Source organism: Anopheles gambiae, chromosome 2, assembly GCF_943734735.2.
Source record: "Anopheles gambiae chromosome 2, idAnoGambNW_F1_1, whole genome shotgun sequence".
Classification (NCBI taxonomy): Eukaryota; Metazoa; Arthropoda; class Insecta; order Diptera; family Culicidae; genus Anopheles; species Anopheles gambiae.
Window position 1 is genome coordinate 108,786,038 of NC_064601.1, and position 137,911 is coordinate 108,923,948.

Here is a 137,911-nt window from a genome sequence, read left to right on the forward strand (position 1 = left end):
ATGAGTACCGGTACTATATAGGTACTATATAGTACCAGCTTCATCAGTCGCGACAGGTTCTTTGAGGTAAACTGATTTTTCTGTAGACCAGTTGGCAGCCAGCATCCTTGCGCTCAACTCAGCTACCATTCTATTGTCGTTGCTGACCTTTGACCTTTAAAGATAGGTGAATTCTGGGGCGACTTCAAAAGCGTGTTCACCTATCTGTACGTCACGCCTACGTAGGCTTGGATTATTTATTGGTATGGCCGCTGATGTTGCCACCATCAGTTTGGTCTTTGCCTCGTTTATCTGCAATCAGATGTTCTCTGTTGCCTGCTCGATCCTTTAGTAGGCTTCTGCTACATAGGAGAGCTGCTTACCAATGATGTCTATATCATCAGCGTATGCCAGGATCTGGATTGACAGATAGAAGATGGTTCCTGAAGTCTCCACCCTCGAGACACCGATGACCCTCTTTAGCGCCAAGTTAAAAAGGAGACAGTCAAGTCCTTCTCCCTGGTGCAGACCTTTGTTGGTAGCAAATGGCCCTGAGAATTTCGATCCACCTTCACCTGGCAAGTGACGTTGGTCATAGTCACCTTATCAGTTTGGCCGGGATTCCAAAAGAGCTCATAGCGTTGTACAATTTTACCCTGGCAATGCCATCATATGCGGCTTTGAAGTCAATGAAGATATGGTATGTGTCGTCTCTGTATTCAGCCATCTTCTCCAATATCTGATTTTCCGTTTCGGAATCCTCTTTGACAGTTTCCGATTATCTCTTCGACGTGCGGGACAAGATGATCCTGAAGGATCATAGAGAATATTTTAGATATTTTAGTATTCAACACCGTAATACCCCTGTATTTGTTGCAGTCCAACCTGTCTCCCATCTTGTATATGAGGTAGATGATGCCGAGATTCCAGGCATCCAGGCCAACAAAGCAACGATTCGCTATCCCACACCTTAGTAACAATTTGATGAATTTCGTTTTCTAGTCGTGTACCTCCAGCGGGTTACTAGTGTTTAAAATCCTGCTGAAGTGACAGCACAAAATATAACAACAAACTATAATTAAATTAAATAAGGTTACAGAAAAACAATTTTTATCTCAAAAACATTCCCAGAATAACAAATGTTGAACAAATTTCCTATCCCTTCAATCACCGATGATTACATTAAATTTAATGCAATCATTTACAATCAACTGTGGTATGGTTTGGCACCAACCCCTTCCAATTACCATACGTTTGCAAGCACACAAGCTGTGCCAAACACAATTTGTACCTTTTTGCACGAAAAAGCCTTTTGCAAAATGGGAGTTCTAGCACCGCAAAAAACATGCACATTTCCACTTCACACTAACACCCATTAGGATGGCCCGGTAAAATCCGTGTGGGAATTCCATTCATAACGGTGTGCTAAAAATTTGCCCCAAAACTGCTCCCGCTTTGTGCCGGTTGATGGCCACGTGCTCGATTGAAAGAAAATTGTCTACAAACATATTTAAGGGGGGGGAGGAAACATAAGCGAAACATGCTTCAATTTACAGACTGTCAAAAGGGAGAGGAGACACAAAAACACACACACACCCATCCTCTTGCACAATCAACCATTCACTAGGACAGAAAACACATTTCCCGTTCAGTTCAAATTACTCCAGCCCTACACCTTCGCTGAGCGTACACGTTGTGGGTCCATTTTCCACGCAACGTGTGGAACGAACGGGTGAGCGGTTGGCAATTTGTGCGACCATCTTCTTTTCATAGTTCAATTTCAATTTGATCGTGCCTGAATGGGGTTGAATTGGTGGCACGATGGAACGGCTTTCTTAACCAAAGCAAAAAAATGGAATATTTCTTCGAGTGCACTGCAAGAACACATTTGGTAGGGGCCAATTGAAAACTGGCTCCCTTTCTTTGAAAGGTAAGTTTTATTAGAACATTAATGAAGCAATGCTTTCATATTTAAAAAAGCAAACTTGCAAGTATAATGAATTATTTTTAGTGTTTTGTTCCTGCTTTATGTTTGGACGATTTGATCCTTCCCATGCACATACTCTAGAGAACGGTATAATCTACAACATGTTTAACCATTCCTTGCAGAATAATCACTTTATCTCGTCTCAATTAGGTTATCTTATGATTCCGGTAAAATACGAACCACTAGTTCCGCCCGGAGTCGAAGTCGCCCGAAGACGTTCAGAGTCGCCCAGATTCATTCGGAGTCGGAGTCACCCGGATTCATTTGGAATCGGAGTCCTCCAGAGTCGTTCGGAGTCGGAGTCGTCTGGAGATGGCTGGAGTCGATCGAAGTCGTCCATAGTCGATCGGAGTCGACCGGAATCGGAATTGGTCAGAGTCTACAGGAGCCTGGATGTGCTTGTGATCAGACATTTCATTTCGTTGAGTTTTTTTGTTTTTTTCATATACATGCCTTTATTTCGATGGCCGACTTCGGTCCATTTCGGACAACTTCGACTTCAACCGATTCCTGACGACTCCGACGAGTTCGAACGATTTCGAACGATTCCGGATGACTCCGACTTCCAACGATTCTGGCCGACTCCGGACAACTCCGGACGACTCCGTACGACTCCGAACGACTTCGACTACCAACGACTCCGACTCAGGACGACTCCGATTCCGACTCCGTACAACTCCGGACGACTCCGACTCCGAACGGCTCCAACTCCGGGCGACTCCGGATCTGGTTCCAAACAACTCCGAACGACTCCGGACGAATCCGGGCGATTCTAGACGATACAGAACAATTCCGGAAAATGCTGGGTGAACCTACCTTCTGAAGATTCCGAAATTATCGGAGTCGGAACGAAATGGACTCCGGATTTTTGCCAACTTTACCCATCACTAGTTATAACTAGTGATGGAAAAAGTTGTGTTGGTCGGAATCGATTCCAGACCATAATTCCTGAAAAAGTTGGCTAAATTGACTCCGGAAATGATTCCAGACTCGGTTTCAAAATCTGAACCGGTTCCAGTATCAGATTCAAAATTATAATCGATTCCGCATTTGCTCCAGCATAACTTCCGGAATGGGATCTAGAAGCGAAATCGGTATCGGAATCGATTCCGAACACGAAAATGAAACCCGATAAAAATCTCGCCAAGAACCGTCACACGTACTTACAAAAGACGTTGCCAGCGAGGGAAATTCGCACCTATTTCGAGCCTCTGGCGACGGTGCGAATCCGGTTTTTGGCCTGCGGGAGTAGATTGACCACAAACACGATTTGAAGCCGATTTGACCAATTGTCTCCAATCCAATGTGGATTTGTTTACTCTTTTCAATCACGTTTTTCATGCTGCTGAACCCGACCATGAGAAATCAACTTTATGCAGTAAACCTAGCAAAATCAAGTGTCAAATCAGTGCTCGCAATTTGTTATTGTTTTTTTTTTTGCAAATTGCTTACGCTCTTGTTCGGATAACAGAGGAAAACGCACTGTATTACGGATTCAAATTATCAAAACGAGGGTTTTCGTGTTTTTACGAAACCGCATTGGTTTTCTTTAGTAAGGCCCAAGTGAATCAAACAGAAAGATTAATCCAAACCACCTGTAGCGCCCTGAACGTTTTGGTGACACGCACGCCCGATAGCGGATGACAACAACACAATAATTCTTGCTAGCAGCTGTTTTCGTTGGCAAAGAATTTCCGTAGTGATTTTTACTTTTTTAGTTATAAGATCACGTAGCAAAAGTATGTTAAGGTGGCTAGCATTAGTTCTTACGCTGTTACTTTCCGTCCAAGCTGGAGAAGGTATGAAAACACCAGCCGCCGCCAGAACATCAACGCTATTCGATCTACTTTACTGAACGCTTTTGTTAATTCATTTCCATCGCAGACTGGAATGGAGCATGGTTTCCCAACGCACCGAAAGCACTTGCCCTGGAGGCTGGCGAAACAATGAAACCCGTCGATAATGCACTCCCGGAGGTCGACACCGCCAAAGAGAAAAAGTCCCCATCGCGCATTATGATGGGAATCGAGAATGCGGATTGTGATGATGCAAAGCACGGTCTGGCAATAGATTTTGACCCGTACAATGTGACGCACTCTACGGTGTACATGTGCCTGGAGCCAAAGGCAGACTACAAGGGCGATTACAATATGGACGCTGTTATCACCGAGCACAATGTACCGGCTGCGTACGTGGCCAACCATAAGTGCATGAACAGTAGCATAGAATATGCGGAAAGGATTCCTTCCTAGTAAGTTCGATGCCAGAGACTTGTGGTGGTGACTGGTAGGAAACGATCCATGAATGCTGTACCTTGTTTTCTCTCTTTCAGTGGAACGCATCGTCCGCTCTGGCCGAGGTATGGGGAGTACCGGTAAGTTGTTTACTCAGCTGTGTAGCAATACCCAGCGCATTGGTGATTAATTTGTGATCATTTTCACAGATACGTTCCTCCGCAGCGATGGCTGCACAACAGCGAGCATGGCGCAGTAATTGCTCTCTATCATCCATGTGCAAACAAGCAACAGGTGGGGGAGGGCTACCACGGAAAAGAATCACGAATCAAAAAACAACCAATTAATTGTGTTTCCAAACATTCATCCTTTCTAGGTAGATGAATTGAAGCACATTGTGAAGGAATGCCTGTATCGGCATGTGATAACACCTTCCCAGCTACCTAACAAGGACCGTCCGTTTGCACTCGTCACGTGGCACGCAACGCTGGAGTTTTCCGTGCTTGAGCGAACCATCGTTGAAGCTTTTATCGAAAAGTATGCTCTTAAGGGGCCGGAACAAACACACCGCGACGGACAGTACGATCATCTGCTGGTGGATCCGGCCAAAGTAGTCTCAACTGAGGATGATAGTGTGCTGTGCCCCAAGAAGCAGCGTGACTAATGTTTGATCAGAACAGAGCACACATTCCTTGCCATTTGCAGATTTTACAAAACTTTTTAAATCGATGTACGTTCCTATGTGATATCTATATTTTAAAACCGACGGTGCACAGTGCATAACGAATCCGATCTGAAGGGCTAAATGCGAACATATTGCAATATTCTATACCTATACAAATAAAAGAGGCAGTTTGAAGGAATATTAAACAAAAATGAGCATTTTTTGTAATTAAATCGAGACAATAAAAATATCCCAAAAATTACCTCTATTCACCTCCCCTACAAACAACGAGCGGGATATTTTATTATGGTGTGTGTAAAAACCTAGAGTTAAGCGGAGAATCGGTGTGAAATACACGGAGGCGAGAGCGCGTTTTGGTTTCGACACAGTTTTGGCACTAATACAGTTACACATGTGGAAATGTGTGCGTTCATTTTCGGCCAGCTCGCTCAGTTTGATCTGCTTGCAGCGCTGTGCTGATGTCGGTGTCTCGCTTGCACTGCTGCACCGAAAGTTCCTCTGTGTGCTCTCGTTCTTGCTACCACACGAAATCGTCAGTACAGCTCAAGGATCGGCAGCAAGCGGCCGCACATGCGTCAGCCTAAGTCCTGGACGATTGGTGTTATGATTTTGTAAAGTGTTCAAGTGTTCAAGTGTTGTGCAAATTCAAATGAAGCTGCGCGAATGATTCGTAATGCATGTTATGTACATCGCGCAGCTTCATTTCGTACCTTTTTTACAGTAATCAACGTGTGCAACAGGATCTACGCAGATATTCGACAACTTCAACGTTTGCTTCGATGGAGCGATCAATGTTATTTTAGTCAAATATTGTGTATCAACTTACGTAAATGTGTGAAATCGTGTAAAGTTAAAATGTAAATGTTTCAATAAAGTGATGAAAAAAAGATCTACGCGTGTTTGTGTTTTTGTTTAGCTTTAGATAACAAAAAAATACGCAGCGAGTGTGAGCGATCGCTGAACGAAAGAAACGCACACAGCGCAACACGAAAGAAACAAACACAAGCACACGAAAGGATGCTCGCGCATGGGCGCGAGCATTGAGAGAGCGCACCGTGTATTTTGTATGGGAGCGGGAGAGAACCGTGGTACCCGTTCCCGACCCATTTTTTAAGCCTAGGAAATCTTCCATCGGCTTAACTCTAGGTTTTTACGCACACCATGATAAAAATTACCCGCTCTTTGTCCGTAGGGTCGTGCATCCAACTTCCCATCTATGTATGGAAACCTTGGCATTTTGACAATTAAAACGAAAACAACACACGAGCGAAAATATCAAAACAATACCGGCCCTGGTGCACGGGAAACACGTTTGTAGTAAAAAATAGCTTAAAGTTATAGTTTAACGTACGTAAATAGTTTTCTAACTACGCAAACTCTTAAACAAAATGAGCTCCTTCATCGGCAGTTTGATTCCACTGTTTCGACGCAGCTTTCTACAGCTGACCGTAGCACGAACTTATGCAACACCAAAGGCCGGAGGTAAGTACCCAAAAGGGTAGCACGTTCCGGCTTTCTCTCATTCACGTGTTTTGTGTGTCCGCAGGTGCTCTCGGTGGGTCGAAAAAGAAAAAGCTCGGCAAGCTTGGCCCAGTAGTGGAGAAGAAGGTCATTCCGGTCGAAACCGATACGAACCGGCTGGTAAATTACGTGTGTGGCAGCAACATACTGAAACAGGGGGAGGATATCAAACTGCAACCCGACTCGGAGTATCCCGATTGGTTGTGGAAGATGCACGTCGGGGCACCGCTTACGCTGGAAGAGATGGACCCAAACACGAAAGCGTACTGGCGAAAGCTAAGGCGAATGGCGCTGCAGCGCAACAACAAGCTGGCCAAGTTGAAAAAGTTCTAAACGATGAAGCGGTGATAGGGCGAGCACGGTGCTTTTAAAACAAACCACTACCAATCCAGTTTCATAGAAGATAGCACGAAAGCAAAGAGGAATAAATCGTTATAGCTGTACATTGAACGGAAGGAGCTTTATTGTGCCAAGGGTGGAAACTTTTCCACACTTCAGCTGAACTCGATTGTTCGAAACTGCAGCAATACCACCAGATAGGTAACAATCGCTGCCACGATCTAGAATAGAAAGCATGTTAGTAAATGGGAAGACAGGTTTCCGTCCAGCTTACTTACTCCAAAGAAGTACTGAAGGTCAAAATCAAACAGATTGTATGGTGCCATTTTCATCTGATTTTGAAGAAGAACCATTCTGCCATTAAAAGCATCGCCACGTTGCTGGAACAGTCAATAACCAAAATTAGAATTGCATTCGTAGGTAAGAGATCCTTTCTCTTTCTCAGTACCATATTTGCTACACTTTTCGTCAGCTTCGATTGAGCTTGAATAACCAGGCGCATTAAGCACCGTTGCTGAAATGCAAAGCAGTTCCCGTCTTTCACGCCAGTACACAGAAGAAAACGTTAAGCCTTACCTCACTCTCAACCCTATCAGCGTTGCGACAAATCAGCAGCAGTGCACACAGCTGCGGAAAGAATCCCAAACACTCCGTCATCCGCTTGTACTTTTCCAGCCAGTTATCGTGCGTATGCATCAAGATGATGTTCAAATTGACGTAAAATATCACAAACGAAGCAATGAACGTGTTCAGTGCAATCGCCACCAGCTGCAGCTGAAACGCACGGCAATATTTCGCCCGTCTTCGATGTAGCGTCAGCACACGATGATAAAAATGCTCAATCGTACGCCACCAGTACGGATCATCAAGCTCGGACGGCTCGCTCGTGGCGTTTCGTTGCAAACACCTGGACAGCCGATCGCTATCCAGCTGCCCCGTTCGATGCACGATATCGAGCACGGTGGAAAAGTACAGCGCATTCATGACCGTTACCATCTCCAGGTAGTAAAAGATGATGTAAAACATAAGCTCGGGCCACTTTTCATCGTACAGCAGCACGTACGTGTACTGGTTTAGCTCGTAGTTAATGTAGTGCAGCAGGAACACGCCCAGCACGACCCTTGAACCACGAAATGGACTGTTTTGAGCACTTTCATCTGTACTTTCGCTTTTCGCTTCTCGCAAGCATGCTACACATTCGGTTAGCAGTGCACGTTGCTTTGTACCGGTAAAGTAATAGTTCAGCAGTATGGTAATGTTCATCGTCAGCAGCGTCCAGAGGATGCGCATGGCAAACGCTACCACCTGTACGGACGGTATGGTAAGTAGTATACCCGTTGTTCCTATGAGCGAAATTACCAACAGCACCGAATTTGGAATAACTATATGAAGCACCACCTTGAGTGCGGTCATCGTCTTGCTGCTGGTAAACGATTCTTTCGCTTTATCGTAACGGAAATTCATCACTCCCAGCAGATAGTACAAATACAGATGGTTCATCACTTCTGCTAAAGAAAGAGAGCAGCAGTCCAGCAAAGGGTTTCTTTTCCAAAGACTGTTACGAATTGAATGAGACCAACACGTGGGAAGGTCTATGGAGAATCAATCCAATATCTAATATGATTAATTGATTAAATTCTCTGTAATTCCCATTCATTAAGGGAGCAATTTTCTTTCCAAAGCTGTCTGTTTTTGTGCCTTTTCATGCTAACTGGATGCTAAATATTTAATGTCGACCATACTACAGAAGGAATCCCCATCCCATGCCTTCCGCATGCGTCATTCTTTCGCCACACAATCAATCCCTTCAGCATAGTTCGTTGTTTTAAGCAATGATTTTTACTGTAGCTAAAGAAACGATTCATCCGATGGTCGATTATGGTGTTGAGTGTGCTGTTTTCTACACCCTCATGCGTGCGGGCTAGAGCCCCTCTCTCTTTCTCTCTCTCGTTCCTTATCTACACTCAAACAACGTTCAGCGAGCTCTCGTCACCGCTTTGCCTAGAACCATTTCAGCTAAACCGTACCGTGTAGAACCCCATCTGCCACGCGCTCCCACCTCACCCCTAGTTGAGCCAGTGGAATCGAGAACCGTATTTGGCCTCGGGCCGTGGATAATCCTCCGGCAGTCCCGGCGTTGCGTCCGGGTACACTGCCTTTTCTTTCTTCGGTGGCGGCGGACGTTCCGTGGCGTGAACCTTGGCGCGGCAGAAATATCCATAATCGGGACGCTCCAGATCCATGTTGTCCAGGACGCACTTGTCGTACACGCCCTGCGTTTTGCGGCAGCTGCAATACATTGGAACATGTTTTTAAGTAATGCATTGGTAATTTGGCACACACTCTTCACTCACTGCTTGAAATTCAAATCGCCACTGCTTTTGTCGAGACAGTTGGCATACTGCGTAAACTCCTGGGCACAGGTCTTCTTTAGCTTCCGGAAGAACTCGAACGCACAGTTAGTGACCGCTTTGCCCTCGTTCACGCACGCCCGCGGATCGTCCAGCTCCTGGCGGCATAACATAAACTCCTGCCGAAACGTAAACAACACCGACGGAAGGAACGTCAGGTTATGTTATGGATTGAGCACCATTATATAACAAAACAAGCAGGAAAGATTCCGACTTCTCTTCCCTTCGGGCAAAGGATTGGGGCCGATTGTTTGCCTTCCGGGGACCACTTACATTGTTTTGCGCCTCACAGTACTTGCCCAGATGGAAGGCGCCGGCACGGAGCGCTGGTCCGGATAGGTTGATCTCCGGTACCGTAAGTTCTTCCTCCGTCGGCAGGAACGTATCTTTCGTCACAACCATGGTGCCGGAGCGACCGAATACAACTGCAAATGAGCGCTCATCGTTAGAGAGGTATGAAAATGTTTACGGCAAACGGCAAATGTTACCTGCAGCTGAGTTTGTCCCCTGCACGTACAGGGGAATTCAATTTACGCGATGCGAGTAGTTATCCTCGCAGCTGACGAAGGAATTGTACGAAAATTGAAGTGGTAAAAATAAAGTTCAATACGAATGACAGAAGTTTGACAGCGTGCCGCTGCGGTGGTGTGCGTGAGATGCGTGCGTCATAAAACGTTCAGGGCTGGAATGAAGGCTGATTACATTGAGGGTTGATTGTTTGTTTTTGTATTCGATGTTTCGAATGGAACCGTTTTATGCAAATTTCACGTAGACGTGTTGCAAATTGTCCCACACTGACTTTAAGAAGAGCTACTAATCATAAATACGTTCTTCTATTCAAGGAACAGGCTATCAGTATTAGTTTTATTACATATTTTTATATGAAGTGTGTATTTTTATGTTTTTCTTTGATCAAATTTGCAAATTTCCATCCCTATGTTTTTATTAAATCGCTCCACTTTGTTCAGCGTTTACTGATATTATCTAATTATATGTACGCTTGTAACATTTCTTTGCCAATTAACAGTCATCAATGGATCAATGTTGAATGGTGAAAATGGCCTTGTGGTAAAATTGTGAAGTCGTACGACCTAGAACCATGTTCGGTGTGGGTTCATGCACTGTGCACTATGGAACGTAAAGCATAAAGCAGGTTCGATAAGCACTACTTAAAACTGATGGGATTCTTCCGGATTAGTGTTTAAAAATACTAATGCTAAGTAGTGTTTGGAACTTTAAATTTTTGAATTTTAATTTTTTTTCTTCGAATTTATCCTGAATGTGATTCGAATCTCCGAATAATATTCCACTTTGGTTAGCAAACCGGGTGGTGGGAGGAGGGGGAGAAGTTGCCGCTAGGAACTACTTTGCTGTTGCGACAAATATATGTAACATAGGTAGAGAAAAAATGCCTTTTGCCAAGTAAATTTCATTTATTGCTTGAACATTCTCGTAAAGCCCCTTTACTTAAATTATTCATGTTTCTCTCGAGCAAGAAAGCTATCATTTTTTTTTTTTTTTTGCAACGATTAGTACGTTTCTCATCGCAAGTTTCCAATCATTTTCCAACACATCCTACTGGGATCCAATTGGAATCGTCCAATGTCCTGAATCATCTGAAGTACAGGCGGTCCCCGAGATACACGGTTAATGGGGATCGAAAAGGACCGCAAAATACCGCATATCTCGAATTTCCGCGTAAGTCGAATCTCGTAATTTTCACTAATATTCGTGTAATTTTGCAAGTAGTTTTAGACACCAAATAAATTTTTTGATATGTTTCTACTCAATTGAACATTTTTAAACCTTTTGAAATGGTATTCTACATTCGATTAATACGGAAATTATTTGGTATTCCGCAATGGATTTGTCACATCAGTACAATTTGCTCAAATAACTGTCAAATTTGGGAAACCGCGTAACTCCGAATCCGCGTATAACAGGTACCGTGTATCTCGGGGGCCGCCTGTACATTGCATAGGCCATCACTGGGAATGCTCCGACTCTTTCCAACTCCGGCTTCGACTCCGGACTGCTCCAAATGCGAATGGCGTTTCCTTTTTTTTGTCGGTTTCGGAATTGAACTAATAATAGCCGGTAATCCCAATCCCAAGCCCAATACACCACTCAGTCATTGGTAGGCAAGAAATTAGAACCAGCAAAATAATAAAGCTCAGTGATCTTTAGTCTTCCAAATCGTGAATGAATCTACGGGACTTTAAGGAATTTATAAGGTTTCCGTAAGCATTAAGAATTGTTTTGCCTCTTCCTAAACTCCCTTATCCTCCTAAGGAATCCCCGTCCGAGATAAGGGAAATTTTCGTTTAGTATTTCCATGCAGTTTTAATAATCCGGCATTTGACTCTGACGAGAGTGCTCGCTTGCTCACATTTCCGTAACTGTTTGAAACGAAATTCTGATTCACACAATGTTAAAAAAAAAGGAAATCTGTACACAAACATCATTCCGGCGATGTAGGTGAAGGCGGCCAAGCAACCCTCATCTGCATAATTTCACGTTTTTGCGATACCTTCCCTCCCTTCCCCAGTTCATTGTTGTCTACCGTACGTCTACCGTAGAGTCTGTTGCTTTTTCTCGAGATAATAGTACAACAATGTACATTGCTTGCACGCGTGTTACTTTCAGCCTGACGACGGGAAAGGTGAAAGTCAATCCCTTGTCAAGAAAATGTGATAACCAACAATAACCTAAGCAAAATTATAAACCAAATGCAGGAGTATTATCTGAACACACACAAAAAAACAAAGCAATTCATCTCAACACCACTATCTTGAACATGTTCATGGTTTCTATTGGATCACTTGCACTGAATTTCTTTCAACAAGCAAATGTCCCCTCGTGGATCCAAAAATAACCTCCTCCGGATGGGCAGGGCGTGCTACTAAAGCAAGGTAACAACAGGGACAAGGCCCTTATCGAAACAAGATCCGGAAATAAGCAATAGAGCGTCAAATCAGTGGAAAGATCCCAGCGCACACCCGCGCGCTCCACGACCACGAGCAAAAGCATCAATCTGTCCAAGATGATAATGATAACAATCGTGCCGTGGCACGGAGTGTTGGGACCACTTCTCGGTAGGGCCAAACCCTCAACCGACAACCATAATAAAGAAATCAAGCCACGGAACCCGTGTCGTTTACTGTTGGGGGCACACCAAGCTCGGGGAGGGTTACCATTTCTCCATCAATTACCCTGCCCAGTCGGTATTCGTGATGCACCTTCCGGGGGTTGGGGAGGAAATGCATTGATAGGCATCTCGTATCTCGTTGGTTCATTGGCTGGTAGTGTCGCTTTCGTGGCAAATAGCAACAGCATTGTGCAGCTGAGGTGCGATCATATTCAAAGTTAAACGTTTATTTTAAATTTTTAATTCATTTTAGTCTTTAACAGTGGATGACAAAAATAGAAACTTCTAATCTTCCATTATTAACGAGCTGCTAAATCACGTCCTTTACAGCGCAACTGAATAGTGCCATTCCATTGTTCAGTGCTTTTATCGATTTTTAACTACTTCGTGTGCTCCCAAACAGTTCAAAAAGACTAATGCAGCTGTTTAAAACTCGTCTCACCCAAAGGTTTACACTACTACCAAATAAAAAACCACCCTGCACGTGCTGCTGCCCAGAGTAGCACTTTAACAACGACTTGCGGCAAATTACCTTCCCCGCAGAGACAGTTACGCTGACGCTAATGGTAAATTTATTACTCTGTAATCATGAACTTGTCGAAAATGCGTCCAAGCCAATCATGCCTGGAACGGTTGCTGTCTGTGCGACACTTTATTCACGCCATCCATGTGCCATTTCCCGCTGGTGAGCAAAACTCCAGAGAAACGTGGTCCGGTAGGCGCTGCCATAGGCCTCCGATCCCCCCTGACCCCATGGGCAAACTGATTGTTTTCCCTTTCTTCTCTCTCTCTCTCGCATCTCTTTGTTTTCCATCTTTTTTGTTTGCCGTGGCTCTGGCTGTATTCATCCCCCCCCCCCCCCCGAATTCCCCGCAATTGCTGCAAGCGTGGTACGTACGAGTGACGTGTGTGTGATTTGAATGCACATCACGCTGCAGGACGGCGCTGCACAGGGAAAAATGCATTAGTGATGGGTAAATTCAACAAAAATCCGGAATCGCTTCCGGATGACTCCGCCAAAATTGGAAGCGATTCCGGAAGGTAGGTGCGAAACTCCGACCTCGGAGCCGTCCGGAGCCGTTCGGAGCCGTCCGGAGCCGCTAGTCGGCAGCCGGAGCCGGTCGGAGCCGTCGGAGCCGTCGGAGCCGTCCGGAGCCGTCGGAGCCGTCCGGAGCCGTCGGAGCCGTCCGGAGCCGTCCGGAGCCGTCCGGAGCCGCTAGTCGGCAGCCGGAGCCGTCCGGAGCCGTCGGAGCCGTCCGGAGCCGTCGGAGCCGTTGGAGCCGTTGGAGCCGTTGGAGCCGTTGGAGCCGTCGGAGCCGTCCGGAGCCAGCCGGAGCCGTCCGGAACCGGCGGAGCCGTCGGAGCCGTTGGAGCCGTTGGAGCCGTCCGGAGCCGTCGGAGCCGTCGGAGTAGTTGTAATAGTCGGAAGCATTCTGAAGCGCATTTATTTCCCGATATTAGTGATAATTTTATTGTAAAAAACAGCTAACGAGTAAAAAAAGAGTCTTCTTCATTTATTGATATGAAGTTTTTTTGTGTGTTTTTTTTTTTTCAAAAATAAAGCCAAAAATAATTGTTTGCTCCGTATATATACATAGGAAAAAAATGAATCAAATTAGGAGGTCAAGGAGCAATAGATCTATGACGGGAGGTGGGTTTGATAAAATACGAACGAGGCAGACGAGTGTAATTATGGCAGTTTTGCACGGTTGTTTACATTGACTAACGTGTATGGTTTAGGCCGCACTTGTTTTTTACCGAATAACATGATGGCACATGGACAAGACAAAGAATATAACTATCAATCATCCGTCCATCTTTTATGAAAATAAAGATCAATAATAGTTTGATTCATAGTTTTTCCCTATATATACGGAGCAAACAATTGTTTTTGACTTTATTGTTTAAAAAAAATACAAAAAAAAACTTCAGAGCAATAAATGAAGAAGACTCTTTTTTTACTCGTAAGCTGTTTTTTTTTAAATGAAATCATCGCTGATATCGGGAAATTAATGCGCTTCAGAAGACTTCCGACTATTACAACGACTCCGACGGCTCGAACTGGCTCTGTCGGCTTCGACGGCCCCGACGGTCCCAACGTCTCCAACCGGTTCCGTTGGCTCCAACGACTACGACGGCTCCGTCGGCTCCAACGACTACGACGGTTCCGACCGGCTCCGGACGGCTCCAACCGGCTCCGTCGGCTCCAACTGCTACGACGGCTCCGACCGGCTCCAGCTGCCGACTAGCGGCTCCGACGGCTCCAACGGCTCCGACGGCTCCGGACGGCTCCGACGGCTCCAACGATTCCGGACAGCTCAAACGGCTCCAAGGGCTCCAACGGCCCCGACGGCTCCGGACGGCTCCGACGGCTCCAGCTGCCGACTAGCGGCTCCGGACGGCTCCGGACGGCTCCGACGGCTCCGGACGGCTCCGGACGGCTTCGACGGCTCCGGACGGCTCCGGACGGCTCCGACGGCTCCGGACGGCTCCGACGGCTCCGGCCGGCTCCGACGGCTCCGGACGGCTCCGACGGCTCCGACGGCTCCGACGGCTCCGGCTGCCGACTAGCGGCTCCGGACGGCTCCGGACGGCTCCGACGGCTCCGACGGCTCCGACGGCTCCGACGGCTCCGGCTGCCGACTAGCGGCTCCGGACGGCTCCGGACGGCTCCGACGGCTCCGGACGGCTCCGGACGGCTCCGGACGGCTCCTACGGCTCCGGACGGCTCCGGACGGCTCCGACGGCTCCGGACGGCTCCGACGGCTCCGGGCGGAATCGACGGTTTGAATTTTTCGGAATCGGAGCCGGAGTAGCAATGCTCGGAAGCGATTCCGAGCCGTGGGTGCGATTCCGGCTACCCATCACTAAAATGCATCCGACGGGAGGGGTCTTGGGGCAAGAGAGACGATGTAAATAATTCAACGACGGCAACGCGTTTCGCGTGCATCGCGAGCCCTGGTTTTTCGTTTTTTGCTGTTTAACTAGACTACGAACTACCGGGGACGAGAGTAGTTAGGCGATCCTCTCGATCGCTCCAGCTTATTTGACGAATGATCAGCGCAGCTCCGTGATTGCTATTCAGGAAATGCCACACTTCCAGCTGAGCTTTTTTTCGCATTAAATTCTCCTCATTCCTCCCCTATTCCCTTCAACACCTCCCTCGAAGCTTTTTGCACGAGAGCGAGATCGTGTTTGGTTTGAAGCATTCAACAACTGTACGTTCCTATGCTGGCATCACAAGTGCACACGAAAGGGGTGGGTTTGCAGTTGTATGTACGCGTGTGCACGCGTCTGTATGTGTGTGTGCGTCCAATCCGGGCAGGGTGTGATTGTTTTAGCCGTCCTCGGTGTGCGTGAGCTTATGTTTTGTATACAAAAAGGTAACAGGGGGTTGCAATGGCTTCGTGCGTGGAACATACAGTGCGTGATGGAAAAGGTGTTGCAGGTGTTTTACTTGTATTAAAAATTTAATTTAAAACCCTTAAGAAAAGACTCAGAAGTATAATAATGATAATTTAATGCTATAAAACAAGCTGTAGCAACATACTTCAAAGGTACTGTTAGTGGAGCACCTCCGTCGAGAAGGTTATCATCACGATCGGTTGCGTTTTCTCCGCATAAGGACGGTATAGGCACAGTAGTGCAACAGAATTGGAATCATCTAAATATTTTTCAAGTATGTGGATTTTATTATAAATAATTATAATTTAAAAAAATCTATAGTCATAAAACTAACATACATTTGGTCTAGTTTTGATTATGTGTTTTAATACATCTGAAGAGAAAACCAATGTAATCATTCTTTTATAAATAATTTATAGTAAATTATTAGGTAAAAATATTACTAAAACAAACATGTTTCTCTTCTACCGCACACAAATGATCGTATGATCATGTTCAGCATGCCTTACCATATGCTAGCGTGTTTGAACTGGGCTTAAGCATGCACCACTGGTTCGATTCCAGCGCATTTGCCAGCGTGATCTTGCCTTTTCCAGGGGAAGGGCAAACGCACAATGATCGCGATCGTGGCAGTAGAAGTCCAAAAGATAATTGATGCAAACAATAGTGATGATGAATCAAGTACTGGTTAAATCCCTTGTACGCTTTTCACAGCAAATGATGATTTTTGCACGACTTGTTCTATAAATTCTTGCTATACTTGTAGCATTCAGCTACTTAAAATTAAATAAAAAATCGCTTCAATATAAAGTTTTTTTCCCACTCCAGCAGCTCACATCAGCTCACCGTGCGGGGTGCAAATCTCACAACCTTCCCTACACGGTGCAGAGCCGTGGCCAGTCCGCCAGCGCTTTCAGTGTGTCCGTACGTGTGTTTCGCCGTTGTCGTCGTTTGTGTGTTACCTTGTTGATGCTGCTGCCAGCCCTGCTACTACCCGCAACACCGTGAACACCACCGTGTCTCCATACCCACCGTTCTCACCGTGTGCTCACCCGTACGTGTCACATTTGTTGTTTGCCGTTAGTGCTTCCTCCATCCATCGAAACCGTCGCCATTATTACGCACATTCACCTGCTGCCTTTTTTGGCACACAGCATCTCCTACATTCTTACCTGGGGCAGCCAAGCTTCATCCCCATTCTTCCGTGATCGTCGTTCCCAGCAGCGCACTATCTGTCGCTGTGTGTAAAAACCTGCACACACACACACACACATAAACACAATTTCCCCTTTGCTTACAGTGCATTAGGGACAAAAAGTACTGTTTTTTTTCGCATCAAAACCCACACCCCGCTGTGTGACGTCGTAGTCAGCTCGCTCATCTCGTCGGACATTAGTCGGTCGGTCGGTCATCACCGTTGTTCCCCCGGTTCCGTTGTGATGATAGTTCTCGAACACAAACTCTGGCCAACATTCGCCCCCGTGTGGCGCTGTAAGATCGTCTAGATAGCGCTGCTCTCCTACCTGTACGACTGCAGCACAGGAGGGTTAACCTTCGGCCCTATTTACTGCGTTCTCCTACCCGTTAACGATCACATCGCGAGAGAGACCCATTCTCATAATCAAACGCCACACGCGGCACACAATCGTGTCATCAAGATCGTCAGGAGGATGTTTTTTGGTTTTTTGTCGCCCATTCTCTTCTGCCGCAGATTTGCTCGACGATACACGCACCACGTATCGCGCTGGATCCCGCAAAAGCTCGCAAGACGTTTCGGCTCGGAGTTGCAAATTTCGGAGTCTCGCTTGGAGTAAGCACCAATGTTCTATTGTGTCCTATGCATGTATTGAGCGGGTCTGTGGCACAGAAGTGATCTTCGGATTTTTTACATTCTACTCTCAACTTCAACGGCGACGTCGATTAGTACACGATCATCGTACTCGATCGAGCAGCCTCCAGCAGTGCTTTTGTTCGATCGTTTCCTCTCGACCCGCACACGTCGCCCTTCCCTGCGATCATTAGCAACGTTGGCAGTGGAAGGAATCCGACCGATCGAGCCTAGCGCGGTACGATTTGTTAGGTTAGGGCCCTGCAAAAACCCTTTTTTTACCTAGCAGCACACAAACACCTTCATTTGCATGCGCATTGTCCCATGTTCTCTCTATCTCTGTCTATCGCTCTCTCTGTATCCGCTATCGATAGATCACAGTTCCTTCTCCAGAATACTGACCCCTCTGACCTGCCGTGGCGTGTGAAGACAAACCCGGAGATGCCATCTTTTCCTCCAAAGTGTGTTGTGTGTGTCTGTGTGTCACCTGTGACTTTTATTATCCTGTTTTTTTCTTCTCTTCTGAAACATTGTGTCCCAACCATTCCACTCCTTCCCTTTCTTTTCCAGGTGCCGCCCAAAAGCAGCCCAATCGTAGCCGAGTGTGCGTGCGTGCGTTTGTGTTTTGCGTGTGTGCGAGTGTGTGTGTGTGTGTGCTGAGTGTACGTGTGCATCGTGTGCAACGGCGTAAGCTCGGTGTGTGTCTCTCTGTGGATTTGTATGCAGATACGAGTAAAGTGTTTTGTTTTGTAAACCCACAAAGTGTGTGCAAGTGCGGTTTTGGGCTTTTGTCACAAGATTGTCAGCTTTTTGCGTTCAACCCCCTTCCGGGACAAATAAAAGCTCAACCCGCGAGAGCTTTGCGAGAATCTCGGCGTCTGCTGCTGTCGTGTCGAAGAACGTGAATGCTTGGGTTGTCTTTGCTAGTGTGCGTCTTTGCTGGCATTAGGAACAAGCGGGCGAGCAACTAGGTACGGCGAACGTAAACCCTCGCTACACGAGTTCTCTCCAACGGACTATCTTCTATCCTTTCTACGCGACCACCATTCCGGCACCGTACGGGCAGACAAGGCAGAGAGCCGGGAAGCTTTTGAGCGGTGTTCTGTCAATTGCCAAGTGAGAGGTAAGAATTGATATTTTATTCGTATTAGTAGTAGTAAAGTATGAAACATTCTCTTGTTGGACCTATGTTTTGGCCAATTCTGATCAGTTTTAGGTGTAATTAATCTTTTAATAGAACAAAAAAAGCAGTGCCACAGTTGAATTACTTTAGAAGTATCTTCAGAAACGGTATTAATTATTAGCAACAAATTTACATTTCACTGGATGAATCTACTCCTTATTAGTGGTGGGAGCTCGGAATCGGACCTATCCGATTCCGATTCCGTGTTCGGGATCAATTCCGGAGCCGATTGCGATGCTGGAATCCATCCCGATTCCGGAGTCGATTACGGAGCCGAATCCGGAGTCGATTCTGGAGCCAATTTCGGAACTATTTCGGGGACGAAATTCGGAGCCGATTCCGAGATCGGCTCCGGAATCGATTCCGGGATTGGAACCAGCTCTGAAATCAGAATCGGCTTCGGAATCGGAATCGAAAATTTGCTCCGGTAACGGAATCAGGATTGACTCAGGGACTGGAATTTGCTCCCAATAAGTTCTTGAATTGAAATACGAAATTTTATGCGAAAGCGAAATCAGTCCGAGAATCTCCAGGATAATGGATCGTTTACAAATACATTTTGATTCTTTGCGGCTATAAATACGTAGCATCATTGGACCCCAAATGCCTATTCTTATGGATATGTCGAAACCGACTCCGTTTCGAAGCCGATTCTGATTTCGCAGCCAATTTCGATTCCGGAACCGATCCCGGAGCCAAATCCGGAGCCAATTTCCGAACCAATTCCGAAGTCGATTCCAATTCCAGAGCAGATGCCGATTTCGGAGCCGATTCTGATCAGTTTTAGGTGAAATTAAACTCTGAATAGAACAAAAGATCAGTGCCAGAGTTAATTTGCTTTAAAAAGCCAAAAGCCGATATCTGCCGTCTGCCTCACATGGCACCGACACAATCAGTCCACTTTTGATGGTCGACTTTTGAAAGGGGCGCACGTTTTTTTTTTTTTTTTTGCTTGCCCCACTGCCGCCCGGAAGCTTACGCACTGCATGCAAATATCCCCTTCGTGTGACGATTGCGAATCTTTCTCCTTTCTCTGCATGTCCCCCACACTCCCTTCGCCGGTTCTTCCCGCTGGAAGGAGCTGTTGTTTACACGCTTTGCTCACGTCTCCTTGGCAAACTGGAAGCCGCAAGCCACTTCCTCGAGCCCTCCGCGTGACTAGCTGGGCCAGGCGGACGTTAGGTAATAGATTAACCAAACCTGGCGTGTGCTTTTGGTGTGTGTATGTGTATGGCTATCCTCACTTGCCGCTGTCGGTGTCGCGATGCTTTTGCTCAACAATGGCTATCGGTTTTGTTTATTTTTACCTTTTGCTTTGGTTCCTTTTTTTGTGAAATATAAACCCGCGGTTATAAGGCGCTACGGCACGCCAAACGTCACCGAGTTGCGGTGTGGCTGTCTTCCCTTTCCTTTCTCACACCTATTCGACTGTTTATATGCTTTCTTCTATACCGTAAAAGGCCAACCCGATATCTCTCTCTCTCTCTCTCTCTCTCTCTCTCTCTCTCTCTCTCTCTCTCTCTCTTCTCTCTGTTTCCTCGCTACACCGTGTGTGTGTGTGGTTGCACGTTTTGCCGAACGGCGGGGACGGCCGTACGCAATCATAATGGCGCCATATGCGATCGTGATCGTGTGCGTGAGGAGCTGGATAGAGAGTTCCAGCAAACCACACTAGCAAACACTAGCAGCAGCAAAAAAAAGAGTGCTGGAACTTTCTCTTCTCCAGCTGCTGTCGGTGGCCGCAACTCTATATTGGCCGCCCCAGTGGGCATGGGATGTTTGTTTGCGGTCGTGCGGCGTTCACGTTTAAAAGCGGTGCAAGCTGTTTTGGCGCTCAGCCACGCCGGCACGGTTTTGGCCATTTTGGATGCTGCCGGGGGAATGACGAAATGCGGCGCCATCGATCAGATCGGTACACATTTGTTCGTGTTTTTCGATCTAGAAAGAGAGAGAGAGAGAGAGAACGAGAGAGAGAGACACACAGCCGGAATAGAGCGCTCAAGCGCTCAATATTCTTTGGAGCTTTTTCGCCGTGGAAAATGCCGCTCCACTGTGTCTATTCCGTAGTTTATTCCAATGCTGTGTGTGTGTTGGTGCTCTAGGGCATCACCCCAACTAATCACCAACACATTGGAACCATTTCAGCCGGGTGTTAAAAAAGACGATGCCATTAGTGCATCGTACTAGGTCCCGATCGGTTGTGTAACACCAAAGCCCAGCGACCGGGAAAGATCAAACGCGTGACGGAATAATACGGGCCCAGCAGACACACGATCATTTGGTAATCTTTGGTTTGATAAATTATTCTAGTTCGGCTGTTTGATTGATTGTCATTCGAATCATTCTACTTTGAGGCTCCCTTTCTTTGTTACGCTTGCAGGCTAACGCTTAATGATATACAGCAGCCAAGTAGGTGGATGCACAGCACGTATGTAAAGAGTGAACAATTGCATTTTTTTTCTCTCTTACTACGCCTCCACGTGAACCATCAACTGTTCGTTTTTCCGTTTGCGATAAACCACACCGCCTTTACGGGCTGCAATCAGGGAACAAAGAGACTTCACCGCATATCGTCTAGCTAGTCGTCGGTCGAATAGGCACCAACCTGGTGCGATATGTGTAAGCACCGCGTCTAGTACCACGTCTTACAGGGTTTACCAAGTCACTTTGCGATGTGAGCTGCACAATTCATCTCACTTGAGACGTATTTCTATTCTGACGTGCTACTTCATTTGGCCCGAAATAATTTTCTATTCCGCCGCATTCATTTTCATCCATTATATGAAGTCTTTTCACAGGGGATGTTAGCTGGAGCCGTCCGCGATGTTTACATTTTTTTCAAAAATAAATTTTTGGGCTTTTAGAGCTGATTTGTGATACAACTATGTTGTTTAACAAAGAATAGAAGTTTATCTTTGCTCCGCTGTAGCATTCTAGCCGAAACATGGGTTATTCATTGAGTTATTAGCAGATTTGACTGAGCAGGTTCAACTGCTAATATCTCAACGAATAACCCATGTTTCGGCTAGAATGCTACAGCGGAGCAAAGATAAACTTCTATTCTTTGTTAAAAAACATAGTTGTATCACAAATCAGCACTAAAAGCCCAAAAATTTATTTTTGAAAAAAATGTAAACATCGCGGAAGGCTCCAGCTAACATCCCCTGTGAAAAGACTTCATATAATGGATGAAAATGAATGCGGCGGAATAGAAAATTATTTCGGGCCAAATGAAGTAGCACGTCAGAATAGAAATACGTCTCAAGTGAGATGAATTGTGCAGCTCACATCGCAAAGTGACTTGGTAAACCCTGTAAGCTAAGTGATCGTGTGCAAGATCATGTTGAATGCCGTCAGCTTCTCGCTGTTGTTCCTCCTGCACGAACCGCACGCTGCAAACGTATGTGAACACTGTGCCGTAAAACTTTGATTGCTGTAGCGTCCCTCTGTGAACAATAAAACAAAGTCATCCCCCGCCGCATCGAGTCCCGGAATAGAAGAAGTGAAAGCAGGGAGATAAACCTTCCCATATACGTGTGATGTGGTGGTGGGTTTTGTTAGCTGTTAAAACTATCACCACGCGAAAGATTGGCTGGGGGCGTTTGCTGTTTTTTCGTGTACGTGTGTGTTGTGAACTGTTCCATCATCTTTCCAGCAAAGGTTGCCTGTGCTCTAACGGAGAGAAAGGTTATTTGCATTTTACTAATGAACTGAACTGCTGCTTGACATTTATGTCCCAAAAAACAAGACACAGTAATTCACAAACCGTTATAAAACACTCTTCCAGGAACCATTTTGATTCTATGAACATTCAAACGAGCACGTGTATTAAATTTTTCCTGCTTGAGTCAGCTGATTTAAGCCACAGCCACACACATTCCATTTGCGTTGCGTATTGGCAGCGTAACCCGCTGATAGGGAGTTGCCTTGCTGCCTATGCTGCCGCTTGCTCCATATGTGCATAGATGGAATGACTTTTTTTCGTTGTTGTTGTTTGCTGGTGTACTCTCTTCTGATCGTTTTATAATCACAGCTGTGATTGCACGTGTTACTGTTTTTTCTCTCCTTTTTTTGATAATCCAAACCCAGCGATCGGTTGCCTTAAAGTGCTCGAGTTGTGTAACTGATTAACTAACGAAGCTACTAATGCGTTGAACATCATCTCGTCCGGAGCTCTCTCTCTCTCTCTCTTACTCCTGGCTACGCCGGGCATGCCATTGGGCTATTTTTAAGGCATTCTGTTAATGATATTTGGTTGATTACAAAAAGCCTTTCTACATTCAACTGTGAAAGCAAGAATTCTCCTTCACAACAACCACCAAAACCCACCCGACTCTAGCGTAAATCATTTTGACTGCAGTTTCGTAAAGCCTTCATCCTAACAATCGTACTAAGACGGACAAGACCCTAACAGACTAACCCCCAACAGCTGGAATGAACTCTGCAACCGAAACAAAGCCACTCCGTTCGTCTACTCCACCTCCACGCTCGCCTAGTCAAAACGGATCGACACACGTAATGATAGTAGTTTGCCGATTGTAAATCTAAATGACTTGCCGACCTGCTGGACGATGATGATGATGATCGTTAATCAATTCGCCGTCTCGCCATTGATTGATTGATTGCAAAGTGCAGCGGTGCGGAAAAGCGATGGGTTTTTGTTTCTGAGCTGGGTGGGAAAACGGTAAGCAAAAGAGGCAGCAAGAAGAGCGCTGGCGTGGGAAGATGGATTTGGGGGACGGCGGAGGACGTTTTTGGATGCTTTTGAACATTGAAGACCTAATAAATGAAGGTGGAATTCGAGCTAGAGAGCCTTTAGAATTAGTCGCAACTAATGGAGTATTGGATAATAATTTGGTTTCATTGGTACATTGAAACACACTTGAGTATCGCTTGGACATCAGCCACTCTCAATGAATACTAAAAACGACAAATCATGCTTAAAATCTTAAGCCACGTCACCATTGTTATCGGTGTTCTAAACTCAAAACTTCAACATCACCTTGCTATTATCCCAACCAACAACAAAAACATAACCTCCCCAGAATTACCCCCTTTCAAGCAAATGCGCTGACGTGACCGAAAATTGCAGCTTCCAGTACTAACCCATAGTTCACTCGAAACAAAAAAAAACTCTGCTCCAACACACAAACATGCCTCTTTCATGCCGGCACTAAAAGTATGTCTTGCTAAAAAAGGGTAATTTTTTGCTATCAAATGTATTCGTACAACAACCAAAATAATGCCTTTCATGTCCATGCCTTTCAAGACCACAGGCATCTAGGGTGCCACAAATCGCTTTCATGTGTTGTTTCTTGGCACGGCCCGGCTTCAACACAAAACAACATTGCATCTCCCAGCATCTGGTTCCCACAGCTCACAGACTACAGGGTTACGTTTTCGGCACAAGTGACGTACACAGAGCTCTGGGCCGGCTACACAAGTGGTGGTGGTGCCTTTCAAGAAGGACCACCGAAGAAACTACGTCAGCAAATGAGCAAATGCGGTGTGTTTGGGGAACTCGCTGAGTTGCACAAAGAAGCAGTTGAGTTGAGGTGTCATTTTTGGTAAAAAATAAAATATTCATTCCACTTCTAGATATTCAAATTACTTTAATAAATGAAGTTCTTTTATTTTTTGGAGATCACTACATAACTGCGTTGTATTTATCTGGCAACTTGGCAAATAATCTTCAGGCAGTTTGCCAATTGGGAAAGAGTTGGGAGAATCATATGATATCTATCTTTAGGACACTTAATTTCAAGTTTTTAGCAGTTCCATGTAATATGAAGATCACTACCAACAATGATCATGTTCGTCATATAAAATGGAAATGCTTTGAACACTTTTATAACCAACAATAGTTAAATGCTACTAACACTTAATCTACAAAAAAAAAACAGAAAAAACATACACAGTCCTCTACTCACACAGTAGAACATAAATAAACTGGCTGGAATCAATCCACAGGTAGCTCTCCTCGGGTCGTATTTCACCCAGAATCGTGCCGTGTTTGCTGTCTACTACTGACTACTCCTTCACATCCCTCCTCCCCAACTTTCCCACTCCCGCATGTCAACGCTGAATTGTTTGTTTGCTACCCTGTACGGGCAATTGTGTTCCTTTTGGTCATGGCCGCCGATCTAGCCAACCGTGCCACCACGCTCCCCTGTACACAACGTGCGATCAATCGAACGGAAGGTGAAGGTGTGTGTGTGTGTGTGTGTTTGTGTGTGGTTTTTGCAGCATTTTCGCATCGCATTGGCCATGATCGAGCGGCGTCACCATTCCTCGCTGTGTGTGGGGGGCTTGTTTGGTTCGTGCAGGGGAGGGTTTGTTCTGGTCAGCTGACAATGAGCTTCAGCATTTCGAATTTCGCATGCCGAACGTTCTAACCGTTCACGGGAAGGGCAGGGAAGGTGTCCTTTGGTGTTGTGTGAGTCACGGAACATGGTGAGTTGTGTACGATTGGTACCCTACACACAAAACTGGCCTGCTTGATCGTGATCGACTATCGGTTCGGAACGGTTCTGACCATTCAAACGAGCACACGAGCCATGAGAGGTTTATTGGTGATTTATAAATATTGTATAATGTAACAGTAAACTAAACCGAACATACTAAATCGCTTAACGAAGTGCCGAAATTTATTGTTTTATGCAATCCTTTTTTCCACCGAAAAAAAGCCTCTCATTTACATTTTTCGCATCCGCTTTTCGGTTTTCGTTCCGTTTCGTTGTGGTGGTGGAGCACACAATGTTTGAATAAACTAAAAAAAATCAGCATCCTTCACCAGATTATAGCGATAACGGCGAGCATAAAGATCCGCACACTAGATCCAATCAGTTCGTTGCATAACAGTTTGTCTTTAGTGTGCGGGCATTAGCGAACAATATACTGAGCTTTTTGCTTTGACTCTGAAGCTTTTGCTTTAAAATAACTCCGTTCGTGCCTTTGTTTGCTTCATCAATATTATACTCGCGAACGGAACCGCGTCACATATTGTATGTGTGTGTGTGTTGGTTATGTGTGTTTGAGGAGAAGTCCCTCCTTCCAAACCGGTCGCTGAAAATCGCATTCTTTACACAAACGCGACGCACCATTGAAAACGCGAGATGACAAACAAACGGTTCGGATTCGGTACAGCCCTACAGCTCATGGGAATATTAAACATGCAAGACAAATAGGCAAAACCCAACCCCCACAGCCGCACTGGAGGTGTCTCTTTGTGCAAGCAAAGCTGGTGTCACCCTACCACCAAACGACACCAAACGGTCGAGCCGAGAACGGTTCCCGAACGGTTTCGAGTTCTGTGCAAATTCAGCAGAAACTATACAAATAAACCTCACCCGCCGGGTGCATGCCGGAGAGGCTGGGAACGTTCCAAACAGTACCCCAGCCCCAGCACACCGGAGAGCAACGGGGTGTGGAAGGCAAGCGATCTTAATTAGAACCGGCTTGGACATGGTTCTGAAAGCTTTAGCACAGCCGCACACACGCACACAGCGTTGGGTCAGGGGTGGCTGAAGCTTTTGGCGGTGAAAACACAACACCAACACATAGGCACACACACACACGCACACACAAATACACATAAAAAACCCCCGTGTGTGCGTGCGTTTGAGCGGATGCATTGATGAAGCCTTAACATCAGCTGGTTTGTTGCAAGCTGGGCAGGGCAGGAAGCGGAGGGACGTGAAGCACACGAATACGCCATTAGAATGATGCGGAACAAATTACACAACGCACACCGTGAAAATGAAGGTGTTTTTTGAATTAATCGACGATTTGGCACGCAAACGGGGGCATTATTTCCAAAGCTTGCGCTGCTAACGACGAAAATTCTTCACATTCCTCTCATTCGTGATGATGATCGTTAATGGATATGGTTGTTTATATTTGCATTAGTTTTGTGTGAGTACCAAGTTTTGCACATATTTTACAAAAATTTTGTCTATTTTTTACAAAAATTAACATTAAAAAGCTTTTATCTCTACCAGTTGTCGTTGTGCTCTTGTAAGAGCTAAAAGTAAAGAAATCCGGTTCGAAGGACCATTTTTATTTTGATCGTTTTCATCACTTTTTCTATGTTCTATGTTCACAATCTGTATGAAACTCTTTTCTTTAGTAGTTTAGATACCATTAATTCTCATTCAGCGAAGCTTGTTTTCCAATTGAGAAACAGTGATTAACTAGAACAGCTTAATAGCCTTTTTAACTAACACCAGGTTGTGCTAATGAAAACGGTTCTCCCTCAACACACACAGACACAAACACATACAATTACAAGCGCTCACCGCATTCCATCCGAGCAGCTAATCTTGTGCGCATCTTGCACGTCTCAACTCAGCGAACGTCTCGCCGTGCATCGCCGCGTGCATATCAATGATCGAAGATCGCAGATAAGTGATGCATCGGTCGGGGTAGATGCGTTGCAGCAGACGTGCGGACGGTCGGTCGGAAACGATCATTTGCATAAATTAGTTAAAGATGAATGAAGCTGTTAAACGACACTGCATGGGAGAGAGAGGGAGATAGAAGGTTTGATGCGTGGCGAAATTCTTTAACCATGATCCTTTCGCCCCGGAATGCGAACGGTATCATCAACGTCGTCGTCGTCGTCGGTGTGTGAGTGTGTGCAATGCATGGATTCGCTTACACCGAACGTTTGTGGTGGAATGCAACTGCAGCTCCAACGAAGCGGGTTTCATTGTCTTAGAACGCCAGCAATGTCTCGCAACAAACAGCAAACATCAACACTCTTGTGAAGATCAGCCGAGGGTCATACCATGGGATGATCACCATGAAATGCAAACACACACCGTGTACCTTATTCGGTTGCGGTTGTGATGTGATGATGTGATATCGCCGTTAAAACCACTCGAGTGCCAAATTTGTCCTTCAAACCATCGAATCCACATCGGTAGTGTCGTACGGCAGTGCACTCACCTGACCGGACCTGGACTGACCTGGCCCGGTAAGCGGCAAACGGCGTCACGTTGTGAGTTTGAAAATGCGTGCCCGAAACGCCGCTTCCAGCATATTTCCATACACCGTTTGAAGAGCGGAGGGCATCAAACATACGCAACAAACCTCTCCAGCCCTCCCGGTTGCGGTTGGGTAAGGTCCAAAATAAAAACTGAAAAACCGGTTCCAACGCACACACACACACAAACACGGAGCATTTGCCTTCTTGTGCGGCTCCTGTGAGGCAGGGGAGTGAGGCCGTTTATTTTTATGAGAGTCTCTAACTTTAATCTAGCTGTTTGTTTTCGTTGATGTTTGCTGTCGGGGGCTGTGTGTGTATGTGTGTTGTTGTGGTGGTTGCGTCTTGTCGTGCAAACAGCTGAACCTTTTGCGTCTTTTTGATGATGGCGATGCGGATATTGCTTTGTTGAACATTTTCAAGCTTTTATTATTGTTTTGTTTTATTACTTGAGTTGCTTCATTAGCATTTTATTTTACATGTTTTACATAGATTTTAGCTAACTTTTGTTTATTTTGTTATTTTCATCATTCGTTGTGGTGTTTTATTAACTTTTAGTTAATTTTAGTGTTGTTTCTGTTATTGTTTTACCATTTTCTGTTTTCAAACTATCTGCCTTTCTGTTATATGCTTTCTTATGTTTTTTTTACCTTTTGGATGATTTTATTCTATTTTTATTACCCTTTTTGTATTTTGTATAGTTTAACAATCATTTTGCCAAACGGCAAGACACACACGAACGCAACATACATTTATGACCATATGACGCACTGTATTCATCGCCAGCAGACAATATTTTAGGACGCTAGCCAAGGTCAAAAGCTCAACCATCTTCGCACAATCGAACCAAGGAAGTGGTAAGCCCACTTCGCCTTATCCCTGTACAAAACTGCGTCGCAACGTTGGCACTCTAGCAAGCTCTAAAGCAAGCTCTAGCACTGTGTCTGGGACGGTAAAACCCCGCTCGTGCGGTCTAACGATGGATTACGGCAGGAAAGAAGAATCCTGTCTTAGCTAGCGATTGTTGTAGAACAGGTTTTTTTTTCTTCTCTCTATTAAAACTTCTAAATCCTTCATCATCCACCCTCACTTGCGAGCGTCTGAATGGAGATGTAGAGGGAAAAAGAGAGAGAAAAAATACACTGAGCAAACTTTTGCCCTCCGTTTGTCCTTTCGGCTGAATGGCGGCTGGCTGGAAAGGAACGGAGGAAGCTCCGTGATAAAAATAAATACGTCCTTCCTCGTTCCCGTTCTGCCCGAGCGAGGGATGGAATGTAAATATTTGCATCATCCGTCGTAATCTTGCCTCGACCGTTTTGATCATCCCGATCCGTTTGAAGCATATGCAGGCGCGTGCACCTGACGACACACCACCAGCGATCGAGTGCGATCGTATGCCGAGAAAGAGAGCGAGATAGCGAGCCCGAGAGCAACCAAGATTGATTTCCGCGATAACGAGAAAAGGGAATTTATGGTACCTAGGGCCCCGGCGGAAGTCGGCGGGACAGTTTCGAATTTGTTATTTGTTTATTGGCAAACAATAGCACCCAGCACCCAGCAGCCATCACGCCAATCGCCTGTGCCTGGATGTTGACGATGATGCATGCAGGATTACGAAACTGCCTTTCAGTCGCTTCGCTTCGACACATTGCAGTGCAATAGTGTTTTGGTTTCAGTGCTGCAGGCGGCTTGTGTTTGTTTGTTTTGTTGTTTATATTTCCGCTCTTTTTTGCTGCAATCTAGCTGCAGCCGCTCTTGTCGAAGTGCAATTTGTTGCGCTGCCGTACGCTTGGTTGTGTAGCTGTTGGTAAGTTGTATGTAAATTGTAACTTTATTTATTAATTGATTGGGATTTGAATCTGTGCGTCAGCTGCACCTTACAGTCAATTGTGATGCATATGAACGATACTAAATTTTTGTTGGTGCAAAAAGTCATTTTAATACGATTAATGAGACTTTTTTTGTGACAATAGAAAATACTTTAAAAAACTCGTCAATTTTCAATTAAATTGCCATGCAAATTACCACGCCACGCACAGACTCAAACCAATTCACACCCACCACTGTGCCCTACCAGTGGTGCATTCTTTGCACAAAATAAACTAAAAAAAAAGCACACACGAGATGCGAACCATTCTTGCACCACCATCCCCGATCGTTCAAAGCTCCACATTTTGCCATTTTCGCCTACACGATAATAGAATGCATTTTCACACCGTCGCACACGGGGGCCAATGACCCACTATTGACCTCATAGCTGCTCCCTCATTCCCCCCCCCTCCCCCCTCTCGGTGATCTATGCAGAATGGCAGCAACGGTGTGAAATAATAATAATAATGATCACCCCCCCCCCCCCTCCCCCCGGGATGATGTGCCCAGATGCCCATTACCTGCCCGTTTTTGCCCCAAACATCCACACGAGAATGAAGTAATCGACGGATAATAAACTAACCGCCACAGTCTTGGGAGTATGGACGCGGGCTAGCCAACCAACCACCCACCCACCCACCTCCTCTTTATTAGTAGGTGGTAATGGGTGGCTGTGTGACCGTGTGGAAACTGTCTAACAATAGGCCAACCCAATTTCCATACCAACATTACCGTCCAATTGGTCCACTCAGTAGGCGCTTGCACATATGTGGCCGAGTATGTGAGAGTGTGTGTTAAAGAGTGAATTGTGCAGTGTCGTTGCTACGTCGTTCTGTGAAGGAAACAAGTCAATAGCGGCCAATTAGCTAAAGCTTCTCTTTTTTTTGCGGTGTAGCGTATTCATTTGTGGATCTCCATCCACCCACACTGTTGGTGCTTGGGTGCAACAAACTTTGCAGGTGATGACGACCCTTTGCAGCAGGTGTGAAGGTTTCATAGGATGGAAGCAAAACGAATGCTTCGTGCCTGATTCGTCCGTCTGCTAGGGTTAGACCCTTAGGTTCACAACACGCAGTTGAGGGGTGGTTTACGTGCGATGTCTTCGGGTTGCGCGCCTTATCTTGCATAATTTGACTACTCTCCTGCTGCAAAGATGCAAGGATAAGCCACCCATATACCCTGCCATTTGTGACAGTGTCGATGGGGTGGTAGGCAAACGTCGTTGCTTCAGACGCCAACAAGATAAGGTTTTTGTGTGCGGGCTTAGCGTGACCTTAAAACAGGCAACATGGAAGAGTGTCTGACTGAGAAGAGCAGTGCGGGCGGGGGATGCTTCGTGCGAAAGGTTTTTATCCGTTAGGGCCCTAAGGCGCAGCAAGGCTAGCTTTTGAGGCGCAAGACGCATTGTGACGTGATAGACACCTAACACACATCAAACAGCACGAACATGATGTGAAATTCCACCGTAAAGCTGTAGCTAAAACAAATGTGTCACCAGTTGCATGCTAATGTATGCTTCGGGTTTCCTATCGGACGTGTCGCAATGCAGCGTTGCTAAAGCGTAGCTTTGGTCCGTGTTTTTGAAACACGCTTTATGTATTTATGGAGGATGCAGAAATAATGCTACATTGATTAAATTTTGATAATGAAAAGAAACACCTTGAAAACGGCAACGTCACCGATCAACGCGTACCGATGGCATTGTCTCTTACCCGGGGGAGGGGAAGAGGAGGCAAGCAAACGCGTCGCTGGCCCGGTTTTGGGTTCCAAACACGGTACGAGGTCGGTGGTCTAGAAAAGCCCAAACTAAAACGCCATCATTACTACGTAATGAGGATGAACACCTTGAAGAGGCGGCTCGAAGTCGAAGGTTTTTGGGGCCCTCTCGGTGTCGCAGCTCGTTTGGCCCGCAGCTCGTAGCCTAGCCTTAGCGGAAAATTTCATGAGCGTAACGCGAACGCAAACTAATTATCTTATAGTTTGGAATTTTAACATTTTTATTTATTTTAGATTCAGTATTTTAATTTGTATTTTTTTTCTTTTTTTTAGGTAAGATGGAAAAGCTCTTAAATGTACAATAAAACTTTTTCAAGTAAGGAGAAACCATTTACGGTATGTCAAGCTATGGAATAAAATAGAACTATTTAAAATGTTTTTTTAACCAACAATAATCACTTCATTAAACTCGCAATGAAATCTCGAATTGACTCGCTAACGGAATTGAAAATTCCCGTTGCATCTTGCTTGCATCTTACGTGCATTTCGCGTACTTTGCACAATTTCTATCGCCTCCTCGTTTCGCCTTCTTTGTTGTTTTCTGAATGAAATCTTCCGCAATTACATTTTATCGAGCGAGCTCCAGACGGATTAGTCGCATTCCGGGCTTTTGCGAGCAAAACGTTCTCATTGTGCATTGCACCATCTCGCTGCAATCAAGCACCATTCACCACTACCAAAGTGCAGTCCAAAAAGTGTATCTCCCCCTTTATCGCTTGATGCACATCTGCTTTAATCAACCACCGGTAGTGGCTGGACACGGTTGGTTTGATGGACGTGTTTTGGCACCGTTACAATACGATTTGGACAGTCTCTCTCTCTCTCTCACTGTCTTGGGGAGCGGTGGTAAGATGAATCATTCATTATTCATTTCACATCGGTTTTAGTTTATTCGATCGGATTTTTTTTTTGTTAAACCCACCGATCGGACCAAGAAATGATGCATCACTGCAAAGGGCATGCGGGAGAGGCGAAACAACAACGCTCTAATTAGGTCTTTGTTTTCTGGCCAATTTCTAAACACTGCGCTGCACTGCTTCTGTGTTGCTTGTTGCCAATTATGCAACAGTGCAGCTACAGGGGGGTTTTGTTTGTGCACCTGTGCATGTTGAAGATAAAAATGCACAACAGACACTGCCACAAAACGACGATCGGTTGGTACGTGATCAACTTACAGTAGTGGGTCTTCCGGTAAAGGGGAAAAATGAAGGTTTAGGTACAGTGTAGTTGATTTGTTTCGGTGCTATTTTTAAAACACGGAATCGATTGTGCGCGATCGTTTGAATGCTTAGGGTTTTCTTCTGTATGTGCATGATCTTATAGGATTATGGGAGGTTGTTAGTTTATTTCCTTTTAATAACTTCCATTACCTATTTAAACCCCTCTGTTGAGACGTTATCAACAGCACTCTTTCTTTCGCCCGCAGTAAATTATTATTAATAAAAACAAGCGTTTTTTAAGCTATCTTTTAGTTAGAATTTTATTGAGAGACGCTAAAAAATCCGTCACTTGTCTCGGGCTAAGGCGAAAGAGTGAACATTCTTCTCTCCCGTAGCCCCGATCGTGAGCCTTCGCGAGTACTCGGCCCGATCAGTGTTGGACGTTGTCCACACTAATCATTTACCGCGTCGCCCTCTGTCGACAATTACAGGGAACAACACCTTCTGTGCGAATCGGTTGTTAATAATTATTAACACCCTCTAAAAACGTGTTTAATACCATTAATATTGTAACCACAGCAAGCAAAGTGAGGCGCATTCAACGCATAAAATCACATAATAAAACACTAAATAGCCTGTTGCAAACAAATAATTTCGCCCTGTGCTTATCCAAATAAAGCACCTTTTTCGCACGATTTTCCCTTAAACTCTAAAGCGTGACTCTATGTAAACTGCCCCAGTAACAACCCCCAGATTTTATGTTTATTATTCGTGCAACATGTGTATTGGCAAGCCTCTTCCCCCCGCTAAAGTTGCAGCTCCAAGCTCATTGTTGCCATTGTGATCGTTGTGACGGGAGCAAACAATCGTTTGTTTGTTTTTTGTTATACAGAGAAACCCGTTGCGACCTTTACAGTTAATTAAAAATCAATTCCACCGCATGCAACGATCGGTGATGAATTTACAATAAATCACACGAACGATTATCGAACCGTTCGATTCTCGCGCTGTCACGTACATTCAAGGGCATCATTTTATTGTGTGGTGTTTTTATGGCGACTTGCTGATTGTGTTGAAGCAGTGTGGTGCATCACGCTGTACAAACTTGTACAATTTTGTTAAGGAAATTCAAATGCATGAATTGTGCTTTATTTTAACTTCTTTATTCAACATCAAAACTGTTTGCCTAGTTCCCAACGAACTATCAAAATAAGAGCTGCAACTAACGATCTATTCCACCAATTCAACACGCTCCCTTCCCAGTAGGTTGTGAGATTATCTGCAGGTCACGATCACGTTTCATTTGGGATTGCTGTCATCTGCTTTTCCTTCTACTCAGCTACTTTCTCGGATTCGTTTTGCTACTCTAAAAACCGCCTCCTACTGACCCGGTTGCACTGTGAAGATGTCAATTTAGGTTTCACCCCTTTTGTAGGTTAGATCGACTTCACTGTACCGGAACAATGTCAATGGCTTGCTTCTTGCTGCCGATCATCTTCAGCCGCAGCTAATCGGTGCTGTGCGATCAGAGCTGAAACCAAGGTGAATTTGGCACAGCGAGATGATGTCACGATTGCTTCCTATTTGCGGTTTCTTTTCCACTAACTCATCGTCGTCCATGATGGAAGGGAGAGCATTAGAGAAGAGTGATCTTTGTGACACATTGCGAAGGAAAGATGTAATGAAAAACATCTTCTACATTTTTCTATCTATTAAATCACTCCACCAACTGTTTGGGCCTGGGTCTTACAGCACAGCGGGCTCGAAATGGCACCCCGGCATGCTACCCTGCAGGGAAGCAGGAAGTAAACGCCACGCCACAGCCGATCTTGCATTGCATGCGGCCCTGGTGGCGTTGCGGGAGAACTAGTTTATTCGTCCCAAGCAAAACACGGCCGTGTGTTACCCTTATTGCTAATGTGATTATTACTACCCCATCCCAATGCACCGCTATTGGACTGCTATCATGGGTCTTGCATGCCAAGCATGCAGCAAGAAATCGCATCACCCTCACTCTCCGGCTGATGATGGTGGAGCGCCGTTAGAAAGGTGGAGAGTGGCATCTACCACCGTTTGCGCCGGCCAAAGCAAAGCAGGAAGCCGCAGTCGGTCTGCATCGCGTAGCAGTTTCAGGCGCAGTAGCACAGCTTATCACTCTCACGTCAGTCAAACGCGTGGTGGATGGGCGTTATTTTCTGGACAAGTTTTTCCCGCCGCTGTTGGAACCGCAACCGGTCCAAATGGCTACCCCCGCCCCCTGATAGACCAGGGCATCGACATTCGCGGGATTACGGTAGAGAGAAGGTTATGATGCTTCGGAGTTTGCTGCTGCAAACTCCGAGGAGTGTTAGCGTTGTTTGCTTCCTTTTGCTATTATTTTACTCGCCAATTGATCGACAGATATAGCGATTGTTTCAATTGAAATTATAACTTATACTACATCAAACAAATGATAAACTATTGCCCTTTGCTGGGCTCTTCTGCGGCATAAACCCTCTCCCCCCTGTCCAATCACCATCTACAGTTGAATTGTTGTGTTGCTGTGTGCCATCGAAAGGGAAACGCGAGGCAAAGCGCCCTCCGATGGCATCGGCCAGCGAAATAAGCAACCACAACCTATGCATTCATGTACCGTCCGTCTAAAACACCCACTGTGTGAATGTTGCTAGCCGAGGGAGGGCATTAAGCCGTGGCGCATGTGGTAGGTTATTGCGGCGTGTAATCACACCGTGCTGTTTGTGCCGTGGGTCTCGTTGGTGCGCTTGTAGGGCCCTCGCCGTGGAAGGTAATAGCAAAGACGAGCCAAACAAACGCACCCCGCCAAAGGAGAAAGTGATGAGGAACCCTAAAGTCGAGTCGTTGCGGTTTGCCCTGCAGCACGCGTTCCACAGACACAAACACTGCCACCGAGTGTGGTGGAACACACTGCCAGTAGTCGAGCGTGCAGAGTGTGCAAAGGGCTCCAAACAAGGGTGGCCCCTATGTGGGAGCGGAAGGAAGCGTTGTACGGTTGTCGGTTGTGTGCCTTCGCGGTTGTTCCGTGTGCTTACCAGAAGCGCCTGCCAGTGTCCATCCCAGTGGTTGGGGTTTGGTGGGGAGCAGTCCGCGTGATTGGAGCGAATTATGAAATTTCCGGTTTTCCTTGCGCGCGCGGGGGTCAATCGACAGTCTTTGGTGTGTTGACGCGCTCTTCGGTGTCTTCGGCTGGGTGGAATGGAGTGTGTTTTTTTTTCGCAGCGTCTTAGTATACGCTGCCAAATGGTTGGCGAATGAAATCCGGTTTTTGGGTTTGGGACGCACAGTCGTTTCAATAACATTCATTCACAAACAACCGTTGGTTTGGATGTTGGAAACGAAGATCATTAAAGCTTGGATGTAGGCTACAAAATGTGTCAAACTAATGTGATCATCTCTAGCTACTACCTTTCCCTACTACGTTAATATTCCGCCAGAGGGCGTTGTCTTGGATAGAGAGAATATCATAAGAGGAGTTCTTTAAGATAAACACAAAACAATACAAAATGTTCATCTATTATTACATTCTTCACAAATCTGAACCGTTCTGTAACCTTGAAGCTTCTGGTTGAAACAATTACTCGCGGCTCAAGCGCTGATGATGCTGCAAGCGATGTTCAGCCGTGTCCTTGGCTTGCATCTTGCAAGTGCAAAAAATAAACGAGTGGAGCACCAAATTGGACGGGGCAAGCGATAATCACTTAAGAAAATCGTTCTGACTTCAGAAGGACTACATTTAATTACGGTGCTTGCAGTTGACCTTCACACGGTTGCGGATGATGCCGCATTGGGTAGCCGCATCGTGTACCACGAACGTCGATTCCATCTGGCAGTCGAGTGTGCAATTACACTTTGTTCTATGTGCTGATTATTTCATTATTTCTACACCGACTCATCTTGATGGCTGGTGAACTTAGGTCGTATTTTTCCTGAAATTTCACTGCTGCAATTCATTCATACACCGACTACAAGCACTTAGCGACTGTTGATATGAACCACACCAACCGTTGCAGACTCATGTCAGTTCTACTGAAAACAGATTCGTTGCATTCGTCCCTCTGTCTAATTGGCATGCAACGAAGATGCACTCTTTTTGCTTCTTTGTTCTTCTCTCTCTCGCTCTTTCTCTATCTTCAACATTGCCAACGAAGTGATTCTTGGTCAATTCACGTCTTATCAACCGTTCATTCTTCTCTGGGTCGGCACCGCGCCCAGACTGTGATACTGAGAACTCAATCAACAAATCAACCTTCTTCTTCGTTCCATCTTCAACGACGACGAGGAGGAGAGAGCATCAAATGTTCAAATCAGTTCAAATGGTTTAACGCGATTATAGCACACCACACACCCGCCAGCAGTGTGTGTGTAGAGGGCATCAGCGAACAGCGCGACCAACGCAGGCCAAAGGTCCGCCTGCTGTGAAGTGAACCTGATCATTTCAATCATCGAGCATAATTTTTATGACCACAAACAAAATCAGGTCCCTGACAGACACACACTTGGCTGTGGTCACGCGTTGACTTGGCTTATTTTGTTTTGTTTGCACCATTACCACCACTCACCCTGCCAGATAAGTAGTACATCCTTCAACTGTCCGTGGTGGAACTGAACGGAGCAAAACATCATCATTAAGCAACAAGCGGCAGTACACCGGGGGTAGAGCGTTGTCGTTTAGGACACTCATATATCCTAACGATCTTGCATTAGGTCGGAAATATCCATCGCCCTTACCCTGCCCCCTGGTCTCTCTCCCCGGGGCTGTTGCGCGTGCGGTTGTATAAATAGAAACCTAACCCGATAATGGCACTCTCCATAAGTGCACTCCAATTCTGGCAAACAACACGAAACGACCACAAACGGCGCACAACGGTGTCGTCCATTTTTGGGGTCGGCGTCGGTGCGCCCGCGTTGGTTGACTGCCAAGTAACCAGTACAGCTTACTAAACGACAATAATCGGCCCCAAGAGATGTGACCCAGTGTCCCTGTCCCCCCTCCATGCCTTGTACGTGCTTAATCAATTGGAGCGAATGGATAAATGTGAAGATTGTTGGAAAATTGGACTCACACACACACACGGCATTATTCAGCCACCGGAACCTGGCGAAAGGCCGTCCGCGTACAGTCCCTTCGCACTTTGACAGTTTCACGCAACTGCTCCCGCTGTGTACGTGCTCGGGTCGGGTTGATGATGATGCTTCTGCGCCATACAGAGTTACCTTTCCTCCACCAGGTTAGGTGTGTGGAGGCATGCGCCCGTGTGGCACATTATTAATTGCTTTGCCGGCCAAATGTTAGGCACAACGCGTCATCACCGTTGCTTTCGATCGATACCACCTTTTTTTTTGTTTCGTGTCCGCCATAATATTTGGTACAACGATTTGCATACGCCTGGTACCTGATTTTGACAATTTGACAACGAGCGATCGATGATCGTGAATGGCCGCCTCCGGGAACGCATCCGGGATTACGAAACGAAACACTTTCTAATAAATCGTCTCCGAGGCAAAGACTTTTTTGGTGGATGATGTTAGTGCTATGAGTTTCTTTATCGAGAGTTGAAGAGGTGTTTGCGATCCTTTGTTTGGTAGCACAGTAAAGGATATGATCCTAAAGATGATCTTATTAGCCTCCTTTTGATCAATTTAATTGTCATATTATCAGATATTTGCAAATTTTCACAGAAAGATGTCAAATTTTTAACCTTTCAGTCAGTTTCATACATATGTTTGCTATATTTGATCAAAAAATGCGATCACTGGTACTTGTAACACCTCCAATCCAATTAAAACCCAATGGTTTATTGATCCCAACACTATGCCACTGTGTCACTACCTCTGTGCTCTTGAATTCGGCTACCAAATTAGCAAATTAGTGTTACAGTCACACTGGCCGGACAGCTTGAAAGAGCATCGAACCGAAGTTTGGTCAGACAAAACCGTGTTTTTGTGGAATGATCTTATATTGCAAGATCCGTTGTAGGTGTTGCTTTGACGCCACACAATTGAACCACGATGCTGGGCTCGGATTCAGCATAACCAACTCGCATCACCCAATCGAAATGAAATATTTCCTCTCCCCCATTATTATCCGAGTTTGATTTTGAGGTTTATAATTACTGCAATCGGTGTTTCGGTCCCCCCCCCCCCACGGTAACCTTGAGCCGAAACGGTAGCGCTGTACGGTTTGCCCACAAACTGCTGTCATAACCTGCAGTCCACTCTTTCTCCCCCGTTTTGGTACGGTCTTTTCGGCCATATCTGATCGAGAGGTGAAATCCAATGCCAAACGAATGCCCGGGTGGGTGGAAAATGCACCGGAATTGAGGTAACCGCTATATAGTGCTCGAGTTTCGTTAGTCAGCTGCTGCTTGCCAAATGCACTCGCGGGCTGTTGCAACACCGTGTGGCATTCGTCTTCGTTCGGCCACAGTTAATTTGATGACCGTGACCATTCGCCGCGGGTTGAAGTAACGCTGACGATTGGACGCATTTCTTTGGGTGTATGGCAAAATGGATTTTTATTCGTAGATGATTGTTACATTATTCTTCGATGGTGGTAATAATCCTTTGTTTTGAAAACTATTTAATCATTTTCATGTCATAAAAATAATAAATAAAGCATATAATGCAAATCCAAGCTGCGGTTATTATCTGACTTTTTGCGATCCACAAAAGCCTACATACTGATAAATTGAACAAGGAAAGATTTTGTTTAGTAACATATGCATCAAACATAACATAACCTGCGGAAGATCCTACCACCAAGGCACACCCTCGTCGGTTTCTGTTGTCACCCTTTCTAGCCGTTATTACCCAAGGGTGAAGATCTTTACCTTTCAAAGATAACTGTTTTTTTTATCGCGCACTTTGCTGGAGACGTGCGTAGTATTGATGACGTGCGTGCTGCTCTGCACCACAGACTGTGACAAGACAAGCAGACAAAAACACAAACGCCTTCCCGCGACCGCTTGTAAGCGCGAGGGCACTGTGCTCATAAAGGAAGTTATTGAGCAAAGGAATGAGCTGCATAGTAAAGTGTGATAGAGTTAAAAGGTAGAATGGTTCTTTGTTGAAATGACAGCTGAAAGTTGTGTACATTGTAAAACGTGGAGATACAAGGTACATTTGATCAGTGCACGGTACGATCCAAGATGATCAACGATTGATCTTGACGTAGGTTGCGGTCTTGGTGGACTTTGTTTTGATCATTTAATGGTTCAGTAGCTTGCCTACTTCAATCTACAATTTTACTCTGAGTAGAATCTTCACAATCTTCATGCAATTATGATGTCTTGTGTGCGAAGATCACTTCAAATTATCATCCCTTTATTTCCGTGGTCTTAGCCGCTTCCAATTACCACTTTTTTCTTATGCATCTAAGCAATTCTAACGCCTGCACCAACAGTCAACGTGTCTTATCACAACAGTAACGACAAGAAACAGCCCCACTATTGGTACGTGGATTTTCCCAACTCCCCGTATGGACGCCTCATTAACATGCGCGCATCGGGGAGGATGTAAAACTTATCGTTCCAGGCCGCGATCAGAATGGTTAAACACCGCACCCTTCAACCACCGCACAAGCAAAAGCCAGCACAAAAAGCCTTGAGAACAAAAACCAGAACCCGCAACAATTGATGACATCCGGCAGAGCGGTAATACGATCGATCGGTCTCCATCGTTGGTGCCTCAAGCGGAGAGGGGGGGGGAGGGGTTAGAGGGACTAGAGAAGACTAAAAACACTATGACGCACCAGCATCGTGATGCTGCTGCTGCGGCCCGGTTGTTTACGAAGTAATGGGTTGTAATTTGAGTCCTGTTCGATTGCCGTTGAACGCCCAAGTCGGTCGCGACGACTGGCGCTTCCAGTTGCGATAGTGTGGTTTTTTTTATCGCAATAGGAAACGAAGTCACAGCCTCCGCTGCGCTGTGCTGGAAGAGCTAGCAGAACAGCACAGTGGCGGGGATGACGTTCCAAGCTAAGGGCACTTTGTTGCAGCACTTGACGCGTACTGCGTTCTTTCCTCCCCGAAGTCCCGATATACGCACGCAATCTTGCATACATAAGTGTCGTCATTGTGTGGTTATTGCTTATCATGCTGTAGCTAATTACGGAACAACAACAATAACAACAACAACAGAACCAGCAGTCACAGTCCCGTTTAACTTCCCTTTACGCTTGTGCCTCATTGCAGAGATCAGTGTCGCGGCGGACAGTGAACGGGCCTGTTCTGGGGTATTAGCTTCTAGTGCGCAGCAGGGAAGGTCCACGGCCTGTCGGTTCCACTCCGGAGGAAACAAAACCCGCAACGAACGCGCAAACGGTGCCCCTGCCCCCTGCCCCCAGTCCACCATGGCTTCTACGCTGATGTTCTGGAACAAGCAGAACTCCAACTCCAACCAAAATGGAAACGATGCCAAGAACACAAAAAACGGCCGCAACTGGTTGCACGCGCCAGACGTGCTCGTCAACGGGCACGTCGCCTATCTAGTCAAAGTAAGTGGAACGCCTTTATGTGGCTGCACCAGGCTGCAACTACCTTCCAACTGACTGTTTTCTGTTCTGTTTGCAGTACCTCGGCAGTACTCCCGTGGAGCAGCCGAAGGGCATCGAGGTCGTCAAGGAAGCCATCCGGAGGCTGCAGTTCACACAGCAGATGAAGAAAGCCGAGGGCGGTGGCAATGTAAAGACAAAAAAGGTCGAAATCACCATCAGTGTGGACGGCGTAGCAATACAGGTAGGTGATGGTAGTGGAGTGAATGAAATCTTAACGGCAAACCCCACCACCTTAAACTGATAAATTAAACGGCTGCTTCTTGATCATTCCTGCAGGAACCGCGATCGCTGACCATTATGCACCAGTTTCCGCTGCACAAAATATCCTACTGTGCGGACGAGAAGGGCGTGAAGAAGTTCTTCAGCTTCATCGCTAAAACGGGCACGGGTGCAACGCCGACGTCCTCTATCGCCTCTTCCGGCGATGATACGAACAGCTCGAACAACTCGACCACCAGCAACGGTACCGAGGATCGGCACGAGTGTTTCGTGTTCATCTCCAACAAGCTAGCGTCGGACATTACGCTGACGATCGGGCAGGCATTCGATCTTGCCTACAGGTGAGTGCAAATTCTTGCAATGAAACACATTCTCCTTTTACCAACTCAATGCCTTTCTAAATTCCCAGGCGCTACGTTAGCGACAGTGGCAAATCGCTCGAGTCGGTCAAACTGCTGGCCCAGAAGAAGCAGCTGGAACACACGATCGCCGCCTACCGACAACGGCTGCGCGATCTGTCCGAGCTGGTCTCGAAATCGGACCTGGACAAGCTGCTGCTGAAGATGGGCATCCGGGATATTTGCGATGTGCCGGCGCTAGAGAATGGTGTCGATGGCCATAATAACTACACCAGCAATAATAACAACATCAACAGCAACAACCACAATGTGAATGGCACCAAGACGCCAGACTTGGGTATGATTAGAAGTAGCACAAATCAAAGTTGCAGAATTTAATGTTAATTGCTGTTTTTTTAGGAATTGATGTCTCGTTACCGAACAATGATGATCAGCTGTTGATCGAAACGTCACCAAAACACTTTGCACCGATCGTACCTCCGAGAAACGGTATTCAGAATCAGGTAAGACGACGATCGCATGAAGATCATCAGTAATTACAATCATAACCACAACCTTGTTGATTCTCCTCCAGATAAACAACACGCTGGAAGCGTTCAAGCCATCGGTCGGCACCAAGCTCGAGGGATTGCTGCTCAACTCCGACTCTGACAGTGACTTTGATCCTCGGGCGCCCGACACCGACACCAGCATCTCTACGGGCGGTGGCAACAAGATCAGCAATGATCTGTTCGGTTTCGAGCCGCCGAAGCCAACCAGTGCCACCCTTGGCCAGCAGCTCTTTGGCAGCGTCACCAACAATGGGCACAACAATGGTTTCACCAACGGCAACGGTGCCGTCACCAATGGTTTCGGTGCTCCGAACAGCCCTCCTCCAATGTGTAAGTGGCTAGTCGAACAGCTTGAGCAGTGGCGGGTTTAGAGTGTCGGAGGCCCTAAGCGGTACGAAGAGTTGAGGCCTCCTGTACATGGATGGTGAGGTTCTAAGGGTTTCTCGGTCACAGGGCCCCATCATCTATTGCCCAAGTGGCCCCTCACGGAAGTACTCTATCTATCTAGTACTATCCCAATTATCTGCTAACCATCTAACGCCCTGACGGCCGCCCAGTCCGCTTACCGTTAAACCCGCCACTGAGCTTGGGAAAGGTGGAACTTTAGTTTGATTTCTACAATCCCGTATTCTACTTCTAGTGGCTCCTCCACCGGCAAAGTCGGCACCACGGCGAACGGTACCACAGACCAATGGAACCACCAATGGTACGAGCGCATATCAGGACCTGTTCGGATCGGCCCCATTCAATCCGCAGGGCAATGATGTAAGTGTCGGGTGCTTTCGCGCCGATTGTCTTCATTTTTTGTAGGAAAAAGCTACGGAACGTACCGCCGAGTTGCATTGCGACAGGAACACGTACAAAAATTCTCCCCCCTATTCCAGCGTAACTACTCGCTAACGCTCCTTTACTAACTCCCCGGACAGGACTCCCAGACAGCAGCATTGGAAGACAGTTCCTCCTTTGCCAACAGCTCGGCCAGCACCCAATCAGGCTTCGGTCCGTTCTCGCAAGAGGTGAACGTTTTGAGCAAAAATTCCTACCATCTCGATTCGATCCTTGCCTACGGTGATGGGTGCAATGGTGCAAGCGCATTGCAGGGAAGCACCACCACCACCACCACCACCAGCAGCACAGGAACTACCGCTGCTAATTTGGCCTCAAAATTGAATCCCTTCGCCGCGGCCATTCGCAGCAATCCGCTGGCGGCCGTGCAGCACAAGGCCGCCGCGTACGACGTGTTCAAGAACGCGACGGGCGACAAGGAACGGTTAACCACTAACACCGGTACGGTCACACACTCCGCCTCGTTCGATGCGGCGGATGAGTGCGAGGTGACGCACAGTGCTAACAAGACGGCCCCGGCGGCCCTTGCATCCGACAGCACCGGTACTACTAACCCCAATTCATCCGTCATCGCATGCACATCCGGTCAGGCGCACGAGCTGGCCGGCGCTTCCGAGGCACTGTTTGAAGATTTTGCTTTATCGGCTTTTAACGAGTTCAAGAGAGATTTAAGCGCCAACAGTCGCAACGTGAAGCGCCAGTCCTCGTTGCTGCAGGACCGTTCGCTCCACAAACCATCGCTCGGGTCGCTCAAATCCATCGGTGGCGGTAGCGTCGTTGATGCTAACAGTGGTGGCGCTCGGTTGCGCCGGGCCGGTGGGCCCGCGCTGCTGCAGCCCGAGATGAAGGTAACAAGCGGTGATCGCTGCGCATCGTTGTCTTAACACTGGATGTCTTAACACTGTTCTCGATCGTCGTCTGTGTCGTAGTAATGATAATGTCCATGTTGGGTTGAAGCTTTTCACATCAGTTGGCTTCTGTTGGCTCCTTCTAATACCAGTCTGTCTAACACAAAAGTTTTGTTTATGATCATTATTTGTGCTGTTGTGCTGAGTTGTCTCGATCGCTGTTCATCGTCACAGTGTTGTCCTACTGTCCACGTCCACTGTTCATCCGTCTTCTGGAGTGTTTTATGTTCCGATCAAACTTGTCGTGTGTGCGTGTATCGTTAGCAATATAGTTTAACCTACAAAAAGTGTACAACTACAAGACAACTAACATAGACTTTCTGCTTTACTATCTCATCCACCAACAGACGACCAAGAACGGTTTCTTTAGCTCCGACGATGTGCTGGATACGTTCGATCCGCTAAAGAAGTAAAGTCCTGCATACCCTGGCCAGCTGATCGCTACTAGTGCGGTACGTTCGTCAAGCAAAGCAGCCCCAAAATTCGACCGTCTACACGCAGTACGCTGATCGTCCCGAGCTCTGGGCCGATCCAGAAAGTGTCCAATGCGTCGCGTTGCGTGGTTTTTCTTTTTTGTTTAATTTTTGTTTTGTTGTAAAGCAGAAGCATGTAACATTTTGTTTTGCAAACGCGAAGCCAAGCAAAGAGGAAAATGAATTGTAATTTGTTATAGTAATTGTACGGTACTCCTTTAAGTAAGGTCATACACAGAAACACACATACACATTATCTATTCCTTCTGTACTGTACTGTTTTCTGTTTTTCCGTTGTGATTGAAGAGATTCCATTAACGATCATCTCCCAGAACAGAATCTCCCCCGAAGCGTTAAAAAGTGATCGTAAAACTGTTATATTCCATTATCAAACCGTTCTACGCAGTGCAACGAGCGCATGTTAGCAATAGGGAAGAGAAGAAAAAATAACAGATTTATCCTACACCTACAAACAGATAGTTTAATTTATATTTACTTTTAATCCGTTAAAACCACTAACGCTACAAACGCTTCAAATCGCAGCGTCGGCGTGCCGATCGCTTCCATTGGATGTGTGGTAAAATAATCCTTATCGGAACATTCCAATCCTTTTGTCCGGTTTTGTTGTTCGCATTTTGCTTTATGTTTCCTAACTCCCTCTACCTTTCCCGATTAAACGTGAATCAATTGGTGCATTAGAACAAATAGGTATGATGGTGGTGTATGAAGCGATGAATATGTCGTGATGGGAGGTTGGTAGCGACGGGTTTTACAGACGTAAAAATCATCTTTCTTTTAACTTAAAACGCTTAAAGAACTGTTGACTCCTTAGTGAATTTGTGTGCGAGAAAGAGACAGAAGGAGAGAGATTGTTTGGATATGTTTTTGTTAAATTTGTTACGTGTGTACCGTTTCTTTTTGCTTTGTTGCAACATTTGGTTGCTTAAGCACTCGCTTCGTGGAGTAATTGTTTTGTGAATTGTGATCAATTTAATGCCATTTTGTCATTCACTGTGTTTTGTTGACTATGTTTCTTTCTCCCTTAACACTCTTTCTCGTTATTATTGTAATATATCTTCCTGTTTTTTTCTTCTTCTAACTCTGTCAAACTCGAAAGCGAAACATCCCATCACGATCACCATTACGTACTGTGACAGAAATAATACGAACCATTACACTTAGGCTATAAAGCGGTATGCAATAATACACGTAGTACTAGTTTGATAGGTACGTATGCAGTATAGAAACCTTTGCCCGCGATATCCAGACTCTAGCGAGTTTCTTTACTCTCCCTCATTTAATTTACTCGAATCCCTCTTCTAGCACAGATCGTTTTCTGGTTAAGCTACTGTGTAAACGAACAAAAAGCATACGAAAGGAAATCATTAGGGCCATTGTTATCGTAGTTGAGTAAAACATATCAATCTATACATATGGAATTATAAATATATACATATAAAGTTATGTTAGCAGTGTATGTAGTGAATAAACCATCAACAGAAACAGATCGATTTGTTTTCTATTTATAGGTATTATTTAAAGATTGTATTGCCCCTTCAGTGACATTAAATGTTAAATGTGTAAAGAGTTTATCTGGTCCTTCACATTGTGCTGGAGCGTCATATATAGCATCGCCAGCTATGAAACTGTGCAGAATAGAGCGAATTTCCCACCAACCAAGTGCGGTTGAAGCACTACGCAAACTAGGCGGCCCCGAAGCCTCGAGAACCCCGAGACAAGGAACCCACCAAGCGCTCCCAATTTATTTTGATTCTCAATCCTTTTCTGGTTTCGAATTCCTCAATAAACTTGTCGCTCGACGCATCATTCCAGTGGTCATTCTAGTCCGATTTTATGTTCGGAATCAATTCTGGAGCCGATTCCGATGCTGGAATCGATTCCAGAGTTGATTCCGGAGTTGATTCCTGACCCGATTCCAGAGCCGATTCCGATTCCGGAGCCGATTCCGATTCCGGTGCCGATTTCGGATTCGATTCCGGAAACTGATTCCGAACCTAATATCCGGAATCGATTCCAGAAAACTGCGGAGCTAGTCGGAATCGATTCTGAACTTCATTTTTCCCATTACTACTCCATTTGCGCACTACTCGTATTAATCCGCCACAAACTGCTATCATTCCAAGTGTACCAGTATCACGAATGACTTAACAAGAAGACTTAAAGTCCTAGCAAGTTGTAAAAAGAAGTTCAAGTCACAAAAAGAGTCACTCAAATTAAGTCCTATTCTTATAAGTCCTATAGGCATCAAATGTATGATCACTAGAGATCTCGTGATCAGGTCGATATCGCTATACAGGTTTTCAATGCCTACTTTGGCTGTTGATCATTTTTTTTCTTTTAGTCAACCACATTAATCAAATAGCACCATGTTGTGTTAATGCTATCTAGTCTCTTGAACGATGAATACACAAATTAAACTAAACTATCCTATTAAATATTATACAAAACAGACTATAAACTTGTTCCACAAATGCAACCAAATCGATCCAGCGCAGTGACTAGAAAAACGTTTCCTTTTCCACTTACACCATCACTACATTATTCATAAACTTCCTTCACTACCGATCACAGCTCCATCCCCGCGGCCAGCAGTTAGCAAAACAACCACCGTTGGCGGAAATGCGCACCATTTTACGGCCGCACTACCGTAATCGTCCGGAACTCTTTCGCTGGATGGTGGAGTATGGTGATGGTTTTCGATTTATCATGTCACTCGCTAAACCCGCGGGATGAGAAGCATTATCCTCTTCATTGTGGTTTGCAGTACTGTTGCAAAACTGTTCGCTACTTTTGCTTACGATGGCAACAACAACAACAACAGCCACAACGACGACGACGATGAGGATGATGATGATGATGTACATGGCTGACGGGCAATAATTATGCGAAACTCATCGTTTTGAGCAAACGTTTTGCGCGGTAGGGAGATTTGCTGAGGATGGTAGGAGAGGATCTAGCTGCAAATTATGGACAAGTGAAGAAGAGAACTCACTCACACACACGCAGTATTTCAACAACGGCAGCAAAACAAATCATCGAGCAGGGAAGGATGCTTGCTGTTCGGTTTCTATTTGTTTGTGAAGTGATTTGTGAGTACGGAAACGAACCGAAACGAGCGAAATCGTGCCATAAAATGGTGTTGTTCGGTGATGATTTGCAAAGAGGGCAGTGGCTCTGGCTGCACAGTGGGAAATGAGAAGGAATTTTCACTGCTAAACAACATGAAATTATTATTTTACATCGAAATGTAGCAACTTATAAGTAGTAGTAGTGTACTTTCCATATGAAATGAACCGTTTTATTTAACGAAAAAAACTTAATTTACCTAAACTTACCCACAACTAACCGCTTCAAACGTTGTGTCAAATGTCCCGTAGTTTTAAGCACCGATTTTCCTACTTAGCATACCCCGGTTAGCCCAGTACCCGCCCGTCCCTCCCGAACCGTTTGGCCTCCGCCCAAGGCAATGGCGAAAAGGGAATAAATATTAATCATCTACACTCCCTTTGGCACGTCGCGAAGCATAGCGAATATCATTCCATGTTGGTTCCGCCTCTCAAAAATTATAACACGATAAATGAATTAGAGAAGCATACCGCGCGCATACGGTCCCCGCTTCCGCCACAGCGACACGGTGCACCGATGCGCCCAACGACCGACGTTCGTCGCTGGCAAGATTCGCCGATCGGTCCTTCGAGTTTCCTTCGAGTTTTCCCCCTTTTTTGTTGGTTTTGTCTGGGTTGTTTCGGGTTTTTTCCTCTCTTCTGAGTAACATGTAATGCCGAGCATAATCAAGGACATGATAGAGAACGATTATGATGATGGTGATGATAATGAGTATGAGTTTGATCCATCACGGGATCATCTTTTTTACTTGTGCGTTACTTTAGCATTGCATACTTGAACGTTTTTCTCCTTTATTTTACAGCATTTATCATAAAGTGTTTTGTATTTGTAAATTTACTTTTTAGCTATTTTGTTTTGTTTCATTCATTACTTTTTCTTTTTTTAATCTTTACATAATTGCATTTTCTTTACTTTATCTTTTACAGAACAACATTTTAAAAGTTTTGTTCTATTTGTTTACCAATTTGTATTTGTAAATCTACTTTTTATCTGTTTTGTTTTGTTTCATTCATTACTTTCTCTATTTTCTTTTTACTCTTTATATAGTTGCATTTTCTTTACTTTAACTTTTACAGAGCAACATTTTTACAGTTTTGCTCTATTTGTATACCAATTCATATTTATATTTTACAATTACATATTTTAGCTACGTTTTCCTCCATTCAAACGAACCCTCCGACATACCTTTCCGGTCATAATTCCCCACGGAGTCCTTCAGCAAAGGATATGATAGTCAATCAACTAAACAAAAGCAGTGTAACAATCAGCTTCGGCGCTAAATGGCGCACCGGTTGACAAGTTCATTTTCCCCGTTGGCTGTTGAGTGACACTTCGCCACGCCGTTTGTTAACGGGAACGGGTTTTTCTCGGGACACTTTGGTCTCGTTTCGTTGCGCTTTTCCAACCGAAGCAACCGTGTGTGTGTGTGTCTTTGTGCGAAGCGAAAAATGGAAACATCCTTTCTATTATTGCCGTTTGTTTGTGGTAGAGTGAGCTTTGTAAGAGTGGCTGAGTGGATGTGCCATCACAATTAGAAACATCCGTCAATCACGACCGAGCAAGCGAGCAGTGAAATTTGCATTCTTTCGTCATTTTTTTGCCCCCCCTGCCACCTTTGTTGGGTATAATAATTTATGATTTCATACGTTTTCGGTTAATGTTGAATTAGCATTTATAAATTATTCCATCTATCAATTTGTAAAACATTCGCAACAAAGCTTCTGTATTGTTTCTTAGTAATCGCTAAACATACTACCACAAACTCAACGCAAACAATAAACCCAACACAACCCGCACATTTTGCCCGCTAGGGAACATCCCACCAAAGCGTTTTCTCCTGACCATTCTATTGTTGCTACATTTTGTTACTTTCATAACAACCACCACCATGTGCACAGCACAAAATATGCTTTCCATTTGTGGGTGTTTCAGAGCAGCATCTGTCTGGGGTGATGCTCCATTCGCCCCTTTTTTATGGCAACGGAACGATAAAAAAGCAGGTCTGATGTGGTGTTTGGTCCACTTTCTTGTGATGCACTTGGGGGAAAGGTTGCGAAAAACTGGGCGGTCAGTTTGGGAAATTGTGCTAACGCAAGCAAGCAAGCAAGCCAAGGCAGTCACTAACGTTTTACGGTAGCATTTGTGTGTTCTTGTTGGTTTCATAGTAGCTCTTGAGTTGTGTTTCGTTTTCAAATTCCGCATTACTATATTGCAGAAGTATTGCATTTACTTAGAGAAGCGTGGTAGAACATTTAAAATCATCTTTTTTTATTTAAAGAGTCGTGCTTTTTATAGTGATTCTTCATAGAATTGGGTAAAATATTAGTTACGAGCAAATATAGTCTGCTCCCGAGATACACGGTTTATGTGTTACTGAGGAGTCCATGTACAATGTCGAATATAACATTTTTTCATCTAAAATACATGGACATATTCGATTAAATATAGTACTTTTATGTACTTAACCATTTATTCAATACGTTTCATTAGAGAAAATTTTGATATTTATGGATTTTAAGTGATTCAAATAGATTTGGCTGAAAAGCAATTTATTCTGCATTTGACAATTCTCGGAGCAAATTGTTCTGATTTGACAGATATCAAATTTAGGAAAACCGTGTATCTCCGAATTATCGTAAGTCGAGAACCGTCGAACCTCGGCAACAGACTGTACATTATTTCATTCATCTTTGTTTAATCTTTTGCTATTCATCGCATTCAACCAAGATAATATCCTATTCTAAGATTAATTCTAAACAATTGCTGTTATTGCACATATTTTGTTAACTTCACGAAGAATTTATAAGATATCTGATATAGACAAATGTTTGGAATTATTTTAATAACTGAACTACATCAAACACTACAAATTTCGATAAAACACAGAGCTTATTTAGTGAACAACTGTTGGCGCGAAAATTTGGCTATTTTCACTTCAATTTTTGTCACAAAGGTTTCAATTTGTCCTGTCTCCTGTCAAACCTGTCTTAAAATTTATGAATTCAAGTCACGTAAGCTATAATTTTATTAAAGCTATTTAATATATTACTATATGCCAAACCCGAAAGATATAATGAAGTATTTGAAGCTAGTATGTATATTAAAGTATAAATGATCGCTATATAAATGATCAGCTCAGCTCTATAATATTTCAGCTATAATATTTCAACTTTTTTTCTAAAAACATTGAAATTACAGACTTTTTTAATTCTCTTTTATTGTCACAAAAATGTTCTAAGTTGCACAAATTTGTAGAGAATTTATCATGATATCCAGAAGCTATTTACAGAAGAAAAAGCTATTTACAGTTTTAAAATTATTAATATTAATATTAATGCAAACTGTCAAAATGCCAAAATTTATAAATAACGACTTAATGCTAGCAAGGTTAAGAAAATCAGACTCCAATCATAAATCTCTCCTTAGAAAATAAATAAAATAGCACTAAAAACTCTATTTTTTTCTTCAGTTTCACAGCCTTGCAAACCGTCCGTAAAACACAATTTCGCAACCCTTCACTGTATAATACAATTTCTTGTTATGAGTCGATATTTTTAAGATGACAACAGTTAACATGACATTCAAAAAGAAAATAACAGTCAAAACAGCTATAGTTGCAATTCTGCTAATAAATCTGTAGGAAAAAAATATATAAAAATTAAAATATAATTCCCATTGCAACCGTTTTCCGATTGCAGACTTGCCCATCCTTTCAGCAATCTGTCAAACCGAAAATAATTAATTTCATTTCCAACTCACGCACCAACGCCCATCGCTTTGTGTTGCGCCGAACCGCACGCTAAGTATCGTGTCGGCCCGATCAGGTGACCATTATTGTCCAAATTACAACGAAAAATGTCTGGACAAGATTAGGACCTCCGTGTATGTTTGTGGTCGAAACGTGTCCAGTGCCCCGTATTCCGTGGGGCAAACTGCTTATATACATGATGGCCGTTTTGTTTGCCTTTTCCCCTTTTCCTTTCCTTTCCATTAGCAATGCATTTTTCCCACTGTACTCAGCAACTCGTCAGCACTCAAGCTTCGGAACCTTGGCCAGACATTGCGACGACGTTTGCAATCGGTTTCTGTTTTCCTTCTGCTCCCAACAAGTCTCAGAGCGTGGACATTTCGTTCTGCCCAAATGGCTTAAGATTGACTGTTTTGCAGCAAATATGAAGGTGCGGATACCTACTTAGAATTCCATCGATCATCTACCGGGGAGCGAATTATCCGTCGACAATCATTCCGGTCGCTACACACACACTCAAAATGAAGAATAAGGAAGACCGAAAATAAAAACCGCACAAACAGCACATTTTCTATCTCATTGACAAAAATGACCAAACGCTTGAACGCCGATGTACCAATTAGCATTCACCAAACGTCAGCGGAATGAATTGTTTAATTACCGTGAATGAATCGAGGCTTGTCGCGATGCTAAGCTATTGCGGATGATACCCTGCTAGCCTCCTAATGCCTGCTACCGTACAAATGCAAGCTGCCACGAGGAATTTCGAATTTAGTTTGAATGAATTAATTGTTAATGCTGTCGCCATTCGCTAATCATGCTCACGAGCCAACAAACGATTCTGAACCCGGTCGGTCGGTCGGTGCTTTGATGTTTGTTTGTTTGTTTTTTTTTCACTGCAGGAATGTTGTCAGGTAGTTCTGATAAGCTGTGATGGAATGATTTATGTGCCGAGTTTAACATTTCTTGCATAAAGTGATCGTAAAAACGCTATGTAGATTTTGTAATAAAAATATTGATTTATTCGAAAGAAACCGTTAACAGGTTGTAATCATTTCTTACTCATTTGTGTTAAACGATCGAACGATAGAATTAATAAACAACTAGAAAATAACTAAATGAAAAAAAACAAGATTATTATTGACTAGAAATAATAATAATTGTTTATTATTGTAAAATTATGCTATTTTCTTGGAAATGAGAATAAACATAGAATCTATTATAATGATATGACACAAGAAGCTTTTCAAGTAACTCGGTAAAAGATCCATTAAAAACATCATTGAACAGAGTGTGAAAGGAGCGAACAACTCTCTAAGAATATCTCATTCCTGCTCGACGAGGATGGGATTCGAACCCACGCGTGCAGAGCACATTGGATTAGCAGTCCAACGCCTTAACCTCTCGGCCACCTCGTCATGTGTAAGAGTGAAGAGCAACCTACTATGTTAATAGTGGCTGTTTCACTCCATTTACAACATATTGCAAGGGAAATAACCAACGATCATTAAACGGTTGTGGGAATTAGTGTCATTGAAAAAAACCCTGTAAAATATTGAAATAATATCCTAAACTGTAATAAACAGGCCTAAAATGTAACAATGACCAAGAGATAGTAGTACAATCTTTCCCCAAGTTACGCGACACTCGAGTTACGTGAATTTGAGTTAAGCTAATTTTTAATGTTGTCAGTTCATATGTCAAATCAGAACAAATTTCTCCAACATTTGTTAAGTGCAAAATAAATTGCATTATTGTTGAAGGTTTGAGATCTCTGAAATGACAGAAATAATCGAATTTTCCGTACGATATGTATTAAGTAAAATAAAAATGTATGTGCAATAAAAATGATATGTAATTGAGTGCATAAAACTACTCAAATTAATAAAAAATAACCAATTATCAACAATATTTTGGTTGAAAATGTGCTATTCGAAATACGCGAAAGTCTCCAGAACGCATAATTCGCATAACTTGGGGAAAGACTATAGTATAGAACTAGAAAATAAACAAGACGAATAAACTAGACAACTCGAGGTAGTAATTTTAATCTTAAATTTACAAAAGATGGTATAAAACGATGAAAAACGAAGCATAACAACTATTGTAAACATGATAATAACAAATTATTCGTATAATTTGATACAATAATTAATTTTATCAACATTATACTGAATCAAAACAAGGTTGCAATATAAAAAACGAGCTAAAGTAAATGTCTTTTTCACAACACTTTCAATATAATTTCAATAAAATGATATATTGTAACTTTTTTTGTACCAAGCAAAAATGCGACACAACCAACATGAAAATGAACCCGCCTTGGTCTGCAGACCCGCCGTTCGATCATCTTCAAAACCGAAGGAAACGTATCGCTTCCCCAGGACGATTCTCTCAGTCACACACACACACACACACACATACACACCCAAAATAACATCAGACACAGGGCTGCACAATGCGAGAGTTTTCCACGCTCGCTTCCAAACTTTCAGAGGCGTGCCCAAAGTCATTAGTTTGTATGATGACAAAGGGAAATTTTATTACATCGCCCGTTTGCTATTCGCTGCAACCCGGGTTCCCGGGTCCATCTCCTATGCCGGTCCGGTTTTGTGCACATGATGTGGATGAGATTTTTTATTGCTCGCTTGTACCGCTTCGCTTCCCCTTCGCACGGGGCTCGCCCGTCTTAATTCGTTCGATCCCCTCCCCTCTTACTCACCACATCGATTACTGACTTCCGTTTCCGTTTGACTTCTACAGCGTACGACTTCCTCGGATTCGATTTTTTCCCAAGTCCTTCGCCCAGGGAGGGTGAAGCTGTGAATAGAGCAGTTGTCAGCGGTTTCTGCACTTCCCATCAACGGCGACGATGCGCATATGAACGGATCCAGCTCCAGCACGGTCCAGCACGGGCAGGACAATCATATCGGACTCCTAATGTGTGAGTGTGTGTGTGTGCGGGTGTACCGCTTTTGGGTAAAGCAATTTGCTTTTTTATTTGCCATAGCTGTTTATCCTCACCGCGGGATACACGCTGCCGTTGATTTGATGAGAGTTTTCGCCTTGTGTGCAGGGGGGGAAAGTGTGTCCTGTGGTCTTTGCACCCAAAACTGGACCTGGTGTGGAAGTGTGCTGGATTTATTTACCGTTTAAAATTGGTGTTTGGTGTTATGTTCAGCGGGATGATTTCATTTCAGCGAGCTGAGTTTAATTTATGGCCATGTGGAGGTGAATTATTTGGTTCTGATGTTCGATCGTAATTGATCTTTTTTAGGGGTTGACTTTAGCATGTTCTGCTGTGTATGCTATCAACAAGCTTCGGTAGCAGTTTGTATGACAGAAATTTAACAATTTGTACAGGATTGTCTTACATGATTTCAATTTCCAATGGATATGAAACGATTCTCATAGCAAAAAAGGGTCAATATTCTTTGAAAAATTCTGAATCATGAACGAATCAATCTTGAATCTTTGAACGATCTCCTACATGGAAATGCCGGCTTATATAGGCTTTCGAGACTAGCATTCTTAACAATGCTGATTCTAACTCAACAAAAAAATCTACATGGTGAAACTGTAAGCTTATTATGCATGATTTGTGATTCTTCTGTGCTTATAAATTAGTTTAAAAATCTATTTAAAAATCATCTCGTGTCGTTTCGTTAGTTTGATGACAGGTTTACCCACATTTCTATTGCTTCTCACTGTCTTCAAACGATATATTATAGTGCTATTACTTCAAACTTATAGACTTACAGTCAGGGAGACTAAACTGATACCTCAACAACAGTACTATAAGTTTGTTAAAAAGACATTACCATGATAAATCCATTCAGCTCTTCTTCTTGGTACCGAAACCTCTCGAAACTCTCTGGCAATTCATTCCATCGCTCGACACATGTCGAAACATTCCACATTTAAAGGACATTATCAATAGTAATTTGCAAACACCCACCACACCAATGCAACTCACATCCTTGGGTTGCTTTCGGTGTACCAAAACAGTGCTCAAATTCAATTTGCTGTTGCAATTAATTCTTGCAACTCCCGAAAAACCGATCGCTCGTTCCCATCGAGGAATGCGTGATCGCAGCCCGGGCAGGAATCGCACGCAGCTCACGTAATCGTGCACGATTTATACGATTGCTTTATTGATTGATTTTTAACGATACGTCACCCGATATATCAAATCATGAAAGGTGCAGTAACCGTAGTCCTCCCCCTCCACATGTGCGGTATGCTCTTTTATATATGCTCTCGCTATCCCACTGCAAAAGATCGGCCATCCGGGATTGCTGCTGCTGCTGTTGAAACTGCTTAATTCACCTCACAGATTGTTTCATTTCGTTTAATAAATTGATGACTTCGTACGATAGGGAGTTCGGGTTGATCGAAGGGAGTTTCGAGCTGCTCGATCGGTTTGAGGATGAGTGGCCTGAAGGTTTCGATTTGCTGTCCTGATTCCCATGATCGTATTCAAAGTACGAGCAAAAGGTTTGATCACGGAGAGATTTAGTTGTTTTAAAAAAGCAAAAGCAAACAAAGCAAAGGGAAAAAATAACTCACTCCTCTCTAACAATGTGCTAAAACCACAAATTGACCATAAAACCCTTCCACATCGCACATCTTCAAACGATGCGCGTTTACGCGTTGCCGTGGCGCACATATGCGAACCATCTGGCATCAAGTGCAATACGGAACCTTTTTGGGACGGCTTGGGTTTCGCCTTTCAAAATTCCCACTGCGGTCGGTGGTCCTGCCGCTTGACAAAGGATAATCACGTTGGGGTTCATATACTTTTCACTATATTTCCGACACATTGCTGGCAGTGCCATTAATTGTGTCTTTGATTTTGCTGATCCGTTTTAGCAGTGCCGCCTGCTCCCGGAACGGTTCGTTTGATTTGACAGCTTTCCGTTTTATTTCGGCAAACAGTTAATGGGGGGGTTTGTTAAAGGGTTTGGGATCGTGCGAAAAAGAAGGGGGGTCGGGGAAGGGGGGGGGGGGGTGTTGTTGTGACTTCTAGGATTTAATTGTCGGAGCCTTTCATGTGACCGACAGTGGCATTAGACAACACAATGTAAAGTTTTATTATAAATAATGAGCAAAAGTTCTAGCTTTGATCTGCCATTGCAAGCAACATTTGATCCTAATTTCAAGAATTTAATAAGCATCTGCGATCAATATGGTCGAAATTAAGGATTATTTTGAACTTGATCAATAATGGGGAAATTCCCCACTGTGTTTTATTTTAAAAACATTAAAAACAATCGATCAATCCCATTCAACGCCAGTATCTGTTGAGCCCCTTGTTAAAATAGTTCATTTCAAACTTTCCCACTCAACTGTCCACATTGCACATTGCTCAAATCACACTGCCCTAACCCCTTTGCAATGTTGTGCAATAACACTGAAAATGCAGCTTTTCATCCTTTATTTTCTCCTTCCTCTTTGTGCTCAAGCGAACGTGCTTTTCAGCGTTTCAAATTGATTACTATTATGCTGTTTCATTATTTCAAACTCTCAGCCTGTTTTGATTGATCGACGATCGATGACAGCAGACAGTAGTGCAGGCACTGAACTTCAAAGTGCGCAAAGAAAGTGCCCAAAATATGACATTAAATAAGTGGAAGAGGAAAAAAACGACAATTATCTGCAGTTTGCTGTGTTAAAACAAACGTAGCTATTTTTTTATGATCAGGCACAACAACGGAGTTGGGAAGGCATTCGGCGATAGAACTAGCCGGAACGGTGCCGAAAGCCCGTGTCATTTCACCTAAACGTCAGCTTTGGCAGGCTTCGTGTAGGATCAATCCTCTTTTCCTAATCGGTGTCATCGGTGTCGTCGGAACAGCCTCGCAATGACACGCCTGGACCCTGGAGTGGCAGCAATCCCACATCAAACCAGCCGGCTGCCCGGTGCCGCGCCCTCGGTCCTCGGTTCTCCAACGCCAACGAAACGTTAACCGTTGTTGTTCAGTTCGTTGCTATTGTATCTTTACGCACAATAGGGCACAATGGTGCCTTTTTGGCTTTTGCCTTGCCGCGGTGTGTGTGTGTGCCTGTGTGCCTTATGCAATAATGCCACGAACAGGCAAAAGGCGTGAGACACCTGGGATAATGAATGAGCTACCGGTAACAGGGGCGAGTGATTTAGGGGTTGTGTAGGACGACCCTACCACATCCAGCCGTAGCAACCCATGGAGCCATAGCAACGGATAGAAAGGAGCCATTCTTTGGTGAATGGTGAAACAATCTCAGACCAAGAGAGAGAGAGAGAGAAAGAGAGAAAAAGAGACAAAGAGAACACACACACAGAAAGCACTTTCTTCCCCCGTTGCCCTAAGCTACCCACAAAAGGCCACAATTTGGTGCGTGAAATTGTCCCACTTAGTCACGCCACTAGAATCTGTTGACTTTACGTGCCGTGCGTTAATCGATGCCCTTGTTATCCTGGCTTATTGCTTCCCGCTCTGTACACAAGCTGCGCCACGCAAGCAAGGATCGTTCTGCCGGCGCTGGGATGAGAGGTTTTCTTAACCGATTTGTTGGGATGAGCACACACGCTCACACATAAACCGACAATTACGATGTGCAAAAACACGCACACACTCTCGCACAGCTACGCGCAGGCAGGCTTGCGCTCGGCGGGGTAATAAGGAACAATATCATGAAGGGGGCAACAATTAATGTAATCACACTGCAGCAGCCGCGGGAAATGGACGAGGCGAGCGAACGAACAATCCCGCCCCGAAATCTCGCAACCCGATTGCGTTAACTCGACGGTGGAAAACAAAATCCCAACATATCGGATGAATGGTATGGGCGGGCTAGGAATTGTCGTTTCGTAGGAAAGAAAGCAATGGCGTTTCTGCCCCGAACAAGGGCATAATGTGTGGATTAATTATGCCTCATGGTAATTTATATGTACATGGGGTAAAGCAGTGTTTGCCCTTTCCTCATCCAGTTGGTTTGCGACAGTTTTTTTCCCGTGCTCATTATTTATGGTTAATTGGCAGTTTAAACGTTTTTCTTTTTCCAATTTAAAACACATAATTTTACACTTTTCCGTAAATGTTCGTGTTGATCTCATTTTTTATTGTTTTCTTACGTCTTTTAACATTTCTTACACGTGTTTAACGTTACTTAGCTTACTTTTGTATGGCTTTTTGTTATCATTTTCCTCGATTTGCTCTCCAGTGTGTACATCTCGTAGAAGTGCTCCATTTTTATCATTTTTTTTACTTAACAGTTTATTGCTTTTGTTGTATTTTTCCTCTCTTTAATTTGGATTACTCTTTTTATATACAATTTAATAAGTATTTCTTTTCAACTGTCGTGACTAGCTCCCCGAAAATAGAAGAAAAATCATTATTTCAAATAGAATCTTTCGTAATAATTGAACATCAATTAACATTCACGAAACTTATACATCTTCAAATCAAACAAAAAAAGTAATTTGTTTTAAAAATTCAAACCACAATTATTCACTTCTAACCCTTACTTGTTCATCAATTTAGGTAATCAGTGTGTGCGTTTAATACCACCATCGCCACCTATTCCACTTCACAACACAATACCGGAAGCTGCAGTTTGTGTGGCTTAAGTTTATTAATTAATCATTTCAATGCACTTAATGCCACAGAAATTAGCGTTGATTTACTAACGTGGAAAATGATGTTAATTTTGGGTGAATTGTACACACCAGCAGCTTCGAACTCAGCAATGAACAGAATTTACCATCATGATGTACTTGTTGTTCCTGTTGTTAATTGTGCAATTGCAACACAACACCAATAAGTCTGTACACACTTTAATTGAACTGAGGGATGCATTATTTCACTTCCTTTTCATCACCATCACAGAACCCCCCTCCCAACGAGAGAATGGGTTAGAGTTAATCGTTGCTATGTCACAAAACTACAATTAGTGTGAGAAACAGTGGAGTGCTTCTTCCGTCTCCCGATCACGTACTGTACATATTTTAGAATGTTTTCGGATTAACTACGAGAGCGACCGGGTGGGAGGCACTGTGCGGTGGGGCAGCAAGTGAACACACCCCCATACCCAACTGGAACCCCACTCCAATGCCTGCTGTTCCTGCACCACCACCACCACCAGCACCACCACCACCTGTAACACTACTTTCGATGGAACTATTTGAGGCACCCTCTGATGGTGCTGGTGCTGCTTGTAGTGTAGGTCCTGCTGAAAACGCAGGGTCCACCCTGTTGCTGGTTACTTCCGCGGATGGCACTACCTTCGAGAGGTGTTTGTTCAGCCCGAAACGCTCGAAACCACCCGATTCCGCTAGCCCAAGGTCAGCCTTCCTTAGTTCCGCCTTCGGCCCAACCAGGTTCATCTTTTCCATCTGCTGGTGCTGCGATCGGATAGCGAATCGGTTCACATGCACCGGGATCGGCACAACGATCTTGTTCGCCGTTCCGGTTGTACCGGTGCCGGACCCACTGGCATTGCGATTGCCGAGACCGTGTGAATTGAGGCCCGCCTTGACCCGTTTCCACTTGGCACGACGGTTCTGGAACCAGATCTTGACCTGCACCAGGAAGGAAATGAAAATTAAATTAAACGACAGGACTCAAAGGAATGATCAATCCAACGACTTACCTGCACCTCGCTCAGCTTCAAGCTGGTCGCGATCTGGCTACGCTCCGTAAGGCTGAGGTACTTTTTGGCATGAAACTCTCGCTCCAGCTCCAGCAACTGTTCCGATGTGAAGGCGGTTCGGCGGCGACGGGATTTGGAGTTTTCCGCACCGCTGCCCGATTTGCCCGCCCGCCCAGAGGAGGACGAGTTTTGTGTGCAATCGTCCTCGGAACAGGCGTCCGAGTCGCTGTCACCGAGATCTACAAAAAGAGGATAAGTAACAGATTAGACTTTAGCTTAAACATTAATCGATTTAGGAATTTATTGATTTTCTGGAAAAGTCAATGAAGCAAAATCACTATATCGTGCTTGTCTTGCTTCATCTTATCTGCATCTAGAAGACATCTGCAGGAACTGTTCACAAAGATAGTGACGATAATGGTACATATAACTTTTTCGTAATTTATTGCAACTATTTGGATGAGTTCTCAAGTTATACTAAACAACTGTTTGTCTAATTGTGCTTGCCGTGTTTTGGCAAAATGTTAAAAATAAACCATCGTACAGCAATGGTAAAATGAACATATGTACCACACTTGCGATTATGAGTTTTCACGAGCAAAGAAAGTTATTTAGGCAAGATGTAAATAATGAAACAAATCTGTTTTAGCCTATAAGAGAGTCTGTAAAAAATTCAAAAGATTAACTCGCACATTTCAATACTAGTTTATCGACATACCGGTTGAAACGATGTGGAATGAAATAAATTGTTTCTGATCTAAAATTTTAGGCGTTTTATTATTTATCCTCTTCATTTGTTGTTTTTTTTTTTATTTATTTTATTCATTTCATTTATGCACAATAACAAAAAATACTAGCTTTAATAGTGATAAAGCAGAGGCTAGTCAAAATAACGTTTAAAACATAGACCTTCGCAAAGGATCTCAATTGGAGAGGGGATCTAGATCAGGAAGTAAACGTAGTCGGAATACAAGCCCAGTACTGAGACTGTCATCGTCAGGGTCAGAGATATCTTTAAGGATGAATATTAAAAAGGTTAATATTTCCATAAAATTAGACATGAATTACCACGCTATTACACGCTAATAAGTTAGGCTATAAACTGTTAACATAGCTGACCAAAAAACCGGTATCGGCTGTGACTCGGCTCCGAACATTTAGGATTCGCTTCCGGAACGTAGGTTCAATCGGCAATTTTTGAAGCCAACCAAAGTCGGCCTGATCCTGGGAATCTGAACCACTCAGAATCGTCCCGGAGTCTTATGGCATCAGCATCGGCCGAAGTCGTTCGGAGTCACTCGGTGATTCTCTTTACGCCAGAAGCGGATTTAAAGTAACCATTTGGAACCGGGAGTGCGCTCCAGAGGCCCGTCACTAGTATTTCTTCCTGGCATAACAATCCTCACAATTTAGTTGGCCTAGTAGAAGCATTCTAAATCGGTTTGTATCACGAACAGTCCTCATGGGAATTGGACTACATTTCACGTGCATGATCTATTGCAAAATCCCCTGTCTTAATTTAGATTATTAATTTGATCGGAGACTTGGCACCTACATGTTATATTCACACCCTTTAAAGTACACATCCTCATACAGTTCACCACCGTTGATCACTTAGCAAAACAAACCATCTTGATAGCTCTGCTGCGGTGAAAAAAAGACACCCTCCTGCGGCGAGCGTAAGAAACAGTAATCCCACCAATTTGTACCCATGCTTGAACTCTAATCTGTGCGTGAAAAATCATTGCCCATTTCCCACCAAACACAAACGTCCACCCCCGAAGCAGTTGCTTCCCCCTTCACACACCACGTACAAAATATCGCTTCCCTATCTCGCAGCTTCCCTCCCCCTACCCACACACACAACTCTACAAAAAAACGGCACCACAACAGTCACCGGACTGCCAAATGACTCACGGCACCACAAACGCACGGGATGCCGCACAAGAAAAGCGCCACTTTTCATTACCGCCTACAATGAAAGTCAATTTAGACCGCCGGCTTAACGCAACAACAGCAACAACGGAACAGAGAGACTTACTTTGCGGTCGCGTGTGTGAGCTCGGTAATCAAATCATAATTCCTTCCCGCCGAGATTTGCCACGTGATCGAACGGTGGCTAAAAAAAGGGGCCCCGAGGAAAGAAGCCCAGCAAGAAATGGCAGGACAGAGGGGGGTGGGGGGGATGTGGTTGAACAGTTTGTAAATTATTCATAATCTGTTTAAGTGAATATTATCGCCCTCCTTCCGGTGGCGAGGGATGCGAGCGTAAGGACGATGGACCGATGGGTATGGGACGGTTGGCTGGCTGGCTCCCTGGCTGGTGGGAGGTTATCCGGAACAGTACATGACAGCTGCTGCTGCTGGGACATTTTCCCTTCGTTTATACGCACGTTAAAATTGCTATTAAGAGCATAACAAATGAAGCAGAGCAAGAGGGTAAGGAGGCGTAAAATGTCAGTTGTTCGTACAATTTATCCGATAGCAAGATGGTTAAAGGATCTCGTCGGCCCGCGGACGATCGAGTACATTGGAAGGACATTGTGCTTCAGATTACAAATCCTATGAAGTTGTGTGTATTTGACTGTAAAATAACTTGTTTCATTTGTGATAAAAGTGTCTGTTTTAGAGTTTTGAGTTGACATTACTTTGGTCAAATGAGCTAAAGACTCTATCAACCAAAAATAAGGTAGTGTTTAGGTGTATATTTGGCTAATTGTATTGCTAAGCAATTTACAACAAACCCTTAAAATCAGGATTGAAATGCTTAAAATATAAGACCCGAATAGGATTTCAAATGATTGTTTACGTTCTGCATCGTATTCACAAGTTGACTTCGTTCACAAATTATTCGTAAATCGTAATGTGTCCAAATGTGATTGTATGAACATTTTTTAATTAAATTCCTTTGATATTATTCATATCGCTTTTACGAAATTGATACTAACCAAACCAGTCATTTTTCATGATTTAATGACATCCTGCGAAGATCAGTAACCCTTATCGCTAATGAAAACTAAATTAGGTTCACGAATGAGGTACGTTTGCCGCCATAATCTTAGATGTACCTTGTTTGTCCTCTAATCATGGTGTTTATGGAAAATTTTGAACCCCCAAAGTAGGACAGGCAAAGTGTGATAATGTTTAATAATAAAATAAAAAACTATATTGACGCATGAAACATGTACATGGTTTCTATAGTATTTTGGGTGTTTCCCGAAATATTTTCCCTTTTGATGTATTGAATTTTAGGATCATTTATATGCTATACGTATTGCAATAGGATGATTCCAATCAATCGTGTGAACGATCCAAAAATATACGAGAAACGGTGAATAAATCGTTATATGAATCCCAAAAATTACGCGAAACCAACCAAAAACAATCACGGGAAATCTTGTATCCATCGAAAGGCATCAAAATGTTATAACTAGCTTGAGAATTGGCCAAAGTACTTGCCAATTACTGCGAAAATGATGTGTTTGCCATCAATTTAGTGATCCTCGCTGTTCTTGCTTATGGTGTTGAGCTGGCATGTGAAGCCTCCTTAGAACTAACCGAGATTGTTATCCCTTGTAGATCACTTCTTTTAAAGCGGTCGGATACCATTACACGTTGACACGTCTGCTCCTCTTAACGCCGGACGTGATTCTATTTACATCCTGGGCGCACACATATACACACACACACACACACACACACACACACACGGAACTTCTTTCCTTATACACTACTCTACAAAATCTTTACAGATAATACCACATACACTCGAAGATGTGATTAATGATATATATTGTTGAAGAAAAGTCTTATTACATTCGAAACATTAATTCATTTGTAATACAAAATTTTAACATCCTTTTCTTTTCAATTTAAGAACTATTCATTCATTAATAGACGGCTCATGAATAAAATAATGAGTAACACGTTTAGGGCGTCATCATCCTTACTTGGGCGACTGATATACCTAGTATCGCCTATCCAACTAATTGATTGAACACCAAATCACCAATAGGGCTAACTAATAGGGCATTTCTGTGATAGTGGTTGACCCATCACCCGAACTGACTTAGTTTAGCTACGACTTCACGCACGGAATTAACGGCTATTAACAGCCCTTTGACGGTCCCGTGTTTCAGTCCTCAACTCGAACGACTCAATGACATGCCCGTCATGGGTTCAAGCCTAGGATGGACCGTCTCCCCGTAGCAAGGACTATCCGGCTGCGTGGTAATGAATTAAGTCTCGAATTAAGCCTCGCAGGCCGGCATGTCCGCGTAGGACGTTAAGCCAAATAGAAGAAGAACAGCCCTTCGGCGGCATGCTAGCATTCATAATCCGTAAGTGAAAGATTTTATAAAAGTAATAAAAATACCCAAATCCTGAATTGCATCGACAGAGATTGAGAGAATAACATCACATTACCTTCTCACCTTCATTTCGCTGAATTTAACTTACAAAATATCCTTTAAAATAATCAGTTTAAGGCAATATCACCCTTTGATCAATTCAATCAACCCATTCTCCACATCCCGGGGGCACATCGCTCTCAACTATCTTCCGACAGTAAAATAGAATGCCCTCCTTTAAAGTGACTGCACCAAATCAAATTAAATCATGACAAATCACATTCGATTGAATAACAACCAGCAACAACAACCTCTTTCTCTGTCGAAACTCTCCCCTCGAGAGACTCTCCAAGGAGAAGAAATACCGCATTTCTGCCGACTCACTCGACCCATCATTAATAACTTACCGGTCGTTTTGCCGCATCCGGACGGTGAAAGTGTCAGACTAATGTCATCGCTGTATGCCGACCCGTCCGCACTCTCGCCCCCGTCCTCGATGGTCGGGCGTGTTCGCTCCTCATCCTCCGGCCCACCGTCACTGCCCGGGTCAATCGTTTCGCCCGGCGACTGCGGTTGGTGATGGAGTTGGCCATTCCCGGTGCCAGGATTCACGCCATTCGGTTCCAACGCTGCTCCAGTAGTAGTATATCCTGTGCCCGGTGAGGACGGTGTGAGGTAGCGTGGCTGCTGTTGTTGCTGCTGCTGCTGCTGCTGGTGATGGTAGACAGCGTACACCTTCGACAGCAGATCCACCTCGGTTGGGAACAATTTATCGCCACTTCGAGCACCCCTCGGACTGGACGGTCTCGTCGGTAGGACACCACCACCACCCGACTGCGGCTGTTCGGCCGCTGGGTACGTCCCCGGGCAGGGTTCGATCCCCCCCGGGTGCGATTTATTTCCTCCACTCGAGTGGTGGTGAAACAGAAGGGAGGACAATTTTTCATTCGCTGCCTGGGACAGATAGCGCCCAGCAGTCGGCAGTCCCGTACTCCACGGATGGTACAGTGGTGGAAAGGAGCTGAAAGAAAGCATGGCCGCACTGTAGCCGGCGGCAGCAGCCGCAGCTAGATAGTGTTGCTGGTGCTGCTGCTGCTGCTGTTGGGATGTTTCCAGCAGGAGACTACCATAACCGGGTGGGACGTTTGGTCCTGCTGCCGGCGGTGAACACGACCCATGATGATCGCCGGGATCGATCTCGGGTGAGGAGGATCCAGCGCCCGCACTACGCCGACGTTTGACCGCGATGAGGTTCTCTATGCTGAAGGAGGAACTGGGCAGGGGGCGGGAAAACTTGACGTCCGTCACACCACACACCACCGACCCGACCGGTGCCGGCTGGACGGTGGAGAGTTTATCCATGATTTCAGTGCCGCTTTAAACCCGTTTAAATCCTTGATCACCGCGGCATAGGTAATAGGAAGTGTCACTCACACACCACCACAAACACTGCACAGGAAATGGATGTAACTATTGGGAAAATACGCACACACACACTATGCACAGTACACGAGCATACGCAACACGCTCTGCGCCACACGCAATCGGACGACCCTTTGCGGAGGGAACTTTTCGACTGACTGACTCGCTGGCGGGCTGACTGTTGCTGTTGCAGCGGACGGTGCCGGGCTGTCGCTTGGTATTCGTATTCGTATATATTCGTTTCCTTTCCGCTACCATCGGCATCGTATGCGGCATGGTGTTGTACCGTTTCTTTCTCGATCCAGCCCGGTTAGCGAATTAGAAGGACACTCCTCCATTGTGAGCAGGATAATGCGGTATGGATTCGTAGGTGTTGTACAAAGCACACTCTTAGCGATGGTGGTTGTTAGTGGGATGTGGGCAAAGTACACTTAATACATAACGACTTCATCTAAATGACCTTCGATTGTCGATTGTTCTGGCGAGCCCAAAGTGTGAACGTTTGCGTTCGTAGTCCAGGGAAAGGAGTGGGTTTATTAAAGCATTCCTGCAAACATGTCGTATTGGGCAGAATAATGAAATAATTATAAGAGAAACAGTTGGCTTTAGAGTGGCTTTCTTTTATGAATTGACGGAAGTAGAAGACAATCAATAATTGTGATTTGACAATAAAGTGTATTTGATGATTTTTGAAGGAAAGAATGGCAATTTTCTCTATTTTTGACGAATTAGATGAACATTTAGTTGCCCAAAAGCTGTCTAGTTTTTGCTTCCTTTTTCGCTACAGTGCTGATGAAAATAATGTAGTGAAATATAAATATTAGATAGAGTTTAATTTAGCATTTAGAATTTAATGTTATTTAGCAAAATTTAAGCTTTAACATTAATACTATCGCGATGGAGCATACCTAATATTCGTTTGCCCAAAATCACCTACACTTTTCCTTATTTTGGTTTTAAATACAAATTGTGTTATGTTAAATTGTCTCTCAATTATTAAATTATTGAAACATTGCATGAATAATTTAATCTATTAAAGATTATTGTGTATCAAACAGGTACTGAATAAGTGTTGCTAATATAAAGAAAGAAAACATGAAGAAAACACGTTTTATACATGAATAATAAATTTGATTATATTTTTTAACAGTCTGATCAAACGATTGACAGGCTTCAATATTGGTTAATTGCAAAGAACTGACATTTTGATTAGTTAAAAACATTTAAAAACCGACCACTAAAAATACAAAATGTTTTACTGCAAATGTATAGAATTATGATCAATTATTAAACCAAAATATGCTCAAAATGACTTGAACTAAATTGAATTTTTAATCAATGGTCGATACAAAACCGTTTGATAATATGCTTAATTATTCAAAAAATAAAATTCAAATAAAATTCATTAGAAAGTCAAATAAATGCCTGTCCTAACCAAACTACTCAAGCATATTCATTCATGGATGTTGAGCAATCTTTAGGTCCGTTAATTTGTACTGTTACAAGATAAATAAATATTTCACACACACACACAACAAAATACCGCCTCCACTCCCGATATGTCTCCAGCAGCTCCACCATTTTCTGTGCTGTGCAAATATAATTTGTTTGTTTTTTTTTTGTTTTGTGCCATACCCACCTCACGAGCTGCAAGCTAACGAGCGAGCAATAAAAATGACTTTTTAATTGCTAGACAATTTCGGTCCTGGCTACAACATTGTAGTGACTTGCCAAGGAGCGGAATTGTTCAACACACAATGCTCTTAGCACTAATTTGTTGCTGACAGTAAACAGCGCGAACAAAACGGGGCCGCAATTTCACTTCTGCGAGCGAGGATTGTGGAAAAGTCCGCAATCTAACGCAGTAGCCTACGCCTACTTCACGCAAATACGCACGCACGCGCGTTTCCGCACTACCAGACGCGGGGACCCACCGATAGGTGGCGCTGTTTCAAGGGAAAGCTGTGCAACGTGCCGTATGCTTTGTCCTTCGTGGTGCATAGTGCAGGCGCGCGTAGATGGAGTTGAAAAAAGGGGCGGAGCTATACTTCGTATTAGGAAACAAGGGAGACGGGACCGTTATTCTATCGTTCTATCGAGCGTCGTACTGCACAATGAACACCGGACAGAATCTACATACACATTTAGTACTATTTTTAAACAAAGAAAAATTATATACGTCATGCTGCTAATGATGATCTAATTATCGGTCGGAAGTGACATTAGATAAACGGTTTTGAAAGTTTAACTTCCAATTAAATGGTACAACTCTCGTTAGCACCAACTTTCGCTTATTCTTTTTTTTTAATATTTTATAGAGACTTTGGTAGGATTATTGGCTCATTTTTCTATTTAAATAAAAACTTAAATATGATGTTAATAAATAGAATTCTTCTTTGCGCGTCATTTCCTGCTTCCGGTTACCTTATCTCGAGTTATTTGGCTTATTATTGTATTCTTACTCTTATTATCATATTCAAATTGGACAACTTTACCTGGTTTGGGTGATTTATTCTAAATAATGATAAAAAGTATTTAAACTAATACTATACTTATCATTGATAACAAGAAAAAAGCCCAACAATTATATTTGGAAGCAAATAATTATTATTTACATTAAAATTACAACTTCAATGGAGCCTCATCCTATCCTTTTCCGCTGCAAAAGAAAGGGGTGTGTGGGGTTCCGCCCGCACCATGTAATTTGTATTACCCTTTAAGGATCTCCTGCTACTTTCTCGCTCATGCCCAAAACAACAACGTACAAAAACCCTTCCTCGATAATGATAGTTTAGTATAAAAAAAAACCCGTACCAGTTGCTGTCCTATGGAAACCCCTATAATTCTCCTTGCGGTGCGTACCTACTCGAAGCGAAACCAGAAAAGGTCAGCGGATACTTATGTTCTTTTAATTGATTACAAATGTACCGCACTTTCCGCGTGTTGTGGTGACACACGATGCTGTCCACCCGGTTACACCCGGTTTCGCCGTACACATCAATTATCCAGCCAACATGCGCAACAAACAGTCGTGCAATAGAAAAACGGACACACGTGGTATATAAAAAAAAGTATATGTTGACCATCAGTTTCCACCACTTTCCAAGAACCAATCAATATGAGTAAGCGAGACAGCGAGAGAGAGAGAGAGAGAAAGGGAGTGAATGTTTTTCCATGTTTTCAAATCAATAGTGTACTCACATAAACGATGCTTGTTCAATTAATCAAATATTGAAAACAATTACGAAACACACGCGGGGAAAAGTGGAACAGAAAACAGAGCAGAGGAAGAAAAAAAACATGAAAGCTTTTTGCAGGATAGGTTTGGCTGTGGAAAGGAATGGCTCATTTTGCACATGTCGCACAGTCAATAATGCCAATTAGTTTTGTTTAAAGTGAACCGGATAGTGTAGTGCAAACATTGAATAGCTTCTGGAATGGAATTTTTTAAATGGAAAACTGAAGTTTTTACATTCTGATTCTGAATTAGAGCTTAAGCTGTGTTTGGAACAAGGAAAAGACTTTGAAATCATTACCAAATCTATAATTGACCTTTAATAGTTACTGAATCGATATCCATATGCTGGATCTAATTTTCTACCAGGTTTGGTTCTGGAGCTTACCCGATTCCGATCCCATACCGATCCTAGAAATGTATCCGAACCCATTCCGGTCCTGAACCTAATCCTTAACACATACCGGTCCCGGAACGGATCCTAAACACATCCTGGAACTGGTACCGAACCTATATCAGTCCTGGAATAACTCCAGCGGACCTGAAACAGCGATTATTTTTAGTTCCAGTTTAAAAACTGTATTTGTATCTTTCTCAGTTACGGAATGGTTCACAAACTTGACCTGGTTCCGGAACATATACAGGCTGATAAATACTAGCCACAGTACCTACTCCGATCCAGTAACTGATTTTGCTATCATACTTGTCAATGAACCTTTCATGGGAACAACTTCTTTTTTTATTGGATATAAACAATCAGCGAAGAAGAGAGCGCTCAATGGTGCGTGTTGTTGGTGCATGCAGGTAAAAGGTGAAGTCTCTCCGTGCATGGGTTCAAGTCTCGTTTCGCACCATTTCTCGCATTCAAATTCAGCGAAGCAATATAGCCATCCAAGGAGCCGGGAGGGAAGGAACAAAACTAAACTTTTATTAGAATTTCTGCAGTGAGACCAAGGTGCTTAGATAGACTACAGGTGCTTAGCTCTGATTTTGGTAGCCATGTTGGATGGTGAAGTCAATGGGGATTAGCAAATAGGGACTTACGGGTGGGTTGCTAAGGATTTTTTTATGAGTTGCTAAGTAAAATTGGACTCCCTAGCTGTAGTAAAGTAGTAAAGTTTTTGGAACAAGTTCGACATTTTGTTTTATTCAGGAAGGAACAAGTTCGACTTTAAGTAAGACCAAATGCCTTCATTTGATCAATTCAAAGCCAAGCATCCAAATGATAATATTCATCAACAACAAATATGCTTAAACAAACGGAAAACACACATGTTTTTGATAATGTAAATTCCTCTATATAATTACATCCCTTTTCCCACAACCACTACCCGCCCTACAATAATTGATTAATGTGTGTTTGCGTGTGTTCACCGGAATTCTTAAAAACCACAAAAGCCAATTCTGTCAACATTCTTCCAACGGCACACATTCCACTCGCACTCACGTTTTGCATCGTACCCTGTTTCGTCGTCCTCAAAACGGCTGTATGTAGACGCTAATTGCTACTTAGTGTAACACAGTATTCCTCTTACCAAACGGCACCACACTTCACAACCAAACACGAAAGCTGCGCGTCATCACAAACATTTTCATTTTTGGAGTGAAAATTCCGTTCACCCTGGCGTACGCTAACACGGCGTGAAATTAAACTAGACACACACATACACACGCATACAGCGATCTGTTCACAAGCGCCTAACGAGCGGCAAATCCTGTGCAACGCACAGCTCACTTCACGTCACGGCTCACTTGATCAGACCGCAGAATGGAAAGAAAATGCATCTTGAAATGAAGCTGCATCATTCGGCGTTGCGTTAGCGCAAGCATTGGTAATGAGGAGAAAGGGAGGGTGTGCTTGGGAGTGTTGAAAATTAAATTTAAATTTTCATCTCATTAATTACCACCAACGAGCTGTGGCTGATGGCAAGAACGTGTGAAATTATAGCACGGATGCGTTGCGTGCATTTTCGCGCGCAGTGGAGGATTTGGGCAGCCTGCACGTGGCTGTACAGTGAAAAACAAATAAACACTGTTGGTTTTTGGCGTCAAATTGCCACTGTTGAGTGGTGGAATTTTAAGCATCATCGTGAATGACATAGAAGGGCAAAGTAAGCTCGTTACAGCATTAATTTGGTGCACACCAACTGCTTACGAACTGCACGCCATCTAGCGGTGGGTAACATTACTTAGCAACGTCTTTCCCCAAACAAACTTCTCTAAATTCAAACCATCAACCAACCCCCGGACAGCTTATGATTAAGTTATAGCCCTTAATAATCGCCAGCAAGACGCACATTTGCTGGCGGTATTCCCAACCGCAAAGTCAGCATCAAACGAGGCCGCCATCAAACGTAGTCCCTGTCTCTGCCATCACAAGCAACGGATATGCATCGTAAAATTTAAAGGAAACACACACATCATAAATTGAACCCCCTCCTCCACCCCCCTCAAACGTACGCGCACCCTCACAGGTGGCTTATTGAACTTTTAATAATTGCTTAAAATTCCTTCGTAAATTAATTTTGTCCCAACCTTCGAACAGTTTAGCGAGAAGCTTCCCACAGCACCACCACCAACAAACGATTGTGCCGCTGCTACCGCAGGCGATGATGCCAGACGGACCGACGGATCGGTCTGGAATGCCATCTGTGCATATTAATTACCCATCACGTCGGTCGGACTGCGCCTTTTTACGCTTGAATATTCTTTCACGGTGACACTTCATTCGCCCTTTGCGGAGAGCATGCGGTAGCGGTGGTACTGATGCTTCTGCTGTTGCGAATGGCAACCTGGAGATCTGGTGTCTCAGACAACGGGCAGCACAGTTACTGATTGGATGTTCTTTGTAGCCATGGCGGCGTCTGATGCCTTGCTGTGGCGTATCGTTTTTGCGCATTCTTCTCGCGTATTCTCGCGTATTTCCTCTGCATTTCACTAAGAAAAGGGCCATCGAAGGAAGCTTAGGTGCGGGCATTTCTGGGGTGTGAAGACTAGAAATCGCCTGTGACCTGAAATGTAATCTAGTTCGTGCAAATGCACGCAAAGCATTATTTAAACGTTATTTCAACGGACACTTTTTCATAGAGTTTTGTGGTTCAAACACCAGTTACACAATTAAATAGGGAGTATTATCTTAAAAGAATGTTTTATATTCCCTTTTTTCCCTACATATGGTTGATGAGGCTGACAATCTAGAGCATATTTGAATAATAGGTGGATTCTTCATGGAAGTTAAATTCGGATACTCCAAGAGCCAATATTTCTCAATTTTATGTTAAAATTACAAAGTATGTAAAGTTTAAGAATAAATATAATGTGTAAACAGTAGTGGTGGGTCAGAGTCGGAACCAAATCCGACCCGTTGTAGCAGCGATTTCGGGTCGAGTATTGAACCTACTTGGATCATTCGGGTCGACCCGAAATCGCTGCATCCACGGGTCGGACTGAACTTACCTTGGCCACAACCCGAACTCGCTGCACCAACGGGTCGATGTTAGTGATGTGCTCTTTGGAGCACACTCCACGACTCCGATCCGAATCCGGCTATTATTAGTCCGATTCCAACTCCGGCAAAATCCGAGCCACTAGTTCCACCTTGAGTCGAAGTCGTCTGGAGCTGTTCGTATTTGCTCGAAGTCGTTTGGAGTTGTCCGGAGTCATCCAGAGTCGTCCGGACACGTTCGGAATCGCCCAGAGTCACCTGGAGTCGTCCGGAGTCGCCTGAATTCTTTAGGAGTCATTCGGAGTCGTCCAAAGTCGATCGGAGTCGGTCGGAGTCAATCGGAGCCGTCTGGTGCAAATTGTTTGTGCTTGTGATCAGGCATTTCATTTCGTTGTGTGTGTTTTTTTTGTCTTTCACCTTGCGCGTGCACTTCGTATTCAGGCCTTTGTTTCGAAGGCCGATTCCGGACGACTCCGACTCCGTACGACTTCGAAAGACTCCAAACGACATCGGATAACTCTGGCTCCGAACGATTCCAGTCGACTCCACACGACTCCGAATCTGAACGACTCCGGACGACTCCAGGCGATTCCAAGCAACTCCGGATGATGCGGGACCAACCTTACGGAGACGGTTCCGAAATTATCGGAGTTGGATTGGAGTTGATTGTGGATTTTTTCCAACTTTACCCATCACTAGTCGGAGTCGCTTTTGCTTTCTTGCACCTACTGAACCTACTTGTACCTTTAGAGTCGACCCTAACGTCTGTGACCCGGATGACTCCGACCCGGTAGGATTGGGTCGACCCGCCCATGCCTAGTAAATAACCTTTTCCCAGTAAAATGAATAACGAGACAAAAACGTTGAAAAGATCTAAACATAAAATTATTATGAAAAAGGACCTCGTCATGATTCCACTGCAAGCAAGCTTTATTAAGTTAGCTTTCAAATTAAACCTTTAACGTTCGGCACGACGATTACACAAACATACTAATTGATTAAATTACTAAATAAACATGAAAAGCGAAAATTAAATGGAACGGAATATTCATGAAAACCTACACGCTAAGTGTGCACGACCCACAGTAATGAGTAACCTACATTTCCCCCGTTTGCTCTAAACCTGTTCCCGTGCCTTTTTTGGATCATAGTTGGCCTTCCGTAGATGGTGATAGTTGGGCAGTATCTTCCGCAAATAGTCCAGCTGTATCATTTGCGTTTTCTGCTTGTCCATCGCTTCCCGTTGCATGCACTGCGCCTCATAAACAATCGTCTTATCCGGCAGTGTTTGCTGACCAACTAGCCGGCACCCGGCACCGATAACGCACCCACTCCCAACGGTAACGTCCGCCGACACGTAGCTCTTGCACTCGAACACATTCCGTTCGCCGATCGAAAGTGCCTCCACCGTGCAACCTACCTCGAACACATTGTCCGGCCCGATTATCAGCGGCTTTGTCACACCTTCCGCCTTCAGTGCGCCGTGGTCCGGGTGATTCTCCGGTATCCGGTACCGCAACGTTGCGTACTCCTCCACGATACAGTTCTCCCCCAGCACGATCGGTCCCGACTCGGCAATGATGGTGGAGCACGGATGGATGACGCATCCGGAGGAGATCGTGATGTCACCCCGCAGATTGCTGTCCTCGCACACCATCGAGCGGGGCATTATTTTGAAGCTGAAACATAGCGTTTGAATGGTAGAGTTTCCTTCCTCGAGTGCAGATTATTCTAAAACAATGTAAAAACTTACTCATTTCGCACAATATTCATTTCGAACCTTTCCGGTCTGCTGTGGAGTTGGACGTAAACAGTAAATAAACCGTTGTTGACATTGCAAGCTGTCAAATCAGCTGTCAAAACCCCTGCACGGCTGTCCCGTATTGAACACGCGCGTGTGCAGTTCAAAATGACGTCATAGTAGGTGTTGCAGGGTTGCAATGAAAGAGACAACAATAGCGCGGAATCAAGAGGTTCGTTTTTTAATTTGAATTCAGAAACGTGGTACGAAAGATTGTTTCTCATACGAAGAGTTTCATTTTGGGTATAAAATAAGTGTTCGAATTTTCAAGAAACAAAGATAGAAAAAATATTTTTAAACAAATAGTTTATTGTAACAATTTTTCCCCCATTTCCTGTACACCAGTCTCCTTCAAAGTGCCAATTAATGTGGCAATCGATTTTTTCTGCTTTTATAATACACTTTTCCTTGCCTTTTCTCCCACTTTCTTTCCACTGCACAATTGATTTGATTTTGTGTGATGTTTTTACAATTCCTTTACAATTGCTCATCGAAGATCCTCTTACTAAGCAAGCGCGCTTCGTGGATGCGCATCGATGCATCATGGGAAAAAGCTCATTTGGCATTTGTGATGGCGCATTTTGGCAGAACTTAAGCATTATACTAAGCACGCTCTTTTACCGCATACACAGCTATGGATATTCTGACTGCCATCCACATACAATAATCAACACGCTTCATTTGCTGCATCTACCACGTGCATTTGCGTAATGCCACGTGGTACTGTTTTAACTTAAGTTCTGTGGCACTTTCGAGTTCTAGTTTTTTTGTTTTGTTTTTGCATTCTACGCTTCTTGCTAATTGGCTGCATAATGTGCGCTATTGACCACGCTCATCGGTGTAAGTACGGTATCCCATTTCCTTACATTCTAGTTTTTTTTTCTTCAATTTCCTAGCTGTGATGTGACTATTAAACGCTTCTGCAAAAGATCAGTTTAAGCTCGGTTGAGCTACAGCAAGATTATGGGTGCGTGATGTAAAAGATTCACAATTATTTGCCTTACAATAAAAAAAACCCTTTTTCATATCATATAACATCCCTAACGGTCGAAGTAATTGAGGAACCTAGTTTTTCGCTGTAGTCGTTCTAAAATCAAATAATTTTACGGAAGGGATGTTTTTATGTGCTCGTGTTTCGCACATGTGATGCATTTTAAACCATTCTGGTGAACGAATTAGTTTACCACTTGTCTGTGTCCTTACAGTTGGACGAATTAAATAATTACAATTTTTACCAACGGTATCCTATTATCCTTTAGTATTTGAGCGGTTGTTGTTTTTTTTCTAATCCCTTTCGAAAACGATTCAGGCCGAGTCTACGAGTAAATATGGAAGCAATAGCTGTCGAAATAAGTCTTACCAAATAATATCCGCTAGGCCAATGTAATGGTTGTCGGAACACAGTTTCTAAAAATCGTTCCCCCTTTCCTTCTGTTCCACCTTCAAGTTGGCTGAAAAAGCTGTAATTTTACATTTTGCACATCCAGTTTGGCCAGTCGATAGTTTTTTTTTTTTTGCTCACACGTAGTAGTCGAGACCTACTCTTACAACAATTCCGTCGGTAACAACGTTGTGATGATATTTTGCACCTCTTTCCACCTTTCCTCAATTGCAATACTTTACTACTGCCGGCACATTTTGCCACCTTCATTCGTCCCATTTGCAATTCCAGCAACGATCGAATGAATTTTCCTTAATGCTTTCTTGCCCATATTTAATACCCTTCCTGTTTATCCCTTTTTCCTAGCTAAGCCTTGCGATATCGTTCGTTCCTTGCCCCGTTTCTCACACTATTGCGCACGTGCTTTATACAACGCACGCAGGAGTTAAGCTTGTGATTTTTACACTATCAACCTTAACGAGGTATTATTGTTTTGCTTCCAGTCGAAGTACTCTTACTCGGGTAGCCGAGTAGTCGTTTATGTTTAGTCAGTGGTAGTAGAGTTCTATGTTTGACGCCTAGCAGTACCGATTGAGGAGCAATTAGGGTTGCGTACACAGATAACAAAATACACTCACACACGCACACACACATGCGGCCACTAAACAGATTCCTGATTTCTCTGGCCATTATTGCATACCTAAAAGACGCAAACATTCACGAAAGAGTCATACTTGAATCATGCTGCCAAACCACTCACAACAAGAGGAAGCATCAGTTCCAGCTTTCCCTTCCACACACACACACACACATACACTAGAGCCTGTCGGTTGTTGACGCAAATAAAACAATACGAATCGCTCTACCGATCCCCTCCCTCCCGTGTCTACTCATGTTGAAATTCCCACTTTTGTGTTTTAATTCCCGGATGACACGTTGCCACGTGCACGTAGCTTTTCGTCGAAAGGTCGCTACTGTCCAGGCACAGGCCCGACTGCTTGTGGCGCAGCTGCCGATGCTCGGTAAACTCCCACGTATCGTCGATATCTTCATCATCGATGCACGGTATCATCACGACGAACTTCGATTCCGACTTGCTTGCCTGCACCGTCGCGCAGCTGCGCTCGTTCCGCAGCACGTTGCGTTTCGTCAGCGAAAACAGTTGCGATGCGGACACTTCCGGCTTGAAGCAGGTGTAAATACCAAGGTTCCACGGTTTGTCCGCATTCTGCTGCAGCGTGTCGAGGCAGAGATTGTCCGCCTGGGAGGCCAACCGTCCGAATGCGCGCACATTGCGCGTCGGGATGAACTTCTCCGGGTACACGTTTTTCATGTACCAGTCGAAGCTTTTGCAGTGTAGCTTTTCGCGCAACACTTTCCGGTGCGTAACGTCACCGAGCTCGGGATGATCCTACGAAGAAGGGGGAAGAGCATGATTAGTAAAGGGAAAAATGGGAATTCAACCATGCAAACACTTACTTTCAGATCCGGTCGATTCAGGTAAAGCAGCTCGACGTAATCATCCATCCATACGATCGCCATCCGTACCGTGTTAATACCGTGCGTATCACGATTATTGGGGAAACTGTGGAAAGGGCAACATATTTCAAAATCAAACATTCATCCCCTAAACGCACACCTGCGACACTTACGAGTAGGGGTGGAAATCGCGGAAGATGTGTCCAATGCGCGAGCAAGGAATCGTCTCCAGTGTACCACCGCACTGCCACACCCGGAAGGACATTTCCAGATTCTCTCCACCCCACCCGTCCATCTGCTCGTCGTAGCTGCCAATGTCCCAGAAGTAATCGCGCGCTATCGCAAACAACCCACCCGCCATCGTCGGACTGTACGTGGGACAGATCTCCAGATCCTTTTCCGCACATTCGCGCTTCTGCCGCTCCCGCTCGCGCTTCGTCACATCATGCCAATCGAAGTGGCCGTCCCAGGTGAATCCACCAATCTAGAAGTAGAAGCAGAATTGCAGATTGCATGTTAATCTTCTTTGCAATTTGTTTGTTTTACGTGACGTGATCGCACACCTACCTGGAAATCGTTGTAGTCGTTGGTGCTGTAGTAGAAGTTTTTCGCCTCGATCACATCGATGATCGGCACCAGGACGCTCGTGGGCGACTCCTTGATCCGCTCGAGCAGTGGTTCCAGCCACTGCACCATACACTCACAGTGCGCATCGAGGAAGACTAGTACGTCGGCTTTCGCTAGCCTGGCACCGGCTAACCGTGCCCTTATTAATCCGACCCTGCAAATAAAAAAAACGAAGCAAAATCGTATTGTTTGAATAAACCCCAGTACGCAAGCACAACATAAATCTTGTAAATTAGATTGTTTTTTGGACGCTTAAACAAAGAAAGAGGAAAACCCTCCCCCTCCCCCAATGAGTTCACACATCGTGTCACGGTTCGCTTAACCCTTGGCCTAGCCGTCATTCCAATCTCAGCCAGGTTTATTGTTGAAAAAGACTATTGTTTGCAATCAGACCGTTTTCGGACCGGAGGAAAACGAAAAAAGAGTCCATTTCCTTTCCCTCTTACGAGCGGACGGACTGGAGTAATAAATACCGCCCAATGCATCTTAAATTTCGCCATTCGCACATAGCTGAATTTATGTAATCCTCTTCCAGGCGGGCCGTGCACCCTCATCGTGGGTCACTGAAGGTGACGCGCTGAAGACGCGAAGAAGACGGCTGCGTTTCCCGTGGCTGCACATTGCTGCAACCGATTTCGCACCTTTGCAAACGATCATTCGTCCACGGGCCACGAAACCCCGTCATTAATTTCACTTTCATATCAACTAGCGGTGGGCCCATTGTTGTGGCCGGGACGAAACCGACAGACTATGAATGTTAAAGGTGACATAAATTTTGAGCTTTTTTTGTTTGATTTTCCGCTTAGCAAATACAGCTCAAATAGCTCAATTCACACAATTGGAGTGGCTTCCTACCTCCATCTTCCCTTATTAGGATAGCTTTATAAGGAAGAGGAATAAAGAAAAGGTGATTAGATTAGTGTGTCATTTCATTCGTAAACGTAAAGGTAGTTGAATTTCCCCGTATTGCGCTCTGGTTGAGTTCAACAGTGCAAAACAGATGCACTTTGGTGGAACGGAGAAAATTGCCTATACCCAACAGCTTGATTGTCCACGGCTAACGAGCAAGAAAATTCTAGTACAAAATGATAATGTCTAATAAATTGTCCCTACCCTACCGCGATTTGGTTAATGCAACTCTTTTGTCAGATACCACACATTAACAGTTAATGAACCGACGTATGGTGCCAACGAGCCTTAAATAGTTCACGCAAATAATCGTTTTTAATAGACCGTGTTATGTGAAAATAACAAGTTTATGATAGAGTCATTTCCACCAGAAAAAACTGCTCTAATTTCATTTAAAATGATAAAATAAAACCTGCATTAGCATGAGGTTGCCCCCGTAACATCTTTTTAATGTCCTCCTTCTGTAGCGAAACTCGTTTAAAACGTGACTCGTTGCAGCAGAATAGAAAAACGGGAGAGAGAGCCAGGAAATCTATTTAAATCGATATTCAATTGCCAATTGACACCGAATCCGGTCAACTACTTAACGATGTAACGCACATGTGCCCGCTGTGCGCATCGATATGATGCCGACGGGTATTGAATTTGATGCCAATTCCCTGGCTCTACGTAGGACTGGATGATATCGGATTTTAAAATAATGTTCATTCCACATTTTCCGGCAAAAGAAGCAACGGGAATTGCAATACGATCTAATTGGTATGATAATATGGCATCTCACCAGATTGAACTGTTGTAATAAAAACGATCGGAAAACTGGCACTAATTGGCAGGGAATGGAGATAATATGCTGAATGCATCTGATTCTCCTTTCTTTTTGTTAATTATCTATCAAATTACTACATTTTCTACACTACTCATGCAACTCATGCGTTTTTCCCTCTCCCACTCCGGTCTATGCAGTTATAGGATCAAAGCGATTCTCGAGTGACATATAAAACAGAGAATCTATTATGCAAATTCTGCACAGCTAGAACCGGATACTTTGGCCCTAAAAGGTTGATGCTTTTCCCATACGCTTTTTAGAATATCATGCATGCATCGGCTAAACGAGGAATGAACACAGACGGTGCCACAAAGAATTCTGTTTCCATATTCAAAATTCGAAGAACGGCGTGCGATGATGAAAACAGCAAGACCTACTGTTGAACATTCCATCATAGGGGCCAACACTTTCACGACTTCAAACATTTGCTTTTTTTATTTATTTATTTTTTATTATGCAATTTGACATTTGGCCGACTGAAATTGTGTCAACACGTCATACAAAAAACACACACATACGCACCAATCTTCACCCCGAAAGTAGGTAAATAAACGGTTAATCGTAGTGTGTTCGAAGCGGTACGCAACAGCATTAGAGCAGTGCCTAACCTGTATCGATCAAAGGCCCCATCTCAAAGGCATCAGTGAGAAATAGAGATGTGCACACTGAGTAAGAGAGCGAGTTAGTGAGTGAACTGAAACCTCCAATTGAATGTATGGATTCAACTCAGTACGAAGAATTTCTATGAATCACTTGCTCTATTTGCATCATTTTTATGTTCTGAATGATTAGAATCCCAAGAGAGCTAGCCAATTACCTTGCGAAGAGAGATAGTGAGTTGCATCCTAAAAAGACGGTTCACTTGTCGGATCACAGAGTGAGTGAATCGAATCTCAAAGAAGGAAGAAAAAGAAGATGTTTATTTTTTGTATGATTCTTGAGTCTTGAAGATTTTCTTAATATTTCGTATGTATCTTTATGAAGAATAATTCAAATATCTATAGTTACTCTTTCACTCTGATTTAAATAACTGATTTCTAATCCAAACACTGTACCTGGAAGTAAAATGTCAACGATATAAGTTACTATTCGGCACAAAGAATGATTAAATAAAATCCCGAAAAAGTCTGTAGTTAGACAAAGAGAGAAAGAATTTTGAAGGCCAAAAATGTTGATCCAGAGTGTGAGTCAGTTGGATCCTACAAGAGTGAGTCACTAGTCGAGTCACAGAGAGTAAGTGAGTTGAATTCGAAACTAGTGAGCCACGAGTCGGGCCAAAGAGTGAGTTTTGTAAATCCCAAAAAAAAGTGAGTCATTAGCAATGTGAAGCAAAACTTCAACCAAACCAAGATGACCCAGTGTCTTTGCTAAAGCATTTACTCAACCATAAAAAACGGTAAAGACATGTGTTTAAGGCTAATTTCATACACGACTGTAATTAGGTTGCGCCGGGTAAAGTTGGGGCGTTTTATCGCAAATCAACCGTCCCTCCGTTTGACGCATTCGATATCGCGGGTGGTAATCACGTATTTATCTTGCATACTTTATCATTACCAGACCGGAGAGGAGCAAAACAGGCAAACCAGGAAAGATTGGCGGGACGACGTAAACAAATCGACCGTATAATTTATGATGCGATGTTACAGATAAAGACTGTTCTAATGCAACAAGTTTGACGTTTGATAATTGCTCCAGCTTAACCCCGATTTTGGCAGCACTTTTTATGTAGATGTCCCCTCGTAGTCCGCCCTAGTTAGTGAGTAAAAAGTGAAAACCCCACAAAAGCTCAGCCCAGTTGCGACAACACTGACAAGTAGTTGCAAAATTTTCCCTGTTTCTCACTGTGTCAAAGAGATGCTTGTCACCACGGTGGAACGCTAGATGATGTCTCTCAGCCCGCCATGCCCCTAGAACTAGTTTTGCAAGCATATCGGGGGTACTAAAAATTTACATTTTATCAACCACACGATACGCGATGCGAAAGGGGGAAAGATTGTATCCGTTGGAACGAGTTAGGTTTGGCCTCGAAAAAAAAGAACCCCAATGCCAATGTTGCTGTGCCACACCAGCCGGATGATAGTAGCGAAGACGACGACGACGACGACGCGTGATGATGCGGTTGGCATAATTAACCGCCACTCAAACCCACACCAGGGTGGAAGCGCGGAATTGAGATCACACAGGGTGTCTTTTTCCTTGTGGTTTGGGCTGTTCTTGTATTTTTTGGGGTCACTGGTAAGAAGGAAGGTTGGAAGAAAGTAAGAAAGCAAGGTAGCTACTGCTTAAGATCGCTTAAAGCTTTCTCTTTTACCCTGCACACACACACTTCGTGAATGTGGTTTCATGGTATGCAAATTCTGTGTCCACCTTTCCTACACATCCTTTCTGCGCGTTACTGCACCGCAAAGCTTGGTCGCCCAGCGGCGCATCGATTGGACCGGTTCTATCACAGCTGAAGGGGCAAACCCCAAACGAAGATGAGGCACACCACTCCACCGCATAACTGCAATGTTGTGTTCCTGTTTGTTCCATAGCAGAAGCGTCCAACACACGGCTGAAGATCTGATTGGGGGTACAAGCCATTTCCCCTTCCGCTAAACGAAACGGCCGCAACGGCGCACACCAGCCCATCGACTCTCCTGTGTCAACGACAACTAGTACGTACAACGACACACGTGGCGAACTAGCGAACGCCGCAGAAGCGATAAATAATAGCTGCGGCCACCGATCGCGCAGATCGCACACTCGATTGCAACACAGTAGCGCGCTGCAAACCCCCAATGATTGATTGTTGTTCCCGACAACGGTGGTACATTGTGATCATATCGCAGGGATATGGAAGTGGGTAGCACATGATTGCACACCACAGGGTTGTGGACGTGGCATGTGCTGGATCGGAGCATGATGGTCGATCATCTGCAACTTCAGCTGCAATCGTTCGATAAATCTGATGTTTTGCAATTCGGATTCGTTGGAACTGCGGAGAACACACACTCCCACCTGTCCCAAACTGTTTGACTATTTGAACAGCTGTTTTTTTGAAGGCCTAATACCAATTGAATAAACGATTGCTGCTTGCAGGCTGCAATAGCATTGACGTCATTGGTACACAGTGAAATATCTGTAAAGTGTAGTCTCTGCTAGATGAATTGTTTCTATAAGATGAAGATTTTGAAGGTCCCGTCATATTCGATACATTTTTACATTTAAATCTCTCTAATATGAATTTTCAAGGTGACCGTCAGCTTCGAGAGATATCCATCCATGAGAGCCCAAAACTTCATCTTAGAGAATTTCGACTGCCAAATCGCAACCTGCTGCTTGGAGGATATTCGCCTGAGAGATACATGCATCTTGAAGAGATATAAAATATATGGAATATGATGGGACCGTCAAAATGTTCATCTTAAAGACACAAATCATCTTGAAGAGACTACATCTTAAAGCCCGCTTTAGAGCCCCAGTGAAATTGAACGTGAAATGAATGGTTTTTCTGCTATATTTCAATAAATTTATATCAGAATTTGGCTTATTTCACACCAAAAGAAAGTATATTCAATTCCCCAACTATGCATGATATTGATATTAATAAATGAAATGCATTTCCTTGTGATTCCCCGCTTGGTTCACGGTGAAAAAATACGTGTACGATAAGCCAAATTCGGATACAAATTTATTGAAATATAGCAAAATAACCAAAATTTCACGTTCACTTTCACGCAACCTTAAGGTCGCTTTAGGTGTTTGATTTTGGTTTTTCCTATATTTCATTGATTATTTGTCAGAATATGGCTTATCTTACACCACAAGAAAGGATATTCAATTCCCCAACTATTGAATTAACCAATATGTGGGGCTCTAACGCGGGCTTTAGAAAATTTTTACTGAGCGAGCTTTAGAGAGATGTTAGGGCTTCGTAAAGTTGTAAAATTTAACAATAATCAAGCATTTATCCCACAAAAACGGAATATTAGACTTGATTAGTCACCATGCAGTCACAGACAACTGATCTCTTTTGTCGCGATCAGCTCGAGTTGGTACTTGGATATTGTTCCTCAAAAACGACATTTACTGTCCAGAATTGAGAACATATCGCTGTAAGCATCTTTGTTCGCTTGCAGTACACAACTAAAACATCTCTTGCTAATACAAAACCCCTTTTTCTTCGTAGAAAACAACCATCTCGATCCATGTTTAGATGAAGCAAATCTACGGTACGGCCACTAATACCCCAATGTATGCTTGTGTGGCCATCATGTATGTCATTGGATGTTTTCCCCATCCAAAAGCGGCATCGCAAACGATGGAACGGGGAAACACAAACCTAACTCGATCAACATTTCAAGGCGATCGACTTTTCGTGACTTCGGATCATTCGCCATCCTCCACACAGTCCGGTTCGAGCCATCTTTTCTCGCTTTGCACAAATCGTTGTCATCTTCCAACCACGGAGAAGTTCAAACGGAGAAGCCCCTTAAACTGCACAAGTGAACTCCCCCCCTGCAAAGCTTACCGCCACCACAGACCGATCGTCGTGATCGTAGCCAGCCTAGCCGCGCGTCAATGTCGTGAAGAGGATCAAACAGCATAACCGCGTGGAAAGCACCGCGTGGAAAAAGGCCACCTTCAAAAATTGTGCCCAACACACCAGCGTATGAATGCACACGGCGGATGTTTTGGGGCCGGGGCCTATTAAACGGACCGGTTTGTGTGTCGCCATACGCTTGTGTGCGTGTGACGGCGTGTGTAGGAACGGTACCGAATTTAAATATTTATGCTTATGAGCGCCTTGCGCTGAAGACGAAGACGACGACGACGACGACAGGGTGCGTGTGTTTGTGTGGGCCGCTCGAACGCATCAACAGCTCGCGATCTCCAGCTTTGGGCTTGCCCGGCCGAGTCTTTCCGAGTTCAAGGTGTGTGCAGAAGGCATTAGCGTTTGACACTACGGCGGGATGGCATTCTGCGACGGTTTTAACAGCGCGGCGTTGGCACACGTCATGCCTGTCGGTTGACTCATGGCATTCTTGCGTGTGGGTAGATAGCGTAACCAACGTGACTATCGGAACAGGCAACTGCCATTAGCTGAAAACGGATGAGATGCGTATAGATTAATCTTTCTACGAACGGCAAACCGCTTCGTTTGGGTACAATTTAGATGTTGGAATTAATGTTTCAAGATTTTTCCGAAATTGGAAAGTTGGAAGGTGACATTTACACCATTCACCTACTTTCATGTTCCGCGTGTCACGTACGACGATATGAACCAAAAAAAAACAACATTTACACATAACATAATTGTATGCTTACGTTCTTTGACACGATGAAACGTGCTACCAAGAATTAGAAAGTTAAACATCTCCCGTTGTGATGGTGCTTTTCGGTTTTTGCAGAAATAACTTGACCCTCGCGGCACGCAGCCATTCACCGATTCGTGTCCCGTTAGCACAACAAACGGTGTCACGATGGCCAATGGTGGCCAACGATGCTTCGAGAACACTGTTGCCAGAAACTTATGCAATGCATACATCTTGGATGCCGATTTGCTCGATAGTCGTTGCGTAGTAACGCCCTTCGTTAAGATTGAGTAACTGAAGGCAGTAGGCCGGGTGGGTTTTACTTTCAATCGAACAACACACTCACTCAACACCATCAACAATAAAAAATGGCTTCACTCAAGCGTCGTCCACACCTTAACAGCAACAATTGGAGCAGCAAATCGAGTAAGATCGAGCCGGTGGGTGATGTGTGTTGAATAATTTAGCCATCGATGTGTGATGGACAAAGCATCAGGTGGTAAACACATGACACTGTGGGAACGTGAATATCTCATCACCGCAAAAAAGGAACACCCCGAGACTCATAAGTTTGTGATTTCTTTTCTACACACAAAAAAGGACCTCAACTCATCAGCAAAGGCACGCACACCTTTGGGGGCAACCTTGCGGCCCTACCAGGTTCACCAATTTGATGAGCAAATTGTTGCACCATGCACGCACACACACACACGTTGGGAGATTGTTTTGCAGACTGGCTGGCTGTCATTTGCCTTTCCTTTCCATCGTTTTTCCCCCGAAGTCATGGCATGCTTCGCCCCAAAAGCCACGCAGCAGCAGCACGCAAAAATACCTTCCAAACTAGCCGGCGCGTAGTGAAAGCGCGCAACTATCATTTTTCTCAAGAAGCGTACACCGAAAGCGAGTAAATCCCGCAAAGGGTTACACTTACGCCGTGGTCCGTTTTGTCAAGGTGTACACATCAGCTGCCATCAGCTCAGTGATTGTCCAAATTCAACCGTGCGTGTAAAGGTATGGCGGTTGCAGTGAAGATGGCCACCCCATCGGTTAGTGTCGTGTCAGGCCGCACAAACTAACGATTTCGTGATGTTGCACTACGGCTGTAAGTACAACGACCAGTACAGGATAGGTGGGATGGAAATTTGACCACTAATTTCATTGCAGCATATCCCATATCCCATCCTCACATAGGTCAGTTTTAAGTACTGAGCTCAAAGAGCGGAGGGTCATTAACCACGGCGCAAATGTCAGGATCAGCAATTTGGCAACAACCAAAAAAAGGAAAGTCCAGCAAATTTGGAGGCTTTTCTCTTCATATTAGCGAGAGCAGAAAGCAATTTCTCACACGCCGTGAATTACCTTCTGTCCCCAAAGTAAATGAACACTTTCAATGAGGTGTAAAGAATGGAGCATTATGTGAAGATCGCCTGAAGTTTTTTTTAGATAATCTGACCTTCATCGTCAGATAAAAGGGGAGGAAGAAAGGATAGAAAATGGAATCTCATCCAATTATGAGAGGGATGCCAAGACCTTCCCGGCCAAGGTGGGACTTTTGAATGCAACGCCAAGACGGAGCGACGACACACGATCGTTTGCTTGCGAACCGGACAGTCGCAGAACAATAGCAACATTAGTGTACTTTCCCATTTCTTTGTCGTATCGCGGCGGCATTAGATGTAGCTGCTCGTAACATAAACCTCGGTACGGCAGTTGTGTGTGGCTGGCAGTTTTCCTTTAACGATCGGTAATAAAACAGCAAATATTCTATTTCACCCATCGCACCCAATGGATCGCATCATATTCGCACACACACATGATCGGTTCGTTCGGTTAGCGAGCCGAACGATCTCCCTTTGCCTATTTCAAACATTTTGTGGGGAAAGTGGAATGGAAACTCGTGGTGAGGCAAACAGTAGCAATTAAAACGGTGCCGGTTAGATTATTTACAATCGCACGCCTGCCACACGTGGTACAATAAACACAAGACAGTGGAGCTGGAGGCCAAGCCCGAACCATGTTGTAAAATATGAAAGATGCAGTTAGATTAACAGTGATGTTGTTAAAGTGAGTACAATGTTACAATAAGGTTAGCGACTGACCAAAACGATCTAACACAACGTAGTAAATGTCCATCCAAAGCAATAAAAAATGATGCACAATGCATCCCAATTACACTGCCACTAACAAGCAAACAACGGGTCAAAAAATGCATTAACCATTTCTTTAACAGTATTACAATTCCCACGGATCAGGTGCATTAAGCAGGATTGAACATTATTTAACAATTAATTAGCGTTTAGTACACATTTGACGTGGATGGGCGTACCACTCAATGGGCACTGCAGGAAAAGGGCTCTCTAGAAAGCATTAGCTCTGGCTGGCTGGCTGATAAGTATCAATAAAAACCATCCAGGCTCCCTCGGAAGCGAAACGAACGATGATCAAGGCGTGCGCTCGCCGAGTGAGCCGAATAAGTAATTCAACCATTGCAAACACAATTGCTTAACACCGGCAGTAAATGTTTATCTTATCGGGTTTAATTCACTGCCAGTTTCATCCCACCCCCCCACCCCGTACACACTTGCGACGTGGCAGGGCAGCGCCTGTACGGGACGCAACCCGAAGACCCGATCGCACCTTTGGTAGCGCGTGCGGCGTGGAAATTAGCTCCATTAGGCAAGCTAGAAAAGTAACCGACTCATCGTGGGCCGTTTCAGTGAACTTCTTCTTCTTCTTCTTCTTATGGGAGGGAAGGAAGAGGCGGAAAGAGAAAATGAAAAAGTGTAGTGATTACCAAAGCGTTAAGAAGCTTAGCCGTGTTGTTGGTTGCCATTCCCGCTATAGGCTCCCAGCCCGCGGACGATCGCTCGTTCTAAGATAGCTAAGACCGATATAGCGTTGGTAAACATTCGAAGGAAAGACTGCTTTCCCTTCGTGCGTTGATCTAGTGGTCTGAGTGGTGCCCCATTTTACGTGGTCGTCGTGGAGTTTGTTTTCCTCTTTTCGTTGACCAAACCACACTAAGTCCATTCCAGCCGTCTGACTGGGTAAGCCGTCCCGAAAAAGACTTGGCCCAAAGCCAAGCCAAAACAAAGAGACGAACGCACGAATGTGTCTTGTGTCTCTTCTGAGGCAGTAACGAGAACGTTCCGACCGCACGACAAGATGGGGTAACGTTGAAAGTAGTGATGGGAAAAATGAAGTTTTGGTCGGAATTCGCCTCTGGCTAGCTTCGTAGTGCTTTTGAAATCGATTCCGGATAGTAGTTCTGGAATCAGTTGCCGGAATCGATTCTGAAATCGGCCATTTGTGGAGTCAATCCTGATTCCGTTACCAGGGCAAATTACGATTCCCTAGTCCATTTCGATTCTGGAGCCGATTCTAATTCCACACCCGCTTCCGATTCCGGAATCGCTTTCGGAGCCAACTTCGGAATCGGCTCCGGAATCAGCTCCGGAATCGGAATCGATTCCCGCATTGAAATCGGTTCTTGAATTGATTGCGAACACGGACACAGAATTGGGTATTTCCGATTCCGAACTCCCGCCACTATCTGGCTGGCTTTCAACTAGTTCCGATGCTGGAATTGATTCCGGAGCCAATTCCCAAAATCGACCTGGGACCTTGACTCCAGAGTTGGAATTAGCTGAGATAAGAATAAGAAGTTTCAGAAGCGAAAACATTCCGGTAATCTCCATAAGAATGGATCGTTTACAAGTAAGTTTGATTGACTCAAAACGTCTATTCTTATGGAGATGCCGAAACCGACTTCGATTTCCAAACCGATTCTGATTTCGGAGCCAATTCCGATTCCAGAGCCGATTTCGATTTCGGAACCAATTCAGATTCCGGAACCAACTCCGGAGGCGATTCCGATTTCAGAGCCGATTCCGATTCTGGAGCTGATTTCGGAATTGATTCTGGAAACTGATTCCAGACTTATTATCTGGAATCGATTCCAGAATTCCGACGAAAACTTCAATTTTCCCATCCTTACAGCCAGAGCAAGTGATTTTGACGGACAACGTTGGCCAAAAAGCTGGAACGCGTCCATCCAATTATGGAGAGATGGCGAATTTGCACGCATCTAGAAGTTGATGAACCTTTTCTACGGCAAGCGTGAGCATTTTTAGCATTATTTGTATTTGGTTATTGGATTTCGAACACAATAAAGTTGCCCCAGTGCGTGAAGGAAGCGTTTTTTTTGTGTGCCAAAAATCTGGTTTGCTCTGAAAAACTGTAAAAGAGATCATATGAAAACAGGTTTTACAATTCCCAGCTTCCCCCTGCAACCAGAATGAAACAAATGAAATGACCACAATTAACAACTAAAAAACAAAAACCTAAAAAAAAGCTGGCTAATTATAACAATACAAGCGTTTATGTAGCGAAACGAAGCGGGAAGTCGGTAATCGAGAATCGGCCCTTAAGAAAGGCAGCGCACATAAAGAATACTCCCGTCACTCGGCACTTTGGCCTTGGCCGTGGTGGGGCCGCGATGGGAAAAAAGCTCACACACCGGTCCCAGTGGCTGATGACGTGGAGAAGAGCGGAAACAATCATCAAACAAACACATCATTCGTGGCGCGTTGTAAGAAAACCCCCCAAAAAAACAACCAGCCTTCCCTCGCCCCGTGCAAGACAGCCACAAACGACGCTCTGGAATCGGCGCGCCTCTGCTTGTGTGTGTGTGTGGTGTGGAGTGACGTGAGAAATGAGTCAACGGTAGAACCGTACGCGGGCGCGCGCTCGCGCTACCTTCCACCCGGATACGTGGCCATCCGCGCGTGCAGCACACTGTGTGCGTACGAGCGTGCACACATTTAACGCGTGGTCTTCCAAGTTTCATGGATTGCGTGGAACACTTACCGCTGTCGCTGCCGGAGCACCTTCACCTTCGCCGGCAGCCGGGTCCGGACGTAGTAGTCCAGCTTGCCCTTCAGCTCCACGTTGGTGCTGCCGTCGTCGACGAGAATGATCTCGCGCAGCAGCCGCCCGTCGGCCGTGTTCAGCACGCTGTGGACCGTGCGCAGCAGCACCGAGTACGGTTCGTTGTAGAAGATGATGATGACGTTGGTCGAGGGCAGGCCGGTCAGGTCGTAGTGCTTGCGCTTGCAGGCCGGATGCCGACCGTCCGGTGGTGTCCGGTTGTAGCTCAGATGCTCGCTCAGCTCCTCGTTCAGTGCGATCGTGGCCAGCTGCTTTTCGCCGATCTCCTTCGCGTCGCCCGTCAGCTCGACGCCCTCGCCATTGTTGCCGAGGCCGGGCCGCTGCTTGGCCAGGTCGGCCAGCACGAGCCGCTCGAACAGGGCGTCCCCGCTCGGCGGCAGGGCCGGCAGCAGGTTGCCCTTGTTCAGGGGCCCGCCGGCGGCCGCTTCGGCCGCCGCCAGCAGCTCCAGCCGGTTCACATCCAGCCCTAGCTGGGCCAGCGGTTTCGCCTGCTCGAGGGCCGGGCTGCCGAGCGAGTTCGGCGAGCCGTTCAAGTTCTTGAAGTAGAACAGCACGAACAGCCCGAGCACCAGCAGCAGCAGCACGCGCGTGTACAGATTGCGCCGTATGCTGAGCCCGCCGCGGAAGAACATTGTGCCCGCCGCTACCTAACACTACCTCCTTGCGGTGTATTGACGCTCCCTGCCTTTTAAAGCAGGCTTCTTGTTCACTCTCTTTCTCGCTCGCTCCCGGTCAGCTACAGTAGCAACGAGATGCCTTCCTTCCGCCCAGCACGATCATCGAGACATTCGGCGCTGTCGCACGCTGCTTCCGGGTTGCGCCTTCTCAATTCTGGTTCTGGTTCTGTTAGTGTGTACAAATTTTCCGCTTCCTTTCCTGGCTTCCCTATTCTCGTTTAGCCGAGATATCAATCAAATTCGATGCCACGCACGCCACACAGCTGCTTGACATTTCCGACGACGAGGTGTGACGAGACGACGACGGGACCGTGTGCTTTGGCAGATGTTCAGAATTCTATCAACAAAGTCGCAGCAACCGCTGGCTATTTGCTTCCTCTTCACACTCAGCGGAATAATTATCGCACTGTTTTGCTTTTGCACTCTTCGCAGCATCCAAAAAAAGCACATCAATTGATGGCAAACATTCCCTATTCTCTCTGTGATGTTTGGTTTCGTGTTTTCGTGTTGCTTTAAAAAACTACACCATGATAAGGATGTGGTGTGCCCCTTTGCTTGACCGAAGATGCATGCACTGCAGCAACATGTGCCCGCGTGTGAGTGCGCGCGTGTGTGTGTGTGTGCGGTTGCTACAGACTCCCTTTCTCTTCGCCAGTTTCAAGGACGGATGCACAAGCGCATTGATGAGCAAGATTTCAATAACACCTGTCGAAGGAACCGCTGGAATTTCCCGCAGAGAGCGATTGGGACTCGGACCACAAACGCGCACACTATCACACTGCCCTGGTGGCCCTTCAACTAAACAGAAAACAATAAACCAACAAGCTTCCGGGGGCTATCAACGGAGACGGGAGCAGTAAACAACGGAGACGGCCGCAATCGCAACACACACGACGTAAGAACGACGTAATTCCTGTTTCCCCACTACACTGCCATTGCACAGAATTTTCACCTTCGGTAATATGCCGGTATAGTGCAAAACACTTGCTAAAACAACCTATCACGAAAATGGTTAGAACCTTTTTGGCTGCTGGAAGAACTGGAGTTGGATCACTTGTTGGAGTTGGTTTCTCGTGCAGCCACTTTCTACGCTCCCGGGACTCCCGCGGGTAACTCGATTCTGCTCGGTCTGCCGTTTTTCGGTGCGCTTACCAGACGGAAAACGGGTTTTTTTTTCTTCTTCTTAGCACTAAACCACCGCTAAACCCCCCGCACACGCACTCATCCCGGCACCGTGTGTATAACCAAAAAAATCAACAAAAAACAGGGACGCGAGCAACCTGCGAGACACCTCCGCTCGGGACGGGGTTGAAAAACTGTTTGAACAATGAAGCAACTGACAGCGAGCAACGCAACCCTCCTCCGTCCGAAACGTAAACAAAACTGCCCGATTGGCGTTAAGGTGCCTTGCCATGTAGCGTTAACAGTGCGAGAGAGAAGGAAAGTCTTGTGTTGAGGGGATTTTTTTTTGTACAAGAAGATTTTTCAATAGGGTTCTTCATGTTTGTGAGTGGAAAACACTTGACACAATTTAATGTAAATCCATTTTTTAATTTTATTACAGTTGGTCCGAGAAAAGAGGGGAAATTTCACGTACAATTCCCAAAAGCATTTGCACACCCTGCGGAGACACCCTGTGTCATGCTGGCAATATTTGTTCTTTGGGTATTTGATGTTTTGACAATATCGCATTTCGACTGTTTTCGATTTAAATGCACATTTTCAAAAAACTAAGCAAAAATTGGTAAGAATAATGAACTTTTCACAATAATTTACGCAAAAAGCTCTCTCAACCAATGCGATTCTATCGTTTTCTATTGCATGCAGTACAAGATGTGAATTAGCTCAGCAAGAACAGATCAAAGGAGGCGAAATTAATGGAGAAATTGTTGTCCAAAGACCTTTCGGACGAATTAGGAAGATATTGCAACTGTAATACACGACGAAATAAGCGCCAAAATCAAGAACATGGAATTATGAAGACAAAAGTAAACTATAGGTATGTTTTTAACTTAACGGTCTAATACAGACTCTACTGGAATATTTCTACATTAATCGCCCCTGTAAATAGTTGATGGCGGTTCGAAGAAGGATCAAACGCATAGATATTTTCTCATCGCATGGAACCGAGTTAAAAACGTAGTCGTACCAATATCCACATTTATTTTGCCTCAATATAATGTATTTGGAATATCCTTTCTGTACTCTTATGCAACACACATACTCACAAAAACCGGGACGCTGGGTAGGAATGAATTTCGATTTTACCATCGTTACAGATCCAAGTCGACCCGTTGTCTCCCTCAACGATGGCCTGCACTATGCAAGCTCCAACGACATCAGGGCTAGCAGGGGGTGAAATAAGAAACGAAATTCTATAATTCATTGCCGTCCCAAAAACAAAAAGTACCCAAACTCTTACCTTTGCGGCGCATACGGATGTTTAAATTCGCGAAACATCGTTTGCAACACCTCGATCTCAATCGACAGTGAGCGGCAGTTTTCAAACATCCGAGTACGCGTCCCACCCGGACAGATGATGATAAACTTGACGCCAGTTTCGCTGTACACAGGTTCAACCTGCCGGTTCAATTAAGTAAGGTTCGATAAGTTGCGGGCGTAGCTAAAAAAACGATCAGCCATACGCTTACCCCCAGCGATCGTGTGAACCCAATTAAGCCGTGCTTCGATGCACAATAGGTGGGAAGAAATGGGATCGGTTCTAGCCCTGCTGTTGATGCCACATTCACTATAACGCCACCCTTGCCACCCTTCGCCCGGGACATCAAGTTCAGCGCAATGAGGCATGAGTTGATCACTCCCGTCTTTCGGATAAGGATAATCACGTGGTATCAGCTATTAAAGTCCACTTCTTATGGTGATCTGCGACCGATCCACTTACCAAATTAACGCCGATCAGTTTATCGGGCACTTCACTCTCAACGATGCCGGCCGAATTCACCAAGATATCGATCGAGCCCAGCGCCTCGCTGATGTCCCGCTCCAGCAGCTGCTTCAACGCCGCACGATTCGAGATGTCGCAGATTTTGCAGAGTATCAGCGCATCGCGACCGCTTTCTTTCAAACACGACAGATTGGAATCGGTCAGCTCCACCACATCAACGATGCACAGTTTCTGTAGCAATTTTTATATAATCATTATTCCCACGAACCATTCGCCTCGCACATTAACATTTAAAAGTGTGATGTTCACCTTCACTCCCTGCCTGAGCAGATGCTGCCCTATTGCCATTCCCATGCCACCGCAGCCACCAAAAACGACCGCACTTTGACCCGCCAGAGACATGCTGAGATCGGTTGAACTGCTGCACTGGCAATTGATTGTCGTTTTTTTCACCTTCACTTCCACTTCCGCGGCTGTAATCGGATAGGACGGTGCAACTGCTACGAACGGTGAATGATGAATGCATGCTCCATCTGAGATGCACATTTTATTTTGTTGGTACAGTACAGTAACTACCTATACACCACGCCACCATTCCTAACCGCATACCCCGGTGGTTCCGCAGCAAGGTGAACCGCGCTAATTAATTGCTACGCTGACTTGGTTTAGGTACACGCGCATTTGATAAGCACTCACATAACTGCAGTACTACTCTTTGCTCACAACCTAGGATAATAGTGGGGGGGAGGGGCGCCAACGAAGTTCTAAAACGGGTTTAAACAGGCAACACGCAAAACTACAGTCGTTAACAATAGACTGAATCGTATCCTGGTATCTCTATTATGGTTAAAAGATACTGCTCATCTGAGTCTGTAATAAGGAGTCGCCAACTCTTAACTGCAGCATTCTGCTTTAACACACAGACAAAAAAGAACAATAAATTACAGCTTACAAGTGTGAAACATTAGGCAGCACGCTGGCAACATCAAGAAACGAAGTTCTTAAAAAAAACATTCTGAAGGAGGGCATCAGTGCATTATAACAAATTAAATTGCATTTTAACGCCCACATTATTTCTACTATTTGACATAATTGATCATACAGTACAATAATAATAATTCCCAAAAATAGAATATTTCTACCGTCCCAATCCTTGTGCGTCCCCTCTTTATTAACCTTTTTCATTAACCAGTCACATTTCAACGCATGCGCATCAGGCTTTACTGTCATGGACATGGGGATATATCAGCCTGAGACGGGTTCGAGCGACGATTAGGAGAATCTTTCGACGCTTAAGAACGCGTCAACGGATTTGGCAATCAATGGCTTACACTTAAGCAGATTAATCCATGCCCAATTCCTATGTAGGGGAAAGTGCTAGTGCTATCAGTACAAATGTTTAGTTTCAGCCGATTGGAGCATTTAATATGTGCACATTGTAAAGTAAACATATTTGATACGCCACGTATTTGTTAAAACAACTGAAAAATTAGTATGACACGTTGGCCAACATTCATAAAGTGTACACATAGGTACAAACAACGTTCCATCCAAACACACATGGCCTGTGCTTTTGGAAGCGCGCTGTACGATATTGTGTGATATCGGTGATGATATCGATGATGCTAATTCGATGGCAGCATAGCTCGATCAAACTTAATTTATTTTTACAAACTCAATCCTGCGCTAGGTGATACCGAAGAGTGGGGGGAGCTAACACTTACAAAACACTATTTTACCTTTGCGCGCCCTACCGCTCCTATGTAAACGCTTTCTTTTGGCCGTTACTTTCTTTCAACACACCGTGATCCTTAATGATGTGTTCCCTGATAACCGAATATTTGAACGACCGCTTGCACAATGGGCACACTTTCATAAAGTGTTTTTTCTGATGGATCATCAGATCGTAGTGCTTGTCGAACGTTTCATTGCAGGTGCTGCAAATGTATACCGCTTTCGTCCCCGTCCGTTTCGTTGCGTCGGGTGTGATTTGCAGCTTTGCGGCAGCACGGCCCGTGTCGCTTCCGGGCGTAAGGCGTGTCCCTGTCGCGGATGGCACCAAAACTTCCGACAGTATTTCTACATCGCTATCGTTATCGTTTGTTTCGCAATCGATAAAAATGATATCCTCTACTGCAGCTTTTCCGCTTTTGCCACTAGCAGCAGCAGCAGCAGCAGTAGAGACTGGGGTGACTGGAGCGCGCACCGGTGTGCTTTCCCGCAGCGGTGGCGAAAACGGATCATGGCCTTCTTCAATCGTTTCCACTTCCAGCTGCAGCCCAGATTCGTCTAGGATGTGTTGTTCGTAGTCTTCCTGGAATTCATCCTCACTGCCGGACACAATTTCTACTACATTCGCTTGCGCTTTCCCCCCCGTGGAGACGATGGTTTGGGGAGCTTCGTTAGCAATGCCATGCTTGGCTGAGGCCAGCGCTTCTTGCAGCTTCTGCTGGTTTGCCAACACCAGATTGCTGTATGAGTGAAACGCTTGTACCGACTGGAAGCAGGCACTGCATACATTCATCGGTAGGCCTATTTGGTTCGTTACCTAAAAGCATAGTTAATGTTAAAGCCTATGGCCGCTAAAAACCATGCTACTGGTGCATCCCTTCTTACCGGAAATGGAAAAACATTCCTCATTATGGTGGCTAGCGGCTCGTCAATGATGGTTGTGCTATGGTTTCCAAATTTGGTGCCCAAGCAGAGCCGGCAGTTGGCTATGTATCTCGTCGGAAAGGGAATATCGTTGAGCAGGCGTGTCTGTACCTGTTTTACGCGCTCGTGGCAACTAGGCAAAGGAACAAGGGGTGGCGGAATCACTGTACCAACCGGAACACTCTTAGTACCACTCATCTTGTGTGCCAACTGCAATCAATGGCCCAAAATGCTGTTGTTGCTCTGTCCTTGCAGGGGCTTCCCGAAGTCACGTTCAAAGAATCCTTGGTTTTTTTAGTGCTGATTATATTCGCCTTTTCCACTTTCCCTCAACATTTCATTATTGTATTAAGAAATGTTTCACCTGAAATAGAGCTAAAGCAAAGAGTGTGTTGAACGAAAAATTGAAACAAACGTAGAATTGTTGTTTACCTCGCCATCAAGCTGGTTGGCTTTGTTTTGATTCCACATTTGACATTTGGGAGGGAAACTGCTGCTCGAATGGTGCTCGAATGGTGCAGTATGGAATTTAGCCGCTGCTACCCGCTGAACATGAGTGATGGGCAAATAACCATCGTTCTCGGAGTCGAATCCGATATCGGATCTGGCTCAGTCTGAAGAGTACGAGAGTCCGAACGAGTAGGGCAATATTTAAAAAAGAAATAAATTAAGCTGAGTTTGCCTCGTAACTCGACTGGTCTCGTCGGACTCGTTTCAAGTTTTCAGAAATAGACCACATTTTCCGGCCTCTTGGGACTTAGCTACTTACTTACTTACTCATCCGGCACTACAACCGCTTTGCGGTCTTGGCCTGCCTCAAGAGTGTCCGAAACCGCTCACGGCCTCACGACTTCGTCTGTCAGTCCGTTTTCCCGGCCTTAATGGCGGACGCCTCCACACCATCTTGCCACGTCGGTTTGGGCCTACCACGACTGGCGAGCTTGATGCGCTGCACAACAGTGAGGTCGCCATACATCTCGTATAGCTCGTCATTATAACGACTCCTCCATTGCCCTTCCACACCTACGGGGCAAGGTATTCTTCTGAGCATCTTCTTCTCGAAGTCGGCTAAGAGGGTTTCGTCAGATTTGGACAGTGGCGTATATGAGTACCGGTACTATATAGGTGCCTGGTTCGTTCGTCGCTACAGGTTCTTTGAGGTGAACTGATTTTTCAGGCTGTAGAATGACCGATTTGCAGTTAGCATCATGGCACGCAACGCAGCTACCATGCTATTGTCGTTACTGACCTTTGACCTTTAAAAATAGGTGAATTTTGGGACGATTTCAAAAGTGCGTTCACCTATCTGTACGTCACGCCTCCGTAGGTTAGGATTATTTATTGGTAGGAGCGCTAATGTTGCCACCATGTGTTTGGTATTTGTCTCGTTTATCTGCAATCCGAGATTCCCTGCCGCCTGCTCGATCCCTTGGTAGGCTTCAGCTACATAGGAGAGCCACAAACCAATGTGTTATGTTTGATAATTTTGCTTTTATTTAAACACTTATAACATACATAATAAATAAGATACACAATTAACAATCACAATGAACACTTTTAAATGATATACTGCACGGGCCGCGCACTAGCCGCACCGAGCGCTCCAGCTCGATCGGCTCGCTTACACACTATAATCTTGCGCTCGGCACACACTAAGCCTTGCGCTGCTTAGTGTGTGCGACAGTGTGCGTCCTTCTGGCCGTTAGCCGGTGACAGCGCAACTGCCACGGCAAGTCCAGGGGTCGGCACGGCTACCCACAACACAATGATATCTATATCATCAGCGTATGCCAGGATCTGGATTGACAGATAGAATATGGTTCCTGAAGTCTCCACCCTCGAGTCACGGATAGCCCTGTCTAGCGCCAGGTTGAATATGAGACAGGCAAGCCCGTCCCCCTGGCGCAGACCCTTGGTGGTAGCAAATGGCCCTAAGAGCTTCCATCCACCTTCACCTGGCAAGTGACGTTCGTCATAGTCATTCTAACTAGCCTTATCAGTTTGGCCGGGATTCCAAAATAGCTCATAGCGTTGTACAATTTTACCCTGGCTATGCTATCATATGCGACTTTGAAGTCAATGAAGATATGGTATGTGTCGTTTATGTATTCAGCCATCTTCTCCAAGATCTGCCGCATGGTGAAGATCTGATCAGTGGTTTATTTTCCGTTTCGGAATCTTCTTTGATAGTTTCCGACTATCTCTTCGACGTGCGGGACAAGGCGATCCTGAAGGATAAGGGAGAATATTTTATAGGCGGTTTTCAACACCGTGATACCCCTGTAGTTGTTGCAGTCCAACCTGTTTCCATTCTTGTATATTCCAATCACTCAAATGCTCCTTTATTCCACAAAAACTTCCAAGTAAATAACTTTGTAGTTAAATAGTTTTGCCAAGCCATATACCTTTTTAGATACCTTTTTTTTGACAAGTAGGATAGGACCGAAGAATATATCGTCGTTGTATAGCATTAGAAAAAAAAACAATTTCAAACGCTGTTAAAAATAACTAATGATTTTATGATTTTATATGTTTTATTTACTTTTCCCATCAACCACTACGTTTCCCTGTAACCAGTTTCACGGCGTTTTTACATCTAATGTGAAAAAACTTTTTTACTTGTTCTGATGATGCATTTAGGCCGTTTGACGCACCTAACCTTGCAAACAGTTCTAGTATATTTGAATTATGTTTGAAAGCTATTTTTTCACCTGTTCCGGTCCAACATACACCGGCGAAGAAGCGTCTGCGAAACAGAATGTCAAACGATTTTTTCATCAAACGATCGGGCCTTGACTCTCCCGTTTCATACTGTATGTAACTGACGATCTGCTTCATGTATTCTTCGTCTTCCAGTCGACGATTAAGCTCTGCTATCTCTGGTTCGCTGGTACATTGCCTGAGATCGAGTTTTGCAGGTACATTGCAGCTACTTGCACCCGAATTGAATCGAACAAATCGCATTGGTGCTTTGATATTACGTTTCTTTTGTACATTTCTGAAATCTGTATCCTGAGCTTGCTCTACACTTTCTTCTACACTTTTACACGGTGTATCACCTATGCTATCGCGCAAAATGTTCTCTTCGTGCAGTTCTGTATCACCGTTAGAATTTGCTTCATCCGGTGTTCCGCTTGACGGATTGTAAAACTTTACTCGTTGTTTTACATAGGTAAGGCGATGTTTAAAATAAGCAGCAACTTTAATTCCTGGCAGTTTTGTTCCTTCCGACGCACCCAACCTACCGAACAGCTCCAGAAACTTTGAATGTTGCTTCAATGAGTGTCGATCATCTGCACGCCAGTTGCAGGTCGCAAAGAAATGCTTATCGACCAACATGTCCAACGACTTATTCATCAGGAGATCTGCCCTGGGTTCTTTTGTCTCATACTGCAAATACTTTATGATTTGTTTGGTGAACTGTTCATCTTCTAGTCGACGATTAAACTCGATGAGCTCTGGAAGGCTTCTAATTTGCTTGAGTTTCAGCGGACAACAATTATTACGTGCCTGAATAAGAACTTCTCGCACCGATGGATGAATTCTACGCCGTTTCTTCAATCGTTGTGCGAAAGTAGAAACTTGAGCTTGTAGGGCGTTTTCTTCTCCACTTTTTGGTGCCAGATTGCGTAGGATCGCCTCCACTTGGTTCTCTGATGGCAATTCATCGCTCTGGAATTCGCCTTCTAATGATTCTTGAGCTCGTCGTCTTGCGAGTTGTATTTTCACGATAAAGAAGCTCTGGATTTTACCTGCCAATTTTTTTCCTTTCGGCGTATCCAACCTAGTGAACAGCTCATGAATTTTCAAATGATGTTGCATAGGTATTTTTCCCTCCACATTGCGCCAGTCACAGGATGCAAGGAAGTCCACGTCAAACAGAATGTCCATCGACTTATTCATCAAGTCAACCCAACTTGATTCTTCCGCTATATGTTGGAAGCAGTTTATCAGCTGCTGCATAAATTTATCGTCTTTTAATCGACGGTTCATTTCTATTAGCTCCGATTCGCTACTGATTTGCTTGAGTTCAAACCAGATACTATGCACTGGACAGAAGTTAAGTGGACGATCGAAAAATCTACATTTTATTGGAACATTCCGTTTAGATTGTTTCTTCGGTTTTTCCTTGACAAGTGAATCTTGCACAAGTGTTTCGCTATCTGCGACACTATCAGGTGACGGATCTGTTAACATTTCTTCCTTAACCTCCAATTGTAAGTTGATCCCAGCATCAGGATTTATCTCGAGTGGGTTTGTTGTTTCCTTCAATAGTGGGTCCATCCCAGCATCAGAGTTTAGCTCGAATAGATCAATTGCCTCTTCTTCTAGCTTGAAATCGGGAATTTCGTCGATGACATCGAATACAATATCTTCAGTAGTTGCCAAAGGGTCGGAACCTTCTTGTTCATCGTCTTTTTCTATTTTTATCAACAAATCCGTATCAATCGGAGCCTCCGGTTCCTCACGGAGATCGTTCTCTTGTGGTTCTTGTGTCGAGACCGGATTTTCTCTACATTCCACACCATCATTATTTTGTACCGGACGTATTACATCCGGTAAGGTTGCTAACAGCCTATTCTGATTTTCCAACACCTGTCTGCTGTATATGTAAAATGCCTCCACCGTCTTTATGCATTCGGTGCATACATTCATCGGAAGACCTACCCGGTTCTCTATCTGAAATTAAAATGACTGCTGGATCACAATCAATCAAACCGTAGCGAGAGCACAACATCATACTTACCATCACTGGGAATACCTGTCTCATCATGTTGATTAACGGTGCGTCAATAATGGTTGTACATCTGGTTCCAAAATGTGTACCCAAGCAGAGCCGGCAGTTGGCTATGTAGCTGACCGGAACGGGGATCTCGTTAACCAGATGCTGTTGTACCTGTTTCGTTTGCGCGTGCAAAGACACAGGGGATGGAGGCACTACTACACCACCTGGAACACTACTAGTGCCACTCATGTTGTGTAACAACTGCAATCAAGGGCCAACAATGCTGCTTTCAATAGTCACTATAGAAGAATCCTTGGTATTTTGTACTGATATTACTCGCCTTTGCATCAATGCGTTTCCTTTCGCTTTATTCGTTAATATTATTTGAAATTCTTCTATTTTAGCGGGGAAGGATGTATCCTCCTATGTTTGCGACCCCATACTCAGAGGCTTACTTTCTCATTTTTAATATGTTGACTATCCAGATTCTTATGTCTATTATTTAAAATTAAAACAAATGTAGAATTATTCCAATTATCGCCATCGACTTGGTTGGGTTTGTTTTGATTCCACATTTGGCATTTGGGAGGTAAACTGCTCGAATGGTACTCGAATGGTGCAGCATGGAATTAAGCAGTTGCTAGCCGCTGAACAGTAGTGATGGGCAAATACTCATTGTTCCCGGAGTCGAATCCGATTCCGAAGTGACTTGGCGTCAGATTTGGAGAGATTCTGGTTTTTTCGAGTGGGTGGGAGTAGTGTGAAATGGTTCAGTCTGAAGAGTATTATTATCTAAGTACGTGTAGAGGAATATTAAAAAAATAATAATAATTTACTCGGACTCGCCTGCCTTCGGACTCGTTTTTACTAGCTGGACGCGACCGGAATTCCGATATTAATCCGGAGTCTTATTCAGTTTTCAAAGCCGAAATTCGGAGTAGACCCATCACATCCCACTCCTAATTACTCATCATGAACATTCCCTAACTCATCTTCTGTTCGTTCCAATTGCTCAAATGCTCCTTTATTCTACAAAATCCTCCATGTAAATAATTTTATAGTTGAACATTTTGGCCATTGTCCAGCCATATACTAGATACCTATTTTGGAAATGTATCATCCTATAGGTCCGAAGAATATATCGTCGTTGTATCTTCTTTTTCTTTTTCTTCTTTGGCACAACATCCGCTGTCGATCAAAGCCTCCCTATACCACTACTGGGCTTGGCTTTCAGTGACTTATTTACAGGGGTTTCCAAGTCAGTTTCGAATGTAAACATTGTTATTCACCGCATCCAAAATGTTTTTCAACAGCTGTCAAATGATGTATTTGCTACAAAATGAAAATTCTGTTTTTACACATGATTTTCAACACATAACAAAGAACTGTCAAACTCAATTCAGCTTGAGACGTGTTGAAAATCATGTTGTACATTTTAAAAATTACTATGATTGAAATGAAATGTCAGATCGGTGTGGAACAACATTTTGCATGTGGTGAATAACAATGTTTACATTCGACACTGGCTTGGAAAACCCTGTATTATCATAGCAGGATAGTCCGTCCTACGTATGTGGGCTCGTTCCATTCGGGACTTGAATCCATGACGGGCATGTTGTTAAGTTGTACGAGTTGACGACTGTACCACCAGACCGGCCCCTTCGTCGTTGTATAGCAGTAGAAAAACAACTTTCAAGTGCTGTTGAAATTACCTTGACGGCTTTTTCACATTTATATGATTTTATATGTTTTATTTACTCTTCCCATCAATCACTACAATTCCCTGTTTCATGTTCCATGGCTTCCGCCGCCGACGCACTGTTGACTGTCGTTGAGGTTAGTCGTCGCTTTGCGTTCCGAAATTTAATAATAAAAAATCTTTTTATTTGTTCTGATGATGCGTTCACACCTTTAGACGCACCTAACCTTTTAAACAGTTCGAGGATGTTTAAATTAGGTTCTAAAGCTATTTTACCATTTCTTCCCAACCAACTTACGCCGGTAAAGAAATGTTTATCAAACAGAATGTCAAGCGTTTTTTTCATCAGCAGATCTGGCCTTGATTCTCCAGTTTCAAACTGTATGTAACTGATGATCTGCTTCATGTACTCTTCGTCTCCCAGTCTCTGGTTGAGCTCTGTTATCTCTGGTGCGCTGGTAATTTGTTTGATATCGAGCTTGCAGCATGTTGCACCCGAATTAAATCGAACAAAGCGCATCGGTGCTTTGATATTACGTTTCTTCAGCTTGTCTTTGAAATTTGGATCCTGAGCTTGTTCTACACTTTCCTCTACACTTGTACACGGTGGACCATCTTTACCATCGCGCAAAATGTCTTCTACTTGCAGTTCTGTATCACTGTTAGAATTTGCTTCATCCATTGTTCCGCTTGATGAATTGTAAAACTTTACTCGTCGTTTAACAAAGCTAAGTCGAAGTTGGAAATAAGCACCAACTTTAAATCCTGGCAGTTTCATTCCTTCCGAAGCACCTAATCTACTAAAGAGCTCCAGAAACTTTGAATGTTGCTTCAAAGAGTTACGAACATCTCCACGCCAGTTACAGGTTGCAAAGAAATGCCTATCTACCAACATGTCCAACGACTTATTCATCAGGAGATCTGCCCTGGGTTCTTTTGTCTCATACTGCAAATACTTTACGATTTGTTTGGTGAACTGTTCATCTTCTAGTCGACGATTAAACGCAGTGAGTTCTGGAAGGCTCTTAATTTGCTTGAGTTTGAGCGAACAACAATGACTTAGTGGCTGTATAAGAACTTCTCGCACCGATGGATAAATTCTACGACGTTTCTTCGATTGGTGTGTGGAAGCAGAATCTTCAGCTTGTCTGGCGTTTTCTTCGCCACTTTTTGGTACCAGATTGCGTAGGATCGCCTGCACTTGGTCCTCTGATGGCAATTCATCGCTTTGCAATTCGCCTTCTAATGATTCTTGAGCTCGTCGTCTTGCGAGTTGTATTTTCAGGGTAAAGTATCTCTGAATTTTATACGCTGCCATTTTTTGTCCTTCCGGTACACCCAACCTATTGAACAGCTCGTGAATTTTCGAATGGTGTTGCAGAGCTATTTTTCCCTCCCGTTCGCGCCAGCCACAGGATGCAAGGAAATCCAGGTCAAACAGAATGTCGAACGATTTATTCATCAAGTGAACCGAAATTGACTCTTCCGTTATATGTTGCAAGCAGTTTATCAGCTGCTGCATAAATACATTGTCTTTTAATCGACGGTTAAGCTGTATTAGTTCTGGTTCGTTGCTTATTTGCTTGAGTTCAAACCAGATACTATGCACTGGACAGAAGTTAAGTGGACGATTGAACACTCTGGATCCTGAAGGTACATTCCGTTTAGATTGTTTCTTCGGTTTTACCTTGACAAATGAATCTTGCACAAGTGTTTCGCTATCTGCGACACTATCGGGTGACGGATCTGTTAACATTTCTTCCTTAACCTCCAATTGTAAGTTGATCCCAGCATCAGGATTTATCTCGAGTGGGTTTGTTGTTTCCTTCAGTAGTGGGTCCATCCCAGCATCAGAGTTTAGCTCGAATAGATCAATTGCCTCTTCTTCTAGCTTGAAATCGGGAATTTCGTCGATGACATCGAATACAATATCTTCAGTAGTTGCCAATGGGTCGGAACCTTCTTGTTCATCGTCTTTTTCTATCTTTATCAACAAATCCGTATCAATCGGAGCCTCCGGTTCCTCACGGAGATCGTTCTCTTGTGATTTTTGTGTCGAGACCGGATTTTCTCTACATTCCACACCATCATTATTTTGTACCGGACGTATTACATCCGGCAAGGTTGCCAACAGCTTGTTCTGATTGGCCAACACCTGACTGCTGAACACGTAAAATGTCTCCACCGTCTTTACGCATTCGGTGCACACATTCATCGGTAGCCCTATCTGGTTCGCTATCTAAAATGAAAATGATTGTTGCACCAATCAAATCGTGACAAAAGCATCATCCTACTTACCACGATGGGAAACACCTGCTTCATCATGGAGATTAACGGCTCGTCAATAATGGTTGTACATCTGTTTCCAAATTGGGTACCCAAACAGAGCCGGCAGTTGGCTATGTAGCTCGTGGGAATGGGGATCTCGTTGACCAGACGTTGTTGTACATGATTCACTTGGTCGTGACAATCAGGCATAGGCACAAGGAGTGGCGGAACTAATACACCAGCCGGAACGCTACTAGTACCACTCATCTTGTGAACCAACTGCAATCAAGGTGCTCTCTTATGTCTATTATTCATAATTAAAACAAATGTGGAATTAGTGTTTACCTCGCCATCGAATAGGTTGAGTTTGTTTTGATTCCACATTTGGCATTTGGGAGGGAAACTGCTCGAATGGTACTCGAATGGTGCAGCATGGAATTAAGCAGTTGCTAGCCGCTGAACAGTAATGATGGGCAAATACTCATCGTTCCCGGAGTCGAATCCGATTCCGAACTGACTCGGAGTCAGACTCTGAGAGATTTTGGTTTTTTCGACTGGGTGGGAGTAGTGATGAATGGTCCAGTCTGAAAAGTCCGTATGTGTAGAGGAATATTTAAGAAAAAAATAATAATTTAAGTGAGTGGTGGGCGTGGTTGGCTCGGACTCCAGATCCGGACTTGATCGAACTCATCAGGAATCGAACAAATCGCCGGACTCGACCGAAATCATCTTCTGTACGTTCCCATCGCTCAAATACTATTTTATTCTACAGTTTACCTACAATTAAATAACGTTGTAGCTAAACTAGATTTACCAATGTTGAGCCATGTCCAATTTTGGAAACCTATTTTGGACAAGTACCTTCCTTTAGGACCGAAGAATACATCGTCGTTACATATTCTTCTTTGGCACAACAACCGCTGTCGGTCAAGGCCAGCCTCAACCACTGGCGGGCTCGATATTTGATGTTTATATGTTAAATTCAACGGGCCTTATGTGGCCCTCTCGAAGCGGTGTTACATAAAAGTTATACACAATTATGGACATTGTACTCCATGCCATTGTACTCATGGCGGGAATGTTGTTAAGTCGTCGAGTTGACGACTGTACTACGAGACCGGCCGTCGTCGTTGTTTAACAGTAGAAAAAACAACTTTCAAGCGCTATTGAAATGAACTTGACGGCTTTTTCACATTTATATAAAATCATATCTGTTTTATTTACTCTTCCCATCAATCACTACAATTCCCTGTTTCATGTACCATGGCTTCCGCAGCCGACGCACTGTTGACTGTCTTTGAATTCGCTCGTCGCTTTGCGTGTCTAAATTTAGTATTAAAAAACCTTTCTATTTGTTCTGATGATGCGTTCACACCATTTGACGCACCTAACCTTTTAAACAATTCGAGGATGTTTAAATAATGTTCTAAAGCTATTTTATTACATTTTCCGGTCCAACTTACGCCGACAAAGAAACGTCTATCAAACAGAATGTCAAGCGTTTTTTTCATCAGCGGATCTGGCCTTGATTCTCCAGTTTCAAACTGTAAGTAACTGACGATCTGCTTCATGTATTCTTCGTCTCCCAGTCGACGATTAAGCTCTGCCATCTCTGGTTCGCTGGTAATTTGTTTGATATCGAGCTTGCAGCAAGTTGCACCCGAATTGAATCGAACAAAGCGCATCGGTCCTTTTAGATTACGTTTCTTCAGTGGATCTTTGAAATGTATCTCTTGAGCTTGTTCTACACTTTCTTCTACACTTGTACACGGTGTATCACCTATGCTATCGCGCAAAATGTCTTCTTCTTGCAGTTCTGTATCACTGTTAGAATTTGCTTCATCCATTGTTCCGCTTGATGTATTGTAAAACTTTTCTCTTCGTTTTACATAGCTAAGTCGAAGTTGGAAATAAGCACCAACTTTAAATCCTGGCAGTTTTGTTCCTTCCGAAGCACCTAATCTACTAAACAGCTCCAAAATCTTTGAATGTTGTTTCAATGAGTTTTGAGCATCTCCACGCCAGAGGCAGGTTGCTAAGAAATGCCTATCTACCAGCATGTCCAACGATTTATTCATAAGGAGATCCGGCCTTGGTTCTTTCGCCTCGTACCGCAAATACTTTATGACTTGCTTCATGAACTCTTCATCTTCTAGTCGACGATTAAACTCGATGAGCTCTGGAAGACTTCTAATTTGCTTGAGTTTGAGCGAACAACAGTTACGCTTAGGATGAATAAGAACTTCTTGGACCGATGGATACATTTTACGTCGTTTTTTCATTCGGTGTGTGGAAGTAAAATCTTCAGCTTGTAGGGCGTTTTCTTCTCCACTTGTAGGTACCAGATTGCATAGGATCGCCTGCGCTTGGTCCTCTGATGGCAATTCATCTAATGATTCTTGAGCTCGTCGTCTTGCAAGTTGTATTTTCACGACAAAGTATCTCTGAATTTTATACGCTGCCATTTTTTGTCCTTCGGGTACACCCAACCTATTGAACAGCTCATGAATTTTGGAACGGTGTTGCAGAGGTATTTTTCCCTCCACATTGCGCCAGCCACAGGATGCAAGGAAATCTACGTCAAACAGAATGTCCATCGATTTATTCATCAAATGAACCGAAATTGATTCTTCCGCTATATGTCGCAAGCAGTTTATCAGCTGCTGCATAAATACATCGTCTTTTAATCGTCGGTTCATTTCTATCAGCTCAGGCTCGTTGCTTATTTGCTTGAGTTCAAACCAGATACTATGCACTGGACAGAAGTTAAGTGGACGATTGAACACTCTGGATCCTGGAGGTATATTCCGTTTAGATTGTTTCTTCGGTTTTACCTTGACAAGTGAATCTTGCACAAGTGTTTCGCTATCTGCGACACTATCAGGTGACGGATCTGTTAACATTTCTTCCTTAACCTCCAATTGTAAGTTGATCCCAGCATCAGGATTTATCTCGAGTGGGTTTGTTGTTTCCTTCAGTAGTGGGTCCATCCCAGCATCAGAGTTTAGCTCGAATAGATCAATTGCCTCTTCTTCTAGCTTTAAATCGGGAATTTCGTCGATGACATCGAATACAATATCTTCAGTAGTTGCCAATGGGTCGGAACCTTCTTGTTCATCGTCTTTTTCTATTTTTATCAACAAATCCGTATCAATCGGAGCCTCCGGTTCCTCGCGGAGAACGTTCTCTTGTGGTTCTTGTGTCGAGACCGGATTTTCTCTACATTCCACACCATCATTATTTTGTACCGGACGTATTACATTCGGCAAGGTTGCCAACAGCTTGTTCTGATTGGCCAACACCTGACTGCTGAACATGTAAAATGTCTCCACCGTCTTTACGCATTCGGTGCACACATTCATCGGTAGCCCTATCTGGTTCGCTATCTGAAATTAAAATGATCATTTAACCAATCAAATCGTGACAAAAGCATTATCCTACTTACCACGATGGGAAACACCTGCTTCATCATGAAGATTAACGGCTCGTCAATAATAGTTGTACATCTGTTTCCAAATTGGGTACCCAAGCAGAGCCGGCAGTTGGCTATGTAGCTCGTGGGAATGGGGATCTCGTTGAACAGGCGTGCCTGTACCTGTTTCGCTCGTGCGTGACAATTAGGCAAAGGCACAAGGGGTGGCGGGACAAGTCTACCAACCGGAACGCTACTAGTACCACTCATCTTGTGTACCAACTGCAATCAGAGGACCAAAATGTTGTTTTTGTTTGTCCTTGTTGGGAATTCATGTAGTTGCGCTCAAGGAATCCGCGTAGTTGGCAACGGGTAGCTCTCTATTTCTCACACATGTTACCAATTGTAGAACTTTTCGTCTAAAATTAGCAAAATTGTAGCCGCGTTAAGCAAATAATCAAAACAAATCTGGAATTATTGTTTACCTCGACATCAAATTATTCCGGTCTGTGTTGGTGCACATGTGACGGTTCTGTCAACTGTTGTGTTGCTCGAATAGTGCTCGAATGTTGCAGTATAATGTAAATAAAAAAACAACGGGGCAAAATGGACATCCCGCCATGAAATTGACAGCGATTGGCGAGGGCGCGCGAGTACTCGCACTCCATACCAGTTCACAGCCCCAGAGCCCTCGCATTAAAGAGCTTGCGAGCCTAAGCAGTTTTTTCGCACCTAGTTTTAGCAGTTATAATTGTAGCAACCCGAGAGCAGGTATAACAGTGCAAATTGTAGCATACTAAACACCTGAATTTTGACATTATTTTGCAAAAATCAACAAAAAATTAAATAGTGACTCAATGTTTGACGGTATGTTAAACAGGTTAATGATTGTTCATTTTCCACTAATCACAATTATTCTTAAATTATTTTATAACTCTTGGTGCGGCGGGCGGAACTCTGGGGCAAAATGTATTTATAATCCAAAAATGAAACGTCAAAATAATGGATAAATGTGAGCCACAACATTAGGGCGTACGTGCTAATCAATGCTCATCCTATCTTTCATGTTGCTGATCAGGAGAGCCATTGAAAAGACCCACTCCAAATTTTTTTTTACAAAATTAAAACACTTTTTACACGTTTCAATCGACGAATTCGGAGCTTTTGAATCTGTGCCCGTTAGCTTTATTGTGTGAATACAGGGTTTTACAAGTCAGAATAGAATGTCAGCAAAACAATTTCAGAAGCTCAAGATTCACTTTAGCTGTCAAACGTTGTTGTTTCACCGCACCGATGCTATTTTCAATAGCGCAATTTGATTTTTAAATCGCTCAAGTTGTTTTTTTAGAGGCCTTTCGCATCGTTTCGCAAACGCAAACACTCATTTTTAGATTATATGATTGAGATCAATGCTTTTATTCATTTAAGCATTATATTTATGAAATATTACGTATTTATGGTAAAAATGGCGATTTTCTGTGCAAAAAGCTACATAAACATTGTACATGTTTACATACGCAAGTGCTCGTAGCTTTTTGCACAGAAACACTCATTTTTTACAATAAATACGTAATGTTTCATAAATATAACGCTAGAAATGCACTAAATAATTGATTTGTATACAAATAATCTCAAAATTCGTGTTTGAATTTGCAAAACGATGCGAAAGGCCTCTAAAAAAACAACTTGAGCGATTTGAAAATCAAATTGCGCTATTGAAAATAGCATCGGTGCGGTGAAACAACAACTTTTGACAGCTAAATGGCATCTTGAGCTTCTGAAATTGTTTTGCTGACATTCAATTCTGACTTGTAAAACCCTGTAAATACAAACCCATAACTTCTTCTTCTTCTTCTTCTTCTTCTTCTTCTTCTTCTTCTTCTTCTTCTTCTTTTTTGGCACAACAACCGCTGTCGGTCAAGGCCTGCCTGTACCCACTAGTGAAGTGAGCTAGGCTTTCAGTGACTTATTGTTACCATAGCAGGATAGCCAGTCCTACGTATAGGGGCACGGTCTATTCGGGACTTGAACCCATGACGGGCATGTTGTTACGTCGCAAGAGTTGACGACTGTACCACCAGATCGGCCCTACAACTTACATAGTATTTATAAAACACTTCAATAAATAAATTTTGAGCCTTAGATTTAATCCTTCATGTGTAATAATGCTTAAAATAAAGGGTACCGATTTTATCCCGCGTGCCCATTTTGCCCTGTTTTGCCATAGCAGGCCGTTGAACATTCCACGCAACAACCATCGACCAACTGATCATGTGTTCGTTGAAATGAATCAAATACTTTTTCACTCCACAACAACTTTCATGTAACTAATATACTAGTAATTAAATTACGAAATAGTAAATTGCTTTTGGAAATTTATCGTTTATAGATCGTCTGATACGATTGATATAGATTGTTTTGTTGTTTTATTTACTTGTTCACAACATTTATTTACAAGTTTCTATTCTACACCCTTAGACCCTAAACTTCGGATGAAAGTCGGGCAATTAACTCGTTGTTTCGCTTTAAAAAATTTTCGCTCAAAAAAGCGTCTTACTTGTTCTGATGATGCGTTCACACCATTTGATGCACCCAGCCTTTTAAACAGTTCGAGAATGTTTGAATTATGTCGGAAAGCTATTTTTCCTCTTTGTCCAGTCCAACCCACGCCTGTTAAGAAATGTTTATCAAACAGAATGTCAAGCGATTTGTTCATCAAGAGATCTGGCCTTGTTTCGCCCGTTTCAAACTGTATGTAACTTATGACTTGCTCCCTGAACTCATCATCTTCCAGCCGTTCATTAAATGCTTCTATCTCTGGAGCACTGGTAATTTGCTTGAGCTCGAGTGTACAGCAACTAGCACCAGAATCAAAGCGAACTGATCGCATCGGCGCTTTACTAGTTTTACCACGTTTCTTCGGCTTTTCTCGGAAACATGTATCCTGAGCTTGTTCTACACTTTCTTCTATAGTTCCGCTCGGAGGTCCACCTTCGATTTGATATTGCATGTCCTCTTCATGAAGTTCTGCATCACTCTCATCCATCTCCTTTACTTCATCCACAATTCCACGCGATGAATCGAACGCCTTGGCTCGTCGTTTTCTATAGGTGAGTCTAAGTTGAAAATAACCACGAATTTTGAATAGAGGCAATTTCGTTCCCTGTGACGCACCCAATCTACTAAACAGCTCAAGAAACTTTGAATGATTTTGCAATGATTTCATGCCATCTTCTGCACGCCAGCTGCAGGTTATAAAGAAATGCCTGTCCATCAACATGTCCAACGATTTATTCATAAGGAGATCCGGCCTTGGTTCTTTCGCCTCGTACTGCAAATACTTTATGACTTGCTTCATGAACTCTTCATCTTCTAGTCGACGATTAAACTCGATGAGCTCTGGAAGGCTTCTAATTTGCTTGAGTTTGAGCGAACAACAGTGGCGCTTTGGATGAATAAGAACTTCTCGGACCGATGGATACATTCTACGTCGTTTCTCTGATCGGTGTGTGGAAGCAGAATCTTCAGCTTGTCTGGCGGTTTCTTCGCCATTTTTAGATACCAGATTGCGTAGGATCGCCTGCGCTTGGTCCTCTGATGGCAATTCATCGCTCTGGAATTCGCCTTCTAATGATTCTTGAGCTCGTCGTCTTGCGAGTTGTATTTTCAGGGTAAAAAAACTCTGAATTTTATACGCTGCCATTTTTTGTCCTTCCGGTACACCCAACCTATTGAACAGCTCGTGAATTTTCGAATGGTGTTGCAGAGGTATTTTTCCCTCCCGATCACGCCAGTCACAGGATGCAAGGAAATCCACGTCAAACAGAATGCCCATCGATTTATTCATCAAGTGAACCGAAATTGACTCTTCCGTTGTATGTTGCAAGCAGTTAATCAGCTGCTCCATAAATACATGATCTTTTAATCGTCGGTTCAGTTCTATCAGCTCAGGCTCGTTGCTTATTTGCTTGAGTTCAAACCAGATACTATGCACTGGACAGAAGTTAAGTGGACGATTGAACACTCTGGATCCTAGAGATACATTCGGTTTACGTTTTTTCCTCGGTTTCGCCTTGGAACGAGAATCTTGCGCCAGTGTTTCGCTTTCTTCGACGTTATCAGACGGCAGGTCTATTAACATTTATTCCTTAACCTCCAATTGTAAGTTGATCCCAGCATCAGGATTTATCTCGAGTGGGTTTGTTGTTTCCTTCAATAGTGGGTCCATCCCAGCATCAGAGTTTAGCTCGAATGGATCAATTGCCTCTTCTTCTAGCTTGAAATCGGGAATTTCGTCGATGACATCGAATACAATATCTTCAGTAGTTGCCAATGGGTCGGAACCTTCTTGTTCATCGTCTTTTTCTATCTTTATCAACAAATCCGTATCAATCGGAGCCTCCGGTTCCTCACGGAGAACGTTCTCTGGTGGTTCTTGTGTCGAGACCGGATTTTCTCTACATTCCACACCATCATTATTTTGTACCGGACGTATTACATCCGGCAAGGTTGCCAACAGCTTGTTCTGATTGGCCAACACCTGACTGCTGAACACGTAAAATGTCTCCACCGTCTTTACGCATTCGGTGCACACATTCATCGGTAGCCCTATCTGGTTCGCTATCTAAAATGAAAATGATTGTTGCACCAATCAAATCGTGACAAAAGCATCATCCTACTTACCACGATGGGAAACACCTGCTTCATCATGGAGATTAACGGCTCGTCAATAATGGTTGTACATCTGTTTCCAAATTGGGTACCCAAGCAGAGCCGGCAGTTGGCTATGTAGCTCGTGGGAATGGGGATCTCGTTGAAGAGGCGTGCCTGTACCTGTTTCGCTCGTGCGTGACAATTAGGCAAAGGCACAAGGGGTGGCGGGACAAGTCCACCAACCGGATCACTGTTAGTATCATTCATCTTATGCACCAGCTTACAATCAGGGACTCAAAATAGTGTTCCTGTTAGTCCTTGCAAGGACTTCGCGCAGTTACGCTGGAAAAGTTTTTTGGTAATTATTATCGCTCGCTCTTGCATAAAACCTTACTCTGCCCTACAATTTATTGTTTTGATTCCTCTACTTATTCACCTGAAAGTATCAAAATGATAAACCGCGTTTAGCAAATAACTAAAACAAACGTAAATGTGTTGTTTATCTCGCCATCGAATTGGTTGGGTTTGTTTTGATCACACATTAGCCCTGTTTCCACGGCGCACTTAATGCTCGAAAATTTCTGTCAAATCAACTTTTGTTGTGAACCCTTTTCGAGCGGTTTTTGCCGTCCGCTGGTTGCTGGATTGTTCGAATATTTGTTTGTAATATTTTAACAGGTACAGCAAAGTGCTGTGTATTTTTGTATTTAACCGTAGAATTGGCAACCAGATTTACACACGTAAGTTGGCAACCGACAGAAAGAGAAAAACATATTAATAATACTTACCGTAGCAATAGACGATGCGCAATCTCAGATTGCGCATATATTTATCTGTCAAACGGATCGGTTTGATATATTTATCTGTCAAAAAATATTTATATATCTCGGACATATAATCTTGAAAATTTATGCGCAATCTTGGCGCAATCTGAAATTGTATGGAAATGACGTTTATAGCTCAGGGTTGGCTACGCGAAATGACATATGTTTTGATAAAACGAATATATGCGCAATCTGAGATTGCGCATCGTGTATTAATACGGTTATATACTTATAAAATTCCCAAATGAATTGTGTTGAGGAAACTCACTTTTATTGACGATAGATGTGCAAATATTCGCCATCAAACGTGCCTATTTAATGATTTTGTCAGCTGTTGTGCTGCTCGAATGGTGCTCGAATGCTAGAGCTTAAACACTATAGTCTACAATCTTTTCCCGTTCTATAAAGGAAGTTAAATGTTCAGTGACTCGTAGTAATCTTTTCATTAAGTAAGCATCTGTTAGAGATATTTAATGGCATATGGCTATGGAACAGTCTGAAGAAAAAAAATACAGCAACCTGTTGCTGGCTGTCTATATAAAATGTTAACAACAGACTTGTTTTCAATTACAACGCACTGGCTGTATTTCTATCATTTATTTTCATACAAACTATAGCACGAATAATCTTTGTGATTTGCCATAGATCTCTTCATCGTCGCATAGCATACGGTAGTCAAATGTTGAGCCATATTTCAACAACTAGCTGTAGTACTGTATCGCGGGCATTTAGTGTTGTTCCGGTTTTCTTTTGTAACTCACTTCATTTACAACAACTATGTTCTGCTTCTAATGTTGTACCTATACCAATACCCGTTATTTCGTGGCTTTGTACTCCTAGCATGGCTCGTCGCTTTGCATTCTTCAGTTTAAGAATGAAATAATCCCGAACTGTGCATCCCAATAATCGCTTCCCATCCTTCGCACCCAGCCAGCCGAACAACTCTTGAACTTTCGAATACACCACAAAAGGTATTTTTCCGTTAATCCCTCGCCAGGTACAGGTTGCCAGGAATTTTCTATTGAAAAGAATGTCGAGCGATTTATTCATCAAGTGATCGGACCGCTCTTCACCCGTCTCGAACTGCAAGTAGTTTATCACCTGCTTCATATATTCCTCGTTTCGTAGTCGACGATTAAATTCGTCTAGCTCTGGCTCGCTGCTAACCTGCTTCAGATTGAACGTGCAGCCAGTGTGTGCTAAACAAAGCGGAACTACTCGCACCGACCCATCCGGTATACGTCGCTTGTGAGGCTGTTCGCCAGCGAAGGAAGCTGGCAGTATACCACCAGTTTGCTCTGTGCTTTCATCCTCTGATTCACTTTGCTGTTCATCGACAACCTTTCCTAACATTTGCTGGTTAGCTCGTCGCTTTGCATTTTTGCATTTAAGGCTAAAATAGTCACGCACTTTGCATCCTGGTAAGTTTACTCCGTACGTCGCGCCCAACCTACTGAACAGTTCTAGAATTTTCCTATACCCAGGAAGCGATACACTTTTGCGCCCTCGCCAGCCGCACTGTGTAAGGAATTGTCGGTTAAATAGAAGGTCCAACGATTTATTCATCAGGTGATCCGCCCTAGTTTCTCCTGTTTCGATCTGCAAGTAATTGATCACCTGCTTCATGAACGTTTCGTCTTCTAGCCGTTGATTAAATTCATTTAGGTCTGATACACTCTTCATTTGCTTCAGTTTGATCGAGTAATCGTGCGTTGGACAGTAATGAATCACTCGAGACGGTCCTGATTTTTTACGTCGTTTCTTGGGCTGTGGTCTGGAAAGAGGATCACGCGGTTGATCTTCACTGTCTTCTATTCCTTCAGCTGGCGGATCGATCTCAATTTCATCCTTCACTTCCAATTGTAACTCTATCCCAGCGTCTGGTTTTACCACGATTGAGTTTGCTGTTGTCTCCTTCAGTAGTGGGTCTATATCGGTATCAGATTTTATCTCAAGCGGGTTTGTTGTTTTTTCCATCGATTTTGGATCGTTCTCGGCATGAGATATTACCTCCATTGGGTAAGTTGCCTCTTCTTCCAGCTTGATGCCCGGTATTTCATCGATTACTTCGAACACAATCCCACAATCTTCGGCAGTTGACAGTGGGTCAGGTTGTTCACCTCGCACTTCATCTTCCTTTTCTATTTTTATCAACAAATCAGAATCAATCGGAACCTCCGGTTCCCCCGGTTCCTCGCGTGGAACGTTTTCTTGTGCCTTTTGGGTCGGGATCGGATTTTCTCTACACTCCACACCGTCATTATTTTGTACCGGACGTATTACATCCGGCAAGGTTGCCAACAGCTTGTTCTGATTGGCCAACACCTGACTGCTGAACACGTAAAATGTCTCCACCGTCTTTACGCATTCGGTGCACACATTCATCGGTAGCCCTATCTGGTTCACAATCTGAAATGAAAATGATTATTGCACCAATCAAATCGTGACAAAAGCATCATCCTACTTACCACGATGGGAAACACCTGCTTCATCATGGTAATTAGCGACTCGTCAATAATGGTTGTACATCTGTTCCCAAATTCAGTACCAAGGCAAAGCCTACAATTCGCAATGTAGCTCGTCGGAATGGCTCGAGCGTGACAATTAGACAAAGGAACAAGAGGCGGTGGAACATTTTTATCAAGATAAATTATACTTTTGCCACTCATTTCGCGTGTCATTTGCCTCAAGACAAGGGTGTAAAATATAACATATTTCGTAGAATTGTTGCCCTTTCCGGAACTTTCTGGAGTCGAGTACTAGGTGTCCTCGTTTATCAATGTTGCTTCAGACTAATGTCTTCTTGTACTCAGGTTGAATTTTCTCACAATAAAACGCCTGAACTGAAAGAAGAGCCATATTTTGTGGAAATTAAAAAAAATAATGGATAAAAAACCAAACCGAATCGAATTTGTTTACCTTCTCGCGCCTATTGGTAAATTCTGTTTTGATCACACGATTGACAGTTCTGTTGTGCCCCATTCGAGCAGTTGCCCAAAGAACAATCTGACCCCTTGGTAGCTACCGCTATAGCTCTTCTTTCTCTCTCTCTCTCTCTCTCTCTCTCTCTCTCTCTATCTCTCTCTCTTTCTCTCTCTTCAATCTTTCTATTCTTTCTCTTCGTTTGGCGTACGCAGAAGTATAAGGCAAAAGGAGACAGGAAATAGGGAAGGGAACCATATGGAGTCAAGTGCTGTAATCGAGCACTTTGTTTACATTTCTTTGCTGCGCTACACGTGCTACGTGAATTTCGCCGGTGATCTGCTTCTGTGTTTAATACGTTTGCTACAGAAGGAAGAAACTGGACAAACTAGCCATCATGGAGGAGAAATGTCGATTGTGTCTGAAAGAAGTGAAGCAAAAATGTATCACAGTTCTACCGCAAGACGAATTTCGCGAGATGATGGATGCCGTTTTCTGCTTCCCAGTAAGTTGCATCGTCCACTCTTGGCATGTGTGATGGCTAATGCTTGTTTTAATTACAGATAGTCTACAAAGAAGAGCTACCAAAGTATGTCTGCACCGAATGTTCCATCACGGTACGTAAGTTCTACAACTACACCCTGAAAGTGCAGAACACTCAATCTTACCTCGAACGGGAATGCAACGTTGCATCAAAATCATCAATTACAATCACGAAACTCGAACCGATAGGCAATTGTGATGAGGAGAATGATTGCAACGATGCTGATATGGAAGAATATCTCGATGAGGAGAGCAGTACGGATGAATCCTGGAAGCTTTCATCCAGCTGCACGACTGATGATCCACCGTACGTGGACGATTCAAGGGTACAGCTCCCCGCACAACATATTAAAAACATAGAGAGTAAAAACACGCCAGAAGAAAGCGATACGACAACAAACTGTTTCACGAAACGCTTGCGATCGCGTGACATCCAATGTGCCACGGATTCGCCATCCCTAAGCCGTCCCGATCTGCCGTACATCTGCCTGAAGTGCGATCTGAAACTTGCCACCAAAGCACAGCTCACCAAACACCGGCGTGTGCATCAGAAGAAAGAGTGTCCGGTGTGTAGTCGGCTGTTGCGGGTAGATAAAATAAAGGACCACTGTGCAAGGATGCATCCACACTACAAGCTGTTGGTAGCGAGTAGAGAGATTCGATGCGACAATTGTCTGGAACTGTTCGATACCGAAGCACAGCTGCACGATCATCTCAACCACGATCGGATGCAGCGCCTAGCATTGCCCGATGCCCGGCAAAACGAGATGGAAGATTCGGATGAGGCTGGCAGCACCGCCAAAGTTATAACGAAACATATCTTCCACTGCACCAAGCGGTACAAGTGCCGTAATTGTGAGGAAAAATTCTTGGATAAGGTACAGCTAGCGAAGCATCAGCGGCTTCACCGGACGGTTGATTGTCCAATATGTGGCAAAACCTGTCGCACAGACCGTATCAAGCCGCATATAGCAAAGCATCGTCCAAACAACGATGGACCAAACAAGAAGCTGTTCCATTGCACGGAGTGTAAGAAAATGTTTGCAAACGAGCTACAGCTAACGCTGCATTACAGGAGAATGCACAAGCAGCTGATTTGCCCGGTTTGTAAGGTAAGGGCCAGTTTCGCGCACGTTGAAAACCATTTGAAATTGCTGAAAGTAGAAGAATGTTCGGATGATTCTAACGATTTCCCAAACAACCTTTCGGAAGTGGATGTAACGGTAACGGAAAATTAGCGCCAACCGGTGCCGGATGACGTGCCTGAAACAACTCTATCACCGTTTTATTTGCTTCCAAAGGCAACGGTGCATTCACCACGGTCTCCAAGAATTTAGTAACGAACCAATCCGGTGCAATGTATATATGGAACCGTAGGAAAAAATCACTACATAGTAGAAAGTTTTACCACACATGTGTTCCATTTTGCTCATATTCCGAATGATCGCGAATTTCAAGAATATTAAATCAGAACTGTATCCTATGAAATCTAGCCACGATACAATCGATATTGTACATGTTTTATTAGTTGTATCCTTTTTCACAACACTTTATTTTGTTATGGGCATAATTGTCACTCTACCTGTAGGCTACATATTTTTTAAAGAAAATCACACTAAATTTGTGTGCTGAATATCCACACCGAATAAGTTAAATGTTCCAGCAATTGTTGAATGGGCAAATTCTTTAAGGTGCAATGTGTTGTAAGAAACGTTAAGGAACTTTTGCCTTTTTTGCTGAAATAACCATGAATACATCATTTTCTGAACAAATCAATTTCAGAACGATTTTTATCTGGTTTAAGCAAAGTTAATGTACCTATGCAAGGGTAAAATGCACCATAGCAACGGGTCAAAATGCACTAATACCACGTGAAAAACGAATCAATGCCTACTATAACAAAACTCAATTTAGTTTGTCTTCTAACTGGTGCACTTTGCCTCGATGCTGCTGGATGCATTTTGCCCCAGTGTACCATAGTTTAGAACATTTTTGATTTCGCGTTTCCGTACATGTAGAGCTGCATTGCTCTTAAGAGTAAAATGCACCATATTTTAGCTCGTGCTAACTACTTTTTTCGCCACTAAAATACGTTTTTCATAAGAAATCAAGAAAAACGCGTACATTTTGACCCAAAGGTCCGAACCTGTATTTGTGCACTAAAAGATACTCGCTTCAAACTCACCCATTGATTGGTTCGAACATATTAACAAGGAAGCTTAAACGTCTTTGTCCAAGCAACATGTTTTGACTACATTTATCAAGATCGATTCTTCCATCGATAAAAGGAAATGAAAACCAATTCATCATAACTGTTGCATTATAGCAACAGTGAGGAAAACGGAGACCGATGAGCATACAGAAAATTAATGATCTCGAATGATGCATTGAGACCGGTTTCTAGTTCAAGGATTGTTGCTGGATGCAGCAATTATTGCCGTTTTGCATAGTTTGCTTTCTTTGTCCTTAAAAGAAAAAGAATTCAATCGTATAAATTCCCCCAAGTACAGTGAAATAGGATTGTCCTTTGTTTTCTTCCATAAAGAAACGGGAATAACATATGCAGAACAAATTAAGCCGTTTTTGACCCCCCTCCGTTGAGGGTGGTGGTTTAAGCATTTATGATCTACAATCTGCCCCCAACCGTACTGCTGATGCCGTAAAGCAGTAAACGAATTGGTTAAAGAACGGATCACTCTTCAGTGGAACGGTTTTTCACACACATTTGCAACTAAATTATTGCCCGATAAGCCATAACTTCCAGAACGGGTAAATATCAACCACCTTGTGACTTCGAGTACTTGTTGCTCCCTACCCCTTAGCAATTCGTTGGCGAATTCAACCAACCTGTCGCGGCAAAATCCCTCCAAACTGCGATACGGGGTGACATTTTACATCTCTAGTATGCATTTTGAGGGAAGGGGGGGGGGGGGGGGGGATGGGAGGGATTGGGTGTGCACGGTCGACGCCCGAACCAAACCCGCACCGAAAAGGGGGAAGTGATTGTTGTCAGGCCGAACCGGGCAGGAACCAGGCGCGTGATGCGCGTTGAACGTGGTACTTGTTATTTTATCGTCCCGCTAAATAGAGCAGACTCTTTCCTTGCGCACGCGAAATGTTTGACAATTTCAAGGTAATCGTTAATACTTTGGTTTATGTTGGCTGTTTTTTTTTATTCCCCGGAGACCCTGAGTTTCATACATGATAGCAGCGCTTAAAATAATGAAGGGCTTCATGGCGAGTTTTAATATGCTCGTAAAACAAGTTAAAATCCCCTGCTTTTTAAAGGAAAGGTTAACAGGATCGAATCAAATTTAATCTTACAAACCAATAATTCAATTTCGCTAACATTGATCCACACATTGATCGGTCGATATACACTGCATGGGATAGAATTGCATGATTTATCGTGACTCATGGTTTTATATTCCTCTCAAGCGTTTATCGATAGTGAAAGATCGCCAACGTTAACGTTGGCGATCGAGCGGTCAATACACTCGCTGCGCGTGCTCAGTGACATATAAATTAATTAAGACGAACCGATTGGATGGAATGTTTCTTCTACAACGATCTTTCTGCACGATCAGCGTAATTTAATACGTTTCCTTTTGCGATGTAAAGAATTATCGCTGCTAGTAAAGGAGAGCAGCCAGGAATGGCAGAGCACTGGAAAACCACAAACTTTTAAATACACACATCTCCAGTCAGGTTTGTTCTTGTTGCTTGCTTGCTTGCTCCCTTGTGACCTTGGGATGTGGAGAGAATGCTGAACCTCCTGGATTAGTGATACAACCAGGAGGAAAAGAAAGAAGTGAAAATACAAATTTTGCTTCAAATCTGTTGCCGGCCAAATTAGCGCCAATAGTGAAACGTGACGACTGCTCATGTTCGTGTCAATTAGGCATCACTTACGCTAATTAAATTTTCGGAAATTCACTTTACATCGAGCGGACAATAAAGAACAATAGTAAAAACAACTCCCAGAGCAGCAAAGCTGCCTTCATATTTCGCTTTAAAATACATTAAGACGCTTTGTAAATCAAAAGACTTCAACGCTTGTAATGAAGCGAACCTTATGAACGCAGGCTGCCCGTTTTTTCATCCAAAGCGACAGCAATTTCTTATTTGTGTTGGATAAATTATTAACGTACACGCAATTATAGTCCCGAGCGGAACGTGGCATACACTGGCATGTATGAAATATTTGCGCCATTCATGCAACCACCGCGGTTTCATCACACATGGACACTGCCCGCTGCCCGAGCCCAAACTATTTCTCTGTTGGAAATATTACACCATTTGTACATATCCAATGGTCATCGGAATCGTGCCTCTGGGTTGTCTTTTGACGATCGTTTTCTGTGCGTTACACCAGCAGCACCAGAAGAATGTCCGCCCCGTGCTTTAAGAAGAACTATCCCGAAGGGCTTTAATTAATTGTCACGCTTTCGCACTTCCTCTCCGTTCCTTGAGAGGTGCGTCGTCGAGTTAACCCTTGCATTCACAAGATTAAACACTTTTAATGGCGATATTATGTTTACAACCATATTTTGATGGATTAGAAGAGTAGTACATGTTCAATTAAGCATCCGTTTGAATGGCTTTATACTACAAAACCACATTTCTAATCTCAATCCATATGCTATTTCACCTTCAAGGGTTATTAACGCATCTTGCTACTGTACCACCATGCAAATTACAATACTTTTTATGGCACCTTCAGGAGCATAAAAACCCCCCGACCACCGCCTGCATTACCATAATCGCAGCTATGTTGGGAGGATCGCGATCGCGGGAGATGTACCTTTACACCTTCCGTTTCGCGGCATGTCCTTATACCTTCGTGTTGTGCGATCGCGTTCTGATCGACAAAGACTTCCGCATATTAAAAAGGGCGAAGAACACACGCAGACTCCCGGGAACGAGCAAAAAAAAGGCGAACGGATGGTACGCGATCATCATGGCCGGGACCGGGCCTGGGCTCCGGGGCCGGGCGGCTTTTTTCTTTCACTTTCAACCACACTACACGCGCATCACCAATGGTCGCGAGGGGTTTTAGCATGCCATGATCTTGACCTTTGCTGCCGTTCCGACGCATGCTATGTTGGGCATGGTTCAGGCAGGAAAAGTTTAAAGAGATCGCATGACGCGCAAAGGGGAAAAATTAAAAATTGAAAACAAAACAATTTTAATTGGCAGTATATGATAAATGGGGGAAAAAAGCAAGCAAACACAACCATAAAACTGGAAAATGATGCCACACAATCGATTGGTTTGGTAATTTGTGTATAGAAAAGACAAAAGAATAACTAATTAACAGATGCGAGATGGTTAACTTTCTTATATAAAATTGCAAACATTTGCACATTAATCTTTAGACAAAAAAAGAAGGAAATATCAATAATAAAGAAATTAATAAATGGCAATTGATATCAAAATTATATAAATAAATAATAAGAAAAATAAACAAATCAATAAATCAATAATTAAAGGAATAAATAAATCAATAAATGAATAAATAAACAAAATAAATATATAAATAAATAAATAAATAAATGATAGCTGACAACAAAATTGCATAAATAGAAAAACTATAATTGAAAATTATTTAAAAGAAATAAGATATAAAAGGAGCAAAATTCATCATCATCAAGAAATGGTAGAAATAAATAATTTGTTCACCAAAACCGTTAGTAAAATATAACAACAAAATATTCCTGTAAGCAGACTTTTTGTTTCTAAAAATCCCCGCCCTTAAGCACACATGGAAGAATTCCCTTTCCTTTCCTGCGCTGCTCTGCTTTCGGTGCGGTTCAAAATTCCCTTTCGCGAGGCGGATGGTGGCAAGGATGCCCCCAGCTGCCCAATGTCAAGTGCTGATAATGAAAGTGAATGTTGCCGCCGCTGGGAGCCGGTCACGAAAGCACGGAAAGCACAAAGAAATCCAACAACCTGTAACCGCGTGCGTAATGACGCCAAAAACAATTGGCGTTGAAACGAAACGCAGCAGCAGCAGCAGCAGCAGCCACAACGACGCGATCGGCATCCCCGTATCTGTCGCAAGGTCAGATACAACGATCGTCTGCGCGCACGGGAAGCAACGGCAAAGAACCGGTTCCGAAACATCTTCTTCCCCAGCAAGTCCCTCGGGAAACTGTGGCGGACTAGAAGGGCAAACCCGTCCCAAGGAGGGGAGCAGGGCGGATACCAGGGCGGAGGCGAAGGGACACAATGATCACAAACCCGATCGATGACCAGCACCGAACAATCCGATCCGGGAAACGCCGAACATGTGTGGCCACCCTAAAGCCACCGCAATGCGGTTGGGTGGCCCCGAGCGTATAAAAACGGACCCCAATTAACCGGACCAGCATCAATCGTGTTCTGTCCTCCGAGTCGAGCGAGTACTGAGTGGAATCCAATCCTCCAGCAGCGCTTTCGAACTTTTGTGTTCTCAACAACAACCAAAACCCCGTATCAAATATGAAGCTGTTCGTCGTAGTGTCGTCCCTGCTGGCCGTTGCCACTGCTGCGCCATCGGCCACGCTGTACGCAGCGTACGCCCATCAGCCGGCGCTGTACGCTGCCGCTGCGCCGCTGGCCCCCGCCACGTACATTGCGGCCGGGCCGGCCGAACTGCACAGCCAGTACCACGCCCAGGACGAGCTCGGCCAATACTCGTATGGATACAACGGAGGACTGTCGGCCAAGGCGGAGTCCAAGTCGTTCGATGGCATCACCCGCGGTTCCTACAGCTATCTGGATGCGGAGAACAAGCTCCAGACCGTCGCCTACACCGCCGACGCACTGAACGGATTCCGGGTGGCCGCTTCCAACCTGCCGGTCGCACCGGTGGAAACTCGTACCGCGCCCGAACCGGTCCAGGACACGCCCGAGGTCGCCGCCGCCAAGGCCGACCATATGGCCGCGATCGAGGAGGCCAAGCTGCGTAACGCCGCCGCCGAGAAGGAGGATGCTGCTGCTGCTGCCGCCGCCGACGCTGCCGCTGCCGATTCTACCGCCATCATTGCCGCCGCACCGGCCCCGGCTGCCGCTCCGGCTCTCCCGCTTCCGGTTGCCACGTACGCGGCTGCCGCGCCCGCCTCGTTCGCTTACTCGACCCACTCGATCGCGCAACCGATCGCGTCCTATGCCACCTACGCCGCCCCGGCCGCCATCGAGCTGAAGGCTCCCGCCTCCTTCGCGTACTCGACCTACACCGCCGCCGCCCCGCTCGCTTACGCCCAGTACGCTGCCGCTCCCGCTTACGCCACCCTGCCGGTCGCTCAGTACGCCACCTACCAGGCCCCGGCCATCGCGTTCGCTGCCCGCTCGCAGCCCGTCGACATTGCTGCCGAGCTGCCCGAGCCGGTGCAGGATACGCCCGAGGTCGCCAAGGCCAAGGAGGAGCATCTGAAGGCCGTCGCCGAAGCGAAGGCGCGCAGCCTACAGTAAGCTGATCCATCCCCTTCTTACCCGATCTACCCCGACAATAACCCCCGAACCACAAGGATTACAAGGAACTGATAGCAACGAGAAGTCCACGACGAGTGATGATTGTTATATGCCAGTAGTAGACGATACTATGTACAGAACAAAAAAACAGGTGAACGCGTGTGTGTGTAGTCAGCAAAAGCAAAAAAGCGATGATTGAAGTGAGAGTTTTAAAAAATTAATAAAAAAAAACCAACGTGTGCACAGTACCAACTCTCCAAGTCGAGGCGCACAGGAGGTGAAAAAACCTTGCAAATTAACACGCGCGCGTATTCCTTTTTTGCCTTTTTTTACATCCGATTTCAACCACTACGGAGGGGAGAAAGGTGCAATTCTTGCAATCACCTATGATATTTAAAAATGAATTGATAGTGCCTACTATCAGTACCGGTTTTAAAAAGCAACATTTAAACGATCGGGTGATCATATGGAACTGATCATTAATAATGGAACTAGTGATGGGTAATGTTGGCAAAAATCCAGAAACAAACCCTATTCCGACTCCGATAATTTCGGAACCGACTCCGTTAGGTAGGTACACCCAGCATTATCCGGAGTTGTTTGGAGATCTTTCAGAGTCGGAGTCGTCCGGAGTCGGCTGGAGTCGTTCGAGGTCGTCCGGAGTCGGCCTTCGAAACAAAGGGCTATACACGCAGTGCACGCGCAAAGTGAAAGACAAGCAAACACAATTAAATGAAATGCCTGATGATCTCAAGCACATTGCACCGGACGGCTCCGATTCCGGTTCACTCCGATCGACTCTGGACGACTCCGAATGACTTCGGCTCCAGTCGACTCCGGCCGACTCCGAACGATTCCGGACGACTCCGAACGACTCCAAACGACTCCGGGCGGAACTAGAGGTTCGGATTTTGTCGGAATCGGACTAACAACAGCCGGAGTCGGTTCGGAGTTGTGGGCACATCACTAAAGGGAACGAGGTAAAAACCAATTTATAACAGTTGGATTCCAATTGGTTATTAAACCAATCCAATTTTAAAAGATTCTCCTTTGATTTCGACCAATACTACAGTCAATTTACGATAAACGTGATTCTCTTTATTTGTCTGTTTTCCATTCCATTCGTAAAGGGGAATACTTTGTTAAGTTAAATGCATATTCTACGCTTTTTTTCATATTTATTTTAAACTAATCTTAATGATTCGTTCGCTCCTTTTGAGCGAAATTTTTCACCTTCCTTTCAATAACAATAACCAATCTTGAACTTTTTTAAATTATGATGAAACGAGGGGCAAGCTATACATGTGAATTCTTACTGCAAAAAAGGTAATATAATTGGCAATTAATGTATTCGTTTTCACTACAAAAAACAGAGATGTAGAAAAATCGAAGTACAGCTCGATAAGCTTTTAAAGTTCAGTCAGCTTTCAAAGTTTGCAAGCGCTGTATAGCAGCTAGTCATAGGGAATACATTTATTAGATGAAATCCACGAAAATAAACGAAGAAGAAAAGGGATAAAAAACTAACAATTTGTGAAAGCGCATTCCTAGACAAAGAAGTGTTTGAAAAACTCGATGTTGGAGACGGTGGCAATGAAACTCCAACTCGTGAGAGTGAACCTCCTTTCAACTAGCTTAACTCTCCCTCTGTCGTCAACACTCCATATTATCAAACACCTTGCCCAAGGGTGGATAGCGAATCTTGGCTCTGCCCTACGCCCGTTGCCAAACTCGAGAGCGTCTCCAGCGACTGGCTAAAGCCTACCGTCCGCAGCGCTTTCAGCCCATCGAGCAGCACAATTTCCTGCTCCCGATCCGGGCCACACTCGCACGCAACGTAGATCGAAGTGCGGGCAAACTGGAGCGGTGCCAGCAGGCGCGGTGACTCCCGCAAGCTAATGAACGCTCGCCGCTCATCGTCCGCGTGCGACTGTCGGCAGGCCAGCTCCTTCGTGTACGATTTGCTGATGTACATTACCTGCACACAGTCGGCGTGCGCAACGAACAGGCACGATTCGCGGTAGTAAAACTCCACCGGGTCCTGCAGCCAGTTCAGATTGTCGGGGCGCGACCGCCAGCCGGAATCGTCCACGAAGATGCCCACCTCCCGGTAGCACAGCAGAAACTCCTGGCTGTTGATGCGGAACGCCGCCAGCGGGGCACAGTTGCGCATGTCGGCCAACGTTTTGTCCGACATGTCGAGGAACTCTTCCGCCGCGTACGTGCGCAGATCGATCTCGAAAAATTTGTCCGACCCAACGATGGCCGTATCCTTCGTGAACAGTACGGTTGACACGGGCAGTATTGTGTCGAGGCCGCGGACCGGCTTGAACCGCCCTGCCTGTCCATCGAACTTCAGAATCACGATGCGCGACGAGGTGGCCGCAATGGCGATCGCGTCCGAAAGCTTCCCACCCGCCGGTATGTCCTCCATCATGCGCACAATGTGCCACGGTTCGCTGTGCGTACGGTTCGCGATCGACAGGTCGAGCACAAACGATTCCAGCTTCGGCTGCAGACAGGCGGAGGCTTGCGCACGGCTCTGCAGATGGCGCAGATCGCACTGGTAGAGATATTCGCCCTCCGAACCGATCAGTATTGCTTTCGGGATCGCGTGCGACACGGCAAACGAGCGCACGTTCGAGATGCCGCGGATGTGCACGACCTCACCCGTATCCATGTGGTAGGAGTATAGTCCCGTATCACAACCTGCAAGATAAGATGCAGAATCGTTTTTGAAAACAGTTATGTTGTTAAAAGACATTCATTTCTCTTACCTAAAAGTACGACCGATTCGCTCACTTCGTAGATATCGTTCACGTACAGCTTCGGTTCGAGCCGTTTCGTTTTGAACAGCAAATCTCCCACGTACCGATCCTCCTCCGCCTTCTCCTCCGCACTGGTCATCGAAAATGCTGGGCTCCTGCGTCCTCCTCCTTGGGTCGGCGCCACCGATTCAGCGTCCGTCTCTTCATCATCCCCGAGACCGAGCTCTTCGGCAAAATCGTCCAACGATTCGTTCGTTTTACCATCATCGCCGCACCCGTTGACTCCGCTTCGACGCGTCGGCTCACCACAACCACCCGTCACCGACGAGCGACACTTCTGGTGCGCGGCAATACTGCACTCGGAACACTTCCAGTAGGGATGGCCGGCCAGCACAAGACGATCGCAGCCCGCACACAGTATGGTCGGATGTTTGGAGGCGGAGGACGAGCTTACGATCGTCATGTCAAAGGTATGCGCTTTCCCAGCAGCACCGGTAGCGTTCCGTTTGCCCGCTGCCGAAGTCGTACGTCGACGTGCTCCGTGCTGTTCGGCCACCTGCGTTCGCTTCTCCCTGAGATCCTCGGTTGCCTCCGATAGCGTCGCCATCTCCATCGCCAGTCGGCGCCCTTCCTTGCTAACGTTTCGCTCTGTCTCGACGTTTGCATCGTCCTTGCGTTGCTTTTTCTGCATCGTGTTGCCCTTTTCCGCCACGATCAGATCCGTCTTGGCGCGCAGCAACTGTTCCTTTAGCTGGCTGGTGCGTGCACGCTCCTTCTGCAGCTCGTCCTGCAGCTTCTTGTAGCTGGTGGTCGATTCTACTGGTACACCGCCGGCGGCACCAACATTTGGCACCACATTTTCCTTCCTGTCCTGGCAGGACGCCGAGGAGGAGGAGGAGGTGCCAAAGATCAGGCCGGCCAACGTTTTCTTCTTCCGATGCGCGTTGCACTCCTCCACCTTCGCCTGCAAGTAGTCGATCAGCTTCTTGTGCTGGGCGAGCGTCGCCTCGCTCTTGATGTCCCGCTCGGTGTAGAACGTTTTCTGCTCCTGCAGCACCCGCTTCACGTGCTCCAGCTCGGCCGTCAGCTGTTCGATCACGTTCTGCTGCTCGCGCATCTCGTTGCCCTGCTTGGTGATGTGTTCCTTCGCCAGGAACAGGTCCGTCAGTATGCGTGCGTTCTCCTCCTTCAGGATGTAATGCTCCTGCTCGTAGTTGGCGACCACCTTTTGCAGGTTCTCCGCATCGTGATTCAGCAGCTCGATGCGCTCCTGCACCTCGTACAGGTGGCTCGTCTTCTCGATCAGCTCCTGCTGCTGCTCCACCATCTGGCGCTGCAGCTCCTCGAACTTCTTGCGCAGCTCTTCGTACTCGGCCAGCAGATGGTTCGTCTTCGATTCGCTCAACGTTTTGCCGGACCGTTCCGCCTGCAGCTCCTGCCTAACGCGCTCGATGTCGTGGTCCTTCTCGCTGAGCCGCCTGCGCAGCGTCTCCATTTGCTCGCCACACTCCCGGTTGCGCTTCGACTCCTTCTCCAGCAGCATCTCCATTTCGGTCAGCTGCGTCTCCGTGATGCTGCACGCACCCTTCAGCATGTTAAAGTTCTTCGTAACCGCGGCCAACCGCTGCTCGAGACTCTCGCTCGCTTCCGTCGCATCCGCCAGCTCGTCCTGTGCTTCGCGCAGCTCCTTGGCGTAGCGCCCGTTCTCGACCGTCAGCAGTTTGACGCGATCGTTCAACTGCTGCTGCTTCTGCTGGCTTTCCTTTAGCTTTTCCTCGAGCATTTGCGCCCTGGCCAGACACTCGATCAGCTCCGTCTTCTCAGCCAGCCGGTCCTTTTCCGAGCTGCTCCACAGTTCGCGCTCCTTCCTGAGCTCATCCTTCAGCACCGACAGGTCCGCGCGCAGATCTTCGATCTGTTTGTCCCTGTTGGCGATCGTTTCCTGCTGCTGCTTCATCTTAAACTCCAGCTCTTCCTTCTCGTGGCGGACGCGCGTCACCCGATCGTCCGACTGTTCGATGCGCCGGGTCAGGATGCTCTTCTCGCCCCGCAGCGCGTCCAGCTCCTTCTCCAGCTTCCACAGCGAAAGGTTGGCGGTGCGCGCCGACTGCTTGTCCAGTATGGCCTGCTCGCGGATGGCCGACAGCTTATCTTCCAAGCATTCCTTCTGCTTCTCGAGCAACGTCTCAGCACCGGACAATCCTGTTCCACTTGCCTTCAGCTGCGCTATTACCTTCTCCAGCCGGTCGACCACCTCCTCTAGATTTTCGGCCCGTTTGCGCTGCTCATTTTCACCTTCTCTGTACGGAGTGAACGGGGCGAGGCGAAACAGAACAGATGTGCAAAAAAATGGGGAAAAGAAGAAAAAAGAAAACAATCCAGACGGTATTCCGATTATTAGCAGGCGAGCAAGCGGCGTGTGAGAATAAATGTTATGTGTGACCCCTTGCTTTCAGAACAGTAGTCATAACGGGTTTCATCCTACAGTTGGCAAAGCACGTGTAGAGAAGAGCGCAATTTGCATACCAACATGAGCACGCAAATACACACACACACACGCGCGCGCATATACAAAGATGGCGCAAACGACGGGATCAACAAGGTAGAGAGAATGGATGGCTGAGATTTCTATACATGGTTATTGCTTGTTTCAATTCCATATCTTCCCAATCGGCACAATTATACGCAGCAACAGATTAACCATAATTATCTATTCTACCCAATCAGATGTGTTGATTGCGAGAGGATGATGCCGACAAGACAAGCATAGTAAAATTGGATTTGTTTTAAGACAAAAATGAAATTCACAAAATAGCTACAAAGTATGGCCAAAAGCGGAATACCTTAATATCATATTCCCTGTGCTATTATTATAGTAAAACATATTAAAAAAGGTCACCAGTTTCAAACAAATCTTCTTGACACACGCAATACGACATTTGCGGGAAGCAACCAAAGAAACCTACTAAGATATTTTCCATCACTCCTCATGGCATGCTGTAATTGGATGCCGGCAACACTCCTCTACTCATGTGCTTTTTTAAGTCATTTTAGCGACATTGCAACTAATAGAGTTCAAAACAAATTTTATTCATTTCATCCCTTGTACTACAAAAGTTTGCACACAAAATAATCCATATCACAGTTCACTTTTATAATAATAAAAAATAATAACAGAAAAAAACTATAGATGGCATCTTTTAAATCCATAAGAAAGTTGCCCCTGCTCACTAGACATGGGCTTGAGTAACACCATTGTTCAAACGGTACAACGGAACCTCAAAGTACTTTGCTCTACGGGGAGATAAGAAACAAAACAAACAAACAAACAATTACCCACTAAACTTTACTACTTTGAAACTATGTAAAAAGGCAACTAGAATGTAGCTAGAAGACATGTTAACTACTCTTAAACATTGTTGTCATAAAATAAAATCAAACTCAAACTTACCTCGCTCTGATCAGATCGTTGCGCAGCTGCGCTTCCACGCTCGGCCCCGAAATGATGGTCGTCATGTCGTGCAGGCTAGAGTTGGCACTGCGGAACTCCTGCTCGTACACCAGCGAGCTGCGGCGGCTGCTGTCCACGCTGCTGATCACCGACACCGACGTGATCTTCTCCTCCTGCAGCTTGCTGATCTCGCTGCGCAGATGGTCGTTCTTCTTCTGCATCTCTTCGCTCATCTTTTCCGAAAACTGTTTCGCTTCGCGCAGCATGTTGTTTTCCTCCAGCTGCATCGTCATCCGGCGCTTGATGTTATCCACCAGCTTCTGTTCCCGCTCCGCCACAAACTTCACGTTCGACTCTTCCTCCTGCAGCCGGTCGCGCAGCTCGCGCACCTCCGCCTCCAGCCCGGCCCGCTGCTCCTTCTCCGCCTTCCATTTCGTCTTCAGCTCCGCTATCTTGGCGTCGTACGTCGCCATCAGCTCCTGCTGGCTGCGGTCGAGATTTTCCTTGTCCGCCATCAGCTTGTCCTTGGACTTTTTCAGCAGCTCTTTGTAGTTTTCCACCGACGCCTGCAGATGCTGACACTCGTCCAGCCGCGCCATCAGCTCGGTGGACAGCTCGCGCAGCTTATCGTTGGCGCCGGCCAGTTCCGTCTTCTTTTCCGCCAGCTGTCGCTCGTACGCCTGGTCCGAGGCCTGCTTTGCTTTTTCCCACTTTTTGTACGTCTGCTTCACGACATCGGCGATCGTGGCGTCGTTCTTGAGACGCTCTTCCTTTTCGATCTTCAAACCGTTGCGCAACGTTTTGTTCTCCGTCCGGGTGGCGGCCAGTTCGGCCGTTTTCTCCTTCAGCAGCTCCTTCATGCGCTCGAGCTCTTTCTTCGTTTCGTCCAGTATCTTGCTGTGCGCCGTTATGGAGACAATCTTACGATCCCGCTCGAGCACGTCCTTCTGCAGCCGATGGATTTCGCCGCTATGCTCTTTCAAGCGACGCTCCTGCTCCTTCACCTTTGCTGCCAGCCGGGCTGCCTTCATGTGTTCGTCCGTATCGCGATACACCGCGGTTGAGTCCGGCTCTTCGTACACGTAACTGTAGCCCAGGTAGGGCAGATCGTGTCCGGAGAATTCGTTCATCCGAGCAATGTTGTACGTCGGCTTCCGGCCAAGCATTGCCTTACGTTTGGCCGTTTTGTCCACGTCGTCAAAGTTGGACGTATCGTCATCGCTGCTGACGGTTGGTATGATCGGTGGAATCATGTACCGCAAACGGTCCCAGTTCAGATCACGGAAGAACGGATGCCGCACTATCTCCGGGTACGAGATACGGTTGGACACGTTCGTGACCAGCCGATCGAGCAAATCCCGATAGCTCGTTGAGATGGAAACGTGCGCCGGAAAGGTTAGCTTCCTACCTTTACGCCCCTCGCAATGTTCCAGTATCTTCGAGTAGGTTTCGTTCACGTTCACCCCATGGAAGGGCGTTTGCTCGGTTATGAACTCGTAGCCGATGATGCCCATCGACCAGAAGTCGCAGGTGACGTCGTGTTTCGCACTGTTCACGGTGCGGCTAATGGTCGACAGGGTTTGCAGCAGCTCGGGCGCAATGTAGTCCGGCGTGCCGACGGGCATCGGGCTCGATACGCTTCCATCGTCGTTGATGGCGGTCGCGTTTCCGAAATCCGCCAGCTTCAGATGCCCGAAACGATCGAGCAAAATGTTCTCCGGCTTAATGTCTCGGTGCACGTACCCCAGCGTGTGCAGGCTGTGCAGCGCGGCAGTCAGTTCGGCCAGGTAGAACTGTGCGAGCTCTTCGTCGAACACACCGACGCGTATCATTAGGCTCAGCAAATCGCCCCCGGGTAGAAACTCCATCACCAGATACAGACTGTGCGAGTCTTGGAACGCGTACTGAAGCGGCGTAATCCAGTCGGAACGACGCGTAGCCATAATGTCCCGCTCGGTTCGTACCTGCGTCGACGAGACTGCCTCCTTCATCATCTTCTTCATCGCGTACAGCTGCTTTGTGTGTCGTTCGGCCACAAGCTAATGGAAGGAATGAACGAACAAAAGGAAGGTTACTAGGATTAGCCAAGGGGAGTCATCATATGGCTGCATTTTCCCTCAACTTACATGAACTTCCCCGAAGTAACCTTTGCCGATGAGACATTTTACATCGAAATCATGCACGTTCACTCGCCTCTCTCGCGTTTCCTGTATGATTGGACGATCTGCAGCATGATGAAATAACGAAAATAGCAATAAAAGCGTTAATAAAACGTTCGCGCTGCGCACGTTCACTTTACTTACATTTCGTGACAAAGTCAGCGATGTTCTTGTCCTTTTTCTTGATTGCATCTTTGCTGCATTCGTCGTACAGCACAAGCAACGAATCCAGCAGCCCTTCCCGACTGAGCGCAACTTCCAGAAGGGCACCATCCGCTGCATCCTTCCTTTCGTGGGACGAGGCGTCCGCCCCCGCTCCACCATTCGAGCGACCCAGAATCAAATCATTGAGACGCGCCGTCCGCACGGCTATCGTTTTTGGTTCCTTCTCAAACTTGGACATCTTGAAACGATCTTGTCCCAGTCAGCCAGTAAGCAAGTGTAAAAATATACCCAAAAAAGCTAAAGTATACCCCGTTAAACTTTTATCGAGCGAGTCTCCAGCTCGGCTTACAACTGTTCACACATTTTACAGCCGGCGCGGATAATTAGCGCGTAGAAAACTTTATCCTTGCTCAGCACCACACTCACTCACGACGCGCTGATGTTTACCCGTTGTGTCGCTTCGGTTTTTCAGACTCCGAAAAACCGTTGGCTTTGCTGGGCAGTGCTGCCAGAGAGCGAGAGCGCGCCTTTTTCATCAACTGTCAAACACGCTGTCAAAGCTGAAATCGATGTTCAAATTTATTTTATATTTTCATTCAAATCGTACACGTGTCTGCAATAATTAAACGCATTGGAATTTTATCATTATTTTTATTAACACACTTCTCAATTACATTTATATTTCCAAACTTAACCAAAAACCTTTAAAACCCTTTCGTCGAGTTTGAAAGCAAATAATCGATCGAACTGAAACTGACAACCATCGACCGCAGTCAAACGTCAACGGACAATAAGCAGGAGGTACATATTGTTGTTGTTGGTGTTGCTATCTTCCTCGCGCTAATAGTTTACCTTGCTCGCCTACCGCACACACGCACACACACCTGCCCCGCGTTGCACGTAGGCGAAAACGGGCCGTCTATATATGGGTTTCCTGCTTGTTCCCGCACACTCCTGTCGGCCATGTTTTCGGACGGCGCAGTCCTTTATAAGTTCTAAACAAAGTGTAACCCGCTCCGCCAACAACCGTCGGTGCCGTAGGTGCGATTGAAAGAATCTCCGCCCGCTGCAGAACGACCGGAAGAACGCACAAAATGCGGCACGGAACTGGCTCGCCTCCAGCCCGTCCTTGCTGAGCAGCTGCTGCGCCATCAGAAACACAACACAACTCCAGCGTCATCGTCGCCGTCTCGCCGTCGACAAGCGTAAATGTATGTTAATGAACCTCTTCATCTGCCGCTCCGTTTAGCGTACAGCGTTTCCTCTGTCCCACTACAGCAGGTGTGAAAATCGGAGTCCGTCGATTGTTCTAGCGGTGTAACGCCCTGCTTCGTTACAACGGAATAACAGCGCAGCGACAACTGGTCGGACGGAAACCACGTCCCGCGGGGGCCTGCCTATTTGTTCGGCTGAAGTGAAATCAAACAGCCCCCCATCAAACAGCATCAGTTCATCTAAGTATGCTCTCCAGCAGTTGAAGCATAGCGACAAAGAAAGCGTAGAACGGTCCCGGATCATCTAGTCAGCGGAATCAGAACAATCGACTAGCAGCAGCAGCAGTCCACGGCTTCGCAGAAAGAACACAGCCAAGATGAGCCTACAGAACGGTAGTGGCAATCGTGGCCACCACGGCAAGGATTCGGCCAAGCGGTTCTCCATACACGACGCGTTCGAGGAGGAAACGGACGAGGTAATTAAGGTGTACGGCTCGACCGTCATCAGTACACCGATGCGGGCGAAGGCGCGCTCCCCGGACGATGTGTCGATTAGAATACACGATCAAAGGTAAGCTGGGGTCGATGTAGTAGCAGATGCTAACGCTTCCGCTTCCTGGTGTCTTTCCAAGGGTGTACATGGGCAGTAGTGTTAGTATTGGTAGCGGTGGTGGTAGTAACAGAGTAGCAAAGAGGAAGAAACACTACAATCGATAATTGTGTAGACTGTACTATGGGTATATTAGCATTCTGGTATCTCTTTTCTCTCCTTCTCGTTCTCTTCCTCTTTCTTTATTACCTTCTCTTTATACCTTCATGCAAATGTTCCTTGTTGCTTCGTATAATTCCCGTGGACTTCCTGTGGGTGTTGGTTGATTGGTTGGTTGTTCTGTCCTATCTGCCCGTGCCGGCATCGCTGGATCGCTGCTGCTAAACCCCGTAACTGTAATGCCAACATAAACACGCATACACACATACACACAACGCACACCTGTACGCATACGCACTGCCCCCACTCCACATACACACACACACACACACACACACACACACACACACACACACACACACTCATGCATAAAACTACAAAACAAAACATGCAAACCGCTGCTGCGCTGGAACCTGCAACCCACCATTGCGCTCTCCTCCCCCACACCTGTGCTGGGTCGGACGTGTTTCTGTGTGCGTGCGTGTGTGTGTGTGCGCTGGTGTGTATGTAGTAATCGAGCCCATCTAAAGTACACCGATGATACCACCTCCAGGGATAGTGATTCGCTGATACAGGAGTACGGGCACCTGTCGGCGAGCGAATCGTACACCTACTGCTGGCGGCACCCGAAGGTGCGGGAAAACTGGCGCACGGTGCTGGCCGCATTCGCCCTGCTGATCATCGGCATCGGACTGATCGTGATGGGTGCGTACGCGCTGGTCGAACCACACAACGGATCACAGGCGGCCGTGTTTTTCGTCGCCGGCTTCATCTGCTTCGTCCCCGGCGCGTACCACGTCGTGTACATCTGGCTGGCGGCCCGCGGCTACCGAGGATTCGACTTCTACCACCTACCGCTTTTCACGTAATAAGTGTGTGTGTACGTGTGTGCGTGGAAAATGGAACACCAGCGCGGGAAGGAAGTACACCGGCAGTAAGAGGTGAGACCGAATTTTCGACTGTGCGTTCGGGGTTTCTGGGGAAGGCCAGGGTCAACGGCGGCAGGGGCAGGGCCACGCCATTTAGCTTAGTTTTTGCGGCAGTTTTATAGAATTACTTACGATAACAACGGGCAAAAGACTTGCGAACAAGCGGTTTGTTCATGGTTTACCTATTTCTACGCTACGCTATCTTGTTTTCGTACGCCGAGAAAGGATCTAGTAGGCTAGTAGTGAGAGAAACCTGTAGAAGAATCATCACGTTTTTCTTTCCCAAAGCATAATGTGAAGAATAGCGAATGATGATGATGATGATGATGATAGGCCCCGCACAGATGTACTGTTGTTGTGAATTCATAAATCGCTCACAGCACCACGTTCACAGGGCGAGCATATGGCACACACAACAACACCATCCCGTCCGTTGCTAGCGTCTTCCAGCGTACACTCGCGCACCCCCTTCACAACAACAACAACAACAAAAAGGTCCCATATTTTGTATGCACACCACCGAACTAGGAAGGGATACATTATTTTTGATTGTATAAAATCAAACGACAGTAAAACAGCAAAACCGACAACACAGTAAGAAGGTTCAACCAAAACGACGGCGCCTAAGCTTATTATATAAAAAAAGTATTTTTTCCACAAAAACGGGGCGATTTACTGCACTGTCCGCGTGAAAGCACCTGTTTCAAAGTCATTCTGCAACGCGCTCGGTCCATTTCTTTGCGTGCCATTGTATTATACTTTTTTTTTATTGCTATTTCTCCAGGGAGAAATATAAGTAGGCTGAGAAGGGAAAACAATATTGACCAATGCATCTCGAAGGTTTAATAGATTTGCAGCGCGAGCTTTACCATGGTTACAGGAGGAACCGTTTTGTTTACACTACAGCTAAGCGTGTCTATATTGCACTACACAAACATTTGAACGATTTAAATATTAGCATACATTTACAGCATCATACAATTTCCGATTCAGAACGAGGCGGCGCGAGCGAATAGGTAGGAATTAGGAGAAAGGAAGAGGTAATGAATTGTCCAAAACTCTGTGGTAAAATCAAATGCGAATGCGAAAAATAAGCAAACAATGCTGAGGAGGTCCGAAAGGCTTGTTCACACTAGCATCATTATAATAATTATTATTGCTACTACTACTACTATCCCTTTAGTAGTTCGCTTGCTGATCGATGACTAGGCGTTGATACAGCTGAAGTGCTTATATACATGTATGCCGTGGAAAGGAGAAAGGATGGGTGGTTGTAATGGGGTCTTATCTTTAGTATTGCGAGGTTTTGGGGCTCAATACAAACACACATATATTTATAGTAGATGCGCTGTAAACCGGAAACGGGATGATTTACCCCCCCCCCCCCCCCCCCCTCAACAACTCTATTCGGAACCAAATTTTTGTATCGAAACAATCAAACAGGCACATTTTTGCACTACACTACCACCATCCCATCCCTATATTAGGCATGTAAAGTCGAGAATAATACAGTACGAGCTCTCTTTAAAAAAAAAACAGGCCTAGAAAGTGTTATCCACAAATTTGATAGACAGCTGTAAAACGTTTACTAACACACCGATTTACTGCAAATTTAATTGCAATTTAGGGGGGCAACCACCAAACGAAAAAAAAAAACAAAAGCAAAGTGCAAGATGGAAGGTAATCGCTTACGCTCGATAACGCTTTCATTGCTGCAGGAAAAAAAAAATAATGGCAAATTGGGGGCCACCGTGCTTTATCTAAGGCGTATTGGTTTACCTTTCGGTTCTGGATTGGATTGGAACTTAAATGGGTAGAACCATAATCGACCACCGGGAAGGCATCGGGTGACGATGGTTTTGTTAATTCCCGTAACCGTCAACAACATTACTATTTGTGATAAAACTCTGTGTGGAAGATGAATGAATGAAATACAATACGAAAAGAAAATCGGCAGTCGGAAAGTGGGAAAACAAGAGAACTGATGATGATGCTGTTGTATGACGACGCTTGGAATAGTACGATTAACTAACTAGCTTCAGCAAAACAGTAAATGTTTCCCTGCGTTTTTTGCTCACATTCTCCACTAAT

The 137,911-nt window shown here is 44.8% G+C and overlaps 17 protein-coding genes, 1 non-coding gene and 2 pseudogenes across 28 annotated transcripts in view; 6 read left to right on the forward strand and 14 right to left on the reverse strand.

Annotated features, from left to right (window-relative positions):
- Positions 1–3,060: 3,060 nt before the first annotated feature.
- Positions 3,061–5,076, forward strand: LOC1270164 (uncharacterized). The gene is made up of 5 exons (XM_308840.5): positions 3,061–3,765; positions 3,851–4,217; positions 4,299–4,340; positions 4,410–4,494; positions 4,577–5,076. Exons 1-5 carry the CDS (start codon positions 3,708–3,710, stop codon positions 4,862–4,864), a joined length of 840 nt encoding a protein of 279 aa, XP_308840.5. The 5' UTR covers positions 3,061–3,707; the 3' UTR covers positions 4,865–5,076.
- A 1,053-nt stretch (positions 5,077–6,129) lies between these two features.
- On the forward strand, positions 6,130–6,856 carry LOC5667110 (large ribosomal subunit protein mL54). The gene is made up of 2 exons (XM_001688054.2): positions 6,130–6,367; positions 6,432–6,856. The coding sequence occupies exons 1-2, from the start codon at positions 6,274–6,276 to the stop codon at positions 6,737–6,739; spliced, it is 402 nt and encodes a 133-aa protein (XP_001688106.2). The 5' UTR covers positions 6,130–6,273; the 3' UTR covers positions 6,740–6,856.
- On the reverse strand, positions 6,839–8,343 carry LOC5667111 (uncharacterized; annotated as a pseudogene).
- Positions 8,344–8,561: 218 nt separating this feature from the next.
- LOC1270163 (NADH dehydrogenase [ubiquinone] 1 alpha subcomplex subunit 8) lies at positions 8,562–9,804 on the reverse strand. Its single transcript, XM_308839.5, has 4 exons — positions 9,645–9,804; positions 9,430–9,581; positions 9,100–9,275; positions 8,562–9,034 (listed from the first exon to the last, which is right to left on the reverse strand). The coding sequence occupies exons 2-4, from the start codon at positions 9,556–9,558 to the stop codon at positions 8,812–8,814; spliced, it is 528 nt and encodes a 175-aa protein (XP_308839.2). The 5' UTR covers positions 9,559–9,581; positions 9,645–9,804; the 3' UTR covers positions 8,562–8,811.
- A 6,787-nt stretch (positions 9,805–16,591) lies between these two features.
- On the forward strand, positions 16,592–45,946 carry LOC1270161 (PTB domain-containing adapter protein ced-6). Of its 3 annotated transcripts, none has more exons than XM_061646793.1 (11): positions 16,592–16,763; positions 18,108–18,660; positions 40,722–41,023; positions 41,100–41,264; positions 41,360–41,643; positions 41,712–41,998; positions 42,061–42,164; positions 42,236–42,542; positions 42,853–42,977; positions 43,139–43,906; positions 44,314–45,946. In XM_061646793.1, exons 3-11 carry the CDS (start codon positions 40,880–40,882, stop codon positions 44,377–44,379), a joined length of 2,250 nt encoding a protein of 749 aa, XP_061502777.1. In that variant the 5' UTR covers positions 16,592–16,763; positions 18,108–18,660; positions 40,722–40,879; the 3' UTR covers positions 44,380–45,946. The 3 variants fall into 3 exon arrangements, with proteins under 3 accessions (XP_061502777.1, XP_061502778.1, XP_061502779.1); XM_061646794.1 differs by having other exon boundaries at positions 16,597–16,788; XM_061646795.1 differs by lacking the exon at positions 16,592–16,763 and adding an exon at positions 17,050–17,200.
- A 6,724-nt stretch (positions 45,947–52,670) lies between these two features.
- Trnas-gcu (transfer RNA serine (anticodon GCU)) lies at positions 52,671–52,752 on the reverse strand. The gene has a single exon. It is a non-coding gene; the product is annotated as a tRNA-Ser (tRNA).
- Positions 52,753–58,802: 6,050 nt separating this feature from the next.
- Positions 58,803–65,805, reverse strand: LOC1270160 (homeobox protein unplugged). Its single transcript, XM_308835.5, has 3 exons — positions 64,722–65,805; positions 59,966–60,204; positions 58,803–59,894 (listed from the first exon to the last, which is right to left on the reverse strand). Exons 1-3 carry the CDS (start codon positions 65,674–65,676, stop codon positions 59,322–59,324), a joined length of 1,767 nt encoding a protein of 588 aa, XP_308835.5. The 5' UTR covers positions 65,677–65,805; the 3' UTR covers positions 58,803–59,321.
- Positions 65,806–73,328: 7,523 nt separating this feature from the next.
- Positions 73,329–74,268, reverse strand: LOC5667126 (dynactin subunit 6). Its single transcript, XM_001688051.2, has 2 exons — positions 74,170–74,268; positions 73,329–74,095 (listed from the first exon to the last, which is right to left on the reverse strand). Exons 1-2 carry the CDS (start codon positions 74,187–74,189, stop codon positions 73,534–73,536), a joined length of 582 nt encoding a protein of 193 aa, XP_001688103.2. The 5' UTR covers positions 74,190–74,268; the 3' UTR covers positions 73,329–73,533.
- A 238-nt stretch (positions 74,269–74,506) lies between these two features.
- On the reverse strand, positions 74,507–91,704 carry LOC1270158 (polypeptide N-acetylgalactosaminyltransferase 1). Its single transcript, XM_308833.5, has 5 exons — positions 89,606–91,704; positions 77,645–77,858; positions 77,251–77,561; positions 77,078–77,183; positions 74,507–77,009 (listed from the first exon to the last, which is right to left on the reverse strand). The coding sequence occupies exons 1-5, from the start codon at positions 90,316–90,318 to the stop codon at positions 76,485–76,487; spliced, it is 1,869 nt and encodes a 622-aa protein (XP_308833.5). The 5' UTR covers positions 90,319–91,704; the 3' UTR covers positions 74,507–76,484.
- Positions 91,705–92,509: 805 nt separating this feature from the next.
- On the reverse strand, positions 92,510–94,191 carry LOC3290271 (alcohol dehydrogenase 1). Its single transcript, XM_061646190.1, has 5 exons — positions 93,578–94,191; positions 93,266–93,499; positions 93,015–93,188; positions 92,786–92,943; positions 92,510–92,708 (listed from the first exon to the last, which is right to left on the reverse strand). The coding sequence occupies exons 1-5, from the start codon at positions 93,812–93,814 to the stop codon at positions 92,588–92,590; spliced, it is 924 nt and encodes a 307-aa protein (XP_061502174.1). The 5' UTR covers positions 93,815–94,191; the 3' UTR covers positions 92,510–92,587.
- A 721-nt stretch (positions 94,192–94,912) lies between these two features.
- On the reverse strand, positions 94,913–96,478 carry LOC3290272 (uncharacterized). The gene is made up of 3 exons (XM_565270.3): positions 96,356–96,478; positions 95,885–96,298; positions 94,913–95,816 (listed from the first exon to the last, which is right to left on the reverse strand). Exons 2-3 carry the CDS (start codon positions 96,119–96,121, stop codon positions 95,028–95,030), a joined length of 1,026 nt encoding a protein of 341 aa, XP_565270.2. The 5' UTR covers positions 96,122–96,298; positions 96,356–96,478; the 3' UTR covers positions 94,913–95,027.
- Positions 96,479–98,438: 1,960 nt separating this feature from the next.
- Positions 98,439–101,243, reverse strand: LOC1270157 (uncharacterized). Of its 4 annotated transcripts, none has more exons than XM_061650588.1 (3): positions 100,990–101,242; positions 100,671–100,910; positions 98,439–100,603 (listed from the first exon to the last, which is right to left on the reverse strand). In XM_061650588.1, exons 2-3 carry the CDS (start codon positions 100,896–100,898, stop codon positions 98,474–98,476), a joined length of 2,358 nt encoding a protein of 785 aa, XP_061506572.1. In that variant the 5' UTR covers positions 100,899–100,910; positions 100,990–101,242; the 3' UTR covers positions 98,439–98,473. The 4 variants fall into 4 exon arrangements, with proteins under 4 accessions (XP_061506572.1, XP_061506571.1, XP_061506573.1 ...); XM_061650587.1 differs by having other exon boundaries at positions 100,671–100,932; XM_061650589.1 differs by having other exon boundaries at positions 98,439–100,618; positions 100,671–101,243.
- A 1,103-nt stretch (positions 101,244–102,346) lies between these two features.
- Positions 102,347–105,034, reverse strand: LOC133392099 (uncharacterized). Of its 2 annotated transcripts, XM_061650585.1 has the most exons (3): positions 104,962–105,034; positions 104,647–104,895; positions 102,347–104,587 (listed from the first exon to the last, which is right to left on the reverse strand). In XM_061650585.1, exons 1-3 carry the CDS (start codon positions 104,998–105,000, stop codon positions 102,416–102,418), a joined length of 2,460 nt encoding a protein of 819 aa, XP_061506569.1. In that variant the 5' UTR covers positions 105,001–105,034; the 3' UTR covers positions 102,347–102,415. The 2 variants fall into 2 exon arrangements, with proteins under 2 accessions (XP_061506569.1, XP_061506570.1); XM_061650586.1 differs by having other exon boundaries at positions 104,647–104,980.
- Positions 105,035–105,801: 767 nt separating this feature from the next.
- Positions 105,802–108,840, reverse strand: LOC4576560 (uncharacterized). The gene is made up of 3 exons (XM_061650590.1): positions 108,514–108,840; positions 108,062–108,447; positions 105,802–108,002 (listed from the first exon to the last, which is right to left on the reverse strand). Exons 2-3 carry the CDS (start codon positions 108,296–108,298, stop codon positions 105,849–105,851), a joined length of 2,391 nt encoding a protein of 796 aa, XP_061506574.1. The 5' UTR covers positions 108,299–108,447; positions 108,514–108,840; the 3' UTR covers positions 105,802–105,848.
- A 1,550-nt stretch (positions 108,841–110,390) lies between these two features.
- Positions 110,391–113,291, reverse strand: LOC133392101 (uncharacterized; annotated as a pseudogene).
- A 774-nt stretch (positions 113,292–114,065) lies between these two features.
- LOC133392100 (uncharacterized) lies at positions 114,066–116,503 on the reverse strand. 2 transcript variants are annotated; one of them, XM_061650591.1, is made up of 3 exons: positions 116,425–116,503; positions 115,974–116,348; positions 114,066–115,914 (listed from the first exon to the last, which is right to left on the reverse strand). In XM_061650591.1, exons 2-3 carry the CDS (start codon positions 116,184–116,186, stop codon positions 114,268–114,270), a joined length of 1,860 nt encoding a protein of 619 aa, XP_061506575.1. In that variant the 5' UTR covers positions 116,187–116,348; positions 116,425–116,503; the 3' UTR covers positions 114,066–114,267. The 2 variants fall into 2 exon arrangements, with proteins under 2 accessions (XP_061506575.1, XP_061506576.1); XM_061650592.1 differs by having other exon boundaries at positions 115,974–116,343; positions 116,425–116,481.
- A 183-nt stretch (positions 116,504–116,686) lies between these two features.
- LOC3290270 (zinc finger protein 714) lies at positions 116,687–118,377 on the forward strand. The gene is made up of 2 exons (XM_565268.3): positions 116,687–116,932; positions 116,991–118,377. The coding sequence occupies exons 1-2, from the start codon at positions 116,825–116,827 to the stop codon at positions 118,206–118,208; spliced, it is 1,326 nt and encodes a 441-aa protein (XP_565268.3). The 5' UTR covers positions 116,687–116,824; the 3' UTR covers positions 118,209–118,377.
- A 4,954-nt stretch (positions 118,378–123,331) lies between these two features.
- Positions 123,332–124,724, forward strand: LOC1270156 (ice-structuring glycoprotein). Its single transcript, XM_308831.5, has one exon. The coding sequence runs from the start codon at positions 123,454–123,456 to the stop codon at positions 124,423–124,425; it is 972 nt and encodes a 323-aa protein (XP_308831.5). The 5' UTR covers positions 123,332–123,453; the 3' UTR covers positions 124,426–124,724.
- A 777-nt stretch (positions 124,725–125,501) lies between these two features.
- Positions 125,502–133,453, reverse strand: LOC1270154 (citron Rho-interacting kinase). The gene is made up of 5 exons (XM_308829.5): positions 132,948–133,453; positions 132,771–132,868; positions 130,645–132,683; positions 127,203–129,493; positions 125,502–127,134 (listed from the first exon to the last, which is right to left on the reverse strand). Exons 1-5 carry the CDS (start codon positions 133,204–133,206, stop codon positions 126,095–126,097), a joined length of 5,727 nt encoding a protein of 1,908 aa, XP_308829.5. The 5' UTR covers positions 133,207–133,453; the 3' UTR covers positions 125,502–126,094.
- A 312-nt stretch (positions 133,454–133,765) lies between these two features.
- The window catches only part of LOC1270153 (transmembrane protein 134), a 5,091-nt gene continuing 945 nt past the window's right edge, over positions 133,766–137,911 (forward strand). Inside the window, exons 1-3 of one of the 4 annotated variants that reach the window (XM_061650593.1) lie at positions 133,766–134,179; positions 134,247–134,753; positions 135,403–137,911. The exon at positions 135,403–137,911 is cut by the window's right edge and continues 945 nt beyond it. In XM_061650593.1, the coding sequence (XP_061506577.1) occupies positions 134,560–134,753; positions 135,403–135,760 (552 nt within the window). In that variant the 5' untranslated portion in view covers positions 133,766–134,179; positions 134,247–134,559 and the 3' untranslated portion in view covers positions 135,761–137,911. The remainder of the gene's footprint in view (positions 134,180–134,246; positions 134,754–135,402) is intronic. The other 3 variants (XM_308828.5, XM_061650595.1, XM_061650594.1) reach the window with 3 other exon arrangements.

Coding starts and splice junctions, on each gene's coding strand:
- LOC1270164 (XM_308840.5), top strand. CDS start 3,708: ATGTTAAGGTGGCTAGCATTAGTTCTTACGCTGTTACTTTCCGTCCAA. Junction 3,766..3,850: donor TTCCGTCCAAGCTGGAGAAG/GTATGAAAACAC, acceptor TTTCCATCGCAG/ACTGGAATGGAGCATGGTTT. Junction 4,218..4,298: donor GCGGAAAGGATTCCTTCCTA/GTAAGTTCGATG, acceptor TCTCTCTTTCAG/TGGAACGCATCGTCCGCTCT.
- LOC5667110 (XM_001688054.2), top strand. CDS start 6,274: ATGAGCTCCTTCATCGGCAGTTTGATTCCACTGTTTCGACGCAGCTTT. Junction 6,368..6,431: donor TGCAACACCAAAGGCCGGAG/GTAAGTACCCAA, acceptor GTGTGTCCGCAG/GTGCTCTCGGTGGGTCGAAA.
- LOC1270163 (XM_308839.5), bottom strand. CDS start 9,558: ATGGTTGTGACGAAAGATACGTTCCTGCCGACGGAGGAAGAACTTACG. Junction 9,276..9,429: donor ACTGTGAGGCGCAAAACAAT/GTAAGTGGTCCC, acceptor ACGTTTCGGCAG/GAGTTTATGTTATGCCGCCA. Junction 9,035..9,099: donor GGCGATTTGAATTTCAAGCA/GTGAGTGAAGAG, acceptor AATGTATTGCAG/CTGCCGCAAAACGCAGGGCG.
- LOC1270161 (XM_061646793.1), top strand. CDS start 40,880: ATGGCTTCTACGCTGATGTTCTGGAACAAGCAGAACTCCAACTCCAAC. Junction 41,644..41,711: donor GCATTCGATCTTGCCTACAG/GTGAGTGCAAAT, acceptor CTAAATTCCCAG/GCGCTACGTTAGCGACAGTG. Junction 42,165..42,235: donor GAAACGGTATTCAGAATCAG/GTAAGACGACGA, acceptor ATTCTCCTCCAG/ATAAACAACACGCTGGAAGC.
- LOC1270160 (XM_308835.5), bottom strand. CDS start 65,676: ATGGATAAACTCTCCACCGTCCAGCCGGCACCGGTCGGGTCGGTGGTG. Junction 60,205..64,721: donor CGGATGCGGCAAAACGACCG/GTAAGTTATTAA, acceptor CTCTTTTTGTAG/ATCTCGGTGACAGCGACTCG. Junction 59,895..59,965: donor TGAAGCTGAGCGAGGTGCAG/GTAAGTCGTTGG, acceptor TTCCTGGTGCAG/GTCAAGATCTGGTTCCAGAA.
- LOC5667126 (XM_001688051.2), bottom strand. CDS start 74,189: ATGAATATTGTGCGAAATGA. Junction 74,096..74,169: donor ATGAATATTGTGCGAAATGA/GTAAGTTTTTAC, acceptor GCTATGTTTCAG/CTTCAAAATAATGCCCCGCT.
- LOC1270158 (XM_308833.5), bottom strand. CDS start 90,318: ATGTTCTTCCGCGGCGGGCTCAGCATACGGCGCAATCTGTACACGCGC. Junction 77,562..77,644: donor ACGACTACAACGATTTCCAG/GTAGGTGTGCGA, acceptor TTCTACTTCTAG/ATTGGTGGATTCACCTGGGA. Junction 77,184..77,250: donor CGCGATTTCCACCCCTACTC/GTAAGTGTCGCA, acceptor CCCTTTCCACAG/TTTCCCCAATAATCGTGATA.
- LOC3290271 (XM_061646190.1), bottom strand. CDS start 93,814: ATGTGCATCTCAGATGGAGCATGCATTCATCATTCACCGTTCGTAGCA. Junction 92,944..93,014: donor GGTTCACACGATCGCTGGGG/GTAAGCGTATGG, acceptor TTGAACCGGCAG/GTTGAACCTGTGTACAGCGA. Junction 92,709..92,785: donor CATCCGTATGCGCCGCAAAG/GTAAGAGTTTGG, acceptor ACCCCCTGCTAG/CCCTGATGTCGTTGGAGCTT.
- LOC3290272 (XM_565270.3), bottom strand. CDS start 96,121: ATGAGTGGTACTAAGAGTGTTCCGGTTGGTACAGTGATTCCGCCACCC. Junction 95,817..95,884: donor GGAATGTTTTTCCATTTCCG/GTAAGAAGGGAT, acceptor CTATGCTTTTAG/GTAACGAACCAAATAGGCCT.
- LOC1270157 (XM_061650588.1), bottom strand. CDS start 100,898: ATGAGTGGCACTAGTAGTGTTCCAGGTGGTGTAGTAGTGCCTCCATCC. Junction 100,604..100,670: donor GACAGGTATTCCCAGTGATG/GTAAGTATGATG, acceptor TTTTAATTTCAG/ATAGAGAACCGGGTAGGTCT.
- LOC133392099 (XM_061650585.1), bottom strand. CDS start 105,000: ATGTGGAATCAAAACAAACTCAACCTATTCGATGGCGAG. Junction 104,896..104,961: donor TCAACCTATTCGATGGCGAG/GTAAACACTAAT, acceptor CCTTGATTGCAG/TTGGTTCACAAGATGAGTGG. Junction 104,588..104,646: donor AGCAGGTGTTTCCCATCGTG/GTAAGTAGGATG, acceptor TTTTCATTTTAG/ATAGCGAACCAGATAGGGCT.
- LOC4576560 (XM_061650590.1), bottom strand. CDS start 108,298: ATGAGTGGTACTAGTAGCGTTCCGGTTGGTAGACTTGTCCCGCCACCC. Junction 108,003..108,061: donor AGCAGGTGTTTCCCATCGTG/GTAAGTAGGATA, acceptor TTTTAATTTCAG/ATAGCGAACCAGATAGGGCT.
- LOC133392100 (XM_061650591.1), bottom strand. CDS start 116,186: ATGACACGCGAAATGAGTGGCAAAAGTATAATTTATCTTGATAAAAAT. Junction 115,915..115,973: donor AGCAGGTGTTTCCCATCGTG/GTAAGTAGGATG, acceptor TTTTCATTTCAG/ATTGTGAACCAGATAGGGCT.
- LOC3290270 (XM_565268.3), top strand. CDS start 116,825: ATGGAGGAGAAATGTCGATTGTGTCTGAAAGAAGTGAAGCAAAAATGT. Junction 116,933..116,990: donor ATGCCGTTTTCTGCTTCCCA/GTAAGTTGCATC, acceptor TTTTAATTACAG/ATAGTCTACAAAGAAGAGCT.
- LOC1270156 (XM_308831.5), top strand. CDS start 123,454: ATGAAGCTGTTCGTCGTAGTGTCGTCCCTGCTGGCCGTTGCCACTGCT.
- LOC1270154 (XM_308829.5), bottom strand. CDS start 133,206: ATGTCCAAGTTTGAGAAGGAACCAAAAACGATAGCCGTGCGGACGGCG. Junction 132,684..132,770: donor GTTACTTCGGGGAAGTTCAT/GTAAGTTGAGGG, acceptor TCCTTCCATTAG/CTTGTGGCCGAACGACACAC. Junction 129,494..130,644: donor AACGATCTGATCAGAGCGAG/GTAAGTTTGAGT, acceptor CACTCCGTACAG/AGAAGGTGAAAATGAGCAGC.